This window comes from Girardinichthys multiradiatus, chromosome 18, assembly GCF_021462225.1.
Source record: "Girardinichthys multiradiatus isolate DD_20200921_A chromosome 18, DD_fGirMul_XY1, whole genome shotgun sequence".
In the NCBI taxonomy this organism is placed as follows: Eukaryota; Metazoa; Chordata; class Actinopteri; order Cyprinodontiformes; family Goodeidae; genus Girardinichthys; species Girardinichthys multiradiatus.
The window spans coordinates 18,800,394-18,944,572 of NC_061810.1; the positions used below are offsets into that span (position 1 = coordinate 18,800,394).

The 144,179-nt window shown below is 39.3% G+C and overlaps 1 protein-coding gene across 6 annotated transcripts; it reads left to right on the top strand.

The window, feature by feature from the left end:
* Positions 1-8,145: 8,145 nt before the first annotated feature.
* zbbx (zinc finger, B-box domain containing) lies at positions 8,146-88,459 on the top strand. 6 transcript variants are annotated; one of them, XR_007042268.1, is made up of 19 exons: positions 8,146-8,292; positions 10,570-10,699; positions 11,218-11,331; positions 25,595-25,697; positions 25,921-25,972; positions 27,188-27,303; positions 43,028-43,249; positions 47,682-47,877; positions 50,635-50,794; positions 54,471-54,568; positions 59,854-59,975; positions 60,120-60,178; positions 60,761-60,897; positions 61,106-61,888; positions 63,451-63,527; positions 67,559-67,727; positions 84,106-84,284; positions 84,376-84,448; positions 87,497-87,700. XR_007042268.1 is itself a non-coding variant. In XM_047390885.1 (19 exons), the coding sequence occupies exons 2-18, from the start codon at positions 10,638-10,640 to the stop codon at positions 84,414-84,416; spliced, it is 2,682 nt and encodes an 893-aa protein (XP_047246841.1). In that variant the 5' UTR covers positions 8,146-8,292; positions 10,570-10,637; the 3' UTR covers positions 84,417-84,448; positions 88,350-88,459. The 6 variants fall into 6 exon arrangements, 3 of the variants coding, with proteins under 3 accessions (XP_047246841.1, XP_047246840.1, XP_047246842.1); XM_047390885.1 differs by lacking the exon at positions 87,497-87,700 and adding an exon at positions 88,350-88,459 and having other exon boundaries at positions 84,106-84,276; XM_047390884.1 differs by having other exon boundaries at positions 84,106-84,276.
* Positions 88,460-144,179: the final 55,720 nt, after the last annotated feature.

Consider the following 144,179-nt stretch of genomic DNA (forward strand, 5'->3'; position numbering starts at 1 on the left):
TATAATTTCATCCACAAGCTCCAGTTCCTGATTTCCAAACTGAAGTTCCTGAAAAGATAAAAAAAACTTTCAACAAATCCTAAGATATTTTTCTAATGCAAATTAAGCCATTAATAAGGTCTTGCAGTTGCAGAGGAAGGCATCTTAGAATCTGATTATTGCTCCTAATTTTCAAAGGAAGTTTGTTGAGCTTAATTAGCTGGACATCTTGCAGGGTGGCACACTAAACCGTGATGGTGACAGCTTCATTATTAAAAAAAAACAAGGTTTTTACAGCATAAATACTATAAATCACACGGTTTTGTTCAAGCTTCTCTTTATATTATTTTAAAGAAAGGTTTTGGCTTTAACCATGGGCTGGCTTCAAATTCAAAAAAACCTTCAGTTTTAAAATAGCTAGGAAACTTTCACAGTTACTGTTCCTATGGTTTAAAGTACAGAGAAAATGTTGCAGGGACAGGAGTTTCTTTCACTTGTGAACATGGAGTAACACATTGCATCCCGTCCAGAATGTCTCCTATCAGCTGGCTGAAAGATTGCCACCCTCTTTTTTCCCCTCACTAACGAGAAAAAAAAAAAACTGTTTGGAAACGTTTCATGCTGCGATAACATAGATAGTCATAGTTTGGAAGTTAAAGGAATATCACCCTTCACTTCCAATCAGGTAAAGTTGTTTTAAAAGTACAGTTGACACACTACGAGTGGCATGTCTTTCAAGCAGGTAACTTTTCGTTTGCAGCCTGAGCTGATAGAAAAGTCAGATGTGCTATGGTGGAGGACCCCAGAATGCAGACGGACAGAAATCTTAACCGTAAGTAAAAACGGTTTATTTTAAGCAACACAAATCACTCACAAAAGAAGGCAAAAACAAAACAGGTACAGGCACAGACGACGCCAAGATGTAATGATGTTTCCGCGATCAGTAAACAGAATGATGCTGTATATATGGAGCATGGTGCAGGTGAAACGAGAAGACTGATTACATGATACGGGTGGACCGAATGAAGGTGATTGCTATACTGACAGAGGCAGGGAGAACAAATCGTGACATGGGCAAAACAGAAATCCAATGATACAAACTAATCTGGAGAAAAAATAATGTACAGAACAAAAACTAGAAAACAATGAGAAACTGAAGCACAACCAGTAAAATAATAAACAGAAGCAGGATCCAACACACAAACTGAAAATAAGAATAAATAGAACCCAAACAAAAACTCAAAACACCCTCAAATCATGACAAGAACTAGCAAATATCAGTTTGTTTGACTCCTTGGGTTACTCAATAAAGAGCAAAACTGAATAAATGAGATATTTTTTGCAATAATCACATGAAAACAACTACTAAACTTACTGCATGTTTAGTTTATATTTTGAGTTTTTTAATCTATGTATAAAATCCAAAGTAAGTATAGATACGCTATACTCACCTACTTTACACCCCTAGTAGTTATGTTCCAATAGGATCAATGATTGCTTTTACTTTTCAAAGAACATCATGTTTTACATTTTATTTTAAGATTATACCTAAACACTGTAAGACCATGGTATTTTTATTCATTGTTGTCATATTGTGAGAATCTCATACTCGTCCACTCCAGATTTCCATAAACTGTTTGTGACATACACTCATCGGCCACTTTATTAGGTGCACCTATCCAACTGCTCATTAATGTAAATTCCTAATCAGCCAATCACATGGCAGCAGCTCAATACATTTAGGCATGTAGGTCAATGACAATCTGCTGCAGTTCAAACCGAGCATCAGAATAGGGAAGAAAGGTGATTAAAGTGGGGCGACTGTGGCTCAGTAGGAAGAGTAGTCGTCTTGCAATCAGAAGGTTGTGGGTTCAATTCCAGCTTCCTCTTGCCATAGGTCGATGTGCCCCTAACCTCAAGTTGCCTGCGTATTGGTGTATGAATGTGTTAGTGAGTGCAATTGGGTGAATGTGGCTCTAGTGTAAAGTGCTTTGAGCAGTCTGTATGACTGGAAAAGCGCTATATAAGTTCAGTCCATTTACCATTTAAGTGACTTTGAACGTAGTTGTTGGTGCCAGACAGGCTGGTCTGAGTATTTCAGAAACTGCTGATCTACTAGGATTTTCATGCACTACCATCTCTAGGGTTTACAGAGAATGGTCCAAAAAAGAGAAAATAACCAGTGAGCAGCAGTTCTGTGGGCGCAAATGCCTTGTTGATGTCAGAGGAGAATGGCCAGACTGGTTTGAGCTGATAGAAAGGCAATAACCACTCGTTATAACCAAGGCATGCAGAAGAGCATCTCTGAACACACAACACATCGAACCTTGAGGTGGATGGGCTACAGCAGCAGAAGACCACACCGGGTGCCACTCCTGTCAGCTAAGAACAGGAAACAAGGCTACAATTCGCACAGGCTCACCAAAATTGGAGAACAGAAGATTGGAAAAACGTTGCCTGGTCTGATGAGTCTTGATTTCTGCTCCGACATTCGGATGGTAGGGTCAGAATTTGGTGTCAACAACATGAAAGCATGGATCTATCCTGCCTTGTATCAACGGTTCAGGCTGGTGGTGGTGGTGTAATGGTGTGGGGGATATTTTCTTGGCAGACTTTGGGCCCCTTAGTACCAATTGAGCATAGTGTCAACGCCACAGCCTACCTGAGTATTGTTGCTGACCATGTCCATCCCTTTATGACCACAGTGGACCCATCTTCTGATGGTTACTTCCAGCATGATAATGCGCCATGTCATAAAGCACGAATCATCTCAGTCTGGATTCTTGAACATGACAATAAGTTCACTGTACTCAAATGGCTTCCACATTCAGCAGATCTCAATCCAATAGAGCACCTTTGGGATGTGGGGGAACAAGAGATTTGCATCATGGATGTGCAGCCGACAAATCTGCAGCATCTGTGTGATGCTATCATGTCAATATGGACCAATTTCTCTGAGGAATGTTTCCAGTACCTTGTTGAATCTATGCCACGGAGGATTAAAGCAGTTCTGAAGGCAAAAGGGGGTCCAACACGGTACTAACAAGATGTACCTAATAAAATGGCCGGTGAGAATACTTTGGTTAAAATACTGCAGGACTAGACTGGAGCTCAGAGAGTAGAGGTCAATCAGCAGTTGAAAATGAAAATAAGGATGCATTAAATACAGAATACCTTTCTACTATATTTGTGTTATGTAAGAGCTTCCAGCACTTCTAAAAAGCTAACCAAATTGGATTTTTCCAGATCTATGTGGCTATAATGTGTTAGAGTTGACTAGCTCTAACACTTATTGAAGTTTGCCAAATGCTCATAAATTTAGATTTGTTCTTAGAAGCAGAAAATAATATTAGCATTAGCATTCAGGAAAGCTGTCCTTAGTCTTCATTTAACAAGAGCAACTCTTGGGATGTCAAAGTCACTTGTAAAATAAGCCTGAAATAAGCATATATCTACATGAAATAAAAATAAACTAACAACACATAAAGCACCTCAAACATCAATAACTAAAGACACACTAAAAATAAGTCATTGCTATTTTCATGTACTATGCCTCTTTGATTTTGATCCTTATGATTTCTATGTCGATAAATTCTCTGCATCAGACAAACTTCAGTGCCATTTTTTAAGAAAATCTAATAAATTTCCATCCTGTGTTTTCTTCTGCTCAGGTCCATCTGGCTTCCAAAAAATGTGATCAGTAGAAAAGGATTACAAAATAAGAAGGAAATAGAAAATAACAGCTGCCTGAATAAATACAAATGCCTGACATCGGATGCTAATATAGACAGCTGGTGTTCTTTCTCTAAATAACAGTTAATAGGTGCAGTCCCAGAATGCATGAAAAATCCCAAGTCCTCAGTGTTATTTTCCAGTTTATTTTTTATTTTTATGAATGCCCATAATTATCTACTGGGAGAGTTCAAGGAATTACTTTTACTCTAACTGGGTGATTTCTTTCTTTCTATTCTTTCTGCTAGGACTGTGTGTTCTTAAAAGGTTTCCAATCATTTCAGAACAGTCTGTATACAGTGTATCCAGTATTTGCACAGTCTAAAAAATATTTAACCCAACAGATGACATTCAGTGCAGCGCCATGATCATTGTCTCCTAATGAATTAAATAGCCCTGACATTTCACAGTACAGTGCTTGTCCTTTTCCTGCAACTGCTCTGTTCTTGTAGCCCTCCCTTTCATGCATTATGATGCTCGCTTGTTCTTTTTCTTGTGTTGTTCTTTCATGAGCCTTTTGGCTCAATGCCTGTCCCCATACCTCTCAGCCCCTTGCACCATCCTTGTACCACCCCTTCTTCTTCTCTACTCAGTCTTCCACTCATCGGTATGCCACTACACACCAGGCTGTCTATTCGGGCAGATCTGACAGAGAACAGGAAAGAGAGGGAGTGACTGTTTAGCAGCATAGACAGAATCCAGCTGGAAGGTCACAACCCTTAATGACCATCCACACTCACAAACTCACAGGCACGCTCAATAAGTCATATACCCACACTTCCCGGATGGCAGGAGCAATAGGTCATATGCCAACAACATTGGAAGAGGGAGAGATAGACAACGGGCAAGGGAGACAATGGAGAATTCAGGAATTAGCTGGATGTGTGCTTGGTGGGCCATTTTTGTGCTGTGTTGTGGAAAAAATCCGAGAACAATTCCAATGGGCTAAAAGAAGGTGTTAAGCTAGGGGCACAGTTTGACAATGCTTTTACTATTGTCAAACCACAAATTCCCACTCCTAGGATGACATTGAAAAAACAAGTATAACTCTTTAATGATGTTTTCTGCTTAGGTTCTAAAACAATTTTGAGAATGGTGTCATTGAAAATATTCTCAATAGTGTTTACTTAATAAAATTCTGTACAACCACATGCTTTCAGAAGTCCCCTTAGTAGTAAATATTTAGCGTTGGGTTGGGTTATGAAACAATAGCCCAAGCTTTGAAAGTTTCATAGAGCACAGTTTAATCAATAATTTGAAAATGAAAAGAGTAGGACACAATTGCACACCTAGGTAATCTAAAATGACAGTTTGGGCAAAAGCAGCCAAGAGGCCCATGGTAACTAGAAGAACTGATGAGATACACAGCTTGGGTCAGTCTATTGACAGGACAACTATTTGTCGAGCAGTCCTCAAATCTGGCCTTTCTGATTCAGAAGACATTCTTTGTGAAGGAAGGTGCTCTGCTCAAATGGGAGCAAAACTGGACTTTCGGCCTACAGTGGGGAGAACAAGTATTTGATACACTACCGATTTTGCAGGTTTACCCACTTGCAAAGCCTGCAGAAGTCTTAAATTTTTATCATAGGTACTCTTCAACTGGGAGTGACGAAACCTAAAACAAAAATCCAGAAAATCACATTGTCTGATTTTTAAGTAATTCATTTTCATCTTTGATACATCAGAAAAACAAAACTTAATATTTGGTAGAGAAACCTTTGTTTGCAATTACAGATATCAGACATTTCCTGTTGTTCTTGACAAGGTTTGCACATGCTGCAGCAGGGATTTTGGACCACTCCTCCATACAGAACTTTCAGCTCCCTCCAAAGGGTTCAGGTCTGGAGACTGGCTAGACCGCTCCAGAACCTTGAGATGCTTCTTACGGAGCCACTCCTTAGTTGCCCTGGCTGTGTGCTTCGGGTCATTGTCATGCTGGAAGATCCAGCCAGGACCCATCATGCCCTTACTGAGGGGAGGAGGTTGTTGGCTAAGATCTCCTGATACATGGCCCCGATCCATCCTCCCCTTAATATGGTGCAGGTGTCCTGTCCCCTTTGCAGAAAAGCCAAGGGGACAGATGTCCAAAGAATGATGTTTCCACCTCCATGCTTCATGGTAGGGATGGTGTTCTTGGGGTTATACTCATCCTTCTTCTTCCTCCAAACACACCAAGTGGAGTTTAGACGAAAAAGCTAAATGTTTGTCTTGTCAGACCACATGACCTTCTCCCATTCCTCCTCTGGATCATCCAGATGTTAACTGGCAGACTTCAGATGTGCCTTGACATGCGCTGACTTGAGCAGGTGGATCTTGCATGTGCTCCAAGATTTTAATACATGGCGGTGTTACTAATGGTGTTCTTTGAGACTGTGGTCCCAGCTCCCTTCAGGTCATTGACTAGGTCATGCCCTGTAGTTCTGGGCTGATCCCTCACCTTCCTCATGATCATTTATACCGCAGGAGGTGAGATCTTGCATGGAGCCTCAGACTGAGGGAGATTTAGCATCATCTTGAACTTCTTCCATTTTCTTACAACAGTTGTTGCCTTCCCACCAAGCTGCTTGGCTATTTTCCTGTAACCCATCCCAGCCTTGTCTACTATTTTATCCTGGATGTCCTTACACAGCTCTGTGATTTTCTGTGTTTTTGTTTTAGAGTCCGTCACTCACAGTTGAAGAGTACCTATGATAAAAATTAAAGACTTCTACATACTTTGCAATTGGGAAAACCTGCAAAATCAGCAGTGTATCAAATACTTGTTCTCCCCACTGTACAAGTAAAACATTTATAAGGAAGAAAACTAACCCTGCCCACCATCTTCAATGCACCATTCTCAAACTGAAATGTGATGGTGGCAGCTTCATGCTGTGGTCTCTTGTTCATTAGCAGGAACAAAGAAGCTGGGCAAAGGTGGTGTCAAAGTGGATGCAGCTAAATAAAGCACAATCCTAAAAGATTGCAAATAATGAAACTGAAGGTACAGTTTCTAGGACAACAAACATTCAGCAATAGCTACAATGAGATAGTTTAGATCAAAGCATGATAAAGCATAATAATACATTAGAACGGCCTGGTCAGAAGTCCATGCATAATTCCAACTGACAATCTGTGACAAGACTTGGATTTCACAAACACTCTCCATCCAGTCTGACTGAGTGTTGGCTATTTAATAAATAAGAATGGGCAAGAATTTTTGTCTTTTGATATGCAAAGCTAGATAGACATATACCCCAAAGAATTGCACCTATAATCGCAGCTAAAGGTAATTGTACAAAGTATGACTCAGAGGGTCTGAATACAAATGCGCAGATTCTCAGATTTTTATAAGTTAAAACAATTAAAACCATGTATCATTTTGCTCATAGCTTCACAACTGTGTTCTATTGTGTGTTGGTCTGTCACATAAAATCTTAATAACATTTATAAAACTTTGTAGATGTAATGAAACAAAATGTGGACAACACATTGGTTAGCAAAACTTTTTGGAGTAATCAATAATAAAATTATATTGAACAAAGTCATAGAGATTTATTTATTTAGAATGAATAAAGTAAAGCAGATCACAAAAGAAAACAGAATATTTCAGAATATTAACACTGGTAGTGGTACAAAGGATTGATTTTTAACAATTGTTAAAAATATCTGTCAAAAAGAATGACTACATTTCAAGTAGTAGCCAAACATTTTTTGTTCTCCAGTTGCAAAAAATAAAAATAAAAATAATCTGTAGGTGAAATTAATTATTTATGCAAAGCTTTTACCATTTTGTTAGTTATGTAGCAGTTGGTTGTAAAAAAGCTGCTAGTGATGTTACATCAGCAACATTTCTTTTCTTGAACTGTAACGTGAAGGAAGTGCTTACTTTGCAGATTACCAGGATTCTTTTTCTCCTTAATCTTTTTTTAATAAACTGAAGAAAGACAAAAAAGGACTTTTGAACTTTTCACGTTAAGCAAAAAAGTTGCGCATATTCCTAAATAGCACTTACTTGCAATTTTATGATAAATACACAGCAATACAGTTTCCCAACAAACAACCCCTTTAATGGACACAAGTCCTGTTGGCTTTCACTTTGGTCTATTCAAAGGAATTCCTCAGGATTTTTATTGGGGCCTATGGGAAATAATTTTACCTCTGTTCTCTAGAGGTTGTCAACATGAACTATCAAGAGATTTAAATTTCCAGTGACTCAAAGCAACAAAAAAGTCAGCTTTGGTCAGTGCTATTAAATTTATATTGATGCTAAGAGAGGAACTATTTCCAAAGAACTCCCACTACTCATGATTATTTAGGCAAAAACGGGATCGATGCTTTAGCTGTGTCCTCTGTATAAAGTTAAGGATTTGTCATCAAACACCCGCAGGGAGGCAGATCTCATATCAACGCGCACACGGAAGGGATAATTTATTCAACGCAAATTAACTTCCGGCTTCGGTTGCCATGGTGACCACGTCCCAACAGAAACAATGTGCTTGCAGGCAGCTGCGGTCATCATACTCAAATACGGCAAAGTAAAATATAAGTAAACAACACAACACCGACACATGATATGAAAACAAACATCCACCCGGATTCAAGGTAAGTTTAATCTTCTCTTAGTTGTGTCAACATACTTCAAGCGCTGTGACTTTGGGCTAAAGTTCGTCAGCTTCGGCTTCCATTGGTTAAGATAAATATAGCTTTTTTTTTTTTTTTAGCGGCAGTTAGTTTGAATAACATAGGAAAAACACGTGAACTAAAGAATGTTGATTGTAGTTAGTGGTCTATGGGTTACTGAAGAAACTGAACATGGTGGATTTAATTGATTGAATTTCTCGGTTATTTGTTTTGAAAACTGTTTTCAATGGCTCCAGCCAGAATAGGTTAAAATACTGCGTAGAGCAACCTGCTAACCACATTTTTATATTTTAACCGGCTGTATTGTGCAAGTGTACAAGGTGAAGGTGTATCTCAGTATGTTAAAATATAGTTGAAAAAAAAAAACCTTCATTTCTGGAATTAATGTAAAGAAGTGTAACTTATATAATGTACAGGTCCTTCTCAAAATATTAGCATATTGTGATAAAGTTCATTATTTTCCATAATGTATTGATGAAAATTGAACATTCATATATTTTAGATTCATTGCACACTAACTGAAATATTTCACGTCTTTTATTGTCTTAATACAGATTATTTTGGCATACAGCTCATGAAAACCCAAAATTCTTATCTCACAAAATTAGCATATTTCATCCGACCAATAAAAGAAAAGTGTTTTTAATACAAAAAACGTCAACCTTCAAATAATCATGTACAGTTATGCACTCAATACTTGGTCGGGAATCCTTTTGCAGAAATGACTGCTTCAATGCGGCGTGGCATGGAGGCAATCAGCCTGTGGCACTGCTGAGGTCTTATGGAGGCCCAGGATGCTTCGATAGCGGCCTTTAGCTCATCCAGAGTGTTGGGTCTTGAGTCTCTCAACGTTCTCTTCACAATATCCCACAGATTCTCTATGGGGTTCAGGTCAGGAGAGTTGGCAGGCCAATTGAGCACAGTGATACCATGATCAGTAAACCATTTACCGGTGGTTTTGGCACTGTGAGCAGGTGCCAGGTCATGCTGAAAAATGAAATCTTCATCTCCATAAAGCTTTTCAGCAGATGGAAGCATGAAGTGCTCCAAAATCTCCTGATAGCTAGCTGCATTGACCCTGCCCTTGATAAAACACAGTGGACCAACACCAGCAGCTGACACGGCACCCCAGACCATCACTGACTGTGGGTACTTGACACTGGACTTCTGGCATTTTGGCATTTCCTTCTCCCCAGTCTTCCTCCAGACTCTGGCACCTTGATTTCTGAATGACATGCAGAATTTGCTTTCATCCGAAAAAAGTACTTTGGACCACTGAGCAACAGTCCAGTGCTGCTTCTCTGTAGCCCAGGTCAGGCACTTCTGCTGGTGTTTCTGGTTCAAAAGTGGCTTGACCTGGGGAATGCGGCACCTGTAGCCCATTTCCTGCACACGCCTGGGCGCGGTGGCTCTGGATGTTTCTACTCCAGACTCAGTCCACTGCTTCCGCAGGTCCCCCAAGGTCTGGAATCGGCCCTTCTCCACAATCTTCCTCAGGGTCCGGTCACCTCTTCTCGTTGTGCAGCGTTTTCTGCCACACTTTTTCCTTCCCACAGACTTCCCACTGAGGTGCCTTGATACAGCACTCTGAGAACAGCCTATTCGTTCAGAAATGTCTTTCAGTGTCTTACCCTCTTCACTCAAGACCCAACACTCTGGATGAGCTAAAGGCCGCTATCGAAGTATCCTGGGCCTCCATAAGACCTCAGCAGTGCCACAGGCTGATTGCCTCCATGCCACGCTGCATTGAAGCAGTCATTTCTGCAAAAGGATTCCCGACCAAGTATTGAGTGCATAACTGTACATGATTATTTGAAGGTTGACGTTTTTTGTATTAAAAACACTTTTCTTTTATTGGTCGGATGAAATATGCTAATTTTGTGAGATAGGAATTTTGGGTTTTCATGAGCTGTATGCCAAAATCATCCGTATTAAGACAATAAAAGACCTGAAATATTTCAGTTAGTGTGCAATGAATCTAAAATATATGAATGTTAAATTTTCATCATGACATTATGGAAAATAATGAACTTTATCACAATATGCTAATATTTTGAGAAGGACCTGTAAAAGCTCTATACCTGCCATATACATTTTTAACAATGATCTGAAAGTTAAATCCTTCTTTCATCAAATATTTTGCTCATTCCACTGTGGCTTTATTCATTTATAGCTGTGTGTGATTAACTCTGAGAAATACATGATTGCAAGTTTTATGCCATCTCTTTATTGCTGCAGGAGTGTCTCTTTGCTAAAGCACAGTGAAAGGCCTGGGTAAAATACTGCAGTCACTGGAAATAAGAAGCATGAATTTAAATGACTTGGTGGTTCCTAACAACAAGACCAGTTCTATCAAGCTCAATGCCAGGTAAGATGAGATCAATAATGTGATTTAGGGCATTCACCAGAAGTCCATTAGCAACCCTTGACTACCATGCAATTCTTCTCCTACTGATCTATAGGCATTCAAATTTTATCATGAGAAAGGCTTCAACAAAATGTACTTATAGCCATGTTATAGCCTATACACTTGATTCTGCAGTTTTCAGTGCAGCATCTCTTTTAGCCGATTAAACATGTGCTATGTATCAATATATTTGTCTTTTTTTCTTTATAGTACAAGACTCAGTTCTGTCTCTTACTGTAGTTTCTCATATGCCTACAGAAAATAGATTGGGTTGATGCCTTGCTCAACGGTACACTGATCCAGTAACTAATTGATTGAAGTATTGATTTAGTCATGTGAACAGGGATCTGCTTGCGCAGAAGATGAATTGAACATAAATCGATGAAACCCTTGCTGTCCAATCTGACTGAGCAGGTCATTTGTGTGATTGATTGTAGATTCCTGATTGCATGCATGTATATGTGTTTTTGTTGCTATAGGAACTTGCAAAAATTGCAACTGGACACCACAACTCTGGCCAGTGAAAGCAAGGAGATGGAAGAGAAACTGGAACAGCTGAAAGAAGACATGAGTAAAGAGAAGGAGGGGAGAGGGTAAGTCTTAGTTTCTGTACAGTTACAGTTGGTTAACCTTTTTCATCACTATTCACACCAGCGGGTTTGTCAACTCAGCTTCTACCCTAATGAGATTATTTCTCCTATATGTTCATTTGCGCTGTGCGCCTCTGAGTGCGTACTTGGGCATGCAGAAGGTTGAGTTTGAAGTTCTTCTGCGAGCAGATGCTTTATGTTTGTGGTCCGGACCGACCCAGTTAGGCAGAGACTACATTCTACTTCACCTTTAATAAAAATATTGGATAACAGGTTATTGCGCAGGATGGCAGAGCTGTGTCCAGAGTAGCGGACGGCCTCCGCTATCGTTGTGCACATGGGGCAGCTGGTCCAGGCTGACAACACCATAGGAGCACACACAGCTTGTAAACTGTTGCTTGACTTAACTTGCAACAAATTGGCCAATCAGTATTAACAATATAACAGTCAAACATGCCTGTCAATTAATGTATTAGAGTTTTGCCTCTGATCTTTTAATTCTTTTCGGAGAATCACCGAGTTCTGTTTTATTTTTTTATTTTTAGTATTTGTTTGAAGAGTTCAGATTTTATCATAAACAGCCACAATATTTAAGCCTGAACGTAATATTAGTACCTTAAAAATAGTTTGTTGTCAGAGTTGGCAATCTGTATGTTATAGCTTTGCTAATTTGAAAACATCAAGTCATCACTGTTCTGCAAAGAATTTGAATCGAACAAAAGTGTACGTGAAAATATATTATTTTCCAATTATTTTTACGTCCCAGTTAGTACCTGCATTTCAAACGTGCTAAATCCACATGCAAAAATTGCTCACGCAAACTGTTTTAAGTTTGAAAAATCGGATCCCGGGTGGTAGGGCATTACATTTCCTCCACAAAAGGATATCTCAAGATGGCATCCTAATTAAGTGATCATTTGCAAAGAGTAGCAAACCTGACCTCCATTAGGTCAGGTTTGTGCGGGGACATGGGGGACCATGGGGGGATCATGGGTGGGCCAGTCCCCCATGTCCCCACACCCCCAGTCCACTAAACCCCAGCCACCATAGCTTCTGGCCCACCCACCAGGCCAGGCCCCCACCAAGACCCAGAGCAAGCCCCAAGCTGCCAGAGGACTCAGCCCTGAAGAGGGCACAGCAGTCCACAGTTCAACCCCACCTTAGTGCGGGCAGCCGCAGCACCTTCTCCCCTCTAGCAACACCTCCATGCCAGATCCATGCAACCCAGTCCACCTATAGGGACAGCACCGCCCCGGTGCCAGCATCCCCATACCCCTTGGCCCCCAATGCAGAGGCAGCAAAACCCATACCCTGTACGCCAATAAGTAATATATCGATAGCCACATAGCTTCCACATAGCATAATTACCTCAGTCATACTTGCCAAAATATGAGTTAGGCAGTTAAGCTATGAGGTATTGATATTTAATTTGCCAACTATCTTGACATAATAAAACCATAAATATAAAAGGAATATAAAAGGATTAATAAAGCTTTTTGCTGGTGTGTTTGAGATCAACAGAGGAGGAATTCAGGTAACAAAGAAGCAATGAGAAGACATGACTTTCTGTTTACAACATAAAAGTTCCATCTTGTCTGAACTCAAAGGAAATGGTCTCTAACGTACTTGTAACATTGTGTTGATCATAGTGACATTCAGTTTAATTGTATAAAAATAAAAACTACATTCCCAGAATGGTCCTAATATTTGTTTTTCAAAATTGTTTTTATTACAGAAAGGTTTGCTACTCACTGTAAATGATAATTTTTTATTATATCCTGTACATATTGATTCAAAAGGGTAGATGATTCTGAGTGGATGACACTACTGAAACCTCCTTACATCACTGAAATTATTTAACCAATAACCTGATTGATGTTCTGCTGAGTAAACTGTACAAGTCTTGGCACTGGGGGGAATTAGTCCTCCATATCCTAATGGTAAAGATTCTGGATGAAAAATAGTTGGGGTTATAACAATTTGTGTTTAAGAAGGCATACATAAGGCCTGGATGTGGTAGCCTGTTTAAAGTCTAGTACTATGGATGCTTTGCTGGAACCAGAGAAAGTTGGAAAAGTGAACAAGGATCTTAAGAGAGTTGGAGACAACAGGGAACAGATAGTGAGTAATAGAGAAAGAAAGACTAAGTCTTCAGTTGAAAGTGCAGGGACATGAGGGATTCCTCTACCTGTAAAGGTCAAGCAAAGAATACGCTTTGGAATGTAGAGATGAGAGAACTGAAACACCTTTGTAAATGAGGTAGGCTAATTCCCATCTAGTCAACTACTGTAAAGGTCAAAGGAGCAGAAACTCGGGCGCAGGTTAGCGTCTACTTTTACTTGTCAGTTTATTTGTCAATTCATTCCTCTTTTGGCTTTTGTAATTGTGGATATATTGAAACAAAGAATTTTATTCATGCATACACAACATCTAACTAACATTCTTTTTATAAATATACATTTCTTACTGTTTGCTTACAGGTGTATCTGTATAGCTGTGAATACATACTTAACAAATGTTTTGAAGCACTGACCTGAAAACTAAACAGAAATAAAATATGTAAAGATCAGTGAAGGGCTACATTTGAAAAGAATCTGATTAATTAGAGATTTTGTAATTAACAAATTGCAGTTAATACAATTTATTATCAAGTAGCAATATTTGACACAAAAAGCAAAGTTTTACAATTCCAATGAATTTCTTTATTAACTGAATCAATAAATAGATATATACACTTTGTATTATGATGATATACAGCTTGTTCCACATACATTTTGTAGAAACTGGAATGTTTTTAGGAAACTCAACCATAGAGATCCAGATGCAGTTAAATTCAAATAGTTTTACTTAAACCTATCATGAATCACTAAGGTAGTCGAAGTAGAACAAACCAGAGAATGAAAACAGACTCAAAACACAGGATGTAGACGGTAAGTGAAGTTTTATTCCTAGTGTAGGCTTGCCTAGGATAATAAGTTGGTGTTGTCCAGGAACCAGGGGAGGAGGACGGAATCCAGGAATCCAAGGTGAGAGTGCTGATGGTGAGTATATTTACAGTGCAGTCCTTAGGTGAGTATTTACCAGGTGCAGGCAGGCAGATAGGCAGGTCGACAGATAGACAGGCAGGTAGACAGGCAGGTAGGTAGGTAGCCGGGCAGGTAGGCAGACAGACAGTCCACATAACTGAGGTTATGTTCCAGCAAAGACCTGTTCCAGCAGCTGCCTTAAGAAGCCCAGTGAGCTCATCAGGAAATAAACTGCAGCTGCTGATAACGAGCTGCCAGAACCAACCAGGAGGAGAGAAGCTGAGATCCTACAGTACCCTCCTCTCAACGATTGCCTCCAGGCAATCCAGGACGTCTTTCAGGATGGCATTTGTAGAAGGTTGTGATGAGAGCAGGATCAAGGATGTGAGAACGGGGAACCCAGTGATAGGTATTAGTTAGTCAACTCAGAGGTAAGGAAATGACACAGTCAGTTATACTTGCGGCAAGGGTAGGTCACACTCTGCAGTGCAAAACTACAAAGTGTTGGCACCCCTCTCTCTTTATTTATACATGCTTGGTCACACACAGTTCAACAAACATTCAGGGTGTGTGTGTGTGTGTGTGTGTGGGATCAGAAAGGTTAGGGTTCATTTGTTTTGATTATAAACAAACAGAGGAAGTGGGAAGTGGGCACCTGGTGTATAGCCCCCAGATGCTGCTAGTAAAATAATAAAATAATAAAATAATAAAAGCATAACTCATTCTTGTGACCATCTCCCTTCCTGTAACATGTAAGGAGGGAAAAGCACTTAGATGAGTGATAAACAATACAAAAAATAATAAAAACCCTAACACCCAGAATCTCTCTTCGTGTCCATATCCTGCCCACATCCGAACATCCAGGATACGGTGGTCATCAATGAGTCGAGCGGGGGGGGGGGGGGGGGGAGGCTTGGTAGGTGGACTCAGGGGGCTTTCAGAGACTGGCTTGATCTGAGAAACATGGAAAGTAGGATGAATGTGCATGGAAGATGGTAGTTTGAGTCTCACCGCAGATGGGTTGATGATCCTCTCGATGAGAAAAGGACCAATGTAAAGGGGGGCCAACTTTCTGGGAGTATCCTTTAATTTAATATTCCTGGTAGATAGCCAGACCCTCTGATTGATTTGGTAGACAGGTGCAGCAGAACGGCGACGGTTGGCGAACCTCTTATTTTGTTCCAGAGTGCGTAGGAGGGTCCTCCTGGTCTGTCACCAAATCCTACGACACCTGGAAACATGATGCTGAACAGAGGGGACCAGGATGTCAGATTCAATACTGGGAAACAGCGGTGGTAGATAGCCAAGGGAAACCTCAAAGGGGGACAAACCGGTAGCAGAGGAAGTATGTGTGTTATGAGCATATTCAATCCATGTGAGATGCTTGCACCAAGAAGAGGGGTTGTCATTTATTACGCACCTTAAGGCGACTTCAAGTTCCTGGTTGCATCTTTCTGTCTGCCCATTAGATTGTGGGTGGTATCCTGATGAAAGACTTACGGAGGCACCTAGAGCCTTGCAGAACTCCTTCCAGACTTGCGAGATGAACTGTAGGCCTTGGTCAGAAACAATATCCATAGGAATGCCATGGATGCGGAAAACGTGGAGAACCAGGAGTTGGGCAGTCTCAAATGCAGACGGAAGCTTGGATAATGGAACAAAATGGGCTGCTTTAGAAAATCTATCAACAACAGTAAGGATGACGCTGTTACCGTCAGATGGTGGGAGACCAGTAATGAAATCAATGGAAATGTGGGACCAGGGGCGGCTAGGGGTGGGCAGAGGTTGAAGAAGACCAGCAGGGGGTTGATTGGTGTTTTTGTTCCGAGCACATGTGGGACAAGCTGCAACAAAGTCTTTAATGTTGAGATTCATAGTCGGCCACCAGAAATACCTCTTGGTATATGTGGTCATGCGAGTCACCCCAGGACGACAAGTCAGCTTATTGTTGTGCACCCAATCCAGAACTTTATTGACAACAGAGTTGGGAACAAACATCTTGCCCACTGGGCCAGTACCTGGGTCAGGTTCGGACCTCTGTGCCTCTCTGATGTCCTTCTCAATGGCCCAGGTGAGGGCGCCCACAATACAAGAGTCCGAGAGGATGGAGGTTTCAGTTTTGGGTTGGTTAGAATGAGAGAACTGGCGAGAGAGAGCGTCAGGCTTAGTGTTCTTGGAACCGGGTCTGTAGGAGATAGAGAAATGAAAGCGAGCAAAAAACAGAGACCAACGGGCTTGTCTGGGGTTAAGTCTCTTGGCATTTTGAATGTAGGAGAGGTTCTTGTGATCAGTCCAAATGAGAAAAGGGATTTCATTACCCTCTAACCAATGCCGCCATTCCTCAAGGGCCAATTTTATGGCTAAAAGTTCACGGTTGCCCACATCATAATTTTGCTCTGCTGGAGACAAGCGACGAGAAAAATAGGCACATGGATGTACTTTATCGTCCACAGGGGACCGTTGAGATAAAATGGCCCCTACTCCAATGTCGGAAGCATCAACCTCTACGATAAATTGTTTAGATCGATCAGGATGGGTCAATATGGGCGCCGAAGAAAATAGAGTCTTTAACTCACCAAATGCCCTTTCCGCCTCAGGGGTCCAATGGAATGTTCTCAGAGAGGAGGTGAGTTGAGTGAGAGGTGCAGTGACCTGACTGTAGTTCCTTATAAACTTCCTGTAGAAATGTGCAAATCCCAAGAACCTTTGAAGTTGCCTGCGATCAGTTGGAGTAGGCCACTCTGCCACTGCCTTGGTCTTCTCGGGATCAGTTCTGTATTTGCCTGCTTCAAAAATGAAACCCCAAAAAGACATGGAGGTGACGCTGAACTCACATTTTTCAGTTTTAACAAAGAGTTGATTTTCGTAAAGCCTTTGGAGAACTGTTCTGACGTGTTGGTGATGTTGTTCTATGTCCTGGGAAAAAATCAAAATGTCATCCAGATAAACGAAAACAAAGAGGTTGAGGAAATCGTGAAGAACATCATTAATGAGAGCCTGAAAAACAGCAGGTGCATTAGTTATACCAAAAGTCATGACTAGATACTCAAAATGTCCCAGGGGGGTTTTGAAAGCTGTTTTCCACTCATTACCCTCACGGATCCGGACCAAATGGTATGTGTTGCGCAGGTCAAGCTTAGTGAAGATCTTGGCAGAATGTAGTTGTTCATGTACTGAGTCAATAAGTGGTAGTTGGTATTTATTTTTAATAGTAATTTGATTCAACCCTCTATAATCAATGCAAGGTCTTAATGTGCCGTCCTTCTTACCCACGAAGAAAAATCCGGCGCCAACAGGGGAGGTGGACGGACGAATGATCCCAGATGCTAAAGAATCCTCAATGTATTCTTTCATGACCTCTTTCTCGGGTCCGGAGAGATTATGGAGTCTGCTGGATGGTAGTGGAGCGCCTGGGAGGAGATCAATAGAGCAGTCATAGGGGTGATGCGGAGGTAGGGAAAGAGCCCCTTGTTTACTAAACACAGGTGCGAGATTATGGTATTCAGGTGGAACTCTGGATAAATCAACAGGCTCAGGAGGTTTGAGTTGTTAAGAGTGAGAGATGGCAGTTCTTAAACAATTCTGGAGACAGAACTTACTCCATCTCTCTACCCTGCCCTCCACCCAATTAATAGTGGGATTATGTTTCTGCAACCAAGGATACCCCAAAACTAATTGTGGAGAGATGGAAGGGATAATAAAGAACTCACCCTTTTCATGATGATTACCAGAGGTAATGATGTGAAGATGAGGAACTTTAAATCTCACTTGAGACATGGGCTGACCAGTGATGCCAGTGACAGAGATGGAGTGGTTGAGAGGCTGAGAGGGTATTTGAAGTTTATTAACCAGGTCCGAGGAAATAAGATTTTGTTCAGCACCAGAATCAATAAAGGCATCAACAGGAAACTTCTCTTGGCCAACAATAATAGTGGCCGGAAAACACAGACGGGAGACAGGGGAAGAATGGGATATGCTCATCAACGTCCCCTGTTTTATTGACGAGCTTTCTCTTTTCCCTTCTTAGGACATCTTGCGATGAAATGTCCTCTTTGTACACAATATAAACAAAGACCAGCTTCAAAACGTCGTTGACATTCCTTTGGGGAGAGTCGAGTGTGGCCAATCTGCATTGGCTCCGGTTCCGTATACCCCTCTGTAGCTTGAACGGAAGTGGGTGCGTCGAGGAAAGTGGTTCGAGGTGCCAGAGAGTGATGCCACTGGGAATTGTAGTCTTTTTCTGTTTGTCTCTCTCTTAGACGGTTGTCAATGCGGATCGATAGGTTGATTAATTCATCCAGTCTTTCGGGTTCATCTCTCAAAACCAACTGGTCCTTTATTTGATCTGCAAGGGAATTAACAAAAATACCCTTGAGTGCCGCTTCATCCCATCCCACCTCCTGCGGTGCAACCCGGAAGTCGATGGCAAACTCCGCCAACGCTATCCTTCCCTGTTTGAGGGTGAGTATTCTCTTAGCCGCTGCCTCCTGCTGGAGTGGTTAGTCGAAGACCCTCTTAAAGTGACTGAAAAAAGTAGCATAACTAAGAGACTCAACAGGGTTAGATGCCAAATAGGCGTGCGCCCAGCGCAGAGCAGGTCCCCTTAGCGAGGTTACAATATAGGTAATCTTGGAGGCAGCGGTAGGAAAAAGAGAGGGGGAATGACTGAATGCTAACTCACACTGGAGAGAAAAGTCACCAAAGTTATTAGGATTGCCATCAAAGATTTCAGATGGATGGAAGTCAGGAGCATGGTTTCATTAGATTGTAAACGTTCTTTAATGGAAGTCTGTTCATCATCTGAATTGTTCTTCGACATGTTAAATGGCTGGAACATAATATCATGAATCACTAAGGTAGTCGAAGTAGAACAAACCAGAGAATGAAAACAGACTCAAAACACAGGATATAGACGGTAAGTGAAGTTTTATTCCTAGTGTAGGCTTGCCTAGGATAATAAGTTGGTGTTGTCCAGGAACCAGGGGAGGAGGACGGAATCCAGGAATCCAAGGTGAGAGTGCTGATGGTGAGTATATTTACAGTGCAGTCCTTAGGTGAGTATTTACCAGGTGCAGGCAGGCAGATAGGCAGGTCGACAGGTAGACAGGCAGGTCGACAGGTAGACAGGCAGGTAGGTAGGTAGCCGGGCAGGTAGGCAGACAGGCAGTCCACATAACTGAGGTTATGTTCCAGCAAAGACCTGTTCCAGCAGCTGCCTTAAGAAGCCCATTGAGCTCATCAGGAAATAAACTGCAGCTGCTGATAACGAGCTGCCAGAACCAACCAGGAGGAGAGAAGCTGAGATCCTACAGTACCCTCCTCTCAACGATTGCCTCCAGGCAATCCAGGACGTCTTTCAGGATGGCATTTGTAGAAGGTCGTGATGAGAGCAGGATCAAGGATGTGAGAACGGGGAACCCAGTGATAGGTATTATTTAGATCCTACAAAATCCTGCAACTATGTTGAAGACAAATTTCAATACTTAAAATTTTTACAGAAGAGCTTGTGTGTCATTTAGTTGTATGTTCAGAAGTGTTCAGCCTCTCTCTGTATCACTTTTTACAGTCACTGCATTTTAGTGGAAATGTAATTTTTACATACTGTACATGAAATGCATTGTTTTTAATGCCTCAGAAGGGTAATCAGAATGCAATAAAGTAAAATCTGAGAAACTTCATGAATTAAAAGAATGTTGACATAGCAACACAGACACGTGGATGTGTCATTATACAACAAATGTTCTCTGGCTTTAGGTTTTGAATATTGGGTCCCTGTAGTAATAATCATCTGTGAAGCTTAGTCTTGAAAGCAGGGTTCAGCTTTATTTACATCCCTGTTTTTCAGTGCTTTTTAATCATATAACACCATCATTAAAGACTGTTCCAACCAAATACGCTTCCTGTCAAACCATCCAATCCTGAGAGACTGTAAACATGCCAGATTTTCCAGTAGTATAATTTTCATCTGACGTCCAAAACATGGTAATGCTACAACAATGCCAGTGAAATAAATGACACATACAAAGGCTGAAGCCAACAACAAAGAACAAAAAAACCAAAAAAAAAAAAAAAACCCAAGGTAATTAAAGTGCTTTATATAATGAAAAAAAGGCTGAAATTTTCCTTAAATACAAGAAATACAACAGAAGAATGTGGGTAAAATGTTAGTGTTACATTAAAACAACAGTAATATGTAAAAAAAAAAAACATACTTAAAATGAAACTTAAAAAAATCTTGTGGGGAAAAGTGTACAATAAAGATAATTATACAACATTGGTCTCAAAACCTCAACACAATTACATGGCAAAGAAGTGTGCATATCACACTCGGTGTCTGTAAGAAGAAGAGACACTAACTGTGAGAATGTCTATTTCTGTTTGCTTCTCAGAGCAGTTTTAGCCATTGTTATTTAGAATTTAGGTTTACTCACACTTACATAAGTGTGAGTGTAGTTCATTGTGCATCTGTTTGGATTAGATGATTTGATTTTTATCAATGCATTCTATACATAAACCCAAATAGGCATCAGGGGCGGCCCTGAGGGGACACCCTGTCTTCATGTGCTGACAGGGCTGTGCCTCAACTGTCACCTCTAGCGACAGTCCTGTTGCTGTGATGATGCTGCTAGGATGATTACCTGACGCCTTCCCTCAGTGTCAGTACGGCAAAGCAACAACATCAGGTTGCTGGATTCTCTCACCATTGCATATGCACACATACAGATTCAAAGCCTGACTTCCTGAGCCTTGACAGGCTGCCAGCTCAATCTAAAATAAACTTTTTCCAAAGACAGCCCAACATCACAATAGAATAAATGCCATAAATAATTCAGCAACATGAGCATGAACAACTCATCCCCAACACTTTTTTTATTCACTTTTGAAAAGTCAACACTTTTGAAAAAAACAGCTGTGCAAAGTTTGAACTCATGTATGCTTTCTGGGTATGGCCCATTACTGGTATCAAGGTATACCAAGGTTTTAAAAGACATTATTGCTTCTCTATATGTGTAAAGCATAGAGTAATAAAGCTGCCTATTCCTAACCTCCCAAATCTTTCTGTCCCTTACAAGAAAGACATATAGAGATCTTTGAAAATATTTCCTGTTACAAATATATGGTTTTGAAAGTAAAGGAGCTCTTCAGATAAACTTGTTTTAAATCTACAGTTGTAAAGCTACAAATGGCATATCTGTCAAAATGCCCACTGGAGGTTGGCTACCTCAGCAGATATTCCAACTAATTTACCCACTACTATCAGTTTGTTGGGCTTGTATTATTCTATAAATAGAGAACGGTAAAACATGCTTAGCATTCTGCGTAATAAGCACAATTTTTAACAACTAAATTTAGCAGTTATTCAGTATTTTTGGAAACCTTAATGCTTAAAATAAATGCTACAGAGAACACTATTTTAACTGTAAAAATTAATATGACATGCTAGCAGTTTCTTTGGATAGTTGTTGCCTTTCTGTTTTAAATGAAAACAATTAGATAATTTCATACATTTGTTTCAAAAAAACTGTCAAAATACTGTGATATCATGGTGCTTTTACTCCAAGTTATACCAGACTCCTGATGTTCAAATGTTTTACAAATGCCATCCATATGTTTAGGGAAACTATTGTTCCTACAGTAAGTGTTATGAAGTTTATTTGCTTTCATGGCCTAAGCCTATGTATGTTCCACTCATTCCATCTCCCACCAGGGTTAAAACACATAAGCTTTAGGCACTCAAGGCATCCTATCTGATCTCTTTAACATCAAACCAGTACTTAGTAACAACAACCATACAGCCCTCCCTAACATAACCCTCCTAATAAATTAAATACCTCTCACACCTGCCTTTTGGGTTCTCAGCTGCACCCTGTCCTGAATGATCATATAGGCTCATACATTATATTTGCTTAATCACATCTGAAGTTAGGAGCACTCTTCTACTGCTCAATAAGGAATGCAGAAACTATTCCAGGTTGTGTTCCCTAGAATTGGTTGTGCCAGCTGATGGATGCTAGAAATCTTTTACATCTCTCCTATAGAATAGAAGCTGAAACTCTCTGATATTGAAGTTATAAAGTACTTAAAGCAAGTTTCTAAATATAAAATCAGGTCCTTCCACTGTCACACCCCTGCTCCACAAAAAAAATAAAGTTACCCATTTACTTTTGGGTGACTAGCTTATGGGGTTAATGAAACCCATCATTGCAGCCTTAACACCATTCATGTTATCAAATTTTCTGACTGATATACCAGGGCTGCAAGGTGGCGCAGTTGCCTTGCAGCAAGGAGGTCCTAGGTTCGATTCCTGGCCGGGGGTCTTTCTGCATGGAGTTTGCATGTTCTCTCCGTGCATGCGTGGGTTCTCACCGGGTACTCCGGCTTCCTCCCACAGTCCAAAGACATGCCTGTTAGGTTAATTGATCACTCTAAATTGCCCTTAGGTGTATGAATGTGTATGTGCATGGTTGTTTGTGTGTTGCCCTGCGATGGACTGGCGACCTGTCCAGGGTGTACCCCGCCTCTTGCCCATAGACTGCTGGACTGCTTGTACAGTTTGTGTTAATGATTGATAGGTCATGTCAGTTGTGAGAAATGTGCAAGAAAGTATCTTGAATTTCTGCATATTGGCAGAAACTTGTGCCATCAGAAACGTAATTATATTTGCTCAGACTGAATCTGTATTCACATAATTTGAAATTAAATGCATTGTTTGATGTTTGAAATTAATGTCACTAAATTGAAACTGAATTCATTTGCTTTGACAATGTAATTTGTTGTACTGAAAATTCAGTTTGACTACTTTCACTTTCAGTTTAAGAATTCAGCTTCAGTTCCAAAAATAAGATTTTTTGTCTTACATTTGGGTCCTTGAGGAAAGCCACACAGTAATTAAACACGGATTCACCAATTCATCATCGTTCACTATTACAGTCTCCAAGTTCAAGGGCTGCATCCTTCGAAGGCTGCATTTGTAGGCTAGTTACACTATAGCAAGGCGAAGGCTTCTCCAAATGTGGCCAACAAATGTGTCCGTCTTTGCCCCAGATTTTAAAGACGGAGGACATGGAGGAAGGTGTATTCGAAGTGGATTGTTCAAATGGAAATTGTAATCAGAGGAGATAGATGAGCTGTGAATAAAGTTGGATATATTGTGCTTTCTGTGATACAAAATAATTTTTTACAATGTTCTTGGGCGAGGATGTAGTGGTGCAAACATGAAATATCTGCTCGGTTTATCAAGATCTTGCTTAATTGCAAAAATTCTCTGATGTGTTCGGAGATGTCCGCTGACCCAACAGCCGGCTCGCCCCGTCAGCTGTCAGCTGACCGGGCGGTTGAGGTGCACTAAACCCAGAGAGAACAGCTGAGTCCCAGAACATTGTTTTCAAACTCCTGCTGGGTTTCCTCAATGGGTGGAAGTTAAACAGATATAATTCAGTTAGATGATATCTAACTTAATATTTGGTTTATTTATTGTTATTATTATTATTGTTATTATTATTATTGTGCTCTAAAAATAAAATTTGTTCAGAAAGTTAATTTGTTAGTGTTTAAGTTGTTAAAGGGTTTACAAATAAATTAACGGTATTTGTCAAAATTTTAATCACAGTGCTGTATTTTTTTTATCTATGAACACAAAAATTGTTTTGAAATTTTAAATGACCGATTAATGAATGGGAACAAAATGAAAAGATAAATAAAACAAGAACATTTTAACCAAATTGGATTATATGTCATCAGGAATGTGTAAAAGGCTAAACAAGCTCAGAATGACATTAAGGAAGTTTAACCTTTTGTAAAAACATAAATCGGTAAATCTGTTTGATTAATCTCTGGCTTTCTTCAAGACATGATTGGAAATGAAATGAAATTCTAGAACTGAAAGTGAAAGAAGTCAAACTGAATTTTCAAAACAAAATACTGTTTAGTTTAAAAACGTAAAGCCAGACTCTAAAATATGTCCTGTTACTGTGACTATTGTTATAAGCCTGACAAAAGCACTGAGAGTTATATGAAACAGCTGACAATGCTGCTTTTTTCAGCAGTCCTGCAGAGATTATTTGGAATAGGTGCTTTGACAAAAGATTCATGCTGCCATATTAAAATCTACCAGAGCTCTTCACTGTCTCGTTAGTAAGTATAAGGAACTAAAGACAGATGTCTGACTCTAAATTAGATTATTTTGGCATAGTGATACTAATTTACATGTTGTTTGGTTTAAGTGGAATGAATAAATGGATGAATAAGTGCGCCTTCTAGAAACTCTGGGTTTTTGACAACACTTCCATTCAGTTATTTGGTAGTTTTATCTAAATGCTTGCCCTGAAACACAGACTTGTATTTAGAGAGTTACAAACACTTATCATGCCCATCAATGTTATAATAATTTTGGAGATGAAACAATTGTGCAGCATACATCTTTAATCAATGTTAAAACTTATACATACACATACATATACGTATATCACCTGTAATATTATTGGTAAATTCCCACAGCCAGTTGCTCACACACTTATTTAGCTATTAATAAGCTTCTGGAATGATTCTGGCCACATAATTCACGACCCTAACCAAAATTGTTATTTTTTCTTTTGTGGTGATGTCCTGTATTCAGCCATCTAGTGGTTGATTATAAGGTTGAGAGATTTGGAGGTAATACTTCTTTATTTTTGCATCAACTTTGTGCAATGCACCAGCACTGCTAGTAGAGAAACAGACCCCCAGCATGACGCTACTCCCTTCATGCTTGACAGTGGGCTTCTTCATTTAAAATGCCTTACCTCAACTTGTCCAAACAGATTTCTTATATGAAACTCAGTTTTTTCTCGCCTGACTTTTCTCCAAAAATCATGTGGATTTTCCATGTCAACAACTTATGGGCAACTGCAACTTTCAGTTTTCTTGGTCAGGAGCCTCTCACTTCATGACAATGTAAAAATGAATGTGGACAGTGATAGTGGTGTATTGGCAGCTTAGAGTTCATAGCCTACTTGTTGTTTCTGATCATACTATTAAGTTTTCCTTCATCTGTTTTTGACATTTTAGGTCAGGTGGTTAAAAACTGGGCACAGTTGGATGTTCTGTTGACCAAACACACATCAATATTAGTATTTGGCACTGTAGATGCCAATATCTACAGTATCTTTACATGTGTTCCTCTATCCATTATTGTGGGAAGTAAAATACCCAAAATTCATAATTCACCTGTGTGTATGTATGTCCATTTTTCTTTCCTTCAGACATTTAAGAGACTTTAGATGGAGGTTTGGAAAATCTATTTCTTCAAACAGTAACTCTCAACCAAACATTGTCAAGACAACCAACTACAACAAATTTCAAAAGGTAAAGTAAAAATCTAACTTTACATCGTTTGGTTTTCTTATTTTATGGAACTTAATCCAGGCTCTCTGCGCTTCATTTCTTTTTATTTTCAATCCTGTACATTTAATGGCACATCAAATATGCAGCAGTAGTTATATTATTATTGATTATACAAACAGGAACATATTTTACCAAGTTTTTGGTGAACTTTCACCTATTTGTGACCTCTATGTCATCTTTACAGCTTTCAGCAGGTAGACTGAAGATAAGAGTTCTGAAGGATGAATCTTTGAGAGGTGAGGACTAACTACAGTATCAATCTCAGTTGCAACATGCTTGTACCATGAAGTTGACCTCTACAAAACGTTTGAGCATATTGGGCTATCCTATTTGTGAGCAACAGTTTTTTAAAACCACCTCTAAATGTTTTGTTCAAGGTTTCCCTCAGTATAGATTTTTTTGCCTAGAGATACTGTATTTCTGGCAACAGGTAAAGCTGCTTGCACAGTGTCCTATCTCGCTGTGTGAAAATATTTGATATGTGGTCTAAACACAGGTGCAGTTCATGGGAAATCAAGTCCTTTCGTGTCTTGGATAAATGTGTATAAACTTGAGTTTTTACCCCCTCAATTGCATAGAGTGTTTATTGGCATGATGCCACCATCGCTCTTTCACAGCTGAAATTTGAGGATCAACTGATCCTCTGGAAATTATAGTTCAATGCTCTGAGAGTGTCCCAAGATGGTCAAATAATTATTAGATGAATTAACTAGAAAGTAGGTCAGCCGTCCGTCAGTATAAGAGTTAGGTATGAGCAGGAAAGTGACTCTTCCTCAGTCCAAACAGAGTGTTTGCATGCTGTAGCATGGGTTTAGGTAATGGTATTACTGGGTAATTGCTGCAAGAATTGTGTAGCACTTAAAGTCCTTCATAATGCAGTATTTGTGTGGTACATATGGCATCTCAGAGATGGGATGTTCACGTCATGGATTTTTCCTGGTTTTTCTGGAAATCAAATTATGTATTCTAACATATCAAATGTGTAGGAAGGTGATCCTTCATTGTTATTTTCCTAAAGCTGTCCATCTTTCTACACCCCTAAAACATAAGGCAGATACACAATAGTGTGGTGAAATATATATATCCCATATACCTCTTTTAGCACATTGATTCAGAAGGGTCTAGTATGCACAGATGTTGGATGTCAGCACTCTATTAGTGGTAATTACAACTGGGATTCTGCAGTTTATATTGTTAGTTGTAGCTGTTGGTATCAATATGGGATGCATTTAACAGTAAAAGTGAAAGACTCCAAATATTTTTTTCCAGTTGTGGATTATGCCTGCAAAAGGGCATTAACATTCTGTTCTGGACACTATTTCTTTACAATATCTAATTAATGTGTTCTGTTTGTCTTTGCCAGGCTGTTTCGAAAGTGCAATGCAAATGTCAATAATAATAAATAAAGTCCCTGTGCCAGGTGTCAACATCAGTGTGTTTACTGTTTTCAGCTCCAGTCCAGTCAACACCTTCACCTTCAGTCCCTAATTCTGGTCTTGGAATGACGAGTAGAAGCAGAGAAAAGGGAACGATCTCCAGACAGTTTGAAATAAAGACTGCTGAATTAGTAAGGACACAAACACATTTGATATTTACTCTGAAGGTCTTTTAAGGTTGTTAGTTCTTAAGGAATCTGAGAAGGAAAAGCAGCATTCTTTTACTTTGTTGTTTAGAGGCATCTATCTGTTGAGTCCTTTTTTCTTTAAAAAAAAAGTTTAAGCAGATTAAATTTACTCTTTGCTGCCAAAAGCACAAACATTTACATTTGGTTATAAAGCTAAGCTGGTAATTTATTTAAGATACAGTTAGAATTTAAATCGTATATGGCAGGTCTTCCACTTGCCTTTGCTGCCTTTCTTTTTCAACATGGCTTTTATTCTTTATTTGTTTATCTATTGATTTCATTTAAACATATTGTTTCTTTGTTCTGTTGCATGGGTCTTGATGTATTTCTGTTCTTTGTCTCTCCTCTGTGTGAGCTTTTGGCTTCTGTTGTTTCAGATGCCCATTACCTCCTATTTTTTTCCCTCTTGGACATTAGGTTTATCCATCTTTCTTTCCACCACACACTTTATCTCCTTACTCCTTTCTCTCACTTCCATCTGCTTTAAAATGAAGTTGTCTTCCCTATGTCTTGTTTACCTGTTTTTCTTTATCTTCTCCTTTACGATACCTCAACTGTCCTATCCAACGGTCGATCTGAGTGTTTGTGTTTGCACTGATAACTGTTTAGTTGGATCTATTCATCGATACTGAAGACCCCTAAGGGCCCCATTGTTTATTTTTTCTCACTCGTCTTCCTACAGCTCTAGGAGGTGGGGCAGCTACTCACAAATGTTTGTGTGGATAAAAAGTGTGAATGTGTGTAAAATGAACTGCTTGGCTGCTATCTATTCTTGTTTCACTATGCATTTAGCTGACCTTAGTTTATAGGTGATGCTTCCAAGACACTGAGGCAGAAAAAGTAAGTAAAGGGTGTGAGAGCAAGACAAACTCACAGAGGAAATGAAGGAGGGGTAAATTGGCTGAGTTGACATCCTGCCCTTTGTGTTATGGAATAACTTATTCAAATCCAGCACACAAAATGCATTCAAATCTGATGTGGTAATTTGCTCCAAAGTGCATGCTCTGATAGCGCTGAACTGTCTATTAAGGTGTCCAGTGCCCCCAGCCTTCCATAGTGATGGGTTTAATGTCAGACACATAGGCTAAATGCAAGCACAGTACACCTGACACCCTAATGCGCGCAGATTTTAAATAGCTCTTGCACCATAATGATTGTGATAAAGGGAAGCTTTAAAACTGTCTCCAAACCTCTGTCTGAAAATGCACTTATGCACACAGTTGCTCACATGCACCTGCAAATGGAAACTTCCAAACATAAATGCATTTTGGCTTGTCTGAGGTTACAACTCAGACTTTGACATAATTTACCAATATCCCACAGGCAACACAAACTCTGCACAATCTACTAAGTGTCATCTAGATAAAAAAAAAAAAAGACCAAAAAAAGTGCCTCCTTTACTTTTCTGCATAGTAGCATAGAGTGTAGCTGCTTGGAACCTGATAGGGAAGCCTCATCCTCAGGGAGTGGCTGTAATTTATCCTCAGGCCCGAGCTGGAAAATGAGGCTTTGTTTTACGGTATACCATTAAACTACAATGTAGCAGCTGTAAGTATTTGTGTGCATGCAGATGCACTTATTGATTTTAGTGCAATGTTTCTTCAATTTATGTTTCTGATATAAGCTAAGAAAAGACAAATGTAACAAAAATGAACTGTAATTGTACAACTGACCAAAGAATGCTTCAGTAATTACACTGTATGGGGAATTTTCTTTTTTGCTCAGACTGTCTCATATAGACCTATGGTTTTGCAAAAAGCTGAATTATTATAGTAATTCAGGTGAAAGGTATTTCATTGATTTTATATTTTGTTACTTTTCTGTCAAGCCATTACTAGTGGTACATGTTTCACACAGGAAGATCACGCACAGCTAACCACCTCCTTTTTTCTTCAGAGCTAACTGCCCAATGCACACATGATGACAGTTTAAAGGCTCAAAAATAGCAGTCACATGCATTCCCATGAAGTCATTAAAACTATCCACCTTATTCCTGGTATTGTTGCTGTTGGACTAATTGCGTGTTCAACTTCTAGTAGGATGATCAACGTTACATTAAAGCATTTTGTTTTGGTAGTTGTATGTTTGAGAAATTGAATTGCAGTGCTGCTAAATGTATTCTTTTTTGTCTGTTTAAATAATCCCACTACCTCCCACTAGATCCCACTTTCTATACAAACGTCTGTGTGTTTATATACACACATATTACTTGTGCTGTTCATAGCTGCTTAACTTGTGGCTTCAACAGGTTCATGTTAAACATTCACCCAAAGAGAAATTGAATTAATGATATAATCTTCTATAATCAGTGGATTATTTTCCAGCAGTTAACAACAAAAAAATTATCAAAATTAATGTGGCATATAATCGGCATCAACCCCAAAATCCTATAAACGTGGAGTCAAACTCTTTTTTAACATTTTTAACAAAAAGTCAAAATAAGATAATCCTTACCCCAGGTCGTGATCTGGCTGCAACTGATCACCAGTGAAAAAAACAAAACAAACTTTGTCTTCTGTTCAGGATTTAAAGCACCTCTTAGAACAGATCAGGTGAGGTTTTAGGTTAAAGAAACAATGAATAACTTATTTACTTCCTTTTATGATCAGGAATAATTGATATGTCTTTCTATCCATAACCAAATCTCACATCTTAACTCTCAAAACACTGAACTACAAAATTAAAGAAATCTCATCAATTTAAAATAATGGAAATTTAAAATCAATATCAGCTTACATTATATTTTAATCTTCGTTCTTCATCTGTAGCAATGGAACTGGTAAAGTAACTAAATATGTTAATATAGGTAAAAAAGTCAATTCATTCAGGTCAATCTCTTTGAAAATGAAAGTGTTGCTATGATTATGTTATCCAGTTTAAAATATAAAAGTTAATATTCCTACATGTTTTAACCTGTATTTTCTGTGCTTGACACCGATTTACATATAGTAATACTGGGTATAGGTCGCAAACACAATTCAAGCAAAGCCTCATTGGTCATAGGAACATGGTGGATACAAAATCCATCCCAGGCCAGCCGAGATACATAGTCCCTCCAGCATGTCCTGGGCAGTCCCCTGGGCCTTGTCCCGGTGGGACGTGCCTGGAACACCTCCTGAGGAAGGCGTCCATGAGGCATCCGGTATAGATGCCCGAGCCACCTCAACTGGCTCCTCTCGATGTAGAGGAGCAGCGGCTCTACTCCGAGCTCCTCACCCTATCTCTAAGGGAGTGCCCGGCCACCCTACGGAGGAAGCTCGTTTCAGCCGCTTGTTTCCGGGATCTCGTTCTTTTGGTCATGACCCAAAGTTCATGGCCATAGGTGAGGGTAGGAACGTAGACCGACCGGTAAATCGAGAGCTTCGCTTTTCGGCTCAGCTCTCTCTTCACCACAACAGACTGGCACAGCGCCCCCATTACTGTGGCAGCCGCACCGATCCGTCTGTCGATCTCCCGCTCCATTCTTCCCTCACTCGTGAACAAGACCCCAAGATACTTAAACTCCTCCACTTGAGGCAGGAACTCCCCTCCAACCTGAAGAGGACAAGCCACCCTTTTCCGGTCGAGAACCATGGCCTCGGACTTGGAGGAGCTGATCTTCATCCCAGCCGCTTCACACTCAGCTGCGAACCGCCCCAGTGCGTGCTGTAGGTCTTGGCTAGAGGAGGCCAGCAGGACCACGTCATCTGCAAAAAGAAGAGACGAAATCTTCTGGTCCCCAAACCAGACCTCCTCCGGCCCTTGGCTGCACCTAGAAATCCTGTCCATAAAAGTTATGAACAGGACCGGTGACAAAGGGCAGCCCTGCCGGAGACCAACATGCACCGGGAACAGGTCCGACTTAATGCCGGCAATGCGAACCAAACTCCTGCTCCGCTTGTACAGAGACCGGATGGCCCCTAGTAAAGAGCCCCCGATTCCATACTCCTGGAGCACCCAACACAGGGCATCACGAGGGACACAGTCGAATGCTTTCTACAGGTCCACAAAACACATGTGGACCTGTTGGGCAAACTCCCATGAACCCTCGAGTATCCTGTAGAGGGTATAGAGCTGGTCCAGTTTTCCACGGCCGGGGCGAAAACCACAATGCTCCTCCTGAAGCCGGGGTTCGACTATCGGCCGGACTCTCCTCTCCAATACCCTGGCGTAGGCCTTAACAGGGAGGCTGAGGAGTGTGATACCCCTGTAGTTGGAACACACCCTCCGGTCACCCTTCTTATGTAGGGGGACCACCACCCCAGTCTGCCAATCCAAAGGCACTGTCCCCGTCCGCCACGCAATGTTGAAGAAGTGTGTCAACCATGACAGCCCCACAACATCCAAAGACTTGAGGTACTCAGGGCGGATCTCATCCAACCCCGAAGCCCTGCCACCGCGGAGCTTTTTAATTACCTCGGTGACTTCAGCCTGGGTGATGAAAGAGTCCAACCCCGAGTCCCCAGCCTCTGTTTCCACCAGGGAATGCGTGATGGCAGGATTGAGGAGATCCTCGAAGTACTCCTTCCACCGCCGGATAATGTCCCCAGTCGAGGTCAGCAGCTCCCCACCCCCACTGTAAACAGTGTTGGCGAAGCACTGCTTCGCCCTCCTGAGGCGCCGGACGGTTTGCCAGAACCGCTTTGGGGCCAACCGGTAGTCCTTCTCCATGGCCTCACTGAACTCCTCCCAGGTTCGAGTTTTTGCCTCTGCCACCGCCCGGGCCGCGGCACGCTTGGCCCCACGGTACCCGTCAGCCGCCTCAGGAGTCCCACAAGCCAACCACAGCCGATAGGACTCCTTCTTCAGCTTGACAGTGTCCCTTTCTGTCGGTGTCCACCACCGGGTTCGGGGATTGCTGCCGCGACAGGCACCACATACCTTACGGTCGCAGCTACGGGCGGTAGCATCGACAATAGATGTGGAGAACATGGTCCACTCGGTCTCTATGTCTCCAACATCCCTCGGAATCTGGTCAAAGCTCTCCCGGAGGTGAGAGTTGAATACATCCCTGGCCAAGGGGTCCGCCAGACGTTCCCAGCAGACCCTCACTATGCGCTTGGGCCTGCCAAGTCTGTCCGGTGACAACCCTTGAACATGGTGTTCATTATGGACAATCCGTGACTAGCACAGAAGTCCAATAACAAAACACCGCTCGGATTCAGATCGGGGAGGCCATTCCTCCTGATCACGCCTCTCCAGGTGTCACTGTCGTTTCCCACGTGGGCGTTGAAGTCCCCCAGCAGAATAATGGAGTCGCACTATCCAGCACCCCCAACAGGGACGCCTAGAAGGCCGGGTAGTCCGCACTACCACTTGGCCAGTAGGCCGAAATGATAGTCACAGACCTCTCCCCAACCCGAATGTGCAGGGATGCGACGATCTCATCCACTGGGGTAAACCCCAACACTAGACGTCTGAGCTGGGGGGCGACAAGCAAACCCACCCCAGCCTGCCGCCTCTCCCCGTGGGCCACTCCAGAGTAGTAGAGAGTCCTGCCCCTCTCGAGGAGATGGGTTCCAGAGCCCATGCCGTGCGTGGAGGTGAGCCCAACTATTTCTAGTCGATATCTCTCGACCTCCCGTACAAGCTCAGGCTCCTTCCCCCCCAGCGAGGTGACATTCCACGTCGCTAGAGCCAGCCTAAGCATCCGGGGATCCATATTCAGTCCTCTTCACTTAATCAACATGAAACTGTCCTCAGAGACAGATAACATGATAGTGTAAGTTGGTCTCAAGTACTGACAGATTTGGCTGGAGGGTGTGGCTGTGCCAGTGTGGCGAGGTGTGACGTCATGCCATGGGCTTATGTTTGGCTCTAAATTACAAACGCAGTCTGATTTACTCCAAACTGAATATGGTTGACCTTTGTGAACCCCCAAACAGCTCTATTTGATTACATTGGAAATTGAATCAAATTAATGAATGAAATTGAATCGCTTTAGCTCCCTGATACATCATCGGATCCACTTCAGATTTTGTATGCAACATCATCGACGAATACTGAACACTGGCACAGTCAATTGATCACTTTAGCCCCGCCCACTTAAACCAGGAAGGCACGTGTTTCACTGTTAGATGTTCTCCTTTTAAACTCTCACTGATACAAGGTTCAAGCAGTTTTTCATCTCCCAAACAGCTCTAATGGATTACCTTGGACTTTGGATCAACGGCGTCCTGTAGGAAACTTTAACCGCTTTATCTCCCTCATACATCATTTGATCCACACCAAATTTTGTGTGCATCATCATGGACGAGGACTGAACTGTGCTGTAAGACAGAGCGCTACAGGAGAACCTTCAAGCCCACAGCCATCAGCATCTACAACGGCTCTTTGAAGAAACCTACATAATGAGCTACAACAACATTTGATTTCCCTTTGAGATTAATAATGTATTTTTGAATTGAAGTGAATTGAACTGAACACGTTGCCATGGTTAATTAATGACATTGCTTTAGCCCTGCCCACTGACAACCAAATAACAGGTTTCTCAGCTGATTAACCTTCGTTGACAGTCTCCAGAAGTTTCAAACTTTTTCTAACAAGGCACAATAATTTTAGATGACATTTTTAAAGCACAACAGGAAGTCTTTGTTAATCATTCACCACCAAATGCAGCTTCCGTTGGGAAGGTCAGATTTTGGCCAAATTTTGAACGCTTCTTGCCGTAGCACAACTCTGCATCAAGACGATCATATGAAAGCTTGCTCACAGTGCTGCTTAGTGGAATTGAGAGGTGGGCTCCTCAATGCTGTAGAGGTGGAGAGGCCAGGCTCCCGCAGTTGCGGCACAGTCCGCGCGGCGCTGAGCTTCGAGGGCTGCCCAATGCTGCTTGCAGTGTTTATTGTGTTTGTATTCACCCTGGTCTTGCCTGTGGGTTCTGTCCACCCAGTCCAGGCATATCTGCCGTACCTGCAACTAAAACTTTAAGATACCTTTCTGTATCAGTGATAATGACCTCCTTTCAGACACTTTCAAACACCCACGCATGCATATGCAGTACTTATGTACTCTTGGTGCACTGACATAAGGTACATGTTCAAAAAAAGCACTGTCTTTCTCTCTTCCCTGCCAGATAAGTCATTTCCGTATTCATTTTGTCAAAGTTTGTCCGGCAAAGATGAGATACTTGAAGAAGAAGATTGGGAGATACTTGGATGTAGATTTAAAGAGGTTTTTACTCATGGCTACTGCAGAAACTTAAGGTACCTGCACAGTATGTGCACACTTAGCCCTTTTAAAGACCCTTGGTTCAGATAATTGCACAAATGTTAAAATTTTTTTCTTTATTTACAGCCTCTGTGCTTCTCAGTCATAGAGCACACACATCCCCATGCGCACATACTGAAGGGAGTCTTAGTCTCTTTTGTAATATGGACTAAGAACTACTACATAAGCTGCTTTGACATACTTTAACAGAAGGGGGCACTGATTCTCCACAGGAGGATCTTCATTCATGGAGGCAATATAACATGTGCATTATGCCTGTTTCCTCTCCATGTTCATTCTCAGTGTTTCTCTTCTTTACTGACGCTTTCAATTATGTCCTCTTCAGTTCTGTTCTCCTTTGGTTTTGCTCATTTTCTGACTGTTTTTGCTGTAAGTTAAAGTTAGTTACTTATCAAAACGTACCTCTACAATAAAGAAATATATTTCTGTGAGTTGCCATGTGTTGCATTTGTGTTTATCTTCATGTTCATATGCACATACTTTTTTGACAGGAAAATAATGAACTTTATCACAATATGCTAATATTTTGAGAAGGACCTGTAGATCAGCTGCTTTAGTAAGGTCCACATTGGTTGACTGGAGCATCTCAGACAAAACCTTTGTTGGGGATGACAACAAAACCTTTTCTGAAGACCACAAGGAGTCCTATGAAATACAAGTCAATCTGAAACCTTTTGCTTCTGCAGCTTTTTGTGGATTAGTGGAATTTCCTCCAGCACTCTCATTACTGCAGAAAATCTGTCACAGACAGACACAGGAGGCTCAAAGTGATTGAAATAGATTACTTTAATGTCTTATAGAACATAAGGTGTAACCAATCTAGCGCTCATCTATAACCATACTTAAAACATTAATTCAGAATATAAAACATGGAAACTAATTAGCAGGACTCCAGAACGGTACATATGAACCACTGGTGGGGAAAACAGGCTGACAAGCTGGGGACACTAAATGATTTTTTGCCCAATTTTACCCCTTATTCTCAGTCGGGAAGAGTCTGCATCAGTTTGCAGTAGTTGCAGCCAGTCAGCAGGGCGAGTCAGCACAAAAAGCTGTTAGTTTGAGATGGGGTGAAGGCTGGAGTCTGCAAGTGTGAGAGGGAAACAGACCTGACCTCAGTCACAGTCACACTTTTGAATGTTTTGAGCCAAATCCTGATACATTTTGGTAGAGGTAACTTATTACTGACACAACGCAAAACACTTGTTGCCTACAGACAATGATTAAAGTGGCTGTGACCCGAAATCAACTGCACGCGATTTTTTTCTTTGTCATTGAAAGATATATTTTTATATATACATTATCCACATAACTTTAAAACATGTGGGAATAATGCAAACTATCAACTAACTAATCATAATCATGTAGTGTTACAAAACAAACCAAAGAACAAAAAAAGAGACCATTTGATATGTAACTATAAAATACATTAAATAAGGGCCCTAATGGGGAGAACATGCAAACTCCATGCAGAAAGACCCCTGGCCAGGAGAATTACCATTTCTGAAAAAAAAAAAAAAAGAAATTTCTGAACTAAATGTATATATCATCATTTCTAAATGTTTATTTACAAAATCCAGCTGATTGTCAGCTAAGATAGAAATAGCAACATATTTAGATTAAAGTCAATATTAAGTCATTTTAAAACCCACAAACAGCCCCCAAAATCAACTCTAAACAAATCATATTTGTGTGATAAACGTAACGTTTTCAAAATTACATCTCTTTTATTCTATAAGGGTGTAAAAGAGAAACATAATCCGTCCGAATTCTGAGAATTCTATTACAACCACCTACTATATGTTTGCTCATTCAAAGTGTAGCTGGAGTTTCAATGCGATGTTGGTGTGTTAAGTTGGCTTTATAGTTTGTTTGATAAATCCTGTACTCTGAGATTGCTCAGCAGGTCCAGTTTTTAAGTTTGTGATCCTCAGTCTTTTAGTTGTGAAATCAAAAATCTATTAAAACCAGTCTGTTAGTGTGAACTCCAAGTCTTTTCAAAATCTGTAAAGACTGTAAATGGTGTATTGTGTGCCCCCAGCATAACAAAGGAAGTGGGAAGGACAAGACCTTATATACAAATCTAAGACAGCCATGGCAACCATGAAGCCAGAACAGCAGGGGGGCAGGAAATAACCAATATCTCAAAAATACAACAGGAAATGAACACAGTCTTATAACTAAAACTTATGACAGGACTGTAAATATCAAAGCCCAGAGAAAACAAACCCACATAAACCATGAGAAATCTAGTGTTTCCATAACATGAAAATCCATAAAAGTCTAGCATACTTTGAAAAGTATGTATTTATACATTTTCTAATGACTAGTATGCTGAGCTGAATGGGAGAACATCATAAAACTACATCTACAGCTTTACCAGACTATGATATAAATTTTTGCTAAAACGTGTTTTTGTAATACACACTATTCAGCTTTTATAAATGCTCAAGCACATTGTTTATTCTTTTTTTCAATACTTTATCACTGGTCAAGTTACCACACTAACGTGCCTTTGGGATGCAACATGGAGTGAGTAAACCATGCACATGGATGGGCAGAGACAAAAACTGCAGACCCTTGAAAAGGCTCCATGAAACCACAAGAGACATCCCTTATTTTCTCTGTATCTTTTCAATGTTCATTTGGTTTTCTATCCTCACTTTAGCCAGTAATGGAAAACTGTGTATTTTGGCTGAATATTAAGACTGGGGATTATGCTCATGCAGCTGACGTAGGCATATCTCTCTCTCTCCCCTATGCTAATCCTGTTTGATTTTCCTCTGAAAAAAATATTTATATATGCCTCACCTTCTGATGAGGGGTGAGGCAGACTGAAGTACAGAAAGATCTCTCTAGATATGTCCTGCTCTTCACACATCCAGACCTGGTTTAATAATAATGAATTTATTAATCATTGTTTGTGTTTTATTAACGCAGAACCACATAAAGTGGGTGTGGTACCCCGCAGGGTAGCAAAATATTGTCATGTAATGTTGAAGAGCATCATTTAAACTAATATTAGCATGTTTAATTGAGCTTATCAGTGTCATAATGTTATTCTTATTTTGTCTGTCAGATCATCCCTACCCACTTCTCTAAGGAAAACATGCTGCATTCTTCATTGCATTTTGTCTTCAGTAGGTCATATTTCTGTAATGATCCTGCATCTAGCAAATTAGGAACAAATCATGGTCAACTAACTTGAGGAAAATGATTTCACACAGGCCACATAGTTAAATTTCATAAGACTGCATCCGTGAAATGAATTTTTTTAAATATGAATTTGAAATCATGTAATTTGTTGTCAGTCTCTGTGAAAGTTCTACTTTTACTTTATCAGACCCAGACTTTGGCCTATCATAGGAGAGCTTAGTTTCTTAACATTAAGTAATTTATTTACCTTTTCTCTTCCTTTTTTTTCAGCATTTGTATTTTTCATCCAACCTATTAAAATTGTTTTGAAAACAGCATCATATCTTCCTCTGACGATATGCCCATTTGCATTTTAAACTAATGCTTTACAAATACAGTAATATTACAGTGCATGTAGCCATTGTGTTTGATTTTTGCATCGTATGTTTGTAAGTTGGACCCACTGCACTACAATTACACCGTCACAAAGAGAGTTTCAGATGCTGATCTGACGCGCACTTTGTTTCAGACGCACTAAAACCTTCAGCATGTATCAAAGTGCACCTGTAAACACAACTGGAAACTGGTCAGAAAGAGGAGAAAAGGTAGCTTTAGTAACCATCTGTATGTTTTGGCTGTTTTTGATTTGCTATTATGGAGTCTTGAAAGGAGAGAGAAATGGCCCAACACCTGTAAGAATGTCTGAACACAAAGATCTGATACTTAAATATGTTACTCCCCTCCTCTGAGATCCTGAACTCAACACATACACAGAATACACCTAATAGGCTGCACTTTGCTTTCTTGTAAGAGTAGAAATATTTCAGAATAAAAAACACATTTTCTGTCTTTTCCCAGTTGGGCATGCTCTAGTATAACCATTTATAAATCAGATTTGGAGTGTGTAAAATACATTGGATAAACAGAGGAGGGTTTGGAGTTTCCTGTACCAAATCTAATTATAGTTTGTTTTTTTTTCTGCAGAAGAGAATTTTATCCCTAAAGAGTTTTGCTTTTTATGTGGCATACTTTGTTGACAAGCATGCCACATAAAAAATAGGTGTCATAAATACAAAATAGGTTTCATAAATGCAACTACTAGGTCAATGCAAAGGTCACCTGATTCTTTTTCTTTCTTGCCCAGTTTGTTTGACTGGACTTGATTTAAAACTTTTAAACATGTATCCCTGTGAAGGTGCTACATGTCCAATTGTAACTGTTTCAGTATTGGTCATTATAAAATCCTTCAGGGCTTCAAGATGGTTCCTTGGTGCCTGGATGACTGTCAGGCTCAAGCACTCATAGATGCTGTTTTATCAGATGGTCGATCAAATGAGAACCCAGCTAAGCTTTAAAAGAGCTGTTGAAATTTTGTCACTTAATAGAATTAAAGGGCCTGTGTACTTTCCTGCTGTCAAATCTGCTGATTGAAATTATACCCAGTTAATGTTCGGACACAGAATACAAGGTCAATGTAAAGATGGTATAGAACAACATAACAGTAAGAGGTGATGTGTGTATACAAATGTCTAAATCAAAATTAGTTCTGTTATGAACCAATTGACTCAATTAAGTTTATTTTGCCTCTAATAACTAAAAATTATTTTCCTCCATTTCTCACGTAGTACAAAAAGTAAATCACAGATTTAGTTTAATTTGCTTTGAATTTACTATGTTACTATATATAATGAAAGGAACCATCCACTGAACCATTGACACTTTCCTGATGTCACTGTCACGTTAATTAACATAACCAGTGTGACAAAAGCTGTGTCACAGTATAGGAATCTAGCTGTTTAGAAGGGACTCCAAGAAACATTTAATCTTATATTGAAGTTCTCTTCTTCAGAGCTTTACTGAGTTGCTTAGGCATTTCTATTGTACTGTTCATTTGTTAGTCCAAAGGCACTGCATTTAGTCATTAATCAAAATACTGACAGCAAAAACCTTAGCCTTAGCAGCGTAAACTATTAATTGCACAACTTTCAGCTTGTTGTATAAAACAACTGTCACGGATTACTGTGAGATTCAGACTTTCACTTTTACCATCATGAATGTTAATTTTAGCACAATTAGCAATGTTAAGATTTAAGCTCAAAATACAACCACAGTGTCATTTATGTTTAGAATATGTGAGAGGAATTAATAAACATGACAACAGGGTAAAAAGTACATTATTTTTTAATTTATTTTAAATATTATTTTTGGTTTTCAATTTTCTAAACAATCGTCTAGAAATAGTCGGACTCGCCTCCACGCACAGCGTGGGCTCTGGAACCCATCTCCTTGAGAGGGGTTGGACTCTCTTCTACTCTGGAGTGGCCCACGGGGAGAGGCGGCGGGCTGGTGTGGGTTTGCTTGTTGCCTCCCAGCTCAGCCGTCTCGTGTTGAGGTTTACCCCAGTGGATGAGAGGGTCGTATCCCTGCGCCTTCGGGTTGGGGAGAGGTCTCTGACTATCATTTCAGCCTACGGGCCGAGTGGTAGTGCAGAGTACCCGGCCTTCTTGCCGTCCCTGTCGGGGGTGCTGGATAGTGCCCCTCCCGGGGACTCCATTATTCTGCTAGGGGACTTCAACGCCCACGTGGGGAACGACAGTGACACCTGGAGAGGCGTGATCGGGAGGAATGGCCTCCCCGATCTGAATCCGAGCGGTGTTTTGTTATTGGACTTCTGTGCTAGTCACGGATTGTCCATAACGAACACCATGTTCAAACATAAGGGTGTCCATCAGTGCACTTGGCACCAGGACACCCTAGGCAAGAGGTTGATGATCGACTTTGTTGTCGTATCATCAGACCTTCGGCCGCATGTTTTGGACACTCGGGTGAAGAGAGGGGCTGAGCTGTCCACTGATCACCACCTGGTGGTGAGTTGGATCCGCTGGAGGAGGAGAAAGCCGGACAGACTTGGCAGGCCCAAGCGCATAGTGACGGTCTGCTGAGAACGCCTGGCGGAGCCCTCGGCCAGGGATGTATTCAACTCCCACCTCCGGGAGAGCTTCGACCAGATCCCGGGGGATGTTGGAGACATAGAGTCCGAGTGGACCATGTTCTCCGCATCTATTGTCGATGCTGCTGCTTGTAGCTGCGGACGTAAGGTCTGCGGTGCCTGTCGCGGTGGCAATCCCAGAACCCGGTGGTGGACACCGGCAGTAAGGGTTGCTGTCAAGCTGAAGAAGGAGTCCTATCGGCTGTGGTTGGCTTGTGGGACTCCTGAGGCGGCTGACGGGTACCGTGAGGCCAAGCGTGCTGCGGCCTGGGCTGTGCCGGTCCGTTGTGGTGAAGAGAGATCTGAGCCTAAAAGCAAAGCTCTCAATTTACCGGTCGGTCTACGTTCCTACCCTCACCTATGGTTATGAACTTTGGGTCATGACCGAAAGAACGAGATCCCGGATACAAGCGGCTGAAATGAGCTTCCTCCGTAGGGTGGCTGGGCACTCCCTTAGAGATAGGGTGAGGAGCTCGGCCATCCGGGAGGGGCTCGTAGTAGAGCCGCTGCTCCTCCACATCGAGAGGAGCCAGTTGAGGTGGGTCGGGCATCTATACCGGATGCCTCCTGGACGCCATCCTCGGGAGGTGTTCCAGGCACGTCCCACCGGGAGGAGGCCCAGGGGACGGCCCAGGACACGCTGGATGGACTATGTCTCTCGGCTGGCCTGGGAACGCCTTGGGCTCCCCCTGGAGGAACTGGAGGAGGTGTCTGGAGAGAGGGACGCCTGGGCGTCTCTGCTGAGTCTGCTGCCCCCGCGACCCGGTCCCGGATAAGCGGAAGATGACGAGTATGAGTACGGGTACGAATTTTCTAAACACTCACAATAACATAATAAAATTTGTACCTTACTTTGTTGTCTTATCACTGATACTTTGCTTGTCTATACATTAATATCTTCAAGGCAGTTTACATTTCTTTTCCCTTGTGACCTGTATAGATTAAGCTTATTACATGTAAGTTAAGACCCTTTTTTATGTGTTATATATATAGTGCTTAGACTTTTTTGTAATAGTTTTGTGCAGCTTTTATGTGATGCACAGATTTGTGTATATATATTCTGCGTTGATTTATTTTGATTAAAATTTGGATGCATTCTTTAACTCTATAAAATGGACTTCTCTGTATTGACTTTTTAAGGTTAGACCAGGGATGTAAGTGTGAGCACTTAAAATAATTAGGGTTACCCTCTAAATGAGGTCAGAAGAGCTGTCTGGCATCATCCCTTTTGCTTTATGCCATCGGTATACTTTAAATAGGGCTTGCTTTGTATTTACTACTTTAATTTGGGTAAAAGTTGTGAGTGATAAATCTCTTGTCTAAAATTTAACAATGAGATTGATCATTTTTGTTGAACACATTTGCTGTCGTTTGGCACAACATCATACCGCAGTAGAGTTACTCTTCATGGCACTACCTTGGCTTGTAGCAATATTGTAAAGAACAATTATACAATGTTAGTCGGATGTACGTAAGCACATTAAAACTGAGCATGTTTTGTAATCGGTGATCTTTCTAGAACCACCTCCTTTCATCTGTCATGTTTAAACAATTACTTTCAATTATAAAGTTCCCTTAGGTTAAGGAAAATATACACTCACTATTTGTTAGATACACCTTTTTAATTTTTTGTTAACACAAATAGCTAACCAGTCAGTCACATAACAGTCATTCAATGTATAGAGGCATCTAGATGTGCTGAAGAAGACTTGCTGAAGTTCAGACCAAGTGTCAGAATGGGAAAGAAAGTGGCTTTAAGTGGCTTTGATAGTGTCATGGAGTATTTCATAAACTTCAGTTTGACGTGGATTTTCATGCACAACTATTTCTCATGCTTACATAGAATTGCAGGAAAAAGAAAAAATCAAGTTACAGTCAGTTCACAAAAAAATATTTGTTGATATCAGATGAGAATGACATCAATTAAGATTTCTGTTAAATTATTAGACTAGGGGCTTCAACCTACAGTATATGATCTCTTTTTTTAAAGTAGAAAACGGTTTATTAGGTTTGTCCGTGAAACGATAAGGCCTAAGTTATTCATACACATGACAGATTTAGATGGGATGTAATCTTTAATATCACCAACATTTTTCTTCTGAACTAACCTTTGTAGTTTTGTACACAGCTGTATACTTCTCTTTTCTAGTAGTTTTCTCTCTCATTTATCACTGCTTGATGGCCAGAATTAGGCTTCATTATGGTAATGTAAACTCTCAATAGGAGCCTGATCTTGCAGTAATGATATTTCAATAGAAATTAGATCAAGGCAGTAATTTCAGCCTCCTAAACTAATGCTGAACTGGTGTCATATATTATGGTCTTCTGTTGCAGACAGATACACAGGCTCATGTGATCAGCCAAGACATCAGCTGCTTCCAGAGACAGATTAACCCTGGCTCTTTTCCCGGTACCTATAATCCTGATTCCAGTACAAGCCCTGATCCCAATCACACCATCACATCCTCTACAATAACCAGAAGAGTAGATGAGAGCCTAGAGAATGGAACAAAAGTGAAGGAAAAACAGATGAAAATTCCTCATAACTGCAGCCAGGTATGTGCGGTGTAAGTGGCTGACTTGACAACTTTGTAAAGTTGCAATAGCTTTAGAGTATAAATTATACACAAAATACCCATTGTGGGAACAAAATATTAGGAAACATACAAAATGCACATAATATCTGAATATGTTGTTCTCCTAAGCATTATTTTACCTGAGAAGAACACATTTTTGCTTATTTCTTTCCCAACAGTATAAATCATGACCATGTGTACAGGTCAGTTAAAATAAACATCTGAGTAATTTTTACTTGTTATTCGATTACATTATCATTTGTGAAATCATAATTTTAAAAGCACTGTTTAAAAGTATTCACTATATCAGTGGGCTTGCTTATTCTTTTAGTTATTGGGTTTTTTCTTTCCTTTTTAAAAGATGGTCTATACTTGGGTTTCTAAAAAAAATCAAGCCTTTATACATGAATGGATGCAACATAAAAAACAAAAGGGCTTAGCAGTGGGTAAAATTACACTCAATTTGCAGTTCACATGATGTGACAATGCACTAAAAAGATATCAAACAAGCCTCTACATGGTGTGAGTTCTACCTGTGAGTCAATTGAAAGTACTTCAAACAAACCCTAATTGACGCCATATCCACAGGCTGTATCTAAAGGAAAACTTGTGAACTGCATGTACCTTTGGAGTGAAAGGGGGCCCTCCAGCAGCGCAGGTCTGGCAGGAACAGTTAGATTGACATTTCATACTCTTTACACAACCAAGTGCAGTTGACCTCATTCTGACAGTAGTCTTTTCAAACAACCGAGGTCAGAAGGTAAAGAGAAAGTTTGGTCAATGTCCAGCTATTGTACAACAAACTGTTATTTAGTTAGAAGTTTGAAAAACAAACAAAACAAAATAATTTGCTTAACCTGCTTGTTTATTAGAGAAATATTAATTTAACAACCTTAATGTCTTGTATTTGAATTCTAGCTGGTTAAAAAAAACATAAAGTAGTTGTTATTACATAAGTGGAAGGAAAATGGTCAATTTTTTTACAATTTGATTAAAGCCTTTATAAAACTAAATTTTGCTGCAACTACAGCTGTCTTTTAGAGGTGTTTCTCTTTCTAGAAAATAAAAATGTGACTATTCTTAGCAAAATAGATGTCATTTTGATGTCATGGACATCTTCCATGAACATCAGTTTTCAAGTCTTGTCACAAATGCTCAATTGGATTAAGCTCTGGACTTATGGATAAGCAGGTATAGACAATGATTGTCCTGATGAAAGGAGAACCTATGTCCCAGTCTCAAATCTTTTGCAGCCTCTAACAGGTTTCCTTCTCAGGTTACCCTATATTGAGCTACATTCATCTTCCTATCAACTTTGACCAGCCTCCCTGTCAGCATAGTGAAACGTATTCCTACAGCATAGTGCTGCCACAACCATGTCACACTGTGGGCATGGTGTGCTAGTTTTCTAATACAGTGTTTTACATGTTGACCATTACCTTGTATAATATTGTCAATGGAGTTTGATCCGCTTTCAAAAGTGCATGTGAAAGCGAATTAAACCAAATAATGATGTAATTTTTCAACATTCCATGGCTTGTGGAAAACATGTGTTCATATGACTTTTTTTTCGGTAATGGCTTTCTTCTTGTCACTCTTCCACAAAGGCAGATTCTCTCACTGGAGATGTGGATCTCAGGAGCACCTTTAGAGTTACCAGACCCTTTGGCTGCTTTGCTAATCAATACTCTGCTTGTCTGACCTGTCAGTTTAGCTGGATGGCCATGTATTCATAGGTTTGCAGTTGTGCCATACTTTTTAGACTTTAAGATGATGATTCGAACAGTTTTCAAAACTTGAGATATTGTTTTATAACCTAGACCTGCTTAAACTTCTCCACATCTTTATCCCTGACTTGTCTTGTGTGTTTCTTGGTCCTCATGATGCTGTTCCATTGCTAATGTTCTCTAATAAACCTCTGAGGCCCTCACAGAAAATTCATACTGGGATAAATTGACACACCTATTTACTAATTAGTAGTGACATCTGAAGTCAATTGATTGCAGTAGGTTTATTGAAGGACAACACAGTATAAGGGACTGGGTACTATGTTACAGTTTTCAGATTTGGTTTTCATGCAAAAGAAAAAATCTAAATAATTCAATTATCAGTTAACCGAGGGGGCTGTTTACATGTAGCAAAGTGTAGTACCCCCTAGTGGCCATGACATTATTTGGGAAAGCCAACCAGAATTCTTTAAATGTAACAGTATCTCTACCTTTAGTGTTTTAGGTTCTTAGCTTTTCGACCATAGAGTAAATACACAAAAATAGCAGTGAGTACACAAATAGCACTTTAAACATGTACTTTTCAGCCCTTAAACAGCTGACTTGCCTGCGAAAATTCTCCACAAAGCAACCAGATTTCCTCCTTCTTTGTCCTCTTGTTTAGTCACTCAGTCTTTCCTCTTTCCGTTAGCTAGCTGCGAGCACCCAGCAAAGTCTCATTGGCATTAGCCACTGCTGTAGCAACTAATACAGCTCTACTGAAGAGTTGTTCACTCACACAGCTCAACTATTACCGTTTAGGTGATAATTGAGCTGGGTAAGTGAACGGGTGGAGTTTTTCCAACTCTATCTGATGCAAGGCTTGACAGTCACCACCAGCGGGTATGGTCAGTGGGCCGTGGCCCATCCATCTTACATCTTAGATCCTCTCCTCCCTCACATTACTTCTGATTGGAGCTGGTCACTCAGTTCAAATGCACAGGGTCTAAACTACATCTACACCTGCATCCTCTTTACAGAGTTGGGCTAACCTCTTGAAAAGACTTGCATTGATCCCCAGGACAATGGGGATCTGGTCTGGAGTTCTGTGGCCAGGGTAGACTAATGCTAAAACAGAGTGATTATTTGACACTTTTGAGGGAGCTCAAGCTCTACTTGGACATATTGCTGCTACTTTTTCATGTTCATTCTTCTAATTCTGTATGTGCATTCAACCCCAATCCAATGAAGTTGACATCTTGTATAAGTCGTAAATAAATACAGAATACAATGATTTGTGAATCCTGTTCAACTTGTATGCAGTTGAATACACTACAATGATTAGATATTTAATCATCAAACTGATAAACTTTATTGTTTTTTTGCAAGCAATTTAGGGATTTCATTATCTACAGTCCATAATATCATCAAAAGATTTAGAGAATCTGGAGAAATCTCTGCACATAAGCGGCAAGGCTGAAACCCAACATTGAAAGACTTTCGAACCTCTAGGAGGCACTGCATTAAAAAATCAACATTAATGTCAGTTAACACAGTTCGTTGGTACATTTGTAAGTGCAAGTTAAAACTCTGCCATGCAAAGCCAAAGCCGTATATCAACCACCAACCACCATGCCACCAGCTTCTAAGGGCCCGAGGTCATCTGAGATGGACTGATGCAAAGTGGAAAAGGATGCTGTGATCTGATGAGTCCACATTTCAAATTGTTTTTAGAAATCATGGATGTCGTGTCCTTCGGGCCAAAGAGAAAAAGGACTATCCAGATTATTAGTGCAAAATTCAAAAGCAAGCATCTGTTAAAGTACGGGTTGTATTATTGCCCATGACATTGGTAACTTGCACATCTGTGAAGGCATCATTGATGCTGAAAGGTATACAGGTTTTGGAGCAACATCTGCTGCCATCCAAGCTACATCTTTTTCAGGGTTCTTCCTATTTATTTCAGCAAGACAATGCCGAGCCACATTTTGTAAGTGTTAAAACATTGTGGCTTTGTAGTAAAATAGTGCTGGTACTTGACTGGCCTGCCTGCAGTCCAGACCTGTCTCCCATTGAAAATATGTGGCACATTATGAAGAGCAAAATACAACAACAGAGAAGCTGGACTGTTGAGCAACTGAAGTTGTACATCAAGAGAGAATGGGAAATAATTCCTCCTACAAAGCTTCAACAATTAGTGTCCTCAATTACAAAATGCTTATTCAGTGATATTAAAATGAAAGGTGATGAAACATAGGTAAACATGCCTCTGTCCCAGCCTTTAATGAATATGTTGCAAGAATCAAATACAAAATGAATCAATATTTGCAAAAAACCAATAAAGCTTATCAGTTTGAACATTAAATATCTTGTATTTATAGTGTATTCAACGGCATATAGGTTGAACATGATTTGCAAATCATTATATTGTTTTTAGCTATGTTTTACACAATGTCCCAACTTCATTGGAAACGGGGTTGTACCACTTCGTTTAGTTTCATTAAACAAATAAGAATTGCTAAGGAATTGGAAGATTTAGTATACATTTAACTGACACAAGAATCTGTATTCATAACTTAAAAAGATTTGTAGGTGCAGTATTTGATCTGCAGCAGTGCTCATCTTTACTAATGAGAATATTTATGGGAACTTACATAAGATTTTGACCATCTCATAAAAGCTCATGAGATATTCTTTTTGTTGTAGGTGCTGGTTATAAAACATGGACAGGAGAAAACAGTGGGAGCAATTGAAGGTGATAAAAGTGAATTGGCCAACTTTACAGGACTATACAGTGAGGAGGAGTCCGCAAGATCTTTTCAGGAGGCTCTCATACAGTGGAGACAAGAAAGGATTGATGGGAAAAGAAAGCTTGTTACAACTGATGTACCATGGAGACCAGGTGAACTATATAGAAGTAGTTGTAGGCATGCTTATATTGTCTTCTATTATAAAAAACAATATAAGCATGCCTATTATATTGTCTTATTTGTCTATAATATATATTGTCTTCTATTTTTAAGAATGGAGAAAGTAGTTGTTTGAGAACTGATGATACCAATTGTAGCAGTTCTGCGTACAAAATGTTTTTTTTCCAGTGCACATTTGGAAGTTTGGCATTCAGGCTATAATATACAATTGAACGATGCTGCCCCAAATGTGCAAAGCATTCTTTGAAAAAGGGTTTTGATTTTTTAGCTCCATGATTTTTTTCAAAACTTCTATACGAAAATAACTCCATATTTATGTGAACCCCTGGAAAAGATGGTAATGATGGTGATGATTTGCTATTGGTCAGCATTTAGTCTTTTAAAACATAGAGATAGACAACTTTAAGTTCTGGCTATTTGTTTTTCTCTTCATAGAAGTTACACCTGGCCTAATGTTCTGTTTAGCTGTGTGACCTTTCTGGATGGGGACATTAGCTGAGCTATGGCAGCCAATAACCTTATGTTCTCTGACTATAGATGATAAACTTGATCCTGTCTTTCTGTTTAACCCCCTCTCTCCTAGACAAAGCCATTGATGAAGCTGTTGCTGCCATTATATATATGTACTTTGTTTTTCATATCGTAGATGGTACTACTGGCTCAGAGCTTCTCTTGTTAGCTCTGTTTATCTCCTAGATGAAGAAAACTGTTTCTTGCATTAACTCTTCACTTATTCTTTAACATAGAAAATACTTCTGTAGTAGTTCTCCTGTGTTATTGTGTGTTTGCTCTTTGTTCTCAAAGCAACAGTCAGTAGTGACAAATAGCCACTCACAGGTTATGCTGGGGGTTGCTTACTGTTAAAATGCTGTCGGCCCTTTCCACTTTTGCCACACTCCACAGTGATTGGTGCAAATTTCACAAAATGAAGGCAATCTACTATTGCCACATGCTTGTTCGAGAAGAGGGATTGCTGCAAAGTCATGCAATCGGCTGTTTTCCTTGAAAAGCAAGCTATTCTACTAGTTGGCATAATAAAATAAACCTGACTGCATTGGAATACAGCAAGAAAAATAAATATGGAACACCTCAGTGTTTTTCTCAACAAATATATATTTCAGATATTTTTGACATCAGATTCACACCAGATGTTGCTATATACAAACATATCTCAGTATTTCAACTCTGTCTTGGTAATACAATAAATGTTCTCTCCTCTGAAGCCCAAGGGTGCAGCATCCATTATTTAAAAAAACGCATTTCATATTTTGATTCAGCGAGCCACAGGGCATTTTTCCGCTTTGCCTCAGTCCATCTTTAATGAGCTCAGTCCTGGAGGCTGCTGTGTTTCCTGATATTTCCTGATTCATTTTGAATGAGTGGGTATGTTTAGTTGTTGTCTTTTCAGGGATGCTATACTTTTTTTAATTGTAGAGTTTGTGTTAAATGGTTTTTATTCCTGCTTCTTACCGATACAGTAATTTACTCCTCAGAACGCTGTTTATAATCTAGAAAAAATAGTCATTGTTAAATGGAGGAATATGGAGAGTTACTTGTCATTGGAAGCACATGAAAAAAGTGAAAAATGACTGTCGTACACTTGCTTTCTTATACATTCCATTTTATTCATTAATGCTTTGCCCCTCAGATCATATAAGTTATCTTAAGGAAGTGCTCAGATCTAAAATGGAATTTAAATTAAGGTCGGCTATGCAAAACAATTTTGGAAAATGTGGTGTTAAGCGGTAAAAATTGCAATATGACAATTAAATATATACTATATGTGTATTAAAAAAATATCATCTCTCTATCTGAGCCAAATGCTTTCCTGTCTACCAACCTTCCTCAGCCTTTTTCTCAATCCTTCTCTCTTTTTCTCCTCACTATTTCCTACCCTCTTCCTGTTTGCAGTTTGATCAGTTAATTAAATAGGGCCTTCACTACAGTTAGAGATAGGAATGTGTGGAGAGTATGGGGCTAGTAGAGAGAATGGCTGTTGCATTGTGAAATGATAAAAATGGGATTGTTAAGGGCAATACTGCACCTTATATCAATACTTGCCTCATTTGGGTCTATGTGTAAAACTATATTAATTAATTTGTATGCCTTTTCATCCAGACTGCTTCTATGTTTGTTTAGGTGCATACCGTGTGTTTAAGGGTTAAATGGGAGTGTTATTAACACTGTTATTCTGGGTTGTGTTTGTGTGTGCATCTGACCAGGTGTTTGTGCTTATCATCAGTCCTCCTATCTTTTCTCTGCTTTACTGCTTGGACAAACTCAGCTCCTGTCCTTTCACTCTGCTCTGCAAATTGCTGCTAGCCCCTCCAGCGCTAATTATTTCTGTAATGCCAATGAACCCAAGGCCCAATTTAAAGTTGTCACCGTGAACTGCCAATGTGTCTGCAGAACAATCACAAAATTTCCTTTACTTCTGTCTTTCTTTTTCTCCAGTGTGATCACTATGTTCTTTTGATATTGTTTGAATCTTTTTCTTATTCTCATGGTACTGGTTTCTATCTGTTATTGTTTTGGCACTTTTGGCATGGTGGCGAGGTGTTTTCTCACTTGTTAAAGAAAGGTGTGGAGAAAAGGCTTCTCAAGATGTTTTTCTGCCTTCTTTGTGAGTCTTGGATGGGTCTTTGACTCACTGTTATTTTACTTTAGGCTATGTTTTTCTTCTTTTCTCTCATTTTTAATGTGATGTCCCACTTTCCATATTTTCCCAGCATTAATGTCAGCCACGTCGACCCAGACTGACCTCCCTCCAGACAGAGAATCTGAAGGACAAAACAGAGAAGGAGCAGAACAGAACCTAACTGTCAAGCTGGAGTTTACTGAAAACAGCCTTACCTACATGGATAGGTTGCTTCTCAAGAAGCACCGCAGGTACCAATAACAATACATATGCAAAGCACACAAACTGTTTTCAGATAGGCCCTAAATCTGTTCGGTATTCTGTATTCATGATTCTCAAACTGTGATACAAGTACAACTGGCAGTACAATTACTGCCTCAAGTGGTACCAGTTTTGTTTTCTTAAGTTTTGGGAAGGTAAATACAAACTAATTAACTTGGATTAATGTAAGTTGTTCAAGGATGTTGATCTTTGCTTCATCAGAAAGCATTCAAAAGTTATGTCCCTTTACAATTAGAAGATTCTTATTCTATGTCTTCTGTTCTTAAGTCAGAATTTGGATATGGCAATGAAAGAACTGCCAACAAAACTGAGGTCCAGCTGCTAGTTTGCCAACCTGTAGGATTTAAATGACATAGTCAATGATTACATTAACTATTATTAATGACATAAGCTTAAAACAGTGAATTTCCCAACATTGTGGCAGTATATATACCAAAGGAAAGTATACAACTATAAATGTGTTAAAACGTTTTTTATTAGAAACGACTTTTCAAAAGTCTGTTAAATAATTCACATATTCAAGTTCTGTTAAAGAAACAAATCACTTAAAACATGGCATGAATACAGCAAGCAATTTTCCAGATTCCAGACTAGTTGTGTTAGATAAAACTCTTTGTTTTGTTTGTTTGGTTGATGTTTTTTACCTTGTTTTGTTTGAAAACATTTTGCTAATAGGCATGATAATATGCATATGTACAGAGTATACAGACTATGTTATTATGATTTGGTGGCATTTTACTTTATGCTAGCTAAAACACAATGTTCTGCAGGGTAATTTAGAGCTGGATGATATATTGAAGCGTGATCATCATCGCTATTTCCATGACGATGATGGAAAAAAACTGATGGAGTTCAGGTATTGTATGCAATATCTGAACTCCAAAGAAGTGTTTGGGTGCTGTATTTAACATATATGATATATTTATATACATCATACATTTATATTTAAGGTGTTTTCCATTCAAACTCTGCTTGCCAATAGCATATTTGTCTAGTTTAATTGACTTTTGCTGCCTTTTATGTCAACACCTGATATAAACTGTTGTGTCAGAGAAGCTAAAATTGAAGGAGGGTGTTTTTGACATTATGATACCAAACATAACATGTTCTGTTGTACTACTCTATTTGTTTTCCATCATCATTGGAAACCAAGAAAAGTGAGAGGAAAATGTAGGTTATTTCCAAATATCATTACCACAGTATTCAACAATAGTATAACAATGTCATGTTTTCCTAAAATGCTGCTGCCCCAATCTCATTGCTGTTGTGTCGATATTTTTGCTGTTCATATGCAAAAACAAATTAATGCAAACCTCCTGAACTAACATGGACTTTAGGTAATAGGCTCAATAATTCCTTTTCTGCTACTCGATTGTCCCTGATCACACATTGTTGTTTAGCACATAAAAATCTGAACTTCCCTGAGCATCCCTTGACAGCTAAAACATTTGGTTGTGAAGCAAGAAAATAGCTCCAGTTGCAAATGCCTTTTAATACAAACTATTCAAACTAAAGATTATATCCAATTATAAAATGAATGCCTACTTAAAATTGTGCGTTTTCAATGTTCGACAACAAGAATTTGGCAGAATAATTCTTTTTATTTTTTGTGTTTGAACATTACAATATTCTATGAACATATAACTATGTATTTCTCAAACAGAATATTGGTCACCAAATGACAACTTGTTACGTTCAGTACAACAACAGGTAACATAATATAACACATGTGCCCCTTTCAGCAATACACGCATTCTTTCCTACCACTTACTTATTTACCAAAACACTCTGCATGCACTGTTTTTCCTATAACACTTTTTTTTTTACTATAACACATGCCTCACCTGAGTCTCCATAGTCAGACACTAGTGAACAAAGCAATTTCTTTCTTTCTTATTGTGCAGTTCATTGCCTGCAGGTTGGGCTTCTGCGGGTCCTGTTATTATAACCTTTATTTAAGCAGTTTTCTTGGGCTTAGTAGTCAGCTTGAGAGCAGGTCAGCAGGAAAGAGAGCTGAGTGGAGGTTTGGGCGTTCTCTCTGCTGGAGCAGGAATGCTCTATATCCCAAACTGTAGCAGCCTTTAACTGTGGAATAGACTATAGAGCCAATCTGGAGTGCAATAACCCTGAAGCGGTGATGGTAGCACAGCTTAATGGAGAGACAGAGTCTTACTGGCTGGAGGGAGGAAAGAAGGAGAGGTTGAATTTTAACAAGCTTTAATAATAATGGGAACAGCAGGAGAGAGCTTTAAAGAATCGGCTAAAAGTGCTCAGCTATATTATAGTCGTAAAGTCTATCACCCTTGTAGATTTGTGCACGGCCTGCAGGTTATAGAAAGTAAGCTTTTAACCAAGCTGACTGGCCTGTGCAGCTAGGGTAAGTGAGTGCTCTTCCTTCCAAGACCCAGAATTTTTGCAGGTCTTGGACCAAGAAACTATGGTACAAAGCCAGGTAATGTTAAAAGGTTTATATATGTCTTAATGTCGTTAATATGCTCTTGGTCCGTTTATTTGGCGCTAGTGCTGCTGCTTCTTCTTCTCTTCTTCTGCTGGCGGTTTGCAACAAATTCAGAGGTGTATACTGCCACCTACTGAACATCATTGTATAACTCCACCCACTATATTCTGAGCCTGAGATCACGTGACACCAAGTCGCTGATGTAAATTCGTATTCTCAAAGAAAAGAAATCGTATTCACAAACTGTTGCAGCATATTGTATTCATAAAGAATAAACCACAACTGTAAACTTGAACTTTGTAATTTCTTGAAGCTGTAACATTTTATTTTGTATTCTTATAGAGAATATATACAATACCTCTTTTGGATTTTACTTATGCACAACTATTGACTAATATGCACGCATTTCCGTCTTTACATTCACATTGTTTTTGACAGCGTTCTTACCCCATAGTTTTTTAATTGTACTGCTTCATCTCCATATTTCTTTCACAGTGTGAAAAATGGTTGCTGGATTAATTTAGTTACTTTTAGAGTACAAATGCTGCTGCTTCTGTCTCTTCATTTCCTTTTTGTGCTCCGTTTTTCTTCATAGGTGAAACAAGTTGTTTTTTTCATTAGATGTATTTTTCACCTTTCGAAGGTCAACTGCAGTTTGTTGGTAATCTATATTAGATCACTTTCATGTTACTAAAGCCCCTAACAGAGGATAAGTCCTTTGTCTAACTCTCACTGAGTCCATGTGAGTTGACCTAGACCCAAACACGTTGCAGGATTCAGATAGGAAACCCGTGGTGTGTATGCCGGCTGATACAGCACTTGAAATGATGAGCAAATGTCGTTTTTTTTACTGGGTGCAATGCAACATGGTTTAACATAAATCGTAAGAGATAACTATTGTTGTGGTTCTTCTGAGTTTTAATGGCAGTTGACAAACTGACTGTGGCTTGCGTTACTGCCTCCAACTGGATGAAGTACAAACTTATGGGTGCTGTATTATTATGTTGTTATGTGACATCATTATGTTGACATCCATTAGCATGGATGAAATGATATGGCACATCCATCCATCCATACATACATACATAGGCCTAAAGGGACAGAAAACTTTAGAGGAAATATCAAAAATACATATGTTCTGCTTACATTTAAAGTTTTCTGATATAAAATCACTTTTGTGTTTTCAGAACACCAGCTGAAAGTCCCCCATCACTGGCTTTCGGCATGGATATAAAATCACTACCTACCACAGACACTGAGGAAGATATGGTCTCCAGCCTTACTGGTAATACAGAATTATGACCAGGCATCTACATGTCATCTATCATTCTCTAAGTCATGTAGATCTTTTGACACAAAAAGGAGAATGATACTGAGATCTTAATGTTTTTGCTGTACATCTAATCTTTCTAATACACACATTGAGAACAGGCTCTCAAACTACACAAACTCCTCTTCAACAGAGTAGTTTGACAGATGACTTGCACAAGCACACATCCACACAAATCACATTCAGATATAAAAACACACAATTGGAAAATCTCTTTCTCTCTGTGGGTTAGACGCATCAGTCCTTGCCCATTTATTCATAGCAATGTGACAGGTAATCACTGGCTGTGATTGTGCAGAGGGCTGTTATAGGTGGCTCAAGCCTAACACAGTAAGGGATGGGGCATGAAAAGGGAGCTGGGGTTCAGATGGTAGTCTGCAGTTCACTATCTGCAGCTTATCAGTCAGTGGAGTGTTCTAATTTTTAACCACAACCAAGGGTAAAAGTAGGTGGTAGACCAGTATTACATACACCATTTTTCATGAAGACCATGAAAACTCTGCCAAAGTAATGCTTAACCAAAGGTATCTATTTGATCATACTTTATCACAATAAAAAATGTTTCAAATATCATATACTCAAAATACTTTAAATAACTATCAGTGTTGGGAATGTTTCTTTAAAAAAGTAACTAGTTATAGTTACTAGTTACTCCTCCCAAAAGGTAACTGCAGTAACTGAGTTAGTAACTGAGTTAGTAACTAGTTACTAGACAAAGTAACTATTCAGTTACTTTTTAAATCTAAATTGAACAAGTTCCAGACCTGGAAAATCATGCCTTTTCTGTTTGCATGGTGTAGGATTGTTGGAGCTCGCGCTGGCAGTGGCCAGCACGGCTCGGGTTGTGAGCCACGAGTGTTGTGGAAGGGTGAGACGATGCAAGGAGCTTCATAGGGTTGGAGTTGCTGGTCATGGACGTGGATAATTTCTTTGTTCCCGGACATAACTTGCAAATCACATGCACATTTTTGTCTTTAACTTCTAGAGCTTTAAAAAACACTCACTTCGGGCATGGCACTGGTGGCATAGGGGTTAAGTGTGCGACCATGTATAGAGGCTATAGTTCTCGATGCGGCTGTCGCGGACCTGGCGACCTTTGCCTCCCCCCTCTGTCTGCCTACTGTCACAAAATGAAAAATAAAGGCCTCTAGTGCCGAAAAAATATCTTTAACAAAAAAGAAACACTCACTGCAGCTGCGGGAGAAAAGCAGATCTCTCTGCAGCAGCAGACTGTGTTCTGCTTCTTCCTTACAACTCGCTCTGGATGCTGATGCCCCAATAAGATAGATGGTCTTGAATCCTAATGGAAAGTGTCGTATTCTTAAGCAACAGTTGAGGAAAATGGAAAGAAGGTGACGCTATTCAAAATTGCCCAACTCCTATTTGAGCCTAGAAAGACATATTAATCAATACAAAATTACAAACAACCCCAGGTCTCTACTTAACTTAAACAATAATTCAGTTAACCACTGTATTCTTTCTGGGCTTGGCTGTGAAAATGTGAAACTCCTGTTTCACCATATTCTGAAGGTGTTCTGTTGGATTGAGATCTTATAACTGTGGAGGCCATTGGAGTACAGTGAACTAATTGTCATATTAAAGAAAGCAGTAAGACATCTGCTTTAAAATTTAAAGTGCTGTGCATTTAGATATGGTATTCTGCATACCTTGGTTGTAACATGTGGTTATTAGAGCTTTTGCTCTGTTTCTGAAACCTTGAACCAGTCTGCTTATTGTCTTCTGACCTCTGACATTAACAACAGCATTTCAGACACAAATCTGCCACTCCTTTTCATACCATTCCCTGTAATCCTGAGAGATGGTTGTGAGTCAAAATTCCAGAAGATCAGCAGTTTCTGAAATACTCAAACCAGGGTGTCTGGCACCAACAAGTATGTCATGTTCAAAGTGACCTAAATCCCCTTTCTTCTCTATTCGGATTCTGATTACCATTAGCAAGTCGTCTTCACCATTTGTAAATGCTTGTGTTTTTTGCTATTTGATTTGCTAATTCAATATTTGTATTAACAAGCAATAACAGGTGTATCATATAATGTGGCCTGAGTGGGTAAATTTGCCAAGAGATGCTAAACACACACACAAATGCACAAACTCTAATATACTCACACACTGCTGTTATTCCACCACATCGGTCTGTCAGCAAAAGAAAATGAGAATTTAAGACATGGGGTTTCTCCCTATATGTAGAAAGTAAACAGCTTCTATTATTCATTGACACGCTCATTTCTGCCCTTTCATATTTAAAGATAGATGAGGGAGAGAGGCTCTGCAACCTGTTGTAAAAGGCATAAATTAGAATGAAGGTTTGAGGCAGGTGGTAAGAATAGGTTATCAAGTTCTGAACAATGCTACATTTCCCAAATACCCTTCTGGTTTTGATTTATCTGCATGCAGTTACAAGAAAAACTCATCCATTATTTAATCCAGAGTAGAAACCAGTGTTATGATGGAGGGCATTTTTTTGTAAACCCACGTGGACAAAAGTTTCAGATGTTGTAAATATGAATCTGAGAATATTATTTGATATTTAATATTAATATTTTAATATTAATATTTTATCAAATAATATTTCGGTCTGTTAAGGATTGTCCTATGAATACCAGCCCCATTAAGGCGATGGTATTAGGACAGAATAGAAAGGTGTGAGACAAGCTCTGACATTATTGAACAGCATAAACTCTGCAAATATATGGAATGAATTCACACAATTTCTTAAAATACAAGAATTTATTAACAAAAATAAGTCAACTCAAAGTCAAACATATTTCAATCAACAAACTCTTTACTATGCTAAAACAATCCAACTAAACTACCAAGCAGAATTAAAGAATAATGAAGACTAATGGGCTATGTACAATATAAACAAGTTGATTAAAGATGATTGAAAATCATGACCAAAAAGAGTGATGCAACATTACCATGCAATGTTTATGTTTGAGAACCAAGGATTATCTTGAAGAATCTGGAAGTGAAGTTAAGTTAGTCTTGGAACTAACTTAGAAAGTAATCAGCAAACATTTAGACAACCAATCACAATGCAAGATCAGGTAAAATATTATTTTAATAAAATAATGTTTTAAATAATGATCTGCCGAATAAAACCAACCTCCTGGATGACTAATTCTCAACGGTGTCTAATTAGCTGCCTTCATTTATTGAAATAATATTTGAATAAATATTATTGAGTATTTTGAAAAAGAGCCAAATCTTTCTGGAGAAATGTGGCTTAATGGTGTTTACTTAGTTATCACCTCTAGTAAATGATGTTCAGGGACTATTATTCACTAGCCTGAAAACCAACAACCTTTCTGTTGACTAGCCTTAATGCTAGCACACACGTGTTCTTACCGTTAGCAGTTAAGCTAGCAAGAAGTGGATAGCTTAGCACCAGAATCAACACATACCTTTAAAATACCAGAGTTAATAAAAGGGTTAAAATGCATAAGCGCGGACGGCGCGTTATGAGCGATCTTCTGTTTAAAATCACCCTTTAAATAAAGCTTATCTTAACTTTACAACATACAAAGAACACAGAACCGGCGCGTGCCGTAGCTAGCCTACTAGCGCTAAAGATAGCCAGGTTCCACAAAACAAAACTTCATAACATGAAAACGTTTAGATCATTTCATCCTAAACCTATCTGTTAATCTGCCCAAACCTAACCTCTGACCATGTTGAGGGAATGTTGTCCAAGGGCGAAGTTTGAAGAAGGTATACAGTCAACAAGCGGTTGGCTCGGTAGCTAACCTCTGCGTTCACTCTGTGAACAAACGAGTTAGCTCCGGAGAGCTGGTGGCTCGGCCTGTCCGCTGCCCAGCTGTTCGTTACCGTAACACGGTTGTGCAGGCCGTAGTAACTTCCTTCAGACTGGGCTTGTAGAAACAGCTTCTCTGCCGGGGATCTCTCTCTGCGACACAGGTTTGCTTCTGCGGGGCTTCGGAGAGAAAGGTAAGCAACTCTTACACCTTAATTTCCCCGTTCATGAATGAAAACACCGGATACACAGACAGTATTTCATTCTACTTAACTTTGCATATGATCGATGATCGTATGGCTTTGGATCCAGTTGAATTTATGTCTTTTTGCCAGCAAAAGACATCAGCGCGCTTTCCTCTCCTATCCGGTCCCTATGCAAGGCCGTGTGGAAGAGAGCGATATGCGGGAAGGGTGGGCGTCTTATACGGGCAGTGGCATCACTGGGACATCCTGTGCTACCCCCCTTCCCCCTTCGGAGTTGTGCTTTATTTTGGGTAATGGCGCCACAGGAAGTCCGCAGTTATCCCCTTTCTTGGCTGTTAATGCACTTTATTTTGAAAAGTTCCAGAAAAGTCTGTACCGGAGTTTTAATGTGGAATCCATGGCTGTAGGTCCCAACACAGATATTAAAATTAATAGTAAAATGATGACCCCCTGTTGCATTTTTGTGAGCTTATAGTGTATGCTAAATGTCTTTGTTACTTTTGATTATATTTGTTTTATAAACATAAAAAGACAGGTTATAAAAGGTGCAAAAGATCTTTAAATGCTAAAGATTAAACTCAGTTCCATCTGAAGAAAAGTAAACCCTGAGCATGACGATGCCACCAGCATCCTCTCTCGGGGTATATATTTATTTTCCTGACAGGCTCCCATTTTTATTCTTGTCTTTTTGTCCTTTTGCAGAAATGTACAGTTTTGTAATGTCCATGTTGTCCCACTTTTTGTCCTGTTTGTGGTGACTGCCTTTATTTTACCATGCTATATATAAAGCTAGTGGGTGCTTTTTCTACTTACTGATATATTTGTTCAGTGAGAAAACTTTGATCCTTTGTTTATGTTTTTTTTTACGTGTCCTGTCCAGCAGAGTGCTACAGGACATTGTTGTCTGAGTGCCAAGAAGCCCAACAGATTTACTTTCATAAGTGGAGCGCTACGGCTTTCCCTATAATAATGGAGTTTTAATACTCCTATACTTTTGAACTTTTTTTTGTAAGGTGCCTTAAGATAAAATCTGTTGTGATTTGGCGCTATATAAATAAAGTGAAGTGAATTGAACTGAAATAAACCATAGAAAACAAGTATTTAACCCATTTTAATTTCCTTTGAACAAATGTGCATTTGTTTAACTCTAATGCAAGTAAAAAGTTAGTTAAGCTGAATTACAAAACAATGCTACATATTTATGTAGATATGCCCCATGTCTCTTTTTCCCAAACATATTTTGAATTTTATATTTATAGCTGAAGAGGAGGATTTTCAGCAGTACTGGTCATCGCTGTTCAATGTCCCTGTCAGCAAGGACATGAATGAGCCACAGGTTTCCACATCTGGATTGTGTCTTAACATAGAAGTCTTGGATGAGGTAAAAATAAAATAACCATTCCAAAAGCATTTACTTAGCACATCAAGACACAAACCCCTACAAATGTACTAAGAGGGTCACAATATAAACAATTTCTTTCCATTGATCTCAGTCACCCTCATTGTGTCTCTTTGTTTTACACAGATATGCAGAGATATAAAGAAGGTGTCGTTTTCTGAGCAGAAGCTGGATAACAACATAATGTATGGCTTTGTTTAAAAAAAGTCCTTAGCATTGCTATTAAGATACTAGCCAGGGTCAGACTCTTGCTAGTAAAAAATGCATGGGTTTTCATCAGCACAGCAAAGTATATTGCTTTTGCCAACAAAACAGTGACATGTGCACCTAAAATGTTTTTAGACTTTAAATGCCACTCATAACATGTTTCTAGTCGCTGGTAACGTAATCGATGTAAAGCAGATGTTCACTAGATTGAAAATATGTGTTGTTTTTTAAGACAAGAGATAGGAAGGTAATTACTCTCTGTTCTCCCTTAGTGGTGTGTACATCTAGATGAATAAACTGCAGTGTTATAAAAGCTGGAGTGAGTAGTTAAGTGATTTGGGATCAATTGCTTTACATTGCAAATCTGATTTACCATCCAATCAGTTATATTAGAGAAAAAAAGGCGATAACAAATTAGAATCATCCATTGTCCCATTTGGCCATCAACAGGCACATGTGAACTGAGAAGGTGCTTATTTTTCACTCAGAGTTTCAGCTGTTCAGCAAATCTCCTGGGGGGAACGGACTCAAACGTCCTAAACTGCCCTGTTTGTTCATAGGGTTTCAAAAGCTGATCACTCCTCTCCATGTCCAAATCATCCACCCAGACCATCTATCACATCAGTTCAACAGAATACAGGCAGGAAACCACATTGCCCTGAAGACCAGAATTCAAAAATCAATGACTCAGCAAACGGTAAGTTGTGTTTTACTAAAAATCCCTAAAATAGGAATGTTTTTTGTGAAGGTTTCTGGACATTTCCAGAAATATTAGATTGATATCCTGAATTAATTCTAATATTTTTTACTTGATTGCAGAAATGCTTCTAAATCAGTCTTTAGCAACATTCTTATAAAAATAAACATGATTTACTATATTCCCTTCTTTGATTTTTTTTGTCTAGCATCAACTTCTGATTGTGGGACATCTGCTTGTATTACTGCCGGAACATCAAAGAAATCAGCCAAACCACCAAACTCACATCCATCAAGGTCCATTAGCTCTCCCACTATAAACAAATTAGAAGATAACTGTGGATCACCACGATTCCTCCCCTCCTTACCAGATTCACAATTTATAATTCACAAGTCTTCCCAGCCTTCTGATTCATTTACAACTGAGGTTTCAATTTTGGATTTTGCAACATCAGTTATCCCAGAGGAGAATCTTTCACCTTCTTCATCAATGTCTTTTTCCCTGAGGTCTACCTTCAGTGTCTCTCCATCAGGCTCTACTCAGTGTGTCTTATTGCCAAAGGTTTGCCACTCAACTCCACAACAAAGTGATACAAAAAAAAAACAATCCTCCCAGTTATTTGCAGAAACAATCTCATCTGTGAACCCTTATGAAACGCCAAGAAGCAATCTAATCTCCCCACAGCAATTCCAGCTTCCCAGCAGTGAACCAGATTGTCTTCTTTTAGACAATCAGCTCACACACTCTTTATCACCTGGTACTGTAAAACCACAGCCAACATCAAAGGCCTTGGAGTCAATTATTTCGATAGCCAACCCTGTGCCAGACAATGGTCCTCCATATTTCTGTCATAAATCAGTTCTAAAACATGAAGATGCTGGTGACCACAAATCAACTCCATCATGTAAGGAGGCACATTGTACCTCACCAAACCGCGCCCCAAATCTCACTGATAATGCTGTGGAAACAGAGGAGGAAAAGTATTTGGAAGGTAAATGCAGCACGATAACAATATATGTTTGCCTTTGTGAGTGCATTTGTTTGTAGTGTTTCTGATTGTGTCTGTTGGCAAGTGTACCAAGATTTACTACACGATTCAGATTTTTATTTGTAAAAATTGCAAAACCATCAATTATTTTCCTTTCATTTCACAATTAGCCACCCCAACATGTGTGTTTGTCACATTTCAAGTCACTGTATGCTGACCATAAAAATACAATTCAACTACTGTAGATAGACTTGTTGAAGAATAACTTAATATAAAAATCTTTAAATTACAAAACAGCAAAGCAAAATAATATTTTCTATTTAAGCATGACAGATTACAGTTCTATGCAGTAAAGAAATCTCAAGAAAATAACTTTCATGGCACAGCTTAAACACAGTTTACCAGCAATGTTAACGGCTTGTAAATATCACAGTAATACTTCCTCTTACTCCCCTGGGCTCTCAAAACAAATTTAGATCCAACTATGAAACATGTTGTTTTAATTATTTTTTTTTATAACCTGTAGCAAACAGAAGGGTAATTGCACTCTAAATAATGGCCCTGAAATACTACAAACACACATAAACAGAGACATTTATTTCTGTATCACCATGGCAACACTATGTAGCATTGTGAACCCCTAAACTAACATTTTTACCACCACAGCAGAATTCCCATCACCAAACCTTAGTGACCAGAACATACAGAGTTTAAGTTTCAAATCAAATGTAAGCCTAAAATCCCCAAATTTGAAATGCAGTCGTGCTCTATGTTTACAGGAGGTGTATGGTTGTTGGTTATTTATCAGGTTTAAAATCCCATCATGAAACAAAAACAAACAAAAAATAATCTCTAAACACACAGAGCACTTCTTTGCAATTGAATTCACCAAAGGAATCTTATGTTATCTGGATGTATATTGTGAAATGTCACTGGACTAGTCCCATGTTCAGTATATCATGTGTGAGAATTGATCAGCTAATGATAGAACAGGAGACTAAGGGAAAGCAGAGTTAATATTAAATACATTTTGTGAATTCTGATAAATTAGACCTGATTTGACCCTTCACCACTTACATAAGAGAAAGAAAAGTCAGCTATTGACTGTTGAAATGTCTATTCTTTCACAGCTTTCTCAAACCTTGCTTTTACTTTATTTCACTTGCATTCTCTTGCTTTACACATCTGCAAATATTTCTGTGTTCATCCATCATCTCTATCCTCTCTTCATCTTTTTCATCCTTCATTTCCACTACTTCCTTCAGCTCTTTGACCAGAGAGACGCTGAATGCCAATGCTATCAGCTTATTAGGGCTTTAAAGTGTCAAGGACACTTACATCAAATGTTAAATTTTTTCTTGAATATGTGATATGAAAATGGTTTCTTCATTGGTTCAAAATATGACAAACGAGGACAATCTGTTTTACTGTTCATCTTGAAACTTTAGCATGTTCTGAATCACACAAAATGTTTATTGAGCATCTTGGAAAACAAGTGTTATTCTTTTTAGCTAGAAAACATAGGTCACTTTTATTCTAATTTTGTTTGTGTGTGTTTTACAAAGAGAGTGAGGATGAAATGACCAGTGATAGCCTCAACCTGACTCCACCAGAAGACGACTCCTGCAGAGAGGAAGCACAGGTACATGGAGATTTACAAACAATGAACTAGAAATGAGCTATCCAGATGATTCATTTACACCTGTAAAGAGAAAAGAGAAAACAGAGAAAGATTTGCAAACTGACAACAGAACAGCGGCTAGCACCATAGATGGTAACATATTTTATTTACTTACAGTAAAAAGAAACACTTTTATCAGTTTCAGGGTTTTACAGGTTTTGTATTATGTTGTTAGTTTTCACAAACCTTTTTCATCTTGACATCTCCCAACCATGCCTCCTGCAACCCATGGATGGATGGATGGATGGAGAAAAATGACAGGCAGGCCAGTCTAGCACCTGCACTCTTACTACAAAGCCACGCTGTTGTAATACGGCTTTTGATTTTCTTGCTGAAATAAGCAGGGACGTTGCTTGGATGGCAGCATGTGTTGCTCTAAAACCTGTATGTACCTTTCAGCATAAATGGTGCCATTACAGATGTGCAAGTTACCCATGCAATGGGCACTAACACAACCCCATACCATCACAGATGCTTGCCTTTGAACTTTGCGCTCATAATAATCTGGATAGTCATTTTCCTCCTTAGCACAAAGGACAAGACGTCCATGACCACAGAATAAGCTTGGGCCCAGAGAAGCCAGCGACATTCCTGGGTGTTGTTGATATACTGCTTTCACTTTGCACGGTGTGCTTATGTTTACATGCAGAGATTTCTCCAGATTCTCTGAATCTTTTGTAGATATTATAGATTGTAGATAATGAAATCCCTATCCCAAAATTCCTTGCAAACACTGAGAATGGTTGTTCTTAAACTGTTGGACTATTTGCTCACGAAATTGTTCACAAAGTGGTGAACCTCGTCCTCTTGAAAATACTCATAGCTGTTCATTGTGGCTTCCCATATTCCAGATCAACCCAGAGTTCTGATAATTCTCACCTTTGTCCATAAACCGCTGGTTTGATCTCCATGAATGTTAAGTGTGCATTCCTTATAAATTAATCGATTTTTGCATTTTACTCTTGAGTATTATTTTAGTAGATTAGTTCTAGTTAGGTGAAAAGTTTGTTGGACCTGAAAAGTTGTAAGAGGGAACAATTTTATTTAATACATTTCCACCTAGATAAAGAGAAAGCATATTTCATATGAAAGTGATTTGCTGGCAAAAAGCTAGTGCTCATATTCATAAACAAATAACCATATTCCCAAAACATAAGTTTAGAACCTTGATCACTTCAACTTCAAACCCCAGAATTGGCAGAGTGCATGTCTTTTCATCATTACTGTAGTTGGTGGAGCAACATTGTCTCCCAGCCGGCCTGTCAAACATTAGGGGTTGCCACAGACACGTCTATGACAATCATAACCAACCATATCAGTGGCAATGTTAAAACATACAAACTGGAAGCAAAATAAAATAAAAAAAATCTGTCAAAGTATCAGCTCATTGTCAAACAGTGAGCAAAGACCATTTTTTCTAAATATATTCACCACATTTCTACGTACACAACATAATGTTACAGTATGTGTGCTGCTCTTGTTGTCTGCTACAGTTACCATACTGCAGTATCAAAGGATGATTGATGAGCTGGTCCAAGGTGCATTTAATGCATAATTCAAAGCGTAAATCACATTGTAAACATTTTTCTAACACTGTGGTCCTGTAGTCAGCAGCAGTTGATAGTTGTTGATTGTAACTGTACTAACAGCAGGGAAAATACATCAAACCTGGGTAAAATTCACTGCACAATTTAGGATTAAGGAAGAAACATTGTAGTCAAAAGCTAGTATGACACCATGAATGTTTACACAGAGCTGTGATGCAGAATGAGCAGTATTCATTGACATTTCAAATGGAATGTCTTGTACATCGATTTATTAAAGATTTTTGTGGGACCAGAAGCTTTTATATGAAAGCTTATTGTCAGTAAAGGGCCTGTGTTACTTACTGTCCTGTGGCTGAGTTTTTTTTTGTGTTTTTTTTTGCCGTGTCCTGTCCGGCAGAGTATCGCTCAGAATTGTTGTCTGAGTGCCAAGAAATTGCCCAACAGATTTACTTTCACAAGCGGAGCATCACAGCTAATGCTTTAAAGCTCTGCTTGATATTTATAAAAGAAACTTTATTATAAACTTCTTTGGGAATATTTCAATTGTTACGGACACAGAGACTGAAATGAAAAGGAAAAAAGAAGCTCAAAAAATAAAGAGATGGGAATAAAAAGGGGAGAAAAGGAGGAAAGAGTGGAGGAGAGAAAGAAGGATGAAGAGAATACAAGATTACACCCTGCTTGCTTAAACACCTGTAGCTGTTTTTTTTTTTTTTTACAAAATATTACACAGTAATTCTGAATGTAAAATGTACTTAGTGAGAGGTGCAGCCCAATATAAAACATCTGTGTATCTGTCAACACCTGAAGCTGTGCCTGAGTTTTTAAGACCTTGTGACTGGTTGATGTCAAGAAAGAAACCATGGGGTGGAAACATGGAAACAGACTATCATGCTTTTACATGACAGCATGATAAAGGTTGTTACCAAAGTGATTTTCACAAAAACAGCGCACTGAATTTGATTCCCATCTCATCAGAACTAAAACATACTAGAAGAATAACAACACTGTTTGCTGTTATTTTGTTGCTTAACTGTAACTAAAGCAACAAATTTGCTGTTCAAGTTTTTGATGTCTAGGTGTTTTTTTCCTTAGGTTAGTTAGGCTTTTTATAGTTGCTACACTGATCTACAAGACAATATCAGTATCAAACTAATTACTTTACATAATTTATCTATAGCTCAGAAATACATAAAGCGGTGGTGTTAAAGGTGAAACCCACTGACAAAAGAAAGCAGTAACAGAGTGGATTAAAAAGAACTATCTGAATGGTCTCAAATGAGTAATCTACCATTTAATGGCATGAATCCCTCGTACTGTGGCAGAGGAATGAAAAGAAAAAAGAGGAGCAGCCAGTGCTTATTAAAAAGGTTGAATAAAATGATGTTCATGATTGTAAAGATGGTGGTTATCTGGAGCCTCTGGACCTAATTCAAACTGCTCCTGGAATGATTAGATAGTATTTTCTTTTCTAATTTTCTCTCTCTCTTTGCACAAGACTTTTTCTGGTCTCTTATCCTGTTAATGTCGTGTACTTTCTCCCCCACTCTTTATTAATCTTTTTGTCCATGTTTTTCTTGGTTTCCCCTCCCACTTCTGTATATATATAGTTGTTTTTTATATATATATATATATTTGCACTGTAAGTAAGGCAGCCAGTCATTATTAGAACATGTTAATCTACATAAAGAAACATTCCTTCCAGGTTATGCAGTTTCACTGTTTGGCCATTCAGTGTTTATCTTTTACCCTGACTTCCTCCTTTCTTTTCTCATCCCTGCTCCTTCCTTGCTCTGAGCATTGCTATTCCCCTTTGCCTTTCTTCCTACATTCTCCCAGACCATCTGCAGTGTCATGCAAGGCTAGCATTCTAATGTATCAGATCTAATCTTAACTAAACAGAGCTTGCTCACTTTGCTCCTGTCTCACAGGAGGACACACCGCACAATTGTGAGATGTTTTTGCCAGCTCCAGGGGTTAATTAAAAATCAAATCATCAAGTGGAAACAAAGGAAATAGGGAGAGCGGGGAATAATCTTCATTAAAAGACTTTGTCTTATTAATATGTATTTACACGCTCGACATTGAAAAATACAAATTTGCCATAGTTACTATAGTTACATAGTTAGATCTTATTTTAGCCCCATTAACTGATTTTATGCAGGGAAAAGAAAATATGTTTAAAGACAGGCTAATATATTTCACTCTACTGTTTTTTGTGGTTTATTTTCATGTTTGGTTTTATTACTGTTGTGCCATACCTCCTTTAAAAAAAAAATTAACATCTATTCATATTCTTTCTGCATTTCTTTCTTCCCTCCTTTGTGTGTCATCTCTCTCTCATTCTAACTTGAAATGTTTTTCCGCTGTTAATTTTTTATTTCTTCTATCTATTTCATTCCTTTATTCTCCTCTGTCCCTCCATCTGTTTCTACATTCCCTTAGGTGATGCAAAACCAGACTGCTGGGTTTGGATCAGAGCAGTTCTGTGATCTAGATGGGTTTTCGCCTTTAGGTTTGGACACGGATACCGGTTGCCCCGGCTCACCAGTGCAGTCACACTGTGACGGACTTCACACATGCCAATTTTCAGTGCGTGACTCAGACCCAACAGGTTGGTTAAAAAGGGGGAAGTGTTTTAATATGTATAAGGGTTGTTTTTGAATATTAAAGCGTCACTTTCAGAGGGTTCCATCAATCTGGAACATGTTTTTTTGCAAGTTGCATCAGGAAGTGTCACTGCTATTTTTGTGCTTCAAGAGATTAGATGTAAAGATTACCTCTGTGTCCAACATTTGCCTGAGGATACTTTCCAATTTGCAAGCATTATTCATATCACAAAGGCCTCATAATGGGATTTTCAACAAATATGTAAAAAATGTAGAGCTTACAAGAAACATGAAAATGAGTTTAAAACCCAAAGGAGTTCTGGCTGCTCGGTGAAATAAGGGAGATTTTGGGGTGGGGGGTGACAGACAATTTACTTCTTGCTGGTCCAAAGGGAGCTTTTCTCAGCTGTGCTCTTTTTTATGTATGTGTATGTGTGCCTGCTAATGCTTCTGAGTCAGTGTGCTTCTTTTTACCTGCGTTTAGTTTTTCAGTTCTTGGTGAAACAGGCAAAGAGATCTAGAAACAAGTCTTGTCACTTAACCATTAACCGCCTACCCCCAACTAACACTGAATACTAATCTTCTAACAAAAGAACTCATACAAATTACGCATCTTTTCTGTCCTGTTTGTCAGAAAAGACAAATCAGGAATGTAGTAGCTTTTGTTTTTTTGTTTTTTTTTTTTTTATTCAAAGTGCTCAGTGGCTCTGCGCATAAGGTTGAACTAAATTGCTAATATACAACTGTTGTCTCTTGGTCATATGGTCAGTTAGCCATTAAATCAAAAATAAAACTAGCATGTTCCTTTCACACATTCCTGCAATCAGTTAATTCTTCTCTCCTTCAGCTTCTAAATAATTTTTTTAGAACAACATAGAAGAAGCATATCTTTTTGATAGAGAATGTTTCATCCTTATCTGATATTTAGGTGTAATGGTATTCCATTTGTGAGCTGTGGACAAAAATCTATTTTGCAGGGTTATCATTAACTCTTAGCAGTACATTTGTACATCTTAGTTCAAGTGGAAATATGCTCAATTTTGCATTTACAGCATTGAAACATATAAACAGACAGATGGACAAACAACCTGAGAAGACACGTGGGCATACATTTAAAGCCCTGTAGTTCATAAAAACCCAGTTGTATTACAAATTACAAACACTGCACACATGTAGTAAAATACAGAAGTGCGAGGGGGCCAGTTAATAATAATATAATTATGAAGTGTCATAGGGCTTCTTAAAGATTTCCTGCATGACACAGAAATGCTGATTTTAATATTCAACATAAATGTTACAAGTCCATCTTAATAAATCACATTGTCATTTAAAGTCAATTTAATTCCCTATTTCAATTAAAAAATGTAACTTATGTGGGTTGATTGTACAAAAAAATATGTTTTTATTTATGTTAACTTGAATGATTATGTCTTACAGCTAATGAAAACCAAACAAAAATCACATTCTTAGAAAATGCAAATATTACATGAGACCAAATATTATTTATTTAATTTTTCATTTCTTAGAGAGCCTTTTCCCAACCATATTACAAACAAAATTAGGCAAATGGAAAAGGTGTGGTAGAAAAACATGGACAAGCAACAGTAATACATGCAGCCCTGACAGGATTGTGAAGCTAAGTCTATGCAAGGAATTGGGGGAGATTCATATAGTGTGGATGACTGATTGCATTCATACCAAGCTGCACTAATGTAGCAGTTCTCGCATTAGTCCTGACTTTGTACTGAATGCATGTCCTACCATTTCACTTTTTGTTACACTTTAACTGTTCATACTATCAAACAATCTATTAAATCCAGCATAAAAGTAAAACAGCATTTCATAAAAAGAAAATTGGGACCACAGTGTGATGGTACGGAACTGCTTTGATCATTCAGGGCTTAGATAACTTGATGCAGTTGATGGAACCATGAATTGTGCCCTCTAACAGAAAATCCTGAAGGAGATTATCAAGCCATCAGTTTGTGACCTTAAACTCCAGCTCACTTAGGTTGTAAAGTCCATATTGAAATCTGAGGAAGATGCTGTAGGATGACCTTTATGCTTAAACACTCTCTAGTGTGGCAGAGTTAAAACAATTCTGCAAAGAAGAGTGTGCAGAAATTTCTCCACAGTGATTGTCAGGGACTGCACAAACCAGCCAAAGAACCACAAAAAACTTGTAAAAAATTAATTCCTACAATTCAAAGGCAAAATATGTCAAAAGAAATGTTTTAAAATGATAAGCTAGGCCTAATACAAAGGTCAACATAACAGACCTCAACTCATGTATTAACACAAAGAACTCAAGTGCAAACTGACCTGACAAACCAGCCATATGGGAAACCTAAATAGTGGATCATCACACCGCAGTTGACACAAAAGGGGAAATACCAACTAACAGACTCAATTGACAAACAAACACTGGCCAGAGTAGTACAAATCAATTACCTATAAAAAACAATCACTGTTGAGTCCAAACGTTCTACCCAATATAGAAGAAAAACTAAACAAGAAATACACACAACAAATGTCCCCTCTCTATCTGTCAGTGGTATGACCAAACTAAGTGGTTATTCTATTTAAGGAGAGGTGACGTAGGTGACTCTTTCCTTCGATGTATCACTCCAACAGCAACTCCGAAGGTAACTAGTAAGTCAAACAAAAAGACATAAGTTACATTTATTCACAAAAATAAGTATGGCAAACTCACAAACAAAGCTAACTAAATGTCTATATTTTATATAATCAACTAAAAAGTCAGGTTGATAAAAATGATAAAGGTTTTATTTTAGGTGCAAATCCATATTATTTTGTTATCTTTACCAAAGAATGAAGTTGTTTTAGGAACAAGAAATAGACAGCAAATACAGCATGAGCATTACAATTACCATTTGTTGTCATGATTTGTGGGTGTTTTTGGGTTCGTCTTATTATTATTTCTTGATAGGTTTTGAATCATGCTTCTGTTTATTGTTTTCCTGGTCATGCTTTAGTTTTTGACTTCTTGTTCATGTTTTGCCAAGTTAGGTTTTTTGGATCTGGTTATGCTTTAGTTTCATGGTTTACTCGTTGTATTTCTATTAGTTTGTATTCAAGAGTCTCTGTTTTGCTCCAGCCACGTTTTGTTCTCTCCTGACTGACAGTTAACATTATTTGGTTCACCTGCACCTGGCATTTAGTCTCCTCGTTTCACCTGGTTCTTGCTCCATATATACACCTCTGTTCTGTTCATTCCTCGCGGAAACATTTCGGATCATGCCACCCTGGTTAAGGATCATGCCATGCCTGGCTTGTTACTGTTTTGTTCCTGCCTCCTCTTTTGAGTGAGTTTGTGTTGTTGTAAATATAGATCTGAGAATATTATTTAATATTTAATATTTTAATATTAATATTTTACCAAATAATATTCCGGTCTGTTAAGGATTGTCCTGTGAATACCAGCCCCATTAAGGCGATGGTATTAGGACAGAATAGAAAGGTGTGAGACGAGCTCTGGCATTATTGAACAGCGCGTTATGAGCAATGTTCTGGTTAAAACCACCCTTTAAATAAAGTTTATCTTAGCTTTAAAACATACAAAGAACACGAACCGGCCTGGGTGCTACAGATGGCATGCTAGCACCAAGATAGCCGAGTTCCACAAAACAAACTTCCTAACATGAAAACGTTTAGATCATTTCATCCTAAACCAATCTGTTAATCTGCCCAAAACCCAACCTCTGAACCTGTTGAGGGAATGTCGTCCCAAGGCGAAGTTTGAATAAGATATCCGTCGTGAACAAAGAGTTAGCTTCTCGCTAACTTCTTCAGTTTCTTCCGATCCGAAGGTGCGTTTGTTCTGTGAACAAAGGTTAGCTTCCCGCTAACTTCCTTAGTTTCCCCCGATCAGAAGGTGACCAGCTGTTCGTTACCGTAAACACGGTTGCGGCCGTCGTCTTTCCTCCAGACTCGGCTTGTCGAAACAGCTTGTCCACCGGCTTCTCTCGGAACACCGTTTGCTTCTGTGGGGCCTCGAAGAGAAAAGTAAGCAACTCTTACACCTTAATTTCTCCGTTCATGAATGAAAATACCGGATACACAGACAGTATTTCATTCTACGTAACTTTTGCAAATGATCGGTGATCGGTCCTTGGATCCGGTTGAATTTATGTATTTTTGCCAGCAAAAGACATTCAGCGCGCTGTGTTTCCTCCTGACCGGTCCCTCTGGCAGGCCGTATGGAAGAGAAAGACTTGTGGAAAGGTGGGGCTTTTATTTGGGTATTGGCGCCACAGGAAGTCCGCAGTTACCCCCTTTCCTGGCTGTGCTGGAAGAAGGTTAATGCACTTTATTTTGAAAGGTTCCAGGAAAGTATGTACCGGAGTTTTAGTGTTGAAAACCCATAGCTCTGTGGTCCCAACAGTGTATTTCTTAATATTAAAATCTTCTACTTACCGTCACGCTGCCTGTCCATCTGCATTCCGGGGTCTTCCGCTACATAAGTGATGACAGAATGTTTCCGCCAAAATTGGCCCTCGCAGAGGTAAGCAAGAGAGCGCCAGTGATCGCTGGGTTCAGCAGCAGATGGAGGAGGCGATGAGACATCTGCCGGCCGATCTGGAGGTTCTGCCCTCTCCACTGCTGCTGGAGCAGATGGAGCGTGAGGCGGTTCAGCGCCGTTCTCCGTCTGCTCCCCTGGTTGCGCACCCTGAGCGCAACCAGCAGAGCCGACGTCTTCCTCCCGCCAAAGGAATTGCTGTCGTGGAGCACCTTCACGTTGTTCGGCTGATGAAGAGGTCGATCCCATGCTCGCTGACGTAATCCCGTGTCTTCGCCTGCCACAGCACTGTCAGCCAGCCTCACTGCACCTCTGCCCAAGCCGTCTTCACACTCTCCAGCCCAAGATTCTGTGGTGACGCCAGATGAGATGGAGGAGCGGTTAAGGTTTTATGTTCTCCAGAAAAAGAGCTTCAGGAGGACCAGACTCCTGTATTCCTCTCCTGAGCTGATGGAGAAAATTTAGTCAGATGGAGGAGAATTACCGGACAGCAATAAGGCACTTTTACGCCGCCCACCTACATCCTCTCCAAGTCTCCAGAGAGCTGCTGCAGCTCAGTCCACGTCATGTCTCCAGATCGGTGCAGCAGCAGCTCAGCCCACGCCAAGTTTCCAAAGCGCTGCTACAGAGCAGCCCACATCAGGTCTTCAGAGCGCTGCTGCAGTCCAGCCCACATCAGGTCTTCAGAGCGCTGTAGCAGCTCAGCCCACGCCAGGTCTCCAGAGCTCTGCTACTGAGCAGCCCACCCCAGGTCTCCAGGGAGCTGCTACTGTGCAGCCCACGCCAGGTCTTCAGAGCGCTGCTGCAGAGCAGTCCACGCCAAGGCTTCAGGGCGCCGCTGCAGCTCAGCCATCGCCAAGGCTCCAGAAAGCAGCTGTAGCTCAGCCCACGTCATGTCTCCAGAGCGCCGCCATTGTGCCGACCAAGTCTGCCACAACCTCCTCCACACGCCGAGAGGACGTTGGAAGAGGGACTCCTTGGTTCAAGTCATCGGGGGTCCTGGCGACGTCACAGCTCAGGTCATTGGGGGTCCCGGCGACACCTCGGCTCTGGTCATTGGGGGTCCCGGCGACGCCTCGGCTCCTGCTCAACCAACTGAGGGTTTCGGCGACGCCTCGGCTCCTGCCCATGCCACTGAGGGTCACGGCAAAGCCTCAGCTCCTGCCCAAGCCACTGAGAGTCGCGGCGACGCTTCAACCCCTGCTCAAGCCACTGCGGGTCGCGGCGATGCTTCAGGCACTGCCCACGCCACTGAGGGTCTCGGTGACGCCTCAGCCCCATGCCCACGCCACTGAGGGTCTCGGTGACGCCTCAGCCCCTGCCCACGCCACTGAGGGTCCCGGCGACGCCTCAGCTTCTGCTCCTGGTCTAAAGGCCTTCCAGGGGTTCAGCAAGAGACTGGTCCTCATCCTGGTTCCTGATCCCTACAATGAGGGGTTTGAGGACGAACCGCCGCCTAAGCCTGTTCCTGAGCGGTTTGAGAAGGAGCTCATCCTCATCTTGCCCTCTGAACCCAGAGACAAGGGGTTCGAGGAGGAAGTGTCGCCGGATCCTGTCTCTGAGGAGCAGCTTGTCCTTGTTCTGGCCTCCGAGGGTCCCCCAGACTCTACATCTGTCTCTGAGGTTCCCGTCGGCGCTGCATCTGCCTCTGAGGGATCGCCAGGCTCTGCTTTGTTTATTGTTTTCCTGGTCATGCTTTAGTTTTTGTCTTCTAGTTCACGTTTTGCCAAGTTAGGTTTTTAGGATCTGGTTAAGCTTTAGTTTCATGGTTTACTAGTTGTATTTCTATTAGTTTGTATTCAAGAGTCTCTGTTTTACTCCAGCCACATTTTGTTCTCTCCTGTCTGACAGTTGACTTTATTTGGTTCACCTGCACCTAGCATTTAGTCTCCTCGTTTCACCTGGTTCTTGCTCCATATATACACCTCTGTTCTGTTCATTCCTCGCAGAAACATTTCGGATCATGCCACCTGGTTAAGGATCATGCCATGTCTGTCTTGTTACTATTTTGTTCCTGCCTCCTCTTATGAGTGAGTTTGTGTATTTCTTAAGATTAAAATCTTCTACTTACCATCATGCTGCCTGTCCGTCTGCATTCCGGGGTCCTCCGCTACATAAGTGATGACACTTGTCCGATGTGTGGCAGCAGGGACCACTGTTATTCTGATATAAATGAGTATTGCAACAGAAGAAATCTGTAGAGGACAAAGTATTTTTTCATGGCACATCACTGTACAGTGCATGAACATGCTTTTCAGCAGGCTCACATTTGTGTATTAAAAATTATATTTTCTTTTAACCTTTGAAAGTGCAGTTTGGGTACTACTTGAAGGTATTACATAAAGTCTGAATCACACATAATAATTTATCCAGCCAAATGGTGCATATTACAGTCTTGTTCCTTTGCCTGAAACTGTCAATTTAAAATTATTTAAAATTGTCAATATTATTTTCATTCTGACAGACTGAAATCATTTTGTTTGCTCTGGGGAATTTCCTTGCCTAAAATGACGCATGACAATTTCCCTTTACTGGGAAATGTCATGAGTATATTAAAGAAGCCTGATAGTAAGAGACTTGGAATAGGTAACTGCTACGCTTCTTGCACCATGCAGCCAACTGCTCATCAAGTCTTGTACTGTCTCTGCCACCATTGTAAAAGCTCCAACGATAATGGAAAAATAAAGTAACAGGAGAGCAGGACGTGTTATCAGCTTGATAAGACTTCCTGCATCTTCATGGCCCTCCATCTGTTTCCTTTATTTCTCTTTTTTTTTTTTTTTACTGAGGTTTAATAACTTCTGTCTTGACCACTGCCTTTCCTACATTCTGTCTTTGGGGCTCTGAGGTGTCATGGGTCTGGACACAAAGTCAGTATGTAGTTTCTTGTTGCATATGGATCTAGTACAACAAAAACTAGATGGAGACTGACATAGGCTCTATGCAGAGTTTTGGAAAAATCTGCTTTGGAAAACATCTACAAGAACATGCAAATACACTTTATGTACATTAAAATAAGTTAAATGCAAAAAAAAGTGATCACAAAATTGTCATCAACAGAGATAAAGGTACAGAAAATTTGCTAGATGAACAAAAAAGCTGACCAGAAATTACCGTCTTCTTATATTTTTTATTTATTTTTCAATGATTTAGGCTAGTTAGAAGCTTTGTGATCCAGTCAATAACATTAATTAATTGGCTGACCACCAGAGAGAACGAAGAAAAAAAAAACAGTAATTATATTGAACAGGAAACTATTGGTGTTTAAAGTTGCTTTCCAGGAATTGCTGATTGAACTTTGTTACTCTGGGTTGTCGTTTTAGTTTGTCAGGATGTTTTGGTTAAAGTGATTTTATTTTAACTTTGTCATAATTAGTATGCTCAGATTATTGTGAAACCCACATCTATGTTTTCTAGGTTTTCTAGGCATTCATGTGTTGTCATCGAGTTTTGCAGCTCTATGGCAAAACAAAGGCTTTGCTACTTGCAATTACATTCAAAAAGGTAAACTAAAACAATACACACATTTGTCTAATATTTGCCTTTTAGTTTTATTCGGGATAAATATGATTAATGGAATTATAATTTGCTAGCTAAAAATATTCAAAACATACTTCTAGTTGGAATATATTCCCTCATCAAAGCTACTGAAATTGAAATTAGTAATCCTCAATCAGAAACAGGTGGACCAGCGCCCCTGGCACTAAGGTTATCAGTGGAAACCTGTGTTCCTGTGAGAGAAAATATTGCATTAAGTTAGGTAATCCTCTATAGACTGTATCCAGGAAAAAAAGAAACAAAAAACAAAACAACATTGCTTGCATCTTGGTAAGACGAGTATAAAAAACCTGAAACCAAACCACCTAAATGCCTGAAATAAATAACTGGACCTGTATGTCGGTATAGATCAACATTTTTGTGCCTGTTAGATAAAGGTATAAACATGAACCATATCACTTGGCTAATAATAATCTGTTGTAGTTGTACATTTTTATATGCTGAGTTTGATTTAGTTAGTCATCAAAAACAGGTTAGCATGCAATGTATGGCAAAAACTAAAATATCTAAATATTATCTCATGAAAGTTGTGGAGTTCATTCTGAATCATTAATATTATTAGCTGATATTAGCTTATTATTAGCTAATATTGTTAACTGATCTGTTTTTTAAGCACTATAATTATAATAATAAAATAATATAAAAAGAAAAAAATATTTGTCTTGTTCAGATTTTCTTAGGCCCTCTCTTACTTTACCTTTTTTATCATCAGTGCGTTGTTCACACAGCAGCCTTGGACGGCGCTCTGAGTAATACCTGATTTGCGATGTGATGAAGGACAGCCATGCAGAGTCAATGGGAATTCAAATTCATTCAACCAAGATAGAATAAATGTCAGCAAATGAACTCAGAACATCTGGTAAATGCCTGCACACATGTGCTTTCAAATGCTTCGGTGTATTCTTTCTGCATGTCCTTGGACAGTTTAAGGCAGGCTGAGTGCCACCTGTTACCTCCTTTATATTTGTTCACACTAAATTTAATTTAGTACACAATTAATCCACCAGATTTCCCTTATATCCACACTTTCTTGACAGTGAGAATAATTAAAAGAAAATACTGTATCACTATGAGACACAACATAGTACAAATGTCATGGCTATGCTGCAAGTACTGTTTATAAACATATGCATGTCTGGGAGTTAGTCCAACAATGTCTGTCATTACTTTCTTGAAATATGAATACTTGCGAGCCAAGTCTATACTTTTTAACACGGATATATATTTTATCCGCCTATACCAATCTACAGTGGATCTCAAAATTTGCAGAATTTAATTTCCTTTTTATTTTCTAAAGTGCCTTGAGACAATATTTGCTGTATATTGTATAAGTAAACTGAATTAATTGATTGGTGGACACACCACTGTTCAAATGTCTTTTTGATTTTTTAAAAACTCAAAACTTTAATAATTCACTTAAAAACTGTTTTACCTTTAATGTAACATATATCAAGTACAGTTCAAGTGAAAAAATGACAAATGCATTTGTGGAAAAACGTCAAAAATACAAAGGTTTTAACAGTCAAGATGTATAAATGTGCACATCTTTCAACATTTGCTTTTTTAAAATACCTTAGGATTTATTTTAAGCATTCAGTCCACACCTATTATCAGTTACAGTGAATCTGGTTTACCTGAAAGTAAATTCAGTTTTTCTAGTGGAGTTTTCATTTCCTCATTTGCATCCCAAGTTGACTTCATAGTTTGCAGAGGCGTTACAACAAATCAAAAAAATCTAATTATAAAAAAGTATCAGGTAGCAAAAATTCAACAACATTCAATGAATCTGAGAAAATGTGAGACAAAAAGGACACTATTGAATTGGACATTTCTCCAAAATTGATCAAGGCTGAAACTGGTCAGGGAGTCAAATCCGATTTTTTCCGAAATGTGATTTTTTTTTGTGTGGTCATTCACATTACCGTATTTTCCGCACTATAAGGTGCACTGGATTATAAGGCGCACCTTCAATGAATGGCCTATTTTAGAACTTTTTTCATATATAGGGCGCACCGGATTATAAGGCGCATAGAATAGAAGCTACTGCAGTCAAACATTTGACAGGGGTTGCGTTATGCATCCACTAGATGGAGCTGTGCTAAAGAGAATGTCAACAAAACAGATAAGTCAGTCAGTCAAACATTATTATTGCACTACAAACCAGCGTTCTGATAACTCCATTCACTCTCATGGTAAGGTCTCCTCTACATAGAATTCTATTGAATAGAGCCAACGTTAGGAATGCATTGGAGTCTATGAAGTTGAAGTTGAAATCAAACGTTAGTTAAAACGTGAAAGGGAACTTTTCCCTGATTCAGTAAACACGTAAAAGAAACAGTTTGATGCACTAAATCAAACGTTAGTACTGTTAACCTTTCTTGTTTCTGTCCCCTGACCGTAGTCTGATGACACAGGGGAGACGCTTTCTCCAGGGCCGAAGTTACTAGTTTCCTCGGGGTTAACTCCCTCACTCATACGTTGCTGAGTTGAGCATGAAGAAACAGCATCAAAACACTGAGTTGTTGACGAGATTCGGGGTTCTTTTTAATGACTTTGCAGCACGTAAAAACACAGGGCTTACAGACTCATACACCGCTGCTCCGGTCGCCGTCTCTACCCACCCCACACACACAATAATACCGACGTCACTCCTTCACTCTTGATTCTCGGCTACGGCAGCACACAGCGCCACCTCTGTCCGGAGGAGTAATGTCAACATCTTCCATACACACACACGAAACATACACCCCACACACTGAGCTTCTAATCACATATAGTTCAGGCAATTCCTGCAACAGTACATTCAAACGTTATACACACACAAGTGGTGTTGGACTAGGAGTAAGCACAGTACAGGTGTTTACCGCTATTACTTCGGCGACACCCCTGACTACGGTAGCCGTAATGCTGCAAGCGGTGCGGCTTTGTAGTTTACCAGTCGTACTGAAACATTTTGACAGAGCGCCGTGTACAACGAGTATGGATCAACCAATTAACCAATTGATCCATATATAAGGCGCTCCGGATTACAAGGCGCACTGTCATTTTTTGAAAAAATTAAAGGTTTTTAAGTGCGCCTTATAGTGTGGAAAATACGGTACTTTGACAATGTTGCGGCTCCAAACTGACCAGCATGCGCATAAGAACAATACGAGCGCCGTCAAGCGCGGCACACGCATAAACTGGACTGCAGCAGCGCAGTAAGCACATAGAAATAGGTGTTATGGTTTAAGTGCACAACAGAAGCTATTTATTGTCAGTGGGTGCTGTGTGGGAAAGACATGAATAAAAGGAGAGTTAACCTCTTTATTGTTCCATTTTAGAGATATCTGACTGCCATTTCAGCACAACAAACTGTTTGGATGCAGAGACACAGCCGGCAATGATAGGGCAGGGATGTTAACAACTTTACAGACACCGAGTTTATTCAGAACTTTGTCATGTTGAGGGCAACTTTTAAGTATGTATGTCAGCGCCTCTCCTGTCAACTCCACAGGCAGAAGACTAGAGGCAATCCAGTGTATCGGACTGCAACAGGGGCAGATCATCACATGCTCAGTAATCTCGATAGCATTTTAATGTGCTCTATTCCAACGGTTGTTTGCGAATTTTACCTTACTACCTACGTCCCACATTCTGACAGTTCCTATGAGCCTTTCAATTAGGCTTGAATAAAGTTTTATTTCTGTTTATTAATGAGCTCTAACGTCTCCCTGTCTCTCCACTGTGCAGTATAATTCTAGCCCCTCGTCTGTTTTGCTAACTGCTACTGTTTTCTGCTGAGCGGCACAAAATTATGACGAAGAGTGACGTCAAATCACATCTATGCGCCTTGGTCGTTCCCACTGGAGTCACATTCCAAAATATCAGATACGAGTCGGATTCAGGACCACATAAGAATGTGGCTCAAATGTGACTTGAAAAAGTCAGGAATTTCTAGCAGGTACTCACTGTGTTCTACATGTGACAACAATCTGTTTATGTTTTGAAGTAGGATTGAAAGACAGACATCTTTTCTCTGAAAAGAAAGACTACATCAGAGAGAGAGAATCTATGTGGCCATCTAAAGAGGACTGGGGACAATGTCCTTTCAACATGATTGATTTGGAGAACTTTTGGAAAGGAGGTTGGGAAAATATTGCCAAGTTGAGATGTGGCGTGCTGACAGGTTCCTATCAACAAAGATTGAATACTGAAATTAAATCAAAAAGTGCTTGAATGAAGTATTACTTTAAGGTGTGCACACATATGCAACTGGGTTATTAAACCTTTTCAATGTACTATTTTATTTGAATTAGATTTGTCTTTCAGTTAAATTTTGCAGGATAAATGTAAGTTTTGAAATTATTTATCATGGTTCAATTTTTTATATTACAAAACACTTCACAGGTTTATTGTTGCTTGATTTTTTTCTGATATACACACATTAAGAAAAAAATATTTCAGAATTTCAAAAGGCTTGTTAAAGCATTTTTGCTCTATGACACAGTACTCAATCTTGCTGCTAAAAAGCATTTTAATGGTCGAATTGCTCCTGGATTACTGGGCAAGGATGCTCTTGATTTTATTCCACTTTATGTACTGCAGTGTTTTTAGGTAGAATCCTTGCACTTCCCGAGTGTCAGTCTGTAATCTTACTAGCTGCAAAACAGTTTGAGTGATGATAAAATTACATCTTTCCTAGGAATTAACCATGGCTGACAGAAGAAGAATCATTGCATGTACCACTTCCTTTGAAAGCAACCGTTCTGTGCCTTTAATTTAGGGTCCTCATTAACACTTTTCACTGAGCTAATGATAAAATAATTACAATAATGCTCACAGGTTATTGACAGAGCTAAGACATAGTGCTAAAGAGGTTTTTGTGATTAGGTTAATTTTATTTTTCTGTTTTAACTTTGTAATTAGCTGCATTCCATCTGATCACTGTTAATAGTTACCTTAAAAACAGGGGGAGTGAAATTAGTAAAAAACATATATTTTTTTAAACATTTTGTATCCTCAGGATTTACCTGAACAAATTTTCTGGTTAAAAATACATTTTTCAATTTGCTTCTCTCCGCACTTACTACTGTCAATAGACTTCTTTTATTTTGTATCAATTCCTTTTAAGTTTTACCCAAATGCAATATATCAGAATTATTTGCCACTATGCTTTATCACTCAAACAGTCAGGCAGTGTGTTGACATATTTGACAATATTATCAATTTAACAAGAGCACTTAACGTGTTTCTTTAAGATCCTTCCTTTGCACTAATGAAGTTAGAAATAGGCATTTTGTCTTCCTAGTGTACTGCATCAGTGTAAAAGATTCACAAAAAAACATCTGTGCTGAATATCCCTTGTGTCATGAATGAATATCTTAAAACACTTTTTAAAACCATCTTCTAATAGAGAACTATTTGAAATTTTTACAGTTCTTGGATAACCCTTTTTTGAGTGCCTTCTTTCTTTGAATCTCCCTTGGCACTAAATGTATATCAACATTATGCGTTGTGACAAGAAAACCAACTGCATCAAAATATGACTAAAAGTCATAGAAATTTAGAACTACATTATTAGAAGAGTACAATACATGAACACTGATTTTGCACTTGGCTCTTTTCAATATATAAACCTAGTACAGACCTACACTGCATCACACTGCAGTCTCCCCAAGTCTTTTTGGGGTATGTGAAATTGCAAGCAGTACTTCTTACGGTTTTCGTTCAACACTTTTTTATTCTTACAACTTGTATAAAAGGCCAGATTTTTAAAGTGCACAACTAACAGCTGTCTTTGTTCACTAATGTTCTCTGACGAACATCTGGGGCATTCACAGAACAGCTGCATTTTTTTCAGCACACAGCTGGATTTGATTAACTAATTAGGTGATTTCTGAAGGCAATTGGTTGCACTGGATTGTATTTTAGGGGTGAGAAAATAAGGGATAAAAATAAATGCAATGCCATTTTTTCTCCCTCTAGAATTATGCACTAATTTGAGTTGGTTTATCACAGTTAATCCAAATAAAATACTTTCTGGTTTCATTAGAAAAGTGTAGAGAGGTTTAATGGGTGTGACACTCTATCAGTAGAAGGAAACAGAAAATTTTATCTAAATTGAAATGACTTTGGTGCTAATGTATGTATGCTTAGAGGTGTTTGCAGCTCTGTGCTTTGTGCATCTTTCCTCCCATGCCATTTACTCTGACAGTGCAGGTGGTTGTGATGCTCTAAGTGGAGCTTCTAAACCAGCCTGAAGACGGGGACAACAGCAGAGAGGGAGGAGAGAAGGTGGGGTGAGGAGACAATAGAAGATTGAAAGAGTGAAATCTTTAACACAGGAGCTGAAACTAGTTAGACAGCCAGTAGCATGAGGAATCAGTGTGCTACAGACATACACATGCTCAGCCACACCATCATAGCTTCTCAGTGGGGGCCTCAATGTAATTTACAGTGAGCAGGTGGGGATGGATGTTCAATCTGATTCAATTTGATGTGGCTCGCAGTGGAGTGGGATGAGACACCACTCATTCCACTAACTGTTGTGATCATTTTTGTATCTCTCACTCTTTCTTTGTAGCCAGAGCCACATTCCTTCTACCTTTGCCTTTTTTTCCTCTACGCCTCTCCTTATCTCTGTCTAACACTCACATTTTCTGTAGGTATTTTCCAAGAGTTCTTTTTGGCACATGTCCTTATGTCTGTCACTGCATCTGTCAATTGACATCATGTTTTCCAAAACAAAAGTTTAAACATTGTGTGAATCAGAAAAGCATGCTTTACAAATCATATCATGTCTTCTCTTAAAGGAAAACACCTTAGGGGCAAAATAGTATATGTTGTAATTCAGGCATTTTTGGTAATTATATACTCTTTTTGAATTCAGAAGCAGCTTTCTATTTCAAAGGGGCCTGCTAAATAGTTTAACAAGGACATATTCACATGAAACTAAAGAGAATGTTCCTTTAGAAATGCTCAGACGAGCTTTTTAAAAAGTCAGTCTTTACCTATTCTTGTGTTATGCATGATTTCAAGCCCCTAGGTATTTGCTTGTTTGTGAACTACTTGTATTTCACGAGTAGAGATTATCACTCATCTTGTAGATCATTAACTGTAATCTCTGTTGTTTATTCTTTCATTAATATGGACAAGAAAAGCACCTCCAGCCACTTGCTCAAGAAAAAAACAAAAACAGATTAAGACCACATTTTAATGTAATTTTCATTTAACATCTTAAGTTTTCTGAATTGCTAATTATACAGAGTTATACACTATAATTAACCAGAGCTCCCATAGTATTTTATTGGTAGCAAAACATTGTTTACTATGTCAAGGCTAGTGAAGATGTTTCTGTCCATTTTTACTCTTCATAATCAGTAGAACTATAAATATTTATATCTGTTTCAATATGTTCTGACAGCATGTTGACCAGAATAACTAGCACTCTAGTCATGTCATAACCACATATCATGTCTTTTACAAACACAATGACAGCTGCAGTCTAGAAAAAGCAAGCTGAAAAGTGAAGGAATGTAGCAGATGATGACAGATTTTATGGAAAGTTCAGAGGGTCGGTGTTGTTCTTGCAGCATGTGTGCAGCAGTTGACATCCTGTGTGGTTTTTTTTATGAGGCAGTGAATGACTAAAATCAGTGTAGTAAATGGGGTAATCAGATTTTTTTCAATTTAGTGTTAATTGAGGAGCCCACAGCCACCTGATGCCAGTGATTAAGACTGATCCGGTGCATTAACTTTGTACGGTGAACAAGCAGTTTCCTTGGAAATATTAAGTAGCAGTCCTTTATTAGGAAATAATAGATGCTCTGCAGCCAGTCATTTTATTTCAATGATCTTTCAAAGTTAAATAAAATAAAGAATAAGTAAAGAATATGGCAAGTAGATACAGATTTTCATTTCTGTCTGAAATCCCTCAAGTAATATGCAAGGTGATAATGGGAAACTAATTCCTAAACCAGTAAACTATTGTTTAAGTAATCTCACGGCATGATCCAGGAAAATGAGTAGGTCCAGTTCAATCAAATCACAAACAGTTCAGTTAATTTAAATTGAAAGATCTGTAATGTTTTTTTTTTTTGTTTTTTTTTTACCATTCTCAAATTTTTTGGGATTTTTTCCACAGACAAAGTCGTCTCAAAAAGGTTTCTGGAATAAAATAAATAAAAAAAACACATTTTTTTGTAGTCTATGGAGTCGAATGCAAGATTTCTCTTTATATCAACCTCAAAACACTTTCTTCTTTCCCTCTCCTCCCTACCTGCTTGTCTCACTTTGCTGTGCAGAATTTGCTCCAGCAGGTTTTACACTTTCCCAGGCTTCACAAGCGATTATGGAGATCTGTAGCGTGGACCAGACAGGCTGTGAGGACCCTGATGTGGACACTGACATGACCGCACGCATGCTGCACAGTATGGAGCAGGAACTGAGACTTGTGGCAAATACACAGTGCATCCGTAAATGAGTCTGTTATCTATGATTAACTTGTTACCTTATTCCAAAGTTAATTTATAAACATGCATAATAATCTTCTTCCAAATCTCCTTTTAAAAAAGCTATCCAAGCCTTGGGATTGGAGTCCGACGACAGTGGATGAGAAAACCAAGATGAGAATCATTATTTCACATGGTGCGTAACATGCAGGATATATGTCCTTGTATCTTTATTCTTTACAAACATCCTGTGAATCAGCATTTAAATTGGGATGTTGCATTGAACTCAACAGTCCTGACTACTGAAAGAATTGAACCACATTGACTGAAAGTTATCTGACAATGATTATTTATGTTGTAAAGTGATTTATGTTCAAACATTGATGGAAATATGATCATATCCTCAAAATCTGTTTTTTGGTTACCCAAAAGCATTTGTATGGTTCTGGAACTCTTTGCAAATCCAAAGAAATTGAGGAACAGTATTAAAGTTGTGTTGACCCAGAACCTTAGTCATGGACTGGAACAGTTGGTGGAAAACTGTTTCATTCTGAAGAGTTAATGAACCTGGCACTGGCAACATATGTTTTTTAGGACATTTGCATCCCTTCTAAGATTTTAAGCCACATTTTCAGAGGATGTAGAGTATGCGTGTTTGAAGTTAAATATACTGAAAGAAAGTCTATGTTTCTGCCCTGACAATTTGTTCCTAAACATGTATGTGTGTAATTTAGCTTTTTCACCCTAACATCTCACCCACACTCCAGTATTCACAGGGTTTGGGTTCTCCCTCTTTTTGTGCTCTGTCAATCTCTCTCTCTCTGTCTAATGTATGTAGATCTGACATCATGTCAGATCTAAAGTCGCATGTAATTTGCTGTATAATGTTTATACGTGTGAGAAAACGAGTAGGAAAGTATGGAGCCTTGCAAGTGTCAGCGGTAAAAAAAAAAAACAAAGTTGGTGGAAATCTGCGCTCACGCTTTACTAAACTCGCTAAAGGCGTTCAGTTTTACAATCTGTGCGCTCAGATTATTAAACTGTGCTCTCAGTTTCCGCAAACTGCAATCCTTGCGGGCAGATCGCTCGGTGACATCTGTTGCATTAACGCTACCTGCTACAATCATTTAAAACATTTTTTTACAGTGTAACAAAAATAAAGTCATATTACAAGCTGTGAAGTGTGCTGATTAAAACATGGCAGTGCTTTAAGTTTATATATGACAACAGATCCGCTGAACGTACCTCGCAGGTGTGGGTAAAGCGTTCAAACTCTCGACAGATGTCACTGAGTAATTTGCATGCACGGATTGCAAAACAAAGCATGCAGTTTAGTAAAGCATGAGCACGGATTTCCACCGACTTTCTTTTTTTTTACCCGCTGCCACTTGTTTCTTTGTATTTTTTTACTTATTCTAAGGATCCATGCCCCTTAGATACCCTTTTTTTCTAGATGCCTTGTACTGAAAGGGCTCTAAATTTATACCACTCAGAAATTTGTATGGAACAGAATGTTTTTCAAAACAAACACTCATGAATTACCTTGCCTTGAACATTTTTACTCAGCTGGACATGTATGTCTTGTCCTTTCATAGACAGAGCAACTGTAATATTCCACATTCACATTACCATGATAAATTAATAATCAGAGATATTTTGATAGACAGCTTACATGGTTGACATGGGTTTATGGTTTGTATAACATGATATAAAGTTAATAAATTCATAATAAATCTAGTTTTGAAAAGCAAACGGGGGGTGTCAAATGGTAGTAAATACTGAATAAGTGAATTTGACATAGTTTCAGAGAATTTTGTTCCTACTGATCTTCTAGGCAAGTTTTAGAAAATCAGTGGAGTTGCTCCGTCAGCAATGAATCTTCTCCTGTACGCTTTCAGATTCCTTGGCAACCTACTGTCTTACTGGTCGAGAATGTTTCAACCACTTTTAATACGGGAGTTGGATTTTAATCACAATCACCATAGCATCACAATCACTAGTTTGTTGTCAGGAAGGGAAATCCTAGATGCCAGCCCCTCTAGTAAGTCCAGCTTTATTGTTATAGAGTACAGCAGAGGTGTTATAGAATTATAGTTATAGAGCCAATATAAAACAAAACAAAAAACAGAAGTCTCCTAATCTCTCCAAGCACACTATTATCTGTGCATTCTCACTTGTTCATCTGGCTGCTTTGTCAGCATTTAGTCATGATTTCTCTCCTGTATAAAGCCTTCTATATTTTCCATAGATTACTGAAAGTTATCATAATCTCAATTAAAAGGAAAAGAGACCTCGACTGAACAGCATGGAGCCAAAACAAAAGTGTTTTCTTGTACAAGAGAGGCTGCTGCAACCAAGCGAACATCTATTCTTGAACTCGTATTTATCCATGCAACAGTAGATTTTATAATATACATCTCAGATGGACCCACATAAAAAAAATCACATATTTGACAGGCTCAGGATAGAAATATATTAAAAGTAATATGTTTTCATAAATGACAAGTTTTATAAATGAAAAACATTTTGCACCACGCAAAAGGTTTGCGTCGCCTCCCAAGATTTTTAAGATATTTGAATCTATTATTGTAAGTGGTTTGCTTGATAACATAGTAACTTATAATAAATGTCTGCCCACCACCACAACTGTCTATCATCCACAGATAAACTCTTAATGTGACAATACTATCAAAATACGTTGGTGGTGTGGTTGACATTGATACACCTGCTGCTTTTTTAAAACATCCATTTATACGTGGCTTCATAAACACGGTCAGAAATGCTTTTGCCAATTCTTTTAGCACGACATATACAGAGCCTGAAGTTTAATTATTGTGTCTGCTCAGTGTTTGGAATAAGTTCAGTGCTTTCATACACATGAAATGTATTTTTCTCTCATTTCTTATTCAAATTGTTCAAACCGTTTGTCTTAATAAATGTTTGTGACCATTTGATAGTTTGCCAATTGCTGACATTTCAGCACATAGTCTGATGATGTCTTAAAAAGAGTCTACTGGTTTCAAATGTGCCTAATACTCTTAACACACCTTGGTACCAATGACATACAAACCGTACCTCCAGCTGGTTTTCTCTGCTGACATATGTCACCAATGTTTTCTGAAGTTTCAGGGAGTATTTAGGAAATGTGTTGCACATGACAAATCACATGACTGATCATATGCCGCGATGTGACTGTTGTATTTGTATGATGTTGAACCTTTAATGGGCGGATTTGTTTTTTTAGGAGTGGGGCCAGCAAGGAATGAAACCAAGAAGAGGAGATTGCAGAGAGAGATCGACAGAGTGCCTTGAGTCATTTACTCACAGAGACAAGCAAAACAGATATACATTTGGTGTAAATTGTGTTTATGAGGTGGTTCGCAGATGTATTTTCCCTCACATTTATATAAATGTAACTGTTAAAATAAACGCTGTTTTATTTGTCTCATTTTATGTGTATCCTTTCTTTCTGTAAACCCTGTTTATAATAGTCATATGGGAGTACTGTGCCTTGCTGTGAGATGCATGCCTGTGGAAGGATTAACTGAAGGAATAAAACAATTTGACATGCAAGGGATGAAGATGGGACAGGAGGTGACGGGAAGACAAATGGTGTTTTTTCCTTTATTCTCAGCAAGAGCCTGACTGTGTGTTTGTCAGAATGTGTATATGTGGGGGGACTCTTTGAGACATGACTTAAAGGACATACATTGAGGGATAGTCGGCGGTGCTGCCAGTTTGTTTTTGTTTTTTTTTCCTACAGGGGTAGGGAAGAATATTTTTCTCTGTTTTCACCACTTTGTTCCTTAATAAGGTTAGGATGGCACTGGATCAGGTCAGACTGTCTAAACATGGACGTGCATACACTGAGTATGCTCCTTTAGGTGATAAATTAAGTTTGTGAGGGAAGGAAAAGGAAACTGTGCCAGTGGTTGCTGCTTTTGCCATCTCTCTGTATTCTGGTGCAGGAGTGGAGAAAGATAAACACCAGGCACACAAACAAGTTTGTGATCTCTGCGGCGAACGTGCAGATGCTCTAATGCTGTGTGCTAGCATGTATGTTCCTCACTTCTGCCGTTTTCCATTATTCCCTGCAGCCAGTCCTAATCTATCATGGCCACCACTGTCCTCTGCTGAGATCACTACCCAACATCCACCACTTTATCTCCAGCTGATATGCATTTGAGGATCAAGCCAGGACAAACAGGTGGAAAATCACGCTTGCATTACAAAGCCAACACACAGTGAAACTGGAATTCAATAGATGCTAACTTCGTGATGGAATTTCAGATTAGTTTGTGAACTGCTTATTGTGTTTGGTGAATGTGAGTGCACATAGCCCTGCTCTTTACTCAGTAACTGTTGAGGTATATAAGGGCATTTTTTTTGGCCTGACGTTAATCGCTAGAAGCAGACAGCAAAAGCCCTGTAATCCAACAGCAATTACCACAAGGCTGATTGATAGCACAGGGACAGAAGGAGACAGACAGAGAGACCACGAGATAGACAAGGAGAGAGAGGTGAAAAGGTAGATCTTTGTTATTGTGTCCTTCACTGAGTTTATCACTTAATGTTTAGGCGAGGAAAATAACAGAGACATAAATCTGATGGATATCGAACCACTAGGCTGAGTCTAAACAACTCTGAGATCTATGCAGTCCATTTCTTTTTTTTCTTATTTGTGTCTCCTTCCCAAACACAGTCACACACAGACCCACAAGCACATGCATACAAACAACATACAAACAAGATCAGAGAAGCAGAGGTGACCTTTGTTAGATTTGGAGCTGTCTGTTAAGGCTCTGATGCTGTCATAATAAGAGTGAAACTGGAGAAGTTGACATTTAAGTCTACTATATTAACTGACCTTTTTACAGCACTGAAGCCCTGGCTGATTGTGTCATAAAAACAGAATTGTCCAATATACTCAGTCTGGATCAAGCTTTTTTCTTACTCTGGAGTAAGTTTAGAAAATTCTAAAAAAAAACATTTTACTGCTGTAGCTTTTTTTGATAGATTTTTCTCGCATAGAATGGTCTGAATGGCGACCAGGAGTCTTGTGTATAAAGGATTGTGTGGATGTACCACTAAAAGCATGTTGTAGGTTTAAATCCAGGAAACTGCATACACACTAACAATTTCAGATCTACACGTGGGAAAATGAAGAACTTAATACAAATAATATAATGTGAGACTCATATTTTACGTTGTTTGCCACTTGGAAATCATGGGTCAGACAGTGTTATTGTACTGTGTTCACCCCATTGTTTTTGTATTGATGATATAAAGGATATATTACTGTTTAAAAGACCTAATAGACAAAATAGATCAAATAAATCGTACAACTGTGTTTTCTAAGGTTGAGATTTAAATTAAATCAAACTCAGGTTCTGATTTGCGTTTTCTCTTTCTAGATGTCATTTAGAACTTCACCATTCTCACCCTTTTTAGTGTACCTTAAAACACTTGAATAGTGGTTTTAGTCTCTTTGGCACCAACAACTAATTTTGGGTAAAGATGAAGAGTGATAGAATAATTACAACATAGCTTTAATTTAGAATCTAAATGTAGCATAGTGCTGATGTGTTTAGTGCACACCCCTCCTCTTCTGGGAGGGGTGTGCAAAATTGAGATTTTCTACGCTTTTGTACATTTTCAAAAAATGTACTTAATGAAAATAATTTCCCTATTCTATTCGATATTTAAGAAATACGCTCCATGCTCATGAGAAAATCCCTTTCGTTTCCCTTAATGCTTTTTATGCCCATAGTTTTATCGGAGGTATCAAACTCCTGTATCAGGAGGTGGAGTGTTTTTCTAAATATGTTTTGCAAATTGGTGAACTGACAGCAGTTGGCTTACTATATCTAAACCAGATTTTTGAAATCTAGTTTTCTGGGTTAACTTTCTAAACATGGATATATCCGAACTTTGTTAACATTTTGTAGTTCTGGGCTGATGTATATTTTTCCATATAGGGAAAAGAAATACATGAGCTCATACACTTACTGAAAAACGTTTTGGATATTTCAGAGTATGATTATACTATGGTAGCTTTATTTTCAATTTACTCTATCGGTGTTTGAATGCCTTGTAATGCAGGAAATGATCAATTAAAGCATGTGCACTGTTAACAATTCCCCAAGAATGAAGCATATACCATAAGTCTTTTGAAATTTTACCCATAAATCTCTTCAAGTATCCAAACTACATCATACCAGTATGAATAAAAGGCTCGTTTTTCTTTGGCTTTCAGGTTGGAGGCATATTTGATGTGAGTGCAACCATCTAATCATGTCCCATGTTGTCTATTTGAGCCCTGCTGCCTCATTATAGGAAAAGGAAGCAGTGTCTTGTCTGTCTTTGTGAAAGATAAAATACCTCATAGCTTCTTAGTTTGTTCTAGCTGCTTTCTGTGTGTCTACCTTATTATTCCCAGGTTGTGAATAGACATAGTGGTGAGGTGTAACACAGGTGTGGGATAATGGGCAATCTTGTTTTGCCCATGTTGGGTGAACACCAGAATGAGCTACAGATATCTTAGAGGATACATAGACAGGTCTTAGGATTCCACTATTCACTAAACACAAATCCCTGGTTCATGGGCAGCATTATTATTTTCCCCTACTGTGTCCCTGCTGTGTTCTCTTATGTTGCAGCCTTTCCAGCTTTAACTTAGTTGTCGGTTATAACTTTCAAGGTTATAGCCTCATCTATGCCTAAATGACCCCCATATGGTGGAAATGGAAGTACTTTATGCCCTGGACAGAACATTCAGGCAGAGGAAGTTATAATAGAGGGGAGGAGAGAGGGAGATGAAGTGAGAAAATATAAAGAACAGAGGTTCTAGTGGTAGAGGAGAGAAATTAAAGAAAGGTCAATGGAGTGACATTAAGGGAGGGAGAATGCTAGTTTGGTAAGGAAATGTGTTTCCACTCTACTCTCCCTACCTGGTTTTTACAGGTCTACATTTATCTCTGCTCTGCTCCTGACATTATCTTGTTATACCTATTCAATCACTCTACCTAAAACTATTCCTTCCTTACTACTCCTTCTTAGTCCTCCCGACCTTCACACTGTCTCCATGGTTTCCTCTACTAGCCTATGCTCATCTCCTTTTCCCTTATGCATGTCTTTCTGTCTTTTCCTATAGCATCCCTCTCCTCACCGAATCCCTACATTACCTTCAGCCATGTGGCAGCATTGGTGCTGTTGTCGAGTCACCAGGACCAGCTGACAAATCGATACATCACTGTAATTGATTTTGTCAGGTCTCAAAGTGAGAGCGACCCCCCTCCCCTCCTCCCTCTTGCACGTAGGCTTTATCAAAGTCCAGTTTAATAGTAAATGGATGTATCCATGTGCAACGAAGTGCTAAATGTAGTGGATGAGTAAAGGGAGGGGGGGGGGGGGGGTGAGACAGGCGAGGTGAGGCAGTGGTGGTGGAGGGTTGGGGTGTGTTGAGGGTTAATTAGAGGATTTCTCCAGGTGATGGATTGGTTCAGCTGGTTAATTAGGACAGGTAAAGGCTACAGGAGATCTAAAATGTGTGTGGCCTTGGGAGAGTAGCACTTTGTAGGATTTAAGAATGTGTGTGTTTAAATTGTTGTGTGCTTGGCATGATATCTCTTAGCTGTTGTGATTTTAATGCTTACAGTTTGCTTACAGCCTCTATAGATTAATATATTTTGGATAGCCAGTCCACTCGTAGTAATTTAATCCAAAAGAAATTCATAAACAGATTTCTTGCTAGTAGTTAATCCTATAGTCCTTTATTTTTGGGGATTTTGACAGTTGTGGGTAATAGGTAATAAAAACTCCCAATCCCGTTTCTCAAAAAAAAAGTAAATTAATACATAGACATGATGACTCTGATGCTGTCTCTGGTTCAATAATGGCTTATTAAAAGGAATGCAACAGTTGTAGCCCATGTCCCATTACTGTAAAACTGTATCAAATGGTGTCCACAACATTCAACTGTATAGTTCTGCCTATGACTTACTCCTGAACTCAATGGCTCCAGTAAACAAATCTGGTTTACAGAGCCAAGACAGGCAGTGAGATATATAACAAAACAGACAAACAAAAACACATGGCAAACATGACAGTAAGCAAAGATATTTTCCATCTTAAAGAGTAGAGTCAGGAAGAGAGTAGAGGAGAAAGCAGGCACTGATGATGTAGTGTGTATGTCAGTCTCAGCTTGTATTTCTTGTGTGGATCTCTACATGCTGAGGACGGGGAACCTCGCCGACAGTGAATCATTAATATCAGCAGCCTGTAGGACATTAATGAATAACACAGGAATATATTGCTGCTCCGCTCTCTACTCGTCACACACTCTTCCTTTCCTTCTCTCTGCCCTAGATTTGTTACCTCCGGCTTTAATGTTGCTTCTCATTAGACCTCATCACCCCCCAAACACACACACACACACATACCAAGGATTGAGAACAACATTTTACCTACACAAACAAAGAGACTGCACGTATCTCCTCTTTCATCTGATGTTCTATAATACCACAGCATATTGGGCTGGGATTAACTGGACAAATCTGAGGTGTAATGGTTGTGGAGGATCCAAATGAGGGCTAAAGGGAGGCAGACGTGAAGGAATAAAAAAAAAGATGTTTAATAATACAAGAATTGTTGAAAAACAAAGTCCAAGGTAAAAAAAAAAAGAAGAAAATCCCAAAACCTGTCCTGAAGATAATGAAACCAAAAAATCCACAAACAAGCCAGGAACATGGAGGGAAGACAATGGAGGGCAGAATTACACAGGACAGAATAGAGCAGTATTGAGCAGATGTATCAACAAAGAACAATGACAACCATATACTGAGGGAAGAGTGGAGAATGACATTTAATGTAGGTTAATAAGGAGATTATGAACAGCTGTTGAGGAGAGCTAAGAGGCAGACTGAGGGAAGGTGAATAAATAACACAAGGGAAGATGAACTACACACAAAAAAACTACAAACCAAGGCGAAAAAGAGTAACACTGCTCTAAGAGAAATGAATTAAAATGCACAAAGAACAGAACACAAGAATAAGCAAAGAAACTAAACAAAGGGATGAACTGAAATGGCAACACCTTTCTTGCAATACTGAATACAGAGGAATGAACTGAAAATAAAAATAACTTTTAAACAATAATAAAATAATTTTAAATTAAAAAATACTCAGAATGGATCAAAATATGAATGAAAACCAGAACCCAAACACACAAGGATCATAACACTTAGGGTTCAGTTTCATGCCCAAGGGCACTTGTGATGGAATAAGGGCTTAAAGGGAGCCCATAATCTCCCAGGTGCTAGAAAACAACTATTACCCGCTGAGCCACAGCTCATTAAAACAAACAATTTGGTTCTGGTTTTAAATTGACAGCTAATCATAGAAGCTCACAGTCTCAGGCCTCCTGCTTTTGTGCACTGTACACTAATGTGTTAAACTGCTTTGTGCCAGGAGGTCTGCTCAGCTAGGAAGATACCAGGGCAGCTTCACCTCTGCTGTACTTTTGAACTCTCCCAGTATGGGTTTTCTTGCTGCAGGATGAGCCATGTGTTGTTTCACTTGACTGTTATGTATCCACAGCTGTTATGCATCACCAATGTGCATGTTGCCACAAACATTACATGTGATCTGACACAGACCCAAACAGCTTGTTTGCTGTGCTCTCTTCAGTTTGTAAAATTAATTAAACTATGTTGGTAATTACATGGAATTAGTAAAAACAACATCTCTGTTGCAAATAACTGAATTTATTCAACAATCAGAGCTTGTAAAAACCATTTTGTAACATACTGGATCAAGTCTGGGGAAAATAGCCCATGGAAGATGCCTTGTTAGAATTTTGGCAAAACATTGTGTAGCTCCAGGATCACTCCAGTGTTTTCACACATCCCAATATCTTTACCAACAACATATATTCCTGCACCAAAAATGGAAAACGTAAGTCCAAACAGAAGAGTCTTGGCCAGCCTATTTGAACCTTTCTTGCTGCAAGGCAGTGGTGTTAAGCACTAACCCACCAGACCAACAACTTCAAAACAGCATAGTCAAAATGCACCCAGAGGGCGTGGTGTAGCTGAATGTTAAACACAGCAGTCTTTTTAGTTCGCACACTGCAGTGTAGTTGAACATTAAAAGATTTTTTTGGGTATACCCGAGGAAGCCTGTACACTAGCCGCATACAGCTCTGTAATAACCTGCATATCTATGATGCTGTTCATCCATATATGTTTGGCACCACACTGTGTTAAGACTAAACACACTTAAGGCCAAGCAATCAACGAGTAAAGTTTCCCAGTTGCTGTCATTAAAGCTGCACATAAAAGCTTAAGCTGTTTTTATCCTTTCAAGGAATAAAGGGAGAATGTCAGTGCATAATTAAATTAGATGAAAGGAGGGGAATTAGAGGCTTCCTCCTCTTTAAACACAAACGACTTAATCAGAACCTTGGGCTAAATTGAGAGACACTGCTACATGATCAGGAGGATAAACATTCTTCTCGCTGCTTCTATGATTTTCTTTCTCATTTTTATTCATTTCTTTATTAGATCTCTTACAGTCAAAACATATTCCATAGAATGTATGCATTAGAACTGAATATTAAGACTATCTGATATTAAATTTAGCTGAGTCCAATTTCAGATGTGCACAGCGGTGCAGTGGTTAACACTGTTGCTTTGCAATGACAAGGTCCTTGGTTTGAGTCCCAGCCAGGAGTCTATCTGCATGGAGGTTGCATGTGCTCCCCATGCAATCAGGGGTTCTCTCTGGGTACTCTCGCTTCTTCCCACAGTCCAAAAAAATGACTCTTAGCAGTCTCTCGAGTTCTTCTGTTTTTGCTTTTGTTTTTGGCACTCTTAAATGTTTAAGAACATCAAGCAAATTTTAATATTGGATAAAGAAAATATAAATACAAAAAGCATTTTCAAATGATGATTTTGTTCTTTAACCAGCCTGGCCCATTGTGGACAAGTAATTGCAGCCCTTGCTGAATCATGAATCGACAGTCATTAATCTACATTTTCAATAAAGCTGAGCTCAATTTCAAAAGGCAGCCCCAAGGCTGATTATCACCTGACTGGTGAATATAATAAATAATTTAGATAGAACCTCTCTGACAGCTGAAAGATCTCAAAAGGCAATACATCATCTAAAAAAATCCCAAAACATTAGAAAAACAGCACTATTGGCATTTATCAGTCTGCAAAGGGTTACAAAGCCATTTCTACAATTGTGGGACACCAGTGAACCAAAGTGAGAGCCATTATCCACAAATGAAGACAACACACCTTCTCAGGAAAGGTCGTTCAACTACAATTACTCAAAGAGCAAAGGAACTATTCAAACAGGAGGTGACAAAACAACCCAGAACATCTAAAGCACTGTGGATGGGCTGTTACACTGGTGTGGTCAGAACCACCTGGAACTTAACCCAGTCAAGACTGTGGAGATGATGATGGACCTTCTGAGAACACCACCCCCACACCCCCCCCTCACTATCCTCAACGACACTGTGTCAGCAGAGACTGTACTTCCCGAGGCAAATCAAGAAGTTCAACCTTCCACAGGAGCTGCTGGTCATCTTCTACACTGCCATCCTTCAATCTGTCTTGTCTTCATCCATCTCAGTGTGGTTTAGCTCATCCACAAAACAGGACAGATCCAGACTGCAACGAACAATCGGGTCTGCAAAGAGAATCATCAGGGCTGACCTTCCCTCCATCCAGGACTTATACAGGTCTAAGGTCAGGAAAAGGGCAGCTAAAATCTCTGCAGACCCCACACACCCTCCACACAAACTGTTTAGGTTTTTACCTTGAGGTCAGTGCTACAGAATGCTGTTTGCTAAAACCAGCCGCTACAGAGGCAGTTTCTTCCCCCAGGCTATTTCTCTGATGAACACTTGACAGTCAGAGTTCCAGAACAACAACATGCATACTTGGGCTCATCTCACATTATATTCTATGGCAAAGTCAGTTGTGTATATATGTACATTTAAAAAGTTATTCTTTATTTCCACTGTTAAAAAAATAAAAAGTTTGAATCCTCACTGAGAGCAAAGTGTACCAGAGTCATATTCCTTGTTTGTCTGCACAAACTTGACAATAAAGCTGATTCTGATTCAGTATCTGTACAGGAGTGTGGAGACTTAAAAGATTTTAAAATTATTCGAGTTCATTATATGAACAGAAATCATAATGTGGATCTATCTGCTACGACCCTTGGAGACACGTTGATGGGGGCAGGCAGTGAAACTCATTTAATCTTTGATAAACTCCAAAATCAAGGACATTGGAGACCAAACTGAATAAAACTAGATTAAACTGAAATTAAGTAAAACTAACCTAAGAGTAACAAAGCTGATGAACGCTGATCCAGATGGAACTCCTGCTATAAAAAAGCAACATGCATACTGTATGTATTCACCCTATTTTATCACTTTCACCTCCTAATAAAATCCAGTGCAACTAACAGCCATCAAGAGTCACTGAATTATTAAATAGAGTCCACGTGTGGAATTTAGTCGTATGATAAATTTATAGTGTATTTTGTCCCTCAAGTAAGTTGTAAGTCTGCCTCAGTGTCTTCTCCAAGTGGAATGTGCATGGAAAACTTCAAAAGAAAGGCACATCCTGATCTGATGCCTGAATCACCTCAACTGACTCCTTTTGATGCAGGGGAGTAGCAGGTCTTCTTTGCTCAACTGGGCTAAGTCTAAAAGACCCACTCAACCTAAGGAGGAAGATTACGTCAGGGATTTGTAACCAGGATCTCATTCTTTCAATCATGATACATATCTCATGAGAACAGGTAGGGTCAGAACGTAGATGGACCGGTAAATCGAGTGCCTCCCTTTTGGCTCAGATCTTCTTTCTTCACCTGACAGACTGAAGCTGTGCCTATATTACTACAGTCGAAGCCCCAGTCTCTCTTTATCTCCCACTCCATCATCACTTGTGAATAAGAGACTTGTAAAATGCATGTGATTTTTTTTTTTTACATAGAACACCTAATTTAATTAATTTATTTCAATAAACATTTCATTCTGTGTTTGATTCTGTTAATTCAAATGATATATGAGACAATAGGAAATAGATGCATTTAAATTCTGTGTTTGTATTTCGTGTGCAGATTTTAATTCTGCATGAAACCCAGTTTTCCTATCAACATGGGAAGCCATGAGAGTGCTAATTAGCAGCACAGGGGGAAGCAGCCCCAGCGGCAAATCCAATGCTTTTGAAACTGGCCCCCTTTGAGATGCCATGGACACAGGGTGGCTGAGTAACCAAGGCAATGAAAGATGATGTCATTTAGTTTGCAGTGTTTAGGAAAACGTTTTTTTTTTTTTTTTATACGACGGAAGGCATTGTTTTCACTGGTAAATTCCACAAACAGCTCTTGACAATTCTTTGGATGGCAATTTTACAATGTTAAGCAAGTGATTCAAAGATGGAGACTGGTTTATATAGTGGGCACAATTATAGATGAAATATTGTTTGCACCAATTGTATGTTGTCAGAGGGTGATATCAACAAAAATAAGACCAGCCTTGTGATCTGAGACTGGTTTCATTGCAGAACCTTTTCTTTTTTACATTTTTTAAAAGGTCAATAGTATACATACACAGTCAGAAATACACCCACTTATTTTGTTATCTCAGTTGTGCTAAAACCCTTGGATTTTCTTTAACTGTAAAAGGCCTCACATGTTGCAGTGATCTGGACTGGCAGCAATTGGTAACCTCCTTGTACCACCTGTTAAAAAAGGTTTTACCTGACAGCAATCATTCAGTTGAACAAGATGCTGCATAGTAAGTACTGTAAGTCAAGAGAGCTCAACTATAGAGATCAAGAAAGTGGATTGATTTCTAAACAAAATTGAGCTTTAGAGACCAAATGTACAACCGGTGGGAAAAGTTATAAAAAGCTGGAGAAAAATTAATCTATGAGAGAGAACATAGCCTACACAGCTAATATTAGCTGAGACTTGTTTGCAGTTCTTACTAAAATAAATAATAAGTTGATTTAATTAAAAGCCATAGGAAACAAATAAGTTGTCTCTGAACAATTTAAACAGAATAATATGCTTATCGTAAAGATGAAGAATGGTCCACAAAGCTACAAGGATATGATCTCCCTCACAACATAAACTAAATTGTTGAATAGGCAAAAGCTAGTATTTATATGAGATCCAAAAGGTCCATAGGGAGGACAGCAAAGTTCAGAAATACTCACGTGCCAACTAATGCTAAGCTTTAAAAAAAATAATGCATGACAGTATAAAGAGCGTTAACCTGAGGCAGGTCAATAGATAAAACGAGATAAATTTCATAACCCAGCATTCAGGTTCCCTTAATTACTCAGTAAGAATTGTTTTCAGGTTAGTAGTTTTCTTCAACTGTAAAATATGTCATTTCACACAGTTTTGAACCGTTAGAAAACTTTCAATTTAGCAATCAATCATCATGACACCCAGCTCTGTAGCCTCCATAGCCTGGGCAGTGTCTATATGGCTTCTTAAACATCTTGAGGTGTTTCTGGGAAAAATACCTGACATTTACTGTCAATAAAATAAAACTTGCTATTCAGAATTTCAGCTCCTGGAAAATGATAGATGTAAGGTGATTTAAGACTTGAATTGTTTGAAGGTGAATGTATTGTGAGCTGTGAAATTTGTCAAAATTGCAAAAAATACTTTGAAGTGTTGATGGACTCGACAACTGACACTTTCGTAAAGGCAAATATATCCCTATTTAACAAAGAGAGAAAGGTTTAATAAACAATTTCAAAAGCATCAGAGAAGATTCAGTACCCAATCTGGTTCCAATATTTTGGATTATTGTTCAGAGGTCTTTCATATTAAAAGCACAATTTTTAAACCATAAGAGTGGCACATTTACCACTACCTAAGGACAAAGGCCTGATACTGCCTTAGGATTCCTTCTGGGTCTTTTACTCAATGTATTTCTTTTAAGAAGATACCAGTTGTAAATATACATTTTTAGAATGCCAGAAAAAAGGTTGTTGTCTATATTGTGAGGTGGTCTATAACTGGACATTAACTACTAAAATCACATTGTGCATAAATTAATGCATACTCAAAATGGTTGGACAAGTATAAGAGCAACACAGATGTAAACCAAGAAAAACATGAAAACTTCTATACCACCTCAAAAAGTCTCTTTATTTTAATCACACATCCTCTGAAAAAGAAGTTATAACGTTTGTGAAAAGCCTTATATTATCACAATATTACCACCAATGATGACCCTGTGGAAAACTCCTTTCACTTATTTTATTTCATTTTTTATTTTTTTTATTGCGTTCTGTATTCTTTATTTTGTAAAGCATCTTGGCCAATGCAAGGCGTTGTTGGAAGGTGCTAGATAAATATTGATTGATTATGCTTCTTTATAGAACAGACAGGATGTGTTAGTGGTGAGAATTTTTCATACAAGTGAAAAAGTATAGGACTGTACAACCCACTTGGGAACCATGACAGTAAGCAATACAGTGTTACATCTACCTTTTGGAAATAATATTGTAACAGAAAACAAACTGGAATATAGAAGTGAATGTAGTGAGAAGAGGACAGTGGGGACACAAAAGCAATATAACACAAAGCTCATGAATTCTTTATACTTCCCTGCCTTGTTCTCCTCATATGAAATGCTAAATTACAATATGTCCTGATGTATGTAAACAAGAATTGAAATCTATTATCCCTCTATGTGTGCTATCAATGTTCAGTTGGAATTTGGATAACAAGGAAAGCTGCACACGATTCTTATTCACCCATTGCTAAGTACTAAGTGTTGTAGAAACAATATGTTTGCAAAGAAATAATTAACTCTCATCCTGACAAGATGCACACGCAACAGGAAGTATTAACAGGTTATGGGCTAAGGGTTGACATCAGTGTTCGACCTTTTAATCACTTCACCATTATCTTCATGTCCTCAGAGATCCCTACCTGAGCTGTAGCTCTGCTTTAGTTTAACAGCTTTCAGCCTTTGGTCTTACACTCTGATATGTTTTGAGTGAAACTAGCAGTGCTTTCACACCAAACGTTTGGAACGCTTTGCAACATGCTTGGAGTGATTCACTTGCAGTGTGCATGCATGCTGGGCCAAAAGCAAGGAGAGAAGATGTAATGTAAGTGCAACGCATTTCAGTAGAAGAAGAAATAGTAGAGGAAAAACAATGTAAGAGCGACAATCCAAAGACTATATTGTCTGAAATGTGTTGTGGGGGTATGTGGAGTATTGAAGAGATGCAAGCACACAACTACCCCTAAAGTAGCTTTTTTTCTTCTTGATCAGAACAATGCTGTGCCCAAAACAATCTGTTGCAGCTGCGTGACTTTGCTTCATCTGGTCTAAAAACTTTCTGCATGAAAGCAAAGCAGGCTAACTGAAAGTGTGAAATTTTCACTTTTACCAATCGTTGGACCGATCCCTGACCAGACCTGCAGTGTGAATGCACCCTAACCCCAAACACTAAACTAGCAAAGCTTTTCACATAATAAAGTTAAATTAATGGAAAATATGTTTGACAAGGTAGAATTAGTTTATCGTATATCTGCCAGATTCCAAATTTTCACTGACAACAAAATGTCTTGAGACCCATTAGGAGAAAAGTGTATTTAATAACTAGAGGTGAAATTAGGTTGAACTTCTTGGGTCTTCTGTGTTTACCACTCATATTTCTATCCCAGGGGAAAAAAAAGAACATATATATTAGAGTTATTATCTTTAATTATTCCCATTTTTCGACAAACATTTCTCAGTTTTTATTATGTTTTTTATTTTCCACTCACTTCTGGGCTGAAATTACTGCAGTTACAAAATAATTGAAGCTTTTGCAGAAAGAGCCTGATGACTAGGTTCTTCCAACTAGTAAACAGAGACCAATTTAGAGAAAGCAATGTAATGAGCTCACAAGATGAGCTCATAAATGATACTAGGTTCACATGACAAGATGAGATTTTAGTATATTCTTAAGAATTTGTTTCTGTTTGTGTGGTTAGTTAACAAAATTACAGTTATTGTTTTTTTTTTTTGCTTTTTTTAAATAATTAATAATCAGTGAAAAAAATTTTGCTCATGTTTTTCCAGTAGTTTCACATGTCTTATTTTAGGTTTTTTAAGAAATAAATAAATGCAGTAAGAGATTATGTCTTGTCCTGGAATAATTCGTGTTTGACATAGTGTCCCTTAAAAAAACTTATGTTTAGCTAGGGAATTGTGTGTTTTTTGTAAATGGAGCGAAGATATTTTCATTCAATAAAACTTTTTATATGTCTGAACTCATTAAGATGTTAGTACTGAGTACTTTCTTACCCCAGCCAGGCCGGCTGGGGTAAGAAACAGGAAAATGTATATTAATAATGGTATGCTTCCATAGAGACATGGAAACACAGGATTTTAACATTTAACAAAACTCTTGGTTTGGTTTATGTTTTTAGGGTCACAGTAACATCAGGAAATACTCTACCATTAACTGTTTTTAAAATAGCAGTTATTCTTATGGAAATGGATAACTGGAAGGAGTCAGGTTGATATTAGGTGCATCATTTTGACAGCCCCAAGTTAGAGCGGGGTGCTAATATGGTACAGTAAATAGGGACAATCTAATTTAATAATTCATGTTTTGTTTGCAAAATGTTTTCTTGACACTAAAATACACCATTGCCTCTCCATTATCTCTCTTTAAGAGTTTTTTGCATCTCCATAAAGCTTGTCAACACAGAGACTCATTAAGTCCTCTTTCCTTAAAGATGAGTCAAGTCAAGTTTATTTATATAGAGCTTTTCAGCAACAAGGCACTCAGAGCGCTGTACATGAGGAAAAATATTACATTGATACAGGAAATCAAACACAGAAAAACAAATCAAATGACATTAATAATCCTTGGGAGTTTATTGGTAAGAGCTGGTTCTAATCCAATCTTTCTAATAAAGGTAATTAGCTCATTAAGTCCTCTGTGGTAAGGAATTCATCTTGCGCTAGAAGAAAAATGATAATATTAATCCTTGAGGTCGCTGGTATGAGGCAGTTGTGGTCCCATCATTCAAATAGTAACAGTCATGGGCACTCACTGAAGTCTAATTAGAGTAGCTGGGTCACTGGTATAAAACAGTTTAGGTCCAAACTTTTTAAATACTAATAATGTTTGGCTTTCACTGGTATGAAATAGTTGTAATATAATCCTTCTAAGAAATCTAAAAATCTATGGTCATTGGTGTAAAAACAGCTTTAGTCCAAATTTTCAAATACTAATAATATTTGGTTTCGTTGGTAATCCTTCTGATAAATCTGAAAATCTATGAAAAGTAATGAAATCACACATTTAGGAAAAGTAAGATAGGAGGGAAACAAAATCATATTTCAGACTATTCTTAGCAGAATAGAGTCTGAAGTAGTACAAAAAACCTCAGCAGGGGTAAGCATAACACACATAAGTTTAGCAAAGCTTTAGCAAAGGTACGGTGGAATCTTGAGGGTGCGAATATATAAGCCTGAGTGTGTTTGCAAGAATTAGACTGTCAACACTGATGGAAGCGTCATTGTCCTTGAGAAGAGAGGTGGAGGTTTTATCAATCAGCCACATAGTCCTATCAGCACACAGCTGGCAGGGGAGTGCTGGGGAAGAGCGTCGTGTTTATATAACATCCAGGAAATATTTTGTCGATAGCCAGTTAGCAGAAGTTGCCAAGGCTATGTTGGGGCGCCAGATTTAGAAAAACAATAAATGTTGTGGTTCAGATTGTTGTGAATTTCCAACTACCTTAAGAGTTTTACTGGTATGTCTCAATTGCAAATCCAAATAGCCTAATTTCTGGTACTTTCCGCAGATTTCGAGCATACAACTTCTCCAAGATTATATCCTTTAACCTCTGAGTCCAACCGCTGCGAGGCTGCGATTCTGTTCAAGAATTGTGTCCAGCTTGCGATTCTGCTCTCTTAACATTCCCGTCTGAGTGTTGATCGCTCTACAGACTCCATCCAACATCGCAGGCAGCTTTGGAATGCTTTGAACAGCCGCCCACGTTTTGCTAATCACTCAATTTGCCAGGTTACCACCAACTCCAAAAAGCATAAATCCTGTTATCAAAAGTCAAAATATGTACACATCTTCTACGTCCTCGACCGACATTGTAGTCAGGCACACAATCTTCCACTGCTGCCAAGAATCCATTGAGTACACTGACTTTGGACTTGACTGACACCAGCAGATGAGAATTTTCCTTACCTCATCATCGAATGTAAAAACTTCTGGATCTCCACTTTCTCCTTTCACTAAAACTTTCCATTATTGCTTGGACACAAATTCATGGACGGTCATTTTCTTTAGCAATAAATATTTGTGGCTTACCGTCCTTGTGGAGGGTGTTACTGCTCAACAATTATCCAGTCAGCAGTATTCATTATGATTGTGCAGGCTCTAAACTGCCTGTAACATAAAATGTACGTAATTTTTTATTCTTTTTTTTTTTCATGTGTGCTTTGGCTTCATTTAAGGCATATCTTATAGAGAAGCTGGTTCCCTACATGTGCCAGGGCAGTTTTGCTCAACAGAAAGAAGACAAAATCCTAATTGCAAGATTAGTTCAGGAGAGACTAAAGTTCAGCTTTATTTATACAGGACCGAATCGATCATCAAAGTAGGCAGGCCACGTTGCTGTAACAGTAACCTGTGTTTGTATAACCTTCAACAATTTAGATTGTGTGTTGGTGCATGGGTATGTGTGTGTGTGTGTGTGTGTGTGTGTGTGTGTGTGTTTCGGTGGGTGGGTCGGTGGGTGGGTGGGTCGGTCGGTGGGTGGGTGGGTGGGTGACCATATGTATAGAAATAAGTGTGTTTATGTTGAGTGGGTGTAGTATGTGAACGAGTTTGTCACCTGGAGGTACACAGTTGTTAGAGTGGTGAGAAAGGTAGAAGGGCTGCAACACACAGCACCAAAGAGCAGAAAAGGACTGGTGGACTCAACTCCTGAAAGCCGCAGCAGCCCCAGGTAGACAGAAACAAAGCATCATTCCAGGGCAGCCATACCCCCTGCACAGAGGTATGTCGTCATTGAAGCAAAGGAGCAGCAATCCCAAGGCCAAAGAGGCATGGGTTGAAACAAAGAGGCACCAAGCTCCCCTGATCCAGCTATATCGCCATCTGCTTTCACTCAGGTCAAGCCCTGGACCTGGTCCCCTGCGGTGGCCCACCAGCCCTTCAGCAAGATTACTCAGCACCAAGCAGGAGAGACCCCACCAAAAGAGTGCCCAACATGCCGGACAGGCACCAGTCAACCGCGACAGCAGGAACTTGGAAGAACCAAGGTAGGCACATTATCCCATCTGGAGAACTAGCCTTTGGGAGGTCAAGAGGAAGGGATGCCCACCAGAGCCCAACGTAGTCTCTACGGCCAACAGCTGGCCTGACACATACCCGGGAGTCATCGGCCAGAGACTGAGTTATCATATACTCAAATGATCCATATCCACCACTTTCTTACTGCTGTTTCACAAAACAGACTGAATTGATGCAGATGCTGGCATTTTCTCGAACTTGGTTCCTTCTTTGTTTTCAAAGCTTTTTCTTTCTGTTTGATCTGGCTGCAGACTCTGTTCCTAAGAAGCAGGGCTTTTTTTTAGTGCATTTACAGAACTGAGTGTTCCAAACCAAGACAATCATACTAAAGAATTCAGAACTGTTTTATTACTACGTGTCTGTTTAAGTTGGTGTGTAAAGTGCTTCTTTGACCATGTCAAAATCTATAGCAAACATTTGTAAGAATAATTGTTCTTGGATAGATAACCAATTACCATTATAGACTGAATTTGACTGTACATTACTATGCCTAGGGTCAATTTGGAAAGTATGTAATTGAATTTGTCTGTGTGACTGAATTGATTTGATTATTTATTTCTGTCTGAACTGGTTCTCTTTATATAAAGAAACTGAATAGAAATTTTGGGGATTTTCAGCTGAATCGGAGAGCTTGCTGTTTGTGTCTAGAAAGCTAGAAGTTTGTGAACAAAAAATATTTTTAATATGAGTTTATGCACATGTTTTGTTTCCAATGTTGCTGATGTCTTCCCATTCTAATGGCATTCTTGTCAGAAAGAAATGTCTGTGTGGTTTCCTTTAATGTGACATCAGTACAGAAATAGCTGCCAGCAAGAAATTATAGTTTCCCCAAGCCAATGCTAATTCAATCCTGGGGTAAAATTGTCCCAACAATCAAATAAGTAAAAGTGCATTAACCTGAAAGAGCATCTTTACTGACTTCACTAAGGCATAAACGGTGCACAGGTGTCTGTATAATATTGTTATCCTCGCTATATGCATCTGTCATATTTAACATAACTACATCATCTTCCATTTTGACAGTGCGAGCTGCTTCTGGACAACTTTTACTATAACACGTTCCACTGCCAAGAAAGAGGTATTGATTAGCAGCTGTGATTCAGTGCTTTTGCTGCACTGAAAATATTACATATTCGAACAAGGATGAGTCCTCACATATTGTTAAGCTGTGAAGGAAGCTCAAAAACAACGGTCTTTGTCCACAAACTTTGCTTCGTGTGCCCTTGTTCATCCAGCTTACTTATTTAGGTAAGCAAAATTCATGCATATCAGCTATTATGAATAAACTGTGACGTATTTTTGTTGAATGTGAAAAGTTTACTTTTTATTTCATTTAAAAATTCAAGCATAATAATGTTAAAATCAATAAATTCTGACATTTATACCTTTATGCACCTCTTAACATGGTCGCATAATAACTTGAGACCAATGGAATAGTTCATCATACTCATCAGTCAAAATGTCTTTATATTGCAAAGAGTTTATTGGATGAAGGGAATTACATAAAGTTTTTTGTATATAATGTACATTGCATTGCTAACATTTTCATTCCCCTGAAATATTTTCATATTTTTGTCATTTTTTAACCAGAAATGAGTGTACTTAAATTATATTTTATATGACAGATGGACCAACACAAAGTAGTGCATTATCGTGAAGTGAACGAAAAGAGATGCATCATATTTTGTTTCCTTTTTTACAAAAAAATAATGTCTCTATCACCTTTACAAATCTAGAAACACATTTTTCCTCATTCTTATTTGCATTGGCATGGGATTACCTTGTATTTAGCTCCATCCATCTTTGCATCAGCTTTGACCAGCTTTCCCTTCCCTGCTGAAGAAAAACATCCCCATGGCATGATGCTGCCAGCCCACGTTTGATTGTGGGCGTGGTGCGTTCGTGGGTAACAGATGGTATTAGCTTACAACTACCCTTACTGTTTTGTGTGTTGATAGGAGTATACTTTGGTCCCTTCTGTCCAGAACACTTTATTACTTTTTTTGTAAATCAGTAAGTTCCAGGTCATCCAAAATACTACTGGCAGTCTTGACCAACTCAAGAAAGATGAATCATAATCAACAGTCTATAAATATTTGCACTGGCTTCTTGTTTGTAAAATGATAGCATTTTAAAATATTGTTAATGGTCTACCCGGCACTGAAAGGTCTTGGGTCTAAATATGTTTCCGAATTGCTGTTCGGATATGAGCATGTAGACCACTCTGTACTCCCAGGATGATAATTAAACAAGGGTGGACAAGATTTTCTTTCTATGCTCCTCAGCTCTCGAACCAACAGCACTGAAAGCCTTAGATCCGCAGACACTGTTTGCTCTTTTTATGTTAGGGCTACAAGCGTTGTTCACTACAATTTTCTCACGAAGCCTTAAGAACGCTTTATTATTTTTATCATGTTTTAAGTTTTTTGTTTCTTCCTTTCATGTGATGATGTATTATGTTTTTTAATGCTTTTATATGATGCTTACTATGTTTTGTCCATTTGATCAACAGTTTTTTTTTATCTGTCCCCTTGTTCTTTCTGTAAAGCACTTCGAATTACCTTGTGTATGAATGGTGCTATACAAATAAACCTGTCTTGCCTTCCACATGTTTCCTGTGTTTTCTACATGGCAAGAAGCAAATGAGACCTCTAATGGCTGTTGTTCAACAATGGTTTTCTGTCTATTGTTCATCCAAAAAGGCAAGATGTGTGGAGTGCACTACTTATATTTGTGCTGTTAACAGATTCTCTCAAGTGAACAGAGTCTTCTCCAGAGTTACCATGAGCCTCTTGGCTGCTTCTCTGATTAATATTTCCCTTGTCTATGTGATCAGTTTAGGTGAGCAGCTACGTCTCTGTAGTTTTACAGTTGTGTAATACTTTTCATTTGTTTGCATTAGACATCCATTGCTTGGGATTTAGTTTTACAGTTTACACCTGCTCCAAACATTTGTTTACTAATGTTCTCTGACAAACCTCAGAGGTTTTCACAGAGCAGTGGTATTTATACTGGGATACAATTACACACAGAGGCACACACGTATTTATCTATTATGTGACTTCTGAAGACAACTGGTTCAACAAAATGTAATTTTGGGTTATCAGAAATAATTGGAGAAAATACAAATCCACATCTCACTTTTAAGATATGTGTTTGTAAAACACATTGACAACCTTCCACTCTGCTATTTGGCTAGTTATTGTAAGTTCTTTGTCTGTCTCATGCAAGTGATACAGATCAGTTCTTGTTGTACTTGTCAGATGGTATTCAACGAAAAACAAATGACTGATAACTCAGGGACAGTCATCTCACACAGTTTTAAAGATTGCTAATATAAAATGATTCTAACTATTATATATGTTCAAACCACTGGGCACAAATTTGTATCATTGTTTGCCCTTCGTCTTGAAAAATGTCTTGCTGGTAAAAAGTTAATCTTCCTGGCTGAATTTATTCCTGATCCTGCCAGTGCTGAATCACATCTGATTGTGTGTCTTTTTTAGCCCACTTTAATTTTCCGCTTGCATTCACCATTACTGTTGTTTGAATATCTCCCAATCTTTTGTGGGGGTTTTAGCTCCAGACCTACAACCGCAATCAGAGATGCTCCACAGAGTTTCCAAGTGCCACAGAATGGTCCCCTCCTGCTAATGAATTCGCCTCCCTGAGCACGTGTCAAGCAGTGGACTTGATGCAGTGTGTGTATGATGTTTTAATGCATTTGTCTCAAATACAAAGCCACTGATTCAGACACATAAAGTATAGTTTAACAAAATACTTTCCTTTTACTTAATCACAAGTTGATGATGAGTTTAAGTCTAGGTTTAGGAGATTCAAGAGTTTGTATTTCTTTATCTTCTGTCCATGAAACACAAACAATTCAGTTCAATTCAATTCAGTTTATATATATAGCTTCAATTCACAACACATGTCGTCTTAAGGCACTTCACAAAAGTCAGGTACACACATTCCAATTAATCCTAATCATTGAACAGTGCAGTCAGATTCAGTTATTTATTCAAATTGGATAAAAAGTTTTTCTATCTAAGGAAACCCAGCAGATTGCATCCAGTCAGAGATTTGTAGCATTCACTCCTCCCGGATGAGCATGTAGAGACAGTGGACAGTCACTGGCGTTGACTTTGCAGCAATCCCTCATACTGAGCATGCATGTAGCGACAGTGGAGAGGAATAACTCCCTTTCAACAGGAAGAAACCTCCAGCAGAACCAGGCTCAGTGTGAGCGGCCATCTGCCACGACCGACTGGGGGTTTGAGAGAACAGAGCAGAGATACAAAGAGAACAAAGAAGCACTGATCCAGAAGTCCTTTCGATGGGAAGGAAAAGTAAATGTTAATGGATGTAGCTCCTTTAGTCGTTTTACCTAGAAAGAAAGAACAGATAAACTCTGAGCCAGTTTTCAAGGTTAGAGTCTGAAAGAGAGCACATAGAGTTAGTTGCAGTAAAAGCTCAGTCAAACAGCATTTGAATGAAAATATTACACCTTTACAGCAACTGCAACATAATACAGTGCGCTCTAAATCACAGCCTCTTAATAACCAATCACAGTACTTCTATAAGATGTTAACAATGCAAGCTTATTACATATATAATAACAGATTACTGTACTATTATGGAACTACAACTTAGTTTAAATAAAAATTACATCAACCAAGCAATTATCTTGTGAACTGTTAGAATAGTTGTTACCCACTTTTAAAGAAACTGGATGGGATTTTCTACTATTCTTTTACTCTGCTGTCATGTCTTCACATCAAACTTTAACCCTGATGCGTTTTTATTCAGTCAGCTGTATTTAGAGACAGCTATCAGGTGGTTTTCATTAGTCAATCTGGCATATCTGATTCTGCATACATTAGCCAAAGTACGGTTTATGTGATTATGATCTTCACTGTGACACAGAGAGAGCTGTTATTTACCTTGAGGCATCAATATATTAAAATTAATACCTTACGGATGCGGCAAATAGCCACTTAAGACTCAATTTCTATTGTAAAATGTCTGCCACAGGTGGTGGCTGGAGATCTCCTTAAAGGTCCAGCATGTTCTTGTGCTGCAGGGTCCAACTCACTACAAGTTAATCATCAATGAACAGTTTTACCCACATGTCCAGGGCTGAAAATTAAAGATTTACTTAGAGAGATAAATAACCATATAAACTGCTGAGCTCTTTAAGACTGTTCTTAATGCCAGTTCATAAATTACTTACTGGTACATGTCAAGGTAAAAATGCAACCAGTCCAAACTAAATCTAACTTTACTAAAGATTATCTGCAGTATTTTCAGTAAATGGCTAAAAGGGGAATGCAACCAGCAGTGTTAATGTGACTTTCTGAAAATAAATTTCTCAAAAACATAATCTGGGCCTTTCTCTCAATGCACTTTTAGCACCTAAACTAAGTGTGACAGAATTTGAGACTATGGGATGTTTAGGAGATACAGTAGACTTTCATCAAAAGTGGCCCAATAAAATACAAAACATTCAGAGTATATTTATTTTGGCACTGAGGTTCACATTGACAGGATATATTCCTTGTCCAGTGTTTCTAACGGAAACCATTTTTAAAGCAAGAGACACAATAGAAAAAATACTCTGGCTAAAATCCAGTTTTATAAGAATAAAGACATTTTATAGCTGTGGCCTCTCAGAAAAAGTAAGCTATACTACTTCAGTCACAACACGGCCAATTAACATTCAGTCAGACATGTGAGAAAATGTGTATATGGGTGTGTTTGTGTTTGTGTTCGAATGTGTGGGTTTGAAAGAGAGAAAGGTAGTGAGGGATTATGAATATTTGATGTCATGAGTCTCACGACATGTTCCTCTTTCAGCTCATGACAAGTTGGGACCAGATATAATATAAATAAAACATGAGGCCCCTTGCTTATTTAATCAATGCACTTACCACTTATCCAACTTCTTTTCCAGTTTTTTTTTTTTCTGGCTTTAACTTATTTGTGTTCTTTCTAATTTCAAACTGACAATGAATCTATGAAAGGTAATAAGAGATGAATATAAAAATATGAATACTTTGTTGTAAACCTCCTTACAGTTTTCTTGTTTTTCCATTTCTGTTTCCATTTTACACATTTTCTCATTTATACTGTCAGATAAAAATAACTTCATTTATTAAGAGAAAAAAAAAATTTTCAAACCAACCTGAGCCTATGTGACAAAGTAACTGTTCCTCCTTTTTGAATCTCGACATAATTGGGATTAACCACATTTTGTGGAAAGCTGAGTTTAATTGCACCAAAGACACACAGGCATGATTACTGCCAGACCTGTAGATCAAGAAATAATTTAAACAAAAGATCTTTGACAGCCTGAAGTAAGCCAAACGATCATAAAAACTCACCCATTGTGCCCCTATCTGAAATAAAGTTACACAAAGCCATGTGTAAAGCGTTGGAGTCGAGCAAATCACAGTGAGAATCATTTTCCACAGATGGAGAAATCATGTAACAGAAAAGGGGCCAGCCTACCAAAATTACTTCAAAAGAGCATTGACAACTCATCTAGGAGTTCATAGAAGAACCTAGAACAACATTTAAAAGACTGCATGCGTCAGTTAAGCCCAACACTCATGACTCAACAGTAAGAAAGAGACTGGGCAAAAATGGCATTTATTGAAAAGTTCAAAGGTAATAACCACTGCTGAGCAAAAATAACACAAAGGCTCATCTCACATTTTTCAAAACCATCTTGACAATCACAGAGATATCTGGGAAAACATGTCTGGTCATTGGTTTGTGACATCTAGTGTGCTTGTATCATGCAGCAACTGCTCAAAGAACACCAGCAAGTCCAACTCTGAATGGCTCAAAAAACAAAATAAGGGTTTTGTGTGGTGTACTCAAAATTTGGCTTTAAACTATTGCTGCCTTGATTTATTTACATTTAGACAGTCAGTCATTTTGTATGATGCCTATTTTATTCTGGTGCCTATCTCCAGCAGTCTAAAGGTGAGAGGCAGGGTACACCCTGGACAGGTCACCAGTCCATTGCAGGGCAACACACAAACAACCATGCACCTAAGGGCAATTTAGAGAGACCAATTAACCTAACAGGCATGTCTTTGGACTGTGGGAGGAAGCCAGAGTACCTGGTGAGAACCCACGCATGCAAAGGGAGAACATGAAACTCCATGCAGAAAGACCCCTGGCTGGGAATTGAACCCAGGACCTTCTTGCTGCAAGGCAACAGTGCTACCAACTGCACCACTGTGCAGCCCACTACTTACAATTAATGATTTTCAGTTGACATTCCTGAAGCAGTCCATTCTTGCTGTGGGGCCACCTGTAAAGGCTTAGCTTGTGTCAGCATATGCTCTTTTAAGACTGTGAAAAAGTTTGTTGTTATAATGGCATGGTTTGAGCTATAATGATTATCACCAAATGAATAAAGGGATAAATAAAAACAAGTTGTGAAAATGTTTTACGGGACTGGACTTGACCATTGTCTGCCTCTGTAACCACAGTTTTGCATTGAAGAATGAAAGAGATTTCTTATTTGTTGTTGAAACACAACAGGAGTTATATCTCTTATGTTTCCAGTTCTTGTCCAGATCCTGTAGCTTTCTCAGCTCCAACCCACAAAGAAAATAGTGCAAAAGACGGCAAAACAAACAATTTCACAGAGTCATGACTCAAACAGAGGCCTGATAGAAGTGGGTATTTGTAATTATGTGTGTTGCCCTGTTTGCGTGGGAAGCAGACTGGTAGCAAAGACCTCCAGCAGAGACACAGAGATGAGTTTGTGAAAGCATCCTGACTTCTCTCCACATATTGCTCCGAACAACTGGCGAGAATCAAGCTGTGCAACAGTGTGAGAATGCTATGGGAGAGAAAAAGGAAAAAAGCACAAGAGAGAAACAGAACAAGAGAGAAGGAGATGAGGAGGTGAGGGGGTGGGGGCATCAAACACAGTGTAATAACTGTTTCTAATTAAGACCAGAGGGAATAGGGAAGTTATTGGCTGTAATAAGCAAGTTTATCACACTAAGAGTGAGGAGATACAGGGGTGTGCGTTTGTTACAGGCTAGGGCAGAGGGAAAGTACTCAGATGGTTTGTTAATGCACCGCAAAGAAATGATGTCTGTGCTCGGCCTCTTGTGCTTGCTTCATGCAAGCAGGCTATAATAGCCGAACATTGGTATTTTCCCCAAACACCCCAAATATTATTAATATGGAAGCAGCTCTGAAAAGAACGCTCATATCTCCCAGCTCATCAAATATCACTCACAAACAAATCATTATCAATCCCCATTAAACCACCCCCCACACTCAGATACAGAAGAGCAAATTCACAGACATCTATCAGCAAACAAATGATATGGGATTAACATTATAGTTCTTTCCCATTAACAGAGTGTGTGGCTTTTATATGGGTGTGGGCACAGACATCCACAGGGGGTTGGAACATGAGTATAATTTCATGAAAATTGCATTTAAATTCAGCTTTGAAGTGCTTGAATATTTCAGCTATAATGACATATAGTGCCCCTCTGCCAAAGAGAAAATTAAACTTGTCGAACAACAGTAGGACTCTTTAAATCCTTCGCTATGTTTTAAATCTGAAATCCCAATTTAGCATGCTGATACATTGCTGCTGTATTAGTCACATAGTGTTACAAAAATCAATTTGCGTTCTACAGATTTATTTTAGTTTTTGCTTTTTTTGTTACAAATGCTTAGATTATTATCCAAATTAAAATAGCAAACAAAGGTCATCTTAATAAGGACAAAAAGCAGTTTTCTAATGATTTCGTTTATTATGAGGAAAAAGCTAACCAAATCATCCTGACCTTGTGTAAAAAGCGGGGTGCACTAATTGGTAGAGTAAAGGTGTGAAAAGGGATTTACCTACAGTCTTAGAGGAAATAAAGACTGCTTTCACTGAGGTTCATCAAATGTTTGATGAACTCCAATAACTGAGGAGGCAGGAGTCATTTGTACACCATATTGCTGACAAGGGTGTTCACAGGTTGGGTAAGCACAAAAGAAATGTGAGACTTTAAAGTGAGAGTGAATCTGTGTACAGCCTCTGACCCATTTTAATCTTCTTGTTGCACATTGATATACCTCATTATTTTTTCATCTTTATATTTGCTGCAAATAAGATCAACATTTTCTAATATCCCATGCTGTTTTCTTTCTTTGCTTTTCTTTATGTTTTTCCTTTCTTAATTGTTAATTTTCCTTTCATTGGAGCCAATTTCCCTGTACTGCTTTTCTTAACCCTCACAGGGGTTTAAATAGGTTCACTGAGGCAGGACACTAACACAAGACTTTGCCTATGCTGATAAATGGCACTGTACATTTCCTCTATCAAACCTAATTTTACACTCCCTCCTTTTGCCTACCACCATGGTCTCATATTACTTCATTTTATGTTTCAAGCCTCCTCTTTAATTCAGTTAATGCATTTTTAATCCAGTAATATTTCTTTTTCACATTTTCCCACCTCACTTTCATCTTTCTTGGTTGGCATTCACATCTTTTTGTGTGTGTTTTTGCTTTCTTACCACTCAGCCATCCCCTCTGCCTCTCCCTTGACCATGCATTCCATCACAGTGAAGCCTCCATTGATTTGATCTCTGGTTGAAGTGCTATTGATTACAATACATGCTCCACTGCTACTGAGCTCAGGCAGTACCATTGGGCAAAAACTGTACATATACACACAGAGGAGTGCACGCCAATCACATGAATACATTTCCTTTTTCTTCAGCTTTTTGCCTTAAACCTATATAGACATTAGAACATCATGCAGTTCACTAGATCACTACTCTATCTTCTTCTATTGTCCATCAAAACCTCCAGTAGATGTTATTGGCTCATTATATCCATGTTTGAAAAACATGTGGAATTCTTCAACCACTGTGTTTGGTTTGACTATTGTAAAACATGACTAAGAATGAGTGCTTTTTGTGTTTATTAGTAATTAGTAATTAATTCTGTTGAGATGACCTCATCTGGTCATCCTAGAATTTATGTACTCATGCTAACAAGATGAGTGCAAGTGCTTTTTATTAATTGAGGGATAGTGATCCAGATACGATAGGGCCCATTAAAGAGGGGAATGTCCAGGTCTTCACATTGCTGGAAATGGTGGGTTCACATGCAATGAAACTAATAAAGATAAGTTCTTATTCTGAAAGAAATAAATGCTCATATTATCATTTCTCATGAACAAACCTGTTTATTTCAGCAATACCTTTTTAACAACTCCAACCACTACATCTAAACACTCCATACTGTTTTCTGAACATCTCAGTCACAGGGCAATATGTACTGCTTTTACATCCTTCAGTGCACATTATATTACTGTAATGATAATGGAAGGTGCACCAATAAGAAGTAATGAGGCTTCCTTTGATACAAAGCCCGCACAATGATGTCATTGCCAATACAGGTTATTGGTCGTATTGTTTTTTACTGCCAGTAAGCGATGCCAAGCAGAGGAGCTGGGTTCCAGAGCCCACGTTGTGCATGGAGGTGAGCCTGTCTATTTTTAGCCGATATCTCTTGACCACCCGCACAGGCTCCTCTACCCCCAGCGAGGTGACATTCCATGTCCATAGAGCCAGTTTAAGCATCTGGAGATTGAGTTGTTGTGGTCTCCACCTTTGTCTGCTGCCTGATCCTTTTTGCAGCGGCCCCTCGTGGTTCTCCCTGCAGGTGGTGGGCCCACCGGGGGATGGCCTTGTGTCTCTCAATCAGGCTTGGCGTGGCCGGGTCCCACAAGGAGTAACCCGGCCACCAGGTGCTCGCCGACGAGTCCCGACCAAAGGCCTAGCTCCAGGGTCGGATCCCGACTCAGCCATACCAGGCGACATCACCTACCTCGTTATAGTAGTCTTTATGAAGGTGTCTGAACGGCTCTTTGTCTGACCCGTCACCAGGAGCCTGTTTGCCATGGGAGACCCTACCAGGGGCATTTAAGCCCCGAAAAAACATAACCTCTAGGATCACTCGAGCACTTAAACCCAGGTTAAGGTGGAGGTTCAAGCAGGGGCATTCCTGATCACGGCAGAAATGACTGCTCAGCAAAGTGATTAATGCAGCAGAGTGGAAATGGAGTTGTTTTTCTGCAGTGAACATCAGGAATGACAACTTCACTTCTACTCTGCTGCATTAATCACTTTGCTGAGCAGTAATTAAAGGACAAATTAGCTTTATTTTCTGAAGGAAATGTTAGACCTTTATATTATTGGCATCTGTTAGTCTTGCTCTTTTAAAACAACAGAACCCTTTTTGTGGTTTCTTACTGTAACACTGGAGGCTGCTTTTTTAACTTTTTAATTTTTAACTTTTTTTTTTTTTGCTTTATTTTTTACTTGAATAATAATAGCCCCTTGAATAACTTTTTACTTATAGAAGGAGCTATTTAAGTTGGTAATCATTTTGTGGACCAATTTGTGTAACCAATAAATTTTAACTCCTTTAAAAGTGTGAGTCTGATCAAACGTTTTTGTGTTTTTCATGTTTATTTAACAGATATAAAGGCAGTCTTTATAAAACTTATTCATCCAGAGATGCCATTTAAAGTTTTGTTTATCAAACAATTTGAGTTATAGATAGTTTTTCTTCAGTTTGAAATGTGCAATACATAAATGGTGTCATAGTGTTAATGGCCGACTTGACCCACATGCAGAAAAACACAACTAAACAGAGAAGCGTTTAGTAAGAAGTTTTATTTGCAGAACCAGGTACTGGAAACCGAGGATGCTGAGCGACTGCAAGAGAAAAGCAAACGCAGGTAAGACCCCACCAAAGAAACCTTAACAATGTGCTCTATGTGAGAGCTTACGTCCGGTTGGGTTAGGTCCGCCAGGGAGAGAGGTTATGATCCTGGAGGGGCTGTGAGCAACACTGCAACGTTGGAGCAAGGCAGTCCTGAGAGGTTCGGAGGAGGGTGGACAGGTTTTGCCTGGAGCTATGAAGCAAACGTCTGATCCGGCAGCCAGCGGGTAGAAGAGCGAGAATCCACAATCCATAAACTGTTAGAAGTCTTCCAGAGATCTCTTAGGAACTAGGCTTTGGTATCCTGAGACAGATAAGACCATTAGTCAAGGGAATAAACAGTCTTCACAGAAGATCAAAAACTTCACAAAATCATGAAATTGGCCAGGCTGAATACCACGAGGAGGCAAAACACTCAGGTGTCGAAGTACTGGCTCGCCTCCTTCTTATAGTCCTCCAGCTGATGACACTCATGCGATACACCTGACCACCCAGAACTCAGCTCCTAACACCCCTAATGGTGGAAAAGGGTTAGTAGCAGGCAAAAATAACCAGGATCTGACACCACCTCCCCCTCAACGACCGCCTCTGGGCGGTCTAGACGAACTGGCCTGGGACGACCAGAAGTCCTGAATCAGTCTAGAGTCCAGGATGAAAGACCGGGGAACCCAGAGGCGATCCTCGGGACCGTAACCCTCCCAATCCACTAAGAACTGCCACCCCCTTCCTCGTCGACGGGAAGCCACGATCCGGCGGACCGAGTAGGCCGGGTGGCTTTGGAACTCCTGGGTGGGAGGAGGGGGCACGGCCGGAGGGCTGAGCGTGCTGGACTGGACAGGCTTAATCTGAGATACATGAAACACAGGATGGACCCGGAAACTAGGGGGCAAACATAGACGTACCGATGAAGGGTTAACCACAGAATCTATAACATATGGACCGATGAACCTGGGAGATAGCTTCCGGGACAGAGACTTGAGTGGAACAGTCCGTGTAGACAGCCACACCTGCTGACCCGGGCGATAGGTAGGAGCGGGGATCCATCGCCTGTCGGCGTAGCGTTTGTTGGCTGCAGCGGACCGCTGAAGGGCCTTGGCGGTAGACGTCCAGATCCGTCTGCATCGCCAGACGTGCTGTCGTACGGAGGTAACAGCGATCTCCTTCTCATCAGCAGGAAACAGGGGTGGTTGATACCCCAGCGAAACTTCAAATGGGGATAAACCGGTGGCAGTGGAGACATGTGAATTGTGTGAGTACTCAATCCAGGGCAGGTAGCACTGCTTCCATCTCCTGATTAAGTCTCTCCACTTGGCCATTGGTCTGCGGGTGATGACCGGAATTTAGAGAGACGGTGGCCCCCAGCGTTGCACAAAACTCCTTCCACACACGGGCGGTGAACTGGGGCCCACGGTCCGACAGCACGTCCTGGGGGATTCCATGCAAATGGAATACGTGCTTGACCATAAGCTTGGCAGTCTGGAAAGCAGAAGGCAGTCTCCTGAGAGGTACAAGATGCCAGGCTTTAGAAAATCTGTCCACAATAGTCATGATAGTAGTCATACCGTGAGAGTTTGGAAGGCCAGTGACAAGATCCACGACAATGTGGGACCAGGGTCGAGGAGGAACGTCCAACGGTTGCAGGAGGCCAGGGGGTGGCCGATTAGATGTCTTGTTACGAGCACAGGTTCTACAGGCTGAGACATAATTCCTAATGTCTCGGTGTAAAGTGGGCCACCAAAAGCGTCTAGACAGGGCAGCGATGGTCCGATTAGGTCCTGGGTGGACGGCGAACCTTGAAGTGTGGAACCAGGTAATGAGCCGGGACCGAACAGCGCTGGGAACATACATCCGGTTAGGTGGTCCAGGAGGGCCTGCCGCACGCTGTCCTCAATCTCCCAGGTAACGGCTCCAATAGTGCAGCTAGGAGGCAGGATAGGCGCAGCTAGCTTCTCAGTTTCATTAGTGGAGAACTGTCGTGACAGGGCATCTGGCTTGGTGTTTCCGGTAGCGGGTCTGTAAGAGATCAACAAATTAAAGCGAGAAAAGAATAATGACCAACGTGATTGTCTAGGGTTTAACCGTTTTGCTGATTGGATGTAAGACAAATTTCTATGGTCGGTCCAGACCAGCACTGGATGTTCAGCACCCACCAACCAGTGCCGCCACTCCTCCAGAGTGAGCTTAATAGCTAGGAGCTCTCTGTCACCCACATCATAGTTCCTTTCTGCCGCTGATAAGCGGCGAGAGAAAAAGGCACACGGATGAAGCCTTGAGTCAAGGTCCTGGCATTGGGAGAGCACCGCTCCCACCCCGGTGTCCGAAGCATCCACCTCCAGAATGAACTGTTTCGCTGAATCAGGGTGAACGAGCACTGGAGCATGGGTCAACTTGTCTTTTAAGGTGCTGAATGTGTTGTCTTCCTCCGGAGTCCAAACGAACGGCACCTTAGAGGAAGTCAGGGCTGTGAGGGGGCTGGCCGTCTGGCTGTAGTTCATAATAAATCTTCTATAAAAATTGGCAAAGCCCAGAAACCGTTGTAATTCCTTCTGAGTGGTAGGGATTGGCCAGTCCTCCACCGCCTTGATCTTGCTGGGGTCAGCGCAAACCTGCCCACCCTCGAGGACGAAACCCAGAAAACTGATGGATGACTGGTGGAATTCGCACTTCTCGGCCTTCACAAACAGCTGATTTTCCAGGAGGCGCTGAAGGACTAGACGAACATGCCGGCGATGCTCTGTAGGAGTCTTTGAATAAACCAAAATGTCATCAAGATAAACAAAAACGAATAGATTCAGGAAGTCCCTTAATACATCGTTTACAAGAGCCTGGAACACGGCGGGTGCATTACATAGTCCAAACGGCATCACCAGGTACTCATAGTGTCCGAGTGGAGTCTTAAAAGCTGTCTTCCACTCATCTCCCTGGTGGATTCGGACCAAGTGGTATGCGTTCCTAAGATCGAGTTTAGTAAAGATTGTGGCGCCATAAACTGGTTCAAAGGCCGATGAAAGAAGGGGTAAAGGGTACTTGTTCTTTATCGTGATGGCTTTGCTCTCTGATAATCTATACACGGGTGGAGAGACCCATCTTTCTTGCCGACAAAGAAAAACCCAGCTCCGAATGGGGATGAAGACGGTCGGATTATTCCTGAGGCTAATGATTCGTTTATATAATTCTCCATTACCAACCTCTCCAGTCCAGAAATTTTATATAACCGGCTGGATGATAACGGAGCTCCTGCCAGAAGGTCAATAGCTCAGTCATAAGGACGGTGCGCCGGGAGGGACAGAGCCCGAGACTTGCTAAACACTGATTTTAGATCATGATACTCACTTGGTACTCGAGTAAGATTGGGAGGTTCAACCTCCTTCTCTTTCTCAGGAGTACTAGGGGGAACGGCTGAGTGGAGACAGGATGACAAGCACTAGGTGGACCATGATTCTACCCGTAACTCCGCCCAGTTCAGATGCGGGTTGTGAAGCTGCAGCCAAGGAAATCCAAGCACAAGAGAGCTCTGTATTATGGGAAACACAAACAGGGTAATAAGCTCCCTATGGTTACCAGATAAGACTAATTCCAGGGGTAGAGTTCTATGGGTAATACTGTGGAGCTTCCGGCCATCTAAGGTCAAGACTTGACGTGGCACGGTTAATGGTTCAATCTTAATCTGGTGGAGTTTTACCAGATCCTGATCGATTAGGCTCAGTTCACAACCCGGATCTAGCAGGGCGGAGAGAGTGAGGCTCTGTTGATTCAATACTAATGTGGCAGGTAATGTGAAACGTGAGGGCATGCTAAAGGGCCTTTGGTCCACCGGTCGCCCTGCTAGAACCGGCGGACCCAACCTTTTGGCCGAATAGGACAAGCTAAAACCAAATTCTCGGGGCATCCGCAGTAAAAACACTGCCCGGCCTCCCGCCGCCGACTCCGCTCATCATCAGACAACCGTCCGAGCTGCATGGGCTCGGATTCCTGGCCTGGAGTTTGTACCAGTCGGGTCAGTGTCTGGTGAGTGGTGGAAGACTGTGCTCTAGGCAAAAACCGCTCAGCGCGGGACCGCCTCCTTTCCCTTATACGGTTATCCAAACGGAGGCCTAAATCAATATATTCTTCTAGGTCCTCTGGTTCCTCCAATATAACTAGTTCATCCTTTAAATTTTCATCCAGAGCCTGAAAAAACATTGATCTCAATGCACCGGAATTCCAGCCAGATGCAACCGCCAAAGTTCGAAAATCTATGGAAAAATCAGTAAGTGGTCGGTTGCGCTGCTTAAGCGTGCATAACCTATGAGCCACCTCAGTCTGACCCATCTCTAAATCGAATATGGATCTGAAGTCCTTTAAGAATTCATCATAAGTGCAGCCAAAATGACTATAATTAGTGAATCTTGCCTCCGCCCATCGGAGTGCCCTACCAGATAGTAAACCCAGAATATAAGATACCTTTGCATCATCATGGGGAAATGACTCAGGGGAACGGTTAAACACTAGAGAGCACTGCAACAAAAACCCACGACAACCTCCCACCTCACCGGAAAACTTCTCCGGGCAGGGGGAAGTGACGTCTCGGCCATGCGGAAGTCGCTGCGCTACTGGAGGCTCCGCAGCGGCCCCCGGTGGTGCTGTGGCTCTAACACTCAATGTGTGCTGCATGAGTGCCGTCATCTCCCCCAGCTGTTGACTAACCTGTCGCTGCTGTTCTAGGATCGAATGGAGGGTTGAGTCATGGGCCTGGATCGTTTGGCCGTGTTCCAAAACGGTTCTCCGTAGTTTTTCTGCTGGGTCCGGCTGGCCTGAGTGTTCTGTCATATTGTTAATGGCCAACTTGACCCACATGCAGAAAAACACAACTAAACAGAGAAGCGTTTAGTAAGAAGTTTTATTTGTAGAACCAGGTACTGGAAACCGAGGATGCTGAGCGACTGCAAGAGAAAAGCGAACGCAGGTAAGACACCATCAAAGAAACCTTAACAATGTGCTCTATGTGAGAGCTTACGTCCGGTTGAGTTAGGTCCGCCAGGGAGAGAGGTTATGATCCTGGAGGGGCAACGTTGGAGCAAGGTAGTCCTGAGAGGAGGGTGGACAGGGTTCGCCTGGAGCTATGAAGCAAACGTCTGATCCGGCAGCCAGCGGGTAGAAGAGCGAGAATCCACAATCCATAAACTGTTAGAAGTCTTCCAGAGATCTCTTAGGAACTAGGCTTTGGTACCCTGAGATAGATAAGACCATTAGTCAAGGGAATAAACAGAGTCTTCACAGAAGATCAAAAACTTCACAAAATCATGAAATTGGCCAGGCTGAATACCACGAGGAGGCAAAACACTCAGGCATCGAAGTACTGGCTTGCCTCCTTCTTATAGTCCTCCAGCTGATGATACACATGCGATACACACGACCACCCAGAACTCAGCTCCTAACGCCCCTACTGGTGGAAAAGGGTTAGTAGCGGGCAAAAATAACCAGGATCTGACAAATGGTGTTTAAAACTCAATTTGGCATTTACTAATAATATTTTCCCAAACTATATTTTCTGAGGTTAAGTATTCCAAAGAGTTGCTCTGCAGCATAGAAAAGATGTAAACTATTATGACAGTTTTTAAATAACTGCCTGGAGATTTGAAACCCTAACCTTTTTAACAATAGGCAATCAATAACTTGTAAATGAACTGCAGTCTCCAGTGCATAAAATCATTTTTATATAGTGATCTGCATGCAGGGCTGTATGATTAATAGCTTTCACTTTGTTATTTTCAGTGATTACTAGCCTTTCAAACAGCTGACTGATCAGTTAGATAAGATTATTGGGCATGTAGTCCCTATCATCATGTCTGACGTTTGGCTGATTTTCATATCTGTCAGACAATTAATTCAGGAGATAGATGTAACTAGAGGTGCAGCTATCAGACTTAAGCATTGCATGAATGATGTAGAACCATCTAATTATGCTTTTAAAATGCACTTTGTGTAAAATGTTTATTGGGTTTCGTTTCAGTAGAGCGATATCTCAGCAAAAAGCATCACATGTAATTTATTTCTCAATTTTCTGTTCAGGTCTATATTGCAGTCTTATATTTTTAATATCCATTATAAACCTGTGTGAATCTAAATACTGTTAACTGCAAACACTGAAAATTTGACTAATCTTAAATTGCACAGTCACTTTGAATTTATGAATATAATCAAACTGGAATGACAGTTCTACAGACTGGTTCTGTTTTAGTCTGTTGTCACAACAGGGGCATGTTTCTTAATCCAGGTACCCTGGACCCACAGGATGTCTAAGATTCTTCCCAGCTATAAAACCCACACATGTTAAAGGTTGGATCTGATGAATGTTGGATAGCAAGCTTTTGTTCTGCTAAAAAATCATTTGAATCAGATGTCTTAAAGAAGAACACATCTAAAACAAGTGAACCCAAAGCAATAGGATTGCTCTCATGACAGTGTTTTTTTTTTTTTTTTTCGGTTTCACTAAAGTTTAGTTTTATCGGTGAATCATCTCTATTTTATTTTTTGTTTCATCCATCACTTTCTTCCTTAATTTAAGTTCTGCTCTCTGCTCTCCTGCACACCTGGTCCTGTTTTATGATTTTCCCACCTGCATCCCCAGGATCATTATCTTCCTCAGTATATATAGTACCTAATGATCCTTAGTTCCATGACTGTTCATTGTCTGTTTTTTGTAGGACACCTGGTTTTTGCTTTGTTTAGTTTTGCTGTACAAATAACAGTTATGTCTACGCCTGATTGCAAGCCTATGTTTAGTATGTCTTCAGCGACCATTCAATGTTACAAGGGTAACTTGCCATCTGAGACAAAAGTGCTGGGAAGTAAAAAAAAAATGTTCGTTTAAAACTTGCCCTTTTTTGTACTAATGAGTAATTTAGGTCGTCATGAGTCCTCTCGGCTTCTTCAAACTATGAGCATGCTGACCATTGTGCCTGCCGCTAAGGCCCTCCTTCTCTCCAGACTAAGACCGCAACAAGACAATAAAAATCAGCCAGAACAAGGATGTTCTTTTCATCTTCTCGAACAGGCCTTGTGTGCATCCACAATGTATTGTTGTCCCCAATACATGTGACAGAATTGAAAAGCTCCTACTGTTTTGAGCATGGTAACCACAATTGCATGTCATCATATAATTTGAAAGAGCGGCCAGGCTGATCTCATTCCAGGGCAACAAACTCATCACACTCACACCTGTTCCTCAATACTCTAAGTAGCCAAATTTCTTGTAACCTTTAGTACCGTAGCTGCTATATGCATGTGGTTATCATGAAGCTTGAAATTGACAATCCACTCTAACACAAAAAAAAGATAACCTGAACTATGTTCAAGCACACAAATTGGTATGTGTCTTGTTCCTTGTATAAAGGGTCCCAGCTGGGGAGAAGTGGGCACACCTCCAAATTGCACATACTGTATGATTGCCGGGAGACCAAGGAAAGTTCTGAGTTCTCCTGAAGTTCTGAGTTCAAATGCAAATGCACTTTCCAAGCTATCCAAGTCCAGACATTGTTTTTACTAGTAAGGAGGGACACAAGCAGGAGGCAAAAGCATAAGCATAAGCAGCAGAGGATATGATTTATAATATAATTTTACAATAGCAACAGTTCGACTTATGAAAAAACAACTTCAGGCCTAAAAGCCCCTGTGCCAAGGTTGATTAGTGAAAAAAAGCACACTTCCTCTATAGGGAAGCATCCGGGAAGAAACATGTTAATGCAGATGTGAAAACCTGTTGTGGTAGGATGTCCAAGAAAGCTGAAGGGAAATATCTTTCTGCTGATTTCTCGGAGGTAGCAGCATGCTTGCCTTCATACTGAAATTAGGTTTTATAAATTTGCCATGAAGATTCAACAATATATGACACCCTTGAGACAGTAGGGTGATTTTAATGCTGTATGATAGCCACCAACTACTTATAACTACGTCACATCATTGTTTAAAGCCCTGGACATTTCAGCCTATTTTTAAACCATATTTACACCATGCATGAAGGTAGAAGATGACTTCATAATTTTATTCAGGCCACCAGAAGAACAAACTATACCAAACACAGACAGAAAAATTATAATGAAGATGACAACTCAGGTGAACTGGATTACCAGAATTAAATAAAAAAAGCTTATTCACTGCAGACTATATACCTTGGGAATTCTTTTTTTGAAATCTTTTTTGAATTTGGGCAAATAATACTTGTGCCTCCGAAGTGAAATGAGGCTTTTCCCAAAGAGATGCAGACAGCAACACACACACTGATTCACACAAATGCCTTTAGACACACACACACATACACTCAAACACACGCATGGATATGCACACACACAGACACAAATAATGCACACTTATCGCTGGGCAATCAATAGGAGTGTTGATGGATAACGCATACTGATGTACGAGCTGCCCTATGACCTGTAATTGAATGTGCAGGTTTCAGACACTTTATCATGATAGGGCCTTTCACTCCACAGGACATCAGCTGCTAAATGGTTGATAAGCCAACACACTCTGCCTCTGCTGCTCATATGTCTGCTGTCAAGGCAATGGGTCTGTTGAGTGTTTTTCAGAAAGTGCTAGAAAGCCCAAGTTTGTACTTCTGAGAAACCGTAAAGAAGTGTGAAGTACTGCACATGTGTGAAAGCCCACGTGCTGTGAGTCACAGTCATTTGCAAAGGCTTATTTGTCTCTATTATTTTCCAATGAAAAATAAACCTGAAAACTAATACAAAGAATAGAATTTTGCATCAATGTTGTATCAAAATCTTGTTAAGTCTGTGAGCCAATTTATAAACTCTAAGTTTAGAGACCAAAGGTTTTTTCTCTTTCAGACTTCTTGTGTTCTGCTTTAGCAAAAAGCTACTTGTGTGAAAGTTGTAAAATTTGCTACTAAAACTATAATCGTTTTTAAACTCATTAAGTAGCACTCCAAATGTATTCAACGTGGGACACAAATCATGAACATAAAACGCACAGGAATCAAACTCATTAAAGTCCGATCCTATGTTTCAGTCACATTTTCCAGCCTTGGTTGAGGAATCCTATTCAGCAAACTTACAACGCTGCAATAAGTAAGGTAATTGGTAATAACTCTCTGAATTAGAAGCATTTAAAATAATCAGTTCAAAATCACTCAACGAGAAGATAAGATAATGCAAAAAGTAGGTGCAATAAAACAGTTCAATTGAATAAGAAATTAGAAAATAACAATGAAAAGAAATGTATGGTGGTTAACCGTTTTCCACTTATTTTTGCATCAGTGGTTAAAAAATGTGTTTTTGATTATTGTAGTCAGCTTTATTGTCAACACTTTTTTCAGCTTGTAATGGCAAAAGCTATATTAATTCATTACAGGTGCATCTCAATAAATTAAGATATCATCACAGACTAAATTTAATTCAGTAGTTCAAATTAAAAAGTGAAACTCATTTCATGTTTGACAATGTCTATGGTAACTTTACATGGATATAGACTCCTTACACACAGATAAATATTTCAAACTTTTATTTCTGTTAACATAGATGATTATAGCTTATGGCTAATGAAAACCCAGATATCAGTTTCTTGAAAAATAGATATTATTAAATAAGACCAATAAAACAAGGCTTTTTAAAAGAGAAGTTTTTACACAATCATGGGGAAGACAATCAAGTAGACAGTCATCAATGTCCAATGTAAGGAGGTTGAGCCACAAAAGATCATTGTTAAGGAAGCTAGCTGTTCACTGAGTGCTAAATCCAAGCAGGAAAGTTGAATGGAAGAAAAAGTGTGGTAAAAACAAAGCACACAAGCAATAGGGGTACCACAGCTTTGACAGGATTGTGAAGAAGGTGTGAACTGCAGCCAAGTCACCACACGCAAACAAATCCAAGACATGGGCTGCAACAGTAAGAGACACCACCAGAAGCATCTAACCTGGGCTAAGGAGACAAATGATTTGAACTTTTGCTCAGTGGCCTAAAGTCCGTTTTGAGAGTAAGGTAAATTTTATATTTCATTTGGAGAGCAAGTTCCCAAAGTCTGGAAGAGGGTGGAGCGACACAGGGTCCAAGTTGCTTGAGGTCCAGCAAAGAATTTCCGTAGATAGTGATGATTGTGGGAACCATGTCATCTGCTGAGTTTAGTCCACTGTGTTTTCAAGTACAAACTCAATTAGTCATCTACTAGGAAATGCCATAGAGCTTCATGCATCCCTTTGCTGACAGCGGGATTTGGTTCAAACGTCCAAAAGTATCAATGCCAAACTTTAATGAACAAGATGTTCCTGTGCTTAATTGGCCTGTAAACTCACCTGACCTTGAGTATTGTCAAGACAAAGATCTTGAACATACGCAGGCTAAGATTTATGTCATAAGAATCCTATGTTATTTCTAATATTCTGTTTTCCAAGATACTGAATTTGAGGTTTTCAGTAGCCATAATCATCAAATATAACTGAAATAAATGGAGTATATGTGTGGGTTTCATCTTTTTCATTAAATTACTGAAATAAACACATTTTCTATATTTGTTGAGAAACTTATTTAGTAGTATACTTTAGTTGGAGGAAATTGTTTACAGTAGTAGTTATTTTTCTTTATTCAGCTTTGGAAAATGTAAAGAGTTTAATTTCCTTGTCTTTCTTTGTCATTGTTTGTACATTCATTAATCATCTACTTGTGGTCTAAAGCTAAGCAGGTTCATCAAACCAGAAGAAACATCTTTAGCAATTTGAACTATAGACCTCACGAGCAAGACTTCGCATCCCATATACATCAATGAGCCTCAGCTGCTCACGGCTTGCTGATTCATCAGAGTTCCTTCCTTTGACTGCTTCTAATAGATACTGACCGCTGCAGACTGGTAACACCCCACAAAACCTGCAAGTGTGGAGAAACACAATACCTAGTTGTCCGGGCTTATTTTGGCCATAGTCAGCTCGTGGTAATCCTTACAAATGCCAATTTTTCCTGCTTCTAACACATCAACCCTATGTTTACCTGCTGCTTGATATATTTCAGTATGCTATTTACTTCACCTGCCAGTGGTCATAATGTTATGACTGTGTGTTTGTGTCATAGAAATCAGAAACATAAGAATGGCTCCATCTGCACCATATCTGAGATGCCAGCATGGCAATAAACCAGCACCATTCCAATCAATATCAAAACACTTTTCAGCCAACTGACAGATCTGCTCAGAAAGTCCTTCCCTGATGTGATTCCAGACAGGTTGCTCCTTCAGGAGTGCTTTCTCCTCAGTCAGGCTTAAAGGGGCTGAATTCAGCTTTAAATCACTGCTTCTGTTTTTTCTGCCAACAGTATCATTATCTTTGAAGTAAATCATTCTTCCTGAGGTCTTTAAGTGATGAACGTTAATTGACAGACACCAAAATAATAATTGCACTTAACTTTTTATTAGCGGTTCTAATTCAAATTTTTCATTTAGCAAGGAGTATGGAGAGATTTCTTATCAAAAGATTACCAGAGGTAACAAGGGCCATTGTTGAGCCTTCAATCAAATTCTCAGCATGAGAACAAATTCATAAAATTTGCATTTTGAAGCCACCACCTTGATGTATTTGTGTCCCTTCAATCACACTAATTGTTTGTTTCAACCTCTCTGCAAGGCCAGCCAGCTTGAAATTTGGGATGCTATAATTGGTTCCACCGTACCACACGAGATCAATTACTCACAGGAAACTTTTACCACAATGAATAGAGCTAATCTTTATAGAAATAGCTGCACTGCTGTCTTTTTTTACTATCTTAAAGAGATTTCCAACAGTATAATTTAATATTGATGTACCTTTCAAAAAGTTAAGAACTTTACAATTGGAAATATGTTTTTGATTTTAATTCAGCCTGATGTTAATAGAAAAAGAGTTAAACTTGAATAAAACAGGGTCCTTGATGCATTATTCTTAAACAAAATGAAAAATCACTCTTGTCCTTCAATGAGGTTGCCTGTCCTTGGTTTTATATTTACAGAGGAAACAGTCAGTAGAGATCATATTAATGATATTATGATTTCCCCACTGCGCTCATGTTTGCTTGTGTTTTTTACATGTGTTGGTCTAAATGCTGTGCAACCCTAGGTGGCAATGCCTTCGCTGTGTTGTGACACATTACAGATCAACACATACACAAACTCATAGGATTTAGCAGGACATTTGGAGGAGAGTAAACAGAATATTTCATCAGCTGTGTGAGTTGGCAACATTTGGGCCTGCGGTAACACCGTTGTAGTTTATTTGTTCAAGTCAGTGTGTGTATGTGAGCTGGAATGTGTGTGTACATCAGCAGTGCCGAAACCTATGGTGGTTGTGGGATGCAGACTCACCTTAGCTGGTTTGTTTGAATAATAAGCCTGCATATAGCCTTTGTAATGCTCAAAAATACACATTAAGTGCAGGGAAAATGCCCATACAGGAATGTCTGCTCACTGTGAAAGTATAATAAATTCAGGTGAAAACTATAATTCCTTTTTTCAGCATTCTGTCTGAATCATATAAACATTTGTAGATGAGGTGTACATAGATTAAAACTTTTTAACTGTTCTGTAAGTAAAGATAATATATAAGTGAGATTCATCTACAAAAACAGACATCTACAAAGATCTATTACTGACTGCTGGATCTTTCTTTTTGAAATATCTACTTAAATACACTGCCACTATGTTGCATGTACTTATTCATATGATTGAGGTAAAAGGCTGCGTCACCAGAATAGGAATAACAACATAGACACACCTCATGAAATTCTTTCTTACATACAACTGAAACCATACACTGTATAAGAAGACACATTTCAAGACATTTATTCACTCAATCTAAGAATAAATCATACTAAACTTGACATATTTTAGCGGAGTTTGAAATACCAAAATGATTTGTCAAAAACCACAGTAATGTGGAATTTCTTTATTACTTTATTCAAACCCAGAGGTTTACAAACATTTCCTTGGTATTTAGTAGAATTAACTTTTAAACTGCACAATTTGAGTCATCTGTTTTGTGTTTTCTTTCACAAGCCTCTTCTAATGGTCTGCTAGAATTGTGACTCATTTCCCATGACAGAACTGTTAGAACTGAGTCAGCTTTGTAGGCCGCCTTGCTTGCACATAATCTTCAGCTCTGCCCTCAAAATAGACTTCAGATGGAGATCAGGGTTTTGTGATGTGACTGTGTTGTCCTTAATCTACGTTGTACCTCATTTGGTGGTATGATTTGGGTCATTGTCCATTTGGAAAACCCATTTGCTTCCAAGCTTTATATTCCTTGCCAATCTCTTGAGATTTTGCTTCAGTATGTTCACATAATGTTCTTTCCTTATGATGCCATCTATTTTCAGTAGTGCACCTGTCCCTTCTGCAGCAAAGTTCCCCCACACAACATGGTTCTACCACCCTTCACAGTTGGAATAGTGTTCTCAGGCTTGGAAGCTTTCCGTTTTTATTCCAGATGTAACAATGATCATTACCAAACCTCAATATTATTCTAATCAGGTCATTTGGTCTATATGTCATGTTTTCAAAAATTTGAGAATGTGTCTCCCTGTGTACATCAACATATTGTAATTTGGCTTTTTTATTTTGCTTTTGGAGTAATGACTATGTTCTCAGTGAGTAACCTTTCAGCCCATGTGGATCCAGGACTCACTTCACTGCAGATAATGACAGTCTTTTACGAGCTTTAGATGACCTCTTCACAAAGTGTTATTGTTGCGTTGTGGTTATGACATAGATCTGTAGGACACAAAGCCTGTCTCTTTCCTGAGAGGTATTATGGTCAAACATTCCCATGTTTTTTATACTTGCAAATAATTATTTGAACTGATGAGCATGGCACCTTCAGGCTTCTGAAAATAGTGCCCAAGGATCACCCAGACTTATGAAGTTCCACAGTTCCCATCTTGATATCTTGCCTGATTTGTTTTAAAATTCCCCATGGCTTCACGCAAAGACACTGTGTGTTGGATGTGTCTCCTTAAAATACATCTATGGATGTCTTAATTCACTTTAAATGTTGGAATTAATCTATCAGGAGCCTATTGTTATTATTTATTTTTATTTATCTATTTACCAGGACGGTACACCTGTGAGATGCCAGATTTAGCCAAGGGCTAGTTTTCATCTGTAGTCCTTTTGCCTAGTTATACAGTGGCACCCTAGAAGAGGCATAACAGATTATAAACAGTGAATTTAAACAACAATAAAATCCATGACATCATCATTTGGACTTTCTCAGATTGTTAAAAATATAGCTTCCAGTTCAACTGTTTCAGACTCGTTACTCAAGAAAACCTTACTGATGCTCTGTTTCCTCAACCAGCAGACAGACCTGTTCGCCCTCCAAGAAACACCATCTGAGAACCGTGAACACCTCTCAGACCAGCACTCCAGACTCTGCCGATTCCCTTCCTGGTTCACTCTCCCTCCAAGATGATCAGTAGGAACCTTCCACTACTCAATAGTTTTCACAAAAACAATGGTTGCCTACACTGACCAACTCTCTCCCCATAGTGGCTCAACTCCCCTCTCTGGAAAACCCTCTTGGATCAAGAACCTATTAAGACCCAGCTTCAATATACTGTTAAATGGCCATTGTTGTCTCCTGGAACTTTGTACTTGTGGGTCAGAAAACTGCGTCACTCTATGAAAAAATGTTAAAATAACAACATCTTGTAAGGTACAAGTAAAAACTAAAGTTGGGACCAATCCCATCCCATATCGGTATGAGATCTAATATTGACATCATTCTTGGATCAGATTTAGACTGAGGCTGTCAAATACACATTTCAATCATGAATCCAATGTTAAACTCCTATTTTATTGATATGTTTGTAGCAGGTAACTACTATTATCTGCTACTTAAGTGAAACAAACCTTGAAAATGCATGAATACAAGTGTCTCAAAGAAAAATAAACCAGCTACAGGTATCAACCTGATGTAAGCTACTTTTATTTCCTTGTTTTGCCACTATGTGCCACCCCTCCCAACATCTCAAGGGACTCTGCAGTGCAATTTACTTAAAGCTATTAGGGTTATTTTTTTATATTGTCAAAATAAAGTACAGTGTAATAACAGCACTTGTTTTATATGTTAACTTACCAGAAAAAAACTAAAGCTCCTGCTGCTACACTTGAGATATATATGAATTAATAATGATTGTTATGGTCCAAGCCATACCTGAATATCTAAAACAAGTGATATATTTTGTCTGCAGTAACAGCAAATAGCATTTAAAAACATTCTTAGATTAATGTTTTTCAAAGTGCCATATTTTATATTTTTTGATAGGATCACTTACCACAATATGCTCTCGAAAATGTTTTGTTTCTTTCTTTTTTTCCTACTGTGACTCAATTTCAACAATCTCAGTTACTTATATTCTGGGCAATATATCTGCTGCAGCTAAATTAGAACATTATTCATACATGAGTCCATGTTAATCCTGTATATAACTCAAATCTAGTTTATGTTTAGGCCATTATTTTTAACCCTTAATTAAGATTATTCAATTATCACACGCAATAAATAAAAAAGAAATCATAGGACCAGAAACCAGAGAAACCAAATCATTAATTTCTAATTGTTATGATAATGTGGTAATAATTTCTATGTATGGAAAATTATTGTAGTTTTGATAATTCTACACCTAGAATCTGAGACAAAAATGGTAAACATACTAACGTATTTACATATTTATACTACACCAGTGGATGTAACTCACATTCTAAGCATTCCAGCTGCATAGGCTATGCACTAAAAACAACAAGCTTTCTGGGTACTACCCAAGACAGTTTTGAATTAACATTCACAAAAGAAAAAAATATAAACTGTTCAGCAGTTGTAATTTTAAACTAGAATTGCTATGTTCTCACACAGTGGAAGCATCTTTGATGCTGACAGGGTAACTTGTCATGGTAACATAGTGATGCAGCACCAACAAGATGTGCCCGAGGCAAATGAAGGTTGAGTTGAATATTATTTTGTGAAGAAAAGTATACCATACATGCAGAAATGACAGCAGAATAATGACAAGAACACATCATGTGATGTATATGAATGTGTGGCTCAACTCATTCATACATCTTTTATCATAAAATGCTTAGCGAGATCCAATCTGTTCACATATTCAAATCATCTGCAGGTGTTTTGCATAAAAAGAAAATACAGTTTAGTCAGGGTTTTTTTTTCTTTCTTCCATACCCACTGTGTTATGTGGCAAAGAAAAGGAGGACAAAGCACTGTTCAAACTCAAACATAAATCTATTGCGATGCACATTATTTTTGATGTTATAGATTTATCATCTCTAAGTTCACAGAGGAATAAAACTGTTAGAATTAGTAATGATGTATTGTTTGAGACAATAATAACATAATATAAATCATTGGCAATAATCAGAGCTGATTATGTTTTAATTGACAACAGAACTTGGTTGCATTCCCACCCCTGCCCCTTTCCTAGAAAGCATTAAGTGGGTACAGAAAACATTAAATTTTCATTGTATCCATTCTTTGATTTCTTCATCCTTTTGATTGCCTTTTCCCTCACCTCAAAGTTACACACCAACTATATTTCAATCTTGTTCGTAATTAGGTCCCCTGACACTTTTCTCACCGTCCAACTATTAGCATGTGCATGTGTCCTTCCGACGTTAATAAGAAACTCATGCTCCATTTATCATATCAGAAGTAGAATTCCCCTTTGAATTAAAGGGTTAATGTCTTATCTTATTCTTGTGTGTGTGTGTGTTCTTGTACTTGCTGCTGAGTGAGAACCATTTTTCGTATTTTTATCACAAAGTGAGGACATTTTGACAAAGTGAGGACATTTTCCTGGTCCTCACTTTTTCAAATTCTGTTCTTGGGACAGGGGTTAGGTTTAGGACTAGGGTATGAATTGAGTTATTGTTAGGGTGAGGGATAGGTATTAACTGGTTAGGGTTAGGGTTAGTGTTAGGGTCAGGGTTAGGCACTAAAAATCAAGGAAAATAAATGGAAGTCAATGGAAGTAAACGAAAAGTCCTCATAAAGATAGTAAAACACTGATGTGTTTGTGTGTGTGTGTGTGTGTGTGTGTGTGTGTGTCTTAAGGTATTTAATGATGATGACGATCCCTTGCTTTGGAGAGCTGTGAGGCTCCAATATTACTGCACATTTACGTTCCTTAATTTTTCACATCTGCTCTCATCCTGTTTAAGGTCACAGGGGGGTGGATGTCCATCAGAGCTGTCATCTGGAAAGAGGAGAGATACACTTTCAACAAGTCTTCAGTCCATCATACACTATGCCATACAGACCACCAATAACATGAATAATCACCAAGAATTGCCAACAAGGAATTACAACAAGGAAACAAGAAGCATCCAACAGAGAGAACTGTGAAGACCAGGGGCCTCATGTACAAAGCGTGCTAATGCACAAAAACCTTAATACACTGCAATATGCCTCAATCCAGTTTTATTTAAACAATGGAGCATCAAACCTGATGTTTTTTCATGAGTTTAAGCTTTTATGGTTTAAACATGAGCAGTGAAACTGAATCACAGTAGGCTTCATATCTCAGAAAATGATGAAAACATCCTCAGTCGGGTGTAAACTGCAAAACGTGTAGATGTGTAGATTGGTCTGTACACTGAGGAGCATAAAGTGCTTGTGAATCATCTAAGGGGCACATTCATTCTCACTGTAAAATAAAACTGTGTCAGATCAGCAGATTAATTTCTAACAAGCCAGGTTTGATGACTCCTAAGCTGGACCAGCTGTAGACAATCACACATGTCCATAAATAGCTACGTAAAGATGTGTGTAATTGTGGAACGATGGCAGCTATGGCACAGCTGGAGGACATCGGCAATGGAAGAAGTCGGAGAGAGCCTTTTTTCAGAGATTCTACTGACCTGGTGGTACATTATGATGCATGGTTTATAAGCCAGTTTAAATTGCCCAGGGCAATTATTTTGTAGCTCTGCACGGAACTGGCCTCAGTGTTGCAGAGGGAATCCAGGAGGAACCGTGCTTCGCTAGTGCCAGTACAAGCTCTCACTATGCTGGGGTCCTTTCAACTGGTGCTTTTCAGAGGAAACTGACCGACAGGTGAGGGATTTAACATTCATCCCTGAGCCGTGCCTTGCCAGCCATATGGGTCGGCCTCATCCGTATGTTGCTCAGATATATAAAGTTCCCCTAAAATGTGGCTCTCATTTTCTCTGAGGAGACGATTTCTGAAGATAATCAGAGCTATGGACTGCACTCATACTGCTATAAGGGCACCAGCTGTAAGTGAAAATGCTCATACGAATAGAGATTTAATTCAATAAATGTAAAACCTATTTATGATTTACCTTTATTCTATCAAATTAATTATAATTATTCTAATTATAATAGTTGTGTTGGGAACAAATCTTAATCAGGCTCCGTGTGCAATGACTGGCTATTAGGTTATTTTATCATATTCATGTGATTATACTGATCGGCACTGAGCTATGATTGAACTAAATGCGGCAGCTCTGTTTGCATTTGATCCACATGTAACCGGCGCCATACCTAGTGTATCTGGGTCAGCAACTTGTGATACACAGACTAAGAAGCACTGTGAACTGCTGATGCACTGGCTGTGGATCAATGAGAAGACACAGATTAGCGTCCTAGTCAAGGCAGCGCCATTGTATTTCTGACACACGCTACATAGGGCTTGAGAAGAAACTGCTCAATCTGATCCACAGTAGTGAGAGCGCCCTCTACTGCTTTGGTGGGGTAAATTCCCCAAGCTTTCAGGTCACTCTGTTAGAGACAGTTCAGACAGTCAGTCAGCCAGTCAGTCAGTCATTTTCTACCGCTTCCTTCATAGTGGGTCGCAGGGAAGCTGGTGTCTATCTCCAGCAGTCTATGGGCAGGGGGCAGGGTACACCCTGGACAGGTTGCCAGTCCATCGCAGTCTATATACACTATTATCTAAAAAAAATTAAGAGAGGTGTTAGTTTTTTTCTAATAAAACTCTACATACTGGTTTTCAACCTATTACACACACATTGTAGAACTAAATGGGTACGAACTGACAAACATTTTAAATCAGTCAGGTTTGAGTCGCTGATGTCATTCAAGAAGTTGTTGATTGCTGTAAGGGACTACAAGAATACCCCATGGTGTGTAGACACAGTCTCTTTTTTCAGCATTTTTCCACCAAAAGGAACCAGTTCTTTGACTGTCACAGCATCGTTGCCATGGTTGTTTGGACTCGTGGTAGGTGCCTTCCAGGTATTTATACTACTTTGCATAAGTATTTAGGAGCAGGGATCAAGCGGTTCAAGCACCATGTGCCCCATGTGCTTAATTCACCGCAAATTGGGATGTATGATGGCTACGTGTGCGGTGAGTTGTCTACACACGATTTTGTACATCTGAATTTTTTTGTGCGCCAAAAGGTTTAGAATTTCTCCTTACCACCAACTTTTAGTACGAAAGCTGCACACTCTTCTGTACATGAGGTCACAGGTGTATTAAAGGAAGCGTAAAGCAACACAATGAACCAAAAACTGAAAATCAAATACAAAACATAAGTCAAATAGAAGAAGCGGTTACATGACAAAAATAGATTGGCTCCATGTGACACAATATTTATTGTATTTCTGGTTTTCAAACAAATAAGGATCCACTTTGAAGAGGTACATAGGATGGTGTATGCCTTTATTGAGGGGCGGGATGGTTGACTGCTCAGCCCAGGTCGCTGAGTGGGAATGCATAATGCAGTGTACTTGGAGACGGAGGCTGGGCAGCAGAGATGTTAGCCCTAATGCTAAGTGTACTCACTGGTCATTCCTTGGACAACTGTATGGATTATTCACAGCTGCAAGTGCAAGCGCATGTGCAGCTACAAATAAGTGACCGCTGTGGTTTTATTTATGGTAACTCTTTAGCAACGTATCTGAATCCGACTAGATTTACCAGCAGGCTGGCAGCTAACGTCCTTCTGTCTTGACGACAAAGCAATGGATCTGTTTTGAAATATATTGCCATGATACATTTCTGAGTTAAAGGTGTAGTTTCCAGGTAAACATTCATTCAAAGAAAAATGTTAAAACCAAAAACACAAATCACAATTGCTTTTATACTGCTGTTTTATGAACTGCCAACATACATCATGTCACGTTTGTTATATGAACAACTATGGTGCAACAATTACAGATGCAGAATAAGGGTTTAACAGATTTATTTAAATTGAATTGAGATGAGATGAGATTGGTCTTCTGGCTTCCCAGAGAGGGTCAGACTGGGCACTGAGGAAGAGAGGCAAGTGATTAATATTGGAGCAGAAGGTGATGGGGACTTAATGTGAAGAGGTAAATGTGATCTTACTGTTGACGGGGGATGAGAGATGATGGGTGAAGGTGAGCAAACCCATCGTCAGAGACTGGGAGGCAATGCTGTTTGGTGGCTTGCTATTAGTGAGTCTTTCTTTCTTTCTTTCTTTCTTTCTTTCTTTCTTTCTTTCCAGGAGGAGATGTGTGGCAAAACTGTGTTTCTAAGTCTAAGTAGCAACACGAAGATAACTGGTAGTGAACAGAAGGATGATTCTGCCTTGGATCTGGGGAGTGAGGAACTAATCACTAGATAAACCAAACAGAATCCTGGTAGGAGGGAAGACAATCTCAATCTCAGGTGAGAGCGAGTACAAAGAGAGCCTACAAACGCTAGGTAATAAGGCGTCTTCCACACTGGAAGACCTAACAATCTGGCATCTACTTCTTGGTTCCTCCTCCTCTTAAACTCCTTCGGATGAGGCAAAGCAGGCTAAGATGTTGTGAATTATAAAGCAACTTTAGAAAAGTTTTAAAACTATATTTGCTGTAGGTTAAGACAGTGCAAATGTTTTGATAGAATAAAAAAAAGGACAAAGGTAACAGCTCACAGCTAGCTAAAAGTAATATATTTATAGATAAAGCATGTGACAACTGTATGGGAAGAGACTTTTGCCATCAGAAACTGAATTTAATTGCTCAGACTGAATCTGTATTTGTGTAATTTGAAATTAAATGCATTGGTTTGAAACTGAATTCATTTGCTTTTAAAACTTATTTTGTTGTTTTAAAAATTCAGTTTGACTTTGTTGATCTCACATTGGAGAAATTACTTAAGGTCTGAATTTCAATTTCAGTTCCAAAATTCTGTTTTTTGTGTCACATATCTGGGTCTCCTTGAGGATAGCCACAGGTTAAGTTTACGATTTGTGTTTCACATCAAGTTAAACTTCCTTAATGGCATTTTGAGCTGGAGCAGTGCAGCATACATAAGCTTGGCGGATGTCAATCACCAAGTCAAATGACCTTCCGTAAGAAGAGTCGAGTAAATAAATGATGGTCAAACAGTAACACTTGTGCTACCTGTAGCTATCAGCTAATGTCAGATTAGCATAGTGTGCCGCCGGTGTTAGGACTGTTTGCATTTCTCCTACTATAAGGATTATAATTATTGATTAATTAATATTTATCAAAAATCATAATTAAAAATCATAATTCAGGAAAATAATTTTTTAACCAAAAATCATTACTTACACATAGAAATCAGAGATGTCCTATGGTGTTGTGATTATGGGCTCACAGCTCTTAATAATTACAATTAGTTATTTATCATTAATAATTGATAATTATTAACCAAAACCTCTAAATATCATTTATTCAATCACTTCACCGACGGTGGGGGAACTTTGACCTTATTTTGACAGATAAATCACTCTTGCACAAAATAAACACAAATATACAGGGGTTGGACAATGAAACTGAAACACCTGTCATTTTAGTGTGGGAGGTTTCATGGCTAAATTGGACCAGTCTGGTAGCCAGTCTTCATTGATTACACATTGCACCAGTAAGAGTAGAGTGTGAAGGTTCAATTAGCAGGGTAAGAGCACAGTTTTGCTCAAAATATTGAAATGCACACAACATTATGGGTGACATACCAGAGTTCAAAAGAGGATAAATTGTTGGTGCACGTCTTGCTGGCATATCTGTGACCAAGACAGCAAGTCTTTGTGATGTATCAAGAGCCACGGTATCCAGGGTAATGTCAGCATACCACCAAGAAGGATGAACCACATCCAACAGGATTAACTGTGGACGCAAGAAGAAGCTGTCTGAAAGGGATGTTCGGGTGCTAACCCGGATTATATCCAAAAAACATAAAACCACGGCTGCCCAAATCACGGCAGAATTAAATGTGCACCTCAACTCTCCTGTTTCCACCAGAACTATCCGTCGGGAGCTCCACAGGGTCAATATACACGGCCGGGCTGCTATAGCCAAACCTTTGGAGAAGCTCCAAAGAAGCGTACCACCCAGACTGTTGCATGCCCAGAGTGAAGCATGGGGGTGGATCACTGACGGTTTGGGCTGCCATATCATGGCATTCCTTTGGCCCAATACTTGTGCTAGATAGGCACTGCCAAGGGCTACCAAACCATTCTTGAGGACCATGTGCATCCAATGGTTCAAACATTGTATCCTGAAGGCGGTGCCATGTATCAGGATGACAATGCACCAATACACACAGCAAGACTGGTGAAAGATTGGTTTGATGAACATGAAAGTGAAGTTGAACATCTCCCATGGCCTGCATAGTCACCAGATCTAGGGGAGTCAGGAAACGTTTTCCTCCACCAGTATCACGTAGTGACCTGGCCGCTATCCTGCAAGAAGAATGGCTTAAAATCCCTCTGACCACTGTGCAGGACTTGTATATGTCATTCCCAAGACGAATTAACGCTGTATTGGCCGCAAAGGAGGCCCTACACCATACTAATAAATTATTGTGGTCTAAAACCAGGTGTTTCAGTGTCATTGTCCAACCCCTGTATATGTGAAGATTTATTGAAACCTTGTAGCCCTGATATACCACCATTCTGGTCCAAAAACCTTCACCTAACTAACAAGCACTATTCTACACAAAGGGGATAAAATGACTACCTAACAATAATAATAAAAGAAAATATATGTGTTTTGAGTGTCTATGAAGATCAAACCAGCAGTTTTATTGACGGTTTTATTTAACTCTGAGGCGGGAACTCGGTGGAAAGACTCCAGTAATAAACCTAGGACAAAGGAGTGGTCAGACAACGAGGCCCAGACTGCAGCTGCTTTGAATGGAAAAACTTTAAAAGTCCAACTTTTAATTATTTGCTTATTTGGGATCAGTTTGTGTATGTTTTGTGCAAAAACATACACAAGCACCTTGCTGATCGCATCCATGTTCCGCTAATTCAACTGCACAGCAAATCAAAACAGCTCAGCATACAACACTTCAATCAGTATTGCATGCAACAAGTTGATACCTTGGATTAACTACTGGCGATTCTAAATCACCTTAAGTATGCCTCATCCTGCCCAGACCTCTAAATACACTTATCCGATTTAATATAAAAAGACCAAAATTATTTTGATGTTGATTTCTTCTCTCCATCGGTTGAGGATGGAGTGAATTCAACAATCCAAACTTTCCCTTTATAAAGTCCCATATACTGTGGCGCTAAGAGGTTCGCGCATGCTCAGAACCTCAACCTGAAAAAAAAAACGACAGTGGTGGCGCTACCGTGTTCACGACGACTCCGCTCTACCATAAGGAACTATCTCAACAATTATCAGTAAGTATGTTTTTTTTTTTTTTATCATAATATATGAAGATGGTATCAGCATGTTTTTAGAAATGTATATAGGTGACATTAGTGTGCATTTCTCTCAGAAATATGAACAATGTCTAAGCACTAGCTAACGTTGTAGCTAGCCAACTAATGCTATTTAACCTAATGCTAGCTGGTGGGAATAGTTCAGAATAACAACTTAACTGTTGAATTCGGACTCTGAAAGCGGCACTTTAATCTGTTGAGAGTTGTGTAACATTAAGAGGGAATTAGAGTAGTTCACTTAAATGCTGGAAAGATGGAGATGGACTTTAGACGGAGATAGAGATGACGTCAGGCTTAAACTTGTGTTGGTCACTGTAGCTTGTAAGTTGTGTTGAAGAGCAGACTTGAAATTTGAGCTACGCTGACGTTTGTGTGTTGCTTACGTGGTAGAATAAGTTCACTGTAGCAGAGTGAGTGGGCTTGGTGTGATGGAGTGACTTGTGACGTTGGGATCCACTGAGGTATTTCGCTCAGCACTGAGTGAGCAGTATATTGTGTGAATGTGTATCAGCGCATTTTGTGATAATATAAATTGACCAGTCCTTTTTAGCAAATTCAGTTACTATATTGTGTTTAAAAATTGGTGTAGAAAAGGTGGCTGAGGTTTTCAACCAGCTGTGGAGGGGGAAACAGGAAGGTTAGAATACAGTTTGCTTGTTTCTCAAGCCAGGTCATAGAAATGTAACATATGGCTTAGATATGTGTGATGTAATAGTGTAACATGTATACATTTATTTTAATATGGTTTAAATGTTGGTGTTGAGGGCAAACTGTAGTTTCTGTTTGTAGAGTTCAATCAAGCTGCTGGTTGTTAATTCATTCTGATGATAGTACATTACTTTAAATACAGAGGGTTTGTAAATTCAAACTAAGTCCTTATGCTGCTAATGCCATTTGTAACTGTACTGAATATGCGCAGGACTACTGTTATGGGGCTGTGTTTTTGTGGCACTGAAGCATAAATTGGTCTTTGACAGCCATTCTTCCATAGCATGAAGAACAGAAGAATTCTATGGGAGATTTGAATTAGGAATATTAGTTTTAGTAATTGATAGTTTTAGAAATGAGAAATTATAGATTTTCAACTTCTTTTATATGCAATCATGCAGGGAATTTATTTTGATTGAAGTGTTGATTGGTGCTCATTGCATTGTGCTTTAGAATAGGATTTTGTGGCTTTAACAGCATTACAAGGTGAAAAGACATTGCACTTGGGCATCAAAGGTGAATAAATCTGCACAGTTGAGCTGATAGTAATCCTCCATGAAACTTACACCATTCTACAAACAAATACTGAGATGGTTCCCAGACCACACCAAGTCTTGAGTTTGACATGTAATGAATAAGTCACTATTGTAATGTTTTAATGTAATTAGTACTGTAAAACTAAAGTTTGGCTTGTTTTACACTTTCTATTTTATAACCAGTACTCTGGTTAATTTGTTATTACAGGACATCTCTGTTTCATAAATCAACCCCACGTTTGAAGGCTGGGCCACAACACAACTCCATGTATCTGTGACGCTCAAATAGTGGTAAGTAAATGCCATCAACATTAAATGACTAGATGTATTCATCTTCAACATCATAATGAATTGTCAGTCTATCTTATCACATATTTTACCACATCCATGAATATATTTAAAATAACAAACAATATATGATATAGTGTCTTTTCGTTTTGCTTCTAATTCAGTAACATGAATGTGGAAGTGTAAAGAGTATGCTGCACAAGATCTCAGTTATTGAAGCATTACAGATTAAACCATGGCCATTTTGGTCGCAGACACCCTTATCCATGCACATATTTAAATTGATTGCAGGTGGAAATAGAGTTTGCCCGCATTACCACTGTCCCACTGAGATCCAGATTCATGCAGCAGCTAGATCACCACTCCTTGCAGCTAATGAGAATCTTCCGAAGGAAAGGAGGAGCTGCTGGAAAAAAAATTAAGAACATCATGGCAGACTTGGACAAGGTGTGTTTTTTTGTTTTTTTTTTCCTAACATCAAGACCGTTTTTGTACAGTTCATTCTGTTATTGTATGAATGTAATTTAACTTAATTCATCTTTATTGTTTTTTGTATGTTTTTTGGTCCTAATACTTTTGACATTTGTTCCCATTATACTTTCCAATAACTTTTTCTCACAAGATTTTTTACAAAGTAGATTGAAAAAATACCCCTAAACTTAAACTCTTGAACTGTTAGAACTGCTACTTCCAACGACGGAAACTAATAAAATTTTCAGCCATTGTGGACTTTTTTTCCTATGTAATTTACTCCACAATATAACAATAATCATCACACTGACCTTTTTCTTTGCTGCAGGATGATGCAATGGAAACTAAAAGAACTTGTGTACTCAAAGCACTAGTTGTTCATCTCAATGAAGACCCAGAAACCCTCATAAAGGAGTACATGGTAAGTTTGTTTTTGCACCAGCTTTCCACACATTTGATCTTTGAAAATGTTAGTAATGTTTACATTTTCAGAACTGTTTATAAACAATGAATGTAACCAAAAACTTTGCATTTGTCAGCAATTACAGTAGTATAACTGATTGGCTTGTTTTTAATATCTTTTTAATTCTTTCCTTTTAATTATTATAATTTCCCCTAGGTATTATGAAAGTATTTTTCATTTCATTCTTTTAATTTCATTCTTGGACCAGAACAGATGTCCGTGCCCTATATAATGTGCTGTCAAGCTTTGGGTATATACAGTGTCTATCATAAGAATTCACCCCCTTGGATGTTTTATGCTTTTATTGCTTTCATTAATCAATTAAGGTCAATAAAATTTGGCTTTTTTAACACAGAAAATTATTGGAAAAACTCTTTAAAGTCAAAGTGAAAACAGATTTCTACAAAGTAATGTAAATGAAACAAAAATATATAAAGAAATATAAGTTTGTATAATTATTCAGCCCCTTTTAAATTTAATGGTCTAATTCAATAGAGGTCCATCCATTTGGTGCCAATACCCCACAATTAGTGAAATGAAGATCACCTGAGTGGTGTGGGTGTGTTTCAAGTGATTGAGGTATAAAACACCTGTGTTTGAAGGGTCCAGAGACTGATTGATCAGTATTTCTGGCTACCATTATACCAAGAAGACAGAAGAACACCCCAAGCAAGTCAGGGAAAGGATTATTTAAAAGTACAACTCAGGGGATGGATAGTGAAAAATTTCCAAGGCACTGAACATCTCCGGAGTTCAGTGAAATCAGTCATCAAGAAAAGGAAGGATGCTATGTGTGTGAATCTGCCTAGATCAGGCCGCCCTCTTAAACTGAGTGACTGTGCAAGTAGGAGACTAGTGAGAGAAGCCTCCAAGAACCCTACGACTACTCTGAAGGAGTTACAAGCTTCAGCTGCTGAGATGGGAGAGACTGTGCATATAGCAACTGCTGCCTTTATGGGAGAGTGGCGATGAGCAAGCCACTGTTGAAGAAAAGTCACATCAGATTTCTACTAGAGTTCACCAAAAGGTATGTGGAAGACTCCATGGTCAAGTGGAAGAAGATTCTTTGGTCTGATGAAACCAAAATTGAGTTTGGTGGAAACCAAACACTGCGCATCACCAAAAACACACCACCCCCGTCTGGTGGTGGCAGCATCATGCAGTGGGGATGTTTCTCAGCAGCTGACCCTGGAAGACTTGTAAAGATAGAGGGCAGAGACTGACTGAGAATTATCCACACAGGCTGAATGCTGTGATTGCAGCCAAAAGGTACCTCTACTAAATACTGACTTGAAGGGCCTGAATAATTATGCAGACAGTTATATTTCTTTATATAGTTTTGTTTCATTGACATTACTTTGTAGAAATCTGTTTTCACTTTGACATTAAAGAGTTTTTTCCAATAACTTTATGTGTGAAAAAAGCCCAATTTTATTGATCATGATTGATTTATGAAAGCAATAAAAGGGTAAAACATCCAAGGGGCTGAATACTTATGATAGGCACTGTATATAAACCTGTTAGATCATTGTTGATTTTCTATTAAATCATAAGGTCTCTTGACATTAAAAAATATAGAATATTGCCAGATATTATTTAATAAAGCTACACTTCCCTCATGGTGAATGGATGGGGCCATGCTTACATCATA

Excerpts from the sequence above, each read along its gene's own strand:
- zbbx (XM_047390885.1), top strand. The coding sequence starts at position 10,638 with ATGAATTTAAATGACTTGGTGGTTCCTAACAACAAGACCAGTTCTATC. Across the intron at positions 10,700-11,217 it reads TCTATCAAGCTCAATGCCAG|GAACTTGCAAAAATTGCAAC; the intron begins GTAAGATGAGAT and ends TTGTTGCTATAG. Across the intron at positions 27,304-43,027 it reads AAATAAAGACTGCTGAATTA|ACAGATACACAGGCTCATGT; the intron begins GTAAGGACACAA and ends CTTCTGTTGCAG.